Raw genomic sequence first — 121,906 nt, 5'->3', positions numbered from 1 at the left:
GTGCAGTCCGCGCCTCAGAACGTCTCAGCGGAGCCGTACAGTGTGAATGTCAAAGTCCTGGACGTGTGGCCGCGGAACAGCGGGGGTCTGGAGCGGGAGCAGCTCGTCACCGTGGGGGAATTTGGCTCGGAGGCTCCGTGCGCCAAAGTGAAGAAGAATCACAAGTATATATTTTTCATGGACCCAACTGATGAACCCTTGGTTTTTAAAGCGTCGTTTGCGCCCTTAGATACAAGTGGAAAGAACCTGAAAAAAGATGTTGGGAGGATCTTGTGTGAAGACTGCGGTAAGTTTATGCCCACAAAACGCTTGTGCAGGGGCTTGCAAATTGACATTGGCCGTCGGCTTCGGTTGTATGCTTATGTGTGGTGCGGATGACATCCAAATGTTTGGTGTAAGTAACAGATGGGGGCTTGTGGGGGCGTCTCTGCAGCAATATTGGGCAGGAATAAAACGCTTAAAGGTTTTTCATGGTATCATCAGACATATGCAAAGACATACGCTGTAGGCACACGCGCGCTCGTTGCTCATTTGTAGGATCCACAATTCTTTCCTTAAGACAAAATAAACTGAGATGGCGTAACCATTAGACAGGGCCCATAGCCAATTAAGACTTGTATGTTCGGAAATGAAAAGGGATATAAGGTCAGAATGATTCACAACGTCTTTAAACGTGAAGCTACAGCTCGTTGCTCTGTTGGGAATAGAAAGTTGCTGGTCTGCGCTTGTGTAATGGGCCTTCAGAACAACTGCACTGGGAGTGGAGCCTTTAAAACTTCACTCAGGACGCAGGGAATATCTCCCAGCCTACAGAAACTGTTTTGTGTCACCTGTTTGCGCGCCGCAAATCTTTTTATAAGAAGAAACTAGGTTCATCCCATCCCTTTTCTTTTTGACGGGATGTTCCTCGAAAGCACATTATATATAGGCTACTTAGGATTCAAAGCGGCTACTGAAATATCACTCTGACGATTGAAGAAAAAAAAAACTGCATCTTTTCTCAGTGTTGTAATATAACTAGAAGGTGTTACCACTCTGTTAGTAAATGAGTAACAGGAGAACGTGTTTTCCACAGGCCTACTGTCACAGGGCTCCTATACTTATAACGCGTTTAGATGGTCGCTGTCCAGGGTGCTGCACAGTCAAAGAATGAGAATGGAAATATCCTAATGGAAAGCCATTTTTCAGATGTATTCTTCAACTAGTGTCTGTGTTTATGTTACTAGTGCTTTATGTTAATTATAAGTAACTACTTATAATTTACTAGTTCTTACTTATAAACTACTTTTACTAGTTTTTATTCTTACTAATCACTGTCCCAATGTGCCAAGTAACACTTCCATTGTTATGGGTAACAAATTGCAAAATTCTGTCTAAATGCTGTTAAAAATAACCCAAGTTGGGTTAAAAATGGACAAACCCAGTGAATGGGTTGTTTTGACCCAGCGATTGGGTTAAATGTTTGCCCAACCTGCTGGGTATAGTTTTATTTAACTCTACTATTGTTTTAAAATGACTATATTCCTTGCTTAAAATGAACCCAAAATAGGTTGGAAATTAACATTTAATAATATTTTTAATAAATGAGCATTTATTAATGTGTTTAATGCATAAATTGCTTATTAATAAATGTTCACCTTTTGATTAATTTTGTTGCCTCTAGTAATTGTGTCGGTTCATTTTAGGCCAGCCGTATAGTAATTTTTAATCAATAGTTGAGTTAAATAAACTGACCCAGCAGGTTGGGTTAAATGTTTGACCATATTAAAATGACTCATATTCAAATATTTGAATATTTAAGCAAGCATTTTTTTAGAGTGTAGTGAATCTTATGATGATTCAGATATCAATTGTTTATTTCCAAATATGTATTCCAATTGTTGCTGGTACCTATTCCAGTTTTACTATTAACTCTATAATACTTATTTTTTAGTTACTGGTAAATGGTTGAATTGTTACATGTATTTATTTTACTAGTACAGTTTGAAAACAAACTATAGTATCTATTTATGAGACACTAGTGGCATTCGAGTTGTTAGTAACATGATAATCATACTTATACTATTTAGAATGTTCATTATATATGACAACTAAAAACATCAATAACTAGATAGATTAGAATCTAAAGTGTCTCATTAATAGGCATTAGTACCTAATAAATATAAAACTTGAAATAGATGCTAGTAACCATTGGGATAGTTACTAATACGTCTAAAATGGGTACCAGCAACAAATGGAATAAATATGAGTTGAAAGTGTATAGCTGAGATATTGAATGCGATGAAGATAGCAATGAAAAAGTACAAGTATCTAAGTTAATAGAGAAAATTACTTAGTAGTGATTATGTAAGTACAAAGAAATAAATGTTAACTTTTGCTACAGTATGCTTTTCTAAGCTGAATGTGCTAACATATTGTAGCACAGAGGCCTTAAATAAACTATCGTTTTGATTTTTCTAAGCAGATCGATAATTCTGAAGAATCTTGTCCCATGGTTTCTTTTCAAAGATCAACGAGTGCTTCACTAGATGACTTTGCAGTTTCTTCTCTCAAGTTGCCAGGGGAGGTTTCATGAATCTAACCTCTACATTGAACTAACTTATGTGATTTACACCATTTGCTTTGCTTTGCCATTCACTTACAGAAAGTGTTTCTGTTCATCATCACGCTTAAAGTGACCACACATGTTTGACAGTGATGGTCACGATCTAACCTCCACTGGTATGACAAGTCCTTCTCAAGCTTTTCAAATATGTCAGGTCTGACTGGTGCCTCAAGTTTTGTGGATAAAAATATGTTTCTTCTTCTGTCCCTAATGACTCAGCCTAGATTGAAAGCCTGTAAATGCAGGTATTTTGAAGTTTTTTCCCCCACAGTCTTTCTTGTCTTTTTGTAGAGGGAGACCTACATATCACGAATGAGGAGTGACTAGCCTTTTTGTGGCGTGTTTCTCCTCCAAAATGTGTTTTGCAAAATTATGATTTGAAAACGATGATAGGGAAGTTTGTAGTATTTGATGCTCCTCTTTATCTGCATGTGATCCTGATTTTCCCTACTCCCTGTGTGGAGGTCACAGCTGCATCGAGGTGGCAGTCCAGAATATGCCGGTGACTCAATATCATTGATCCGAAAGAGCTCTCGGGCAAAACTGCATGACACAGGACAAGAATAACAGCTGGTGATTGACATGCACAGAGGGAAGGACTTATTTCGTAGATGCATATGAAGGATTTTTGGCCAGACCAAACACGGAGATCCTGTCTTAACAAAATCCCAGTGTATTTCTCATTCTGACTGACATGGATAATTTACCTCAGTAAAATAGCGCATGATTTAAAAGGCTGTAACAAGAGAACTGCCTGAGGAGATTTAGTTATGATTAGCCACATATCTCAGCTACAAGCTGGATTCGGCTCTGAGAAGGTAATTGATGACTGCCGTCTTATTGCTGGAACTCAGGGTGGGTTGTCGCCTTGTTAAATGGGATGGTGGCCATATCAAAGCAGTAGTTTTATAAACTTGGTCATATTTAGGATACTCAAGTGGGATTATGCACTCTCTCCAACATGGCCCACTTTTCCTTGGCTCCAAGAAAAGGAATCTCTCTCTGCAACTCGCCCACACATATTCCCTTCAGACAAACAGGCCTTAGCTCAGAATGTGTTTCATGAGCTGGACACAAGCATTCGGTGAAAAACAGCCTTTTTTTGTTGTATTCAAATTGTAAAACAAACCAATATTGACATGTTTTAGTCAGCGGTTGCGTTAGACTTTCTCATTGTCCACCATTTTGATGGACGTGGTTGTCAAAATTCCATCATAGTCAATTATTACCCGTCATTTTATTTTTTCATTTTTATTGTAACGATAATGAGACATTATATAGCTTTTGTTTTTGTTCACGTTTTCATTTTTAATCATGAACTTACAGGACAAACATATAGGCTAGACTATCGGTGCGTCCCAATTTGCGGACCTAATTTGTGCACTATTCTATTCTGTTTTGTAGTATAAATAGTGTGAGTAGTGTGTTCACAATGAAAATTCCAAATAGAGGGTATGCATTGGCGTCACTTTCCCACTGGAACATGCTCCCTCAGCTGGACTGAGTGGCAAAAGAACCTGCTGCGTGACTGGATTGAAGGTGTTCCTTATGACATGTCAAAGAAACCTAATCCCTGGATATTGAAACACAGGAATCGTGTTTCCTGACATTTAGATGTGCCTGATTTTGACGCCTGGGAAATACATAAAACAAATCTGCCAGTGAAATGCTTTATATAACTACAATATAGGTAGGTTTAAATCAGAGTGATCACTTATATCAATGTTATATTTATCGTCATATCGTAGCTATAGCCCTAAAACTTGTACAGTTTTTGTCAGTTTATTTAAAAACACCCAATTATGCAGATTATAAGATGGCAAGTGTTTAATTGATGAGTTGTCAACACAATATATAACAATACAATATACAGGGTATGATTTTACCCCCAAATCCAACATTTTGACACAAAATGATAACTGCAAATCCACGTTTCTCTGCCTGGAGTCCAGTTATTTCTGTGAATTGCAGCAATCCATTTGCTTCTTTTTTTCTGTAGCTTTCGGCAATCTGTAAAAATATACCTCAGATTTCATGTCAAATCTATTTGTACAATCACAAAGCTCTTTCCTGTTTTGGATGCGTTTTGTGTGTTTTTCGCAGCATTCACGTTGAAAACGAATGCCTCCACTCAGTAGTTTTGCTACTCGGTGGGCGTAACCACAGTCATAACGGCTGACGGTGACGTCACTTGCATACCCGGATGTTGCACTTTATTAACTGAAAAAAACTAAGTGTGGAATGTTGGACATTTCATGCAGTCATGTTGAATGACATGTTGAATGACAAAATAACCTTATAAAATTCACACACTACGAGGTTGAGTACATAGTGTATAAGTGCATAGGGCATCATTTGGGATGCAACTTATGCATTGGAAAAGATGAACAATGACTGTGTGTCATGTTCAACACCACACAAAGCAGAAAAATGAACATAGCCTTAAAGGTGCCGTAGAACGTTTTTTTAAAAGATGTAATATAAGTCTAAGGTGTCTCCTGAATGTGTCTGAAGTTTCAGCTCAAAATACCCCATAGATTTTTTTTAATTATTTTTTTTAACTGCCTATTTTGAGCCATAATTATATATGCACCGATTCCTTGCGCGGCCCCTTTAAATCTCGTGCTCCCCTCTCCTGGAGCTATGTTGAGATTCGCCTGTTCTTCGGAGGTCTTTTAAACAAATGAGATTTATATAAAAAGGAGGAAACAATGGTGTTTAAGACTCATTGTATGTCATTTCCATGTACTGAACTCATGTTACTTAACTATGCCAAGATAAATTCAATTTTTAATTCTAGGGCACCTTTAAAACAGTGCCTGAACAGGCAACATTGCAATATTTCAAAATACAGTTTTTTTTTATACAGATTACAGAATTACAGGTTAGATCACCCTGTAATCTGGGTGTAATCTATTAAAATGATGGACAGCCTTCAGATTTTTCTGTCACTGCTAAAAAAAATTTCGTAAAGCATTTTCTGGCAACGCTTTACAATAAGGTCCCATTAGTTAATGCATTTACTAATAGCAGCAAATAATGAACAATACATTTGTGACAGTGTTTATACATCTTTGTTAAAGCTGCAGACTGTAAGTTTTGCCTCTTTGTTGCCATCTCTGTTCGAAACCTGCCATTGCAGTTATTTGCGGCTCCTCAGTGCTGATGAATCTAATGTTTTGAGGAGAATGTGTGGCCGTCAGTCACCGCACCAGTGGATACTGTATAGGTTCTTCAGAATCACAGATTGTAGAATGTTTGCTTAGCTCGCATCACATCAAACTATGTAAATTATTATTATTGTTATATTTTGTTCTCAAATTTTTAATGTTAACAACACCAGCATTGCGTGACTGTGTATTTAGTGTGTATTAGTGTTACCTGTAGATTTCAGTTTTTGTACAGTCTAATCTCTAATTGCCCATTTGTCATATCATTATTCCATCTGCTGTGAGAAAAGGCTATGGGCAAGATTTACTAACAGCTTGCGCCAGCGCAAACTCTCTTTTGGCATTAAAAAACTGCAGTTTCCCTTTCGGACGCAAAATTTATGGGAGGAGAGTATTTAAATGAATCACGCAACGTGATTTACTAATGTTTAAGCTAGTCAATATTTGCACCATTATTTAATGCACAAAAAAATCATGTCTTAACCCATTTTGCTACATGGCTGCAATTGTTGCAGCTAGGAGGAGACACCGCAGAGAACAGAGAGCGCGTGGTAGAAAGGAAAAAATATTTTCCACTAGTATTTCTTTGGAATGACAGAGAAAGACGTTATCCAAACATATCATTTGCCAAATATGTGTATGCATAACAACGCATACATGTAACAAGTTGCGCCTGTGTCGACCGGCACCTGATGAGTATCAGCTCTGCTTATTTGCGACCCAGTGGTAATTTGTTTGTTAATTTGCGCATCAGCAGTAGATCACGCGCAAAACTTCCCATCGGCGCATTTGAGGAATTGCGCCGCGTTTAGTAAATCTGGCCCTATAAATGATCCGCCACCAGCAGCATCCTCACATGATATAGCCTACTAGCTGGGACTCATTCTTTATGTAAACAGACATGTTGTTGCAATGATGAACGGCGGCATGCTCGAATTTCCCGTGGAAACCTACCAGTACCACTAGGATTAGAACACATTATTACAAGTTTACTGTTGTGAATCGGGCTAAGGTAAGGAGATAGTTTTGAACACTGGCTGGTTATGTCCTTTCTCAAATTGATTTTGGATTTTTTTTAACCCAAAAAAGTTACAGACTGCATGTTTAAATGTCAATAAAAATGTGATTGCTCTAGGTCTTTCATGTTAGCGCAAGTCTATAAATAATATTAACAGACAACTTTAGATTTTAATAATGTATTTGTAAATGTTGAAATTAGCATTAAGATTAACAAATACTTTACTTTAGAAGTATTTTTCTTTGTTGCAGTTTCATGCAGTTAATAAGTCAACAAATGGAGCCTTATTTTAAATTGTTTTCGAATTTCTCACTTTAGTCATGTCTTTACTTAAAATGTGCCATGATTTATATCACAAGACTTCATGTTATCATGTACAAGCCCTTGTATATTTTGTCCTCTGGTACACAGGTTGTGTCTTCCTTTAAAGGGTTAAATCACCCAAAAATGAAAATTCTGTCATTTATTACTCACCCTCATGTCGTTCCACACCCGTAAGACCTTCGTTAATCTTCGGAACACAGATTAAGATATTTTTGTTGAAATCCGATGGCTCCGTGAGGCCTCCATAGGGAGCAATGACACTTCCTCTCTCAAGATCCATAAAGCTACTAAAAACATATTTAAATCAGTTCATGTGAGTACAGTGGCTCAATATTAATATTATAAAGCGACGAGAATATTTTTGGAGCTAAAAAAAAAACGAAATAACGACTTATTTAGTGATGGCCGATTTCAAAACACTGCTTCAGGAAGCTTCAGAGCACAGATGAATCAGTGTGTCGAATCAGTGGTTCGGAGCGCCAAAGTCACGTGATTTCAGCCGTTGGCAGTTTGACACGTGATCTGAATCATGATTCGACACACTGATTCATCTATGCTCCGAAGCTTCCTGAAGCAGTGTTTTGAAATCAGACATCACTAAATAAGTCATTATTTTGTTTTTTTGGCACTCCAAAAATATTCTCGTCGCTTTATAACATTAGTATTGAACCACTGTACTCACATGAACTGATTTAAATATGTTTTTGGTACCTTTATGGATCTTGAGAGAGGAAGTGTCCTATGGAGGCCTCACTGAGCCATCGGATTTCAACAAAAATATCTTAATTTGTGTTCTGAAGATGAACAAAGGTCTTACGGGTGTGGAACAGCATGAGGGTGAGTAATAAATGACAGAATTTTCATTTTTGGGTGAACTAACCCTTTAAGCACAATATAAGCTATTTCAGGCCTGGAACATACAATTTAAGCCAGACATATTCTGCTTCTGAAATGCGATTTAAGACATACAATAAGCACACTGTCTTATACATTTGCAGTTGCATATTAGGTTTTCAGACAGACTGTCTAGGTTTACTTTTCTAGGTAGAGGAATAAAACAAAGCAATCAATTCATAATAACATAATTCATAGTTAATGATTCTACACCACAAATTTGTCCCATCTTGGTTTAAGAGTCTGTCCATGTGCAGGCCTGTACTGTCCATCCCTCTGAGTGCCGGCTGTCGAATGACTGCTGTGAGTGACTCAGGTGAAAGCAGCGGTGTGGATCGACTGACTGAAAGTGGAATACCGAAGATGGGCTTCCCATTGATCCTGGTCACGCATGATGATGAATGTTTGTGTAGGTTGCTCTGCATCCTCCCTCTGAAGACAGATTCATACACTGTGGCCATCTTCATCACTGTGTAAGGCTGACAGGAGACGTATGAAGCAGAGCCTCCAGTGTGTCAGCTGTACGCTAGGACACATGTTGTTACCTAGACTTAATTACTGCATTATAATCGATGTCAGCTCTCAGTCCTGCTCTCTGTATTTGCATATTTCAGCAGATCATTTCAGTTATGGCATTTTTAACCAGTAGGGAACCAGATGATGTAGGATTTGTGCTATCGCTTGTTTTATATTTGCAAAGAGTATTTTCTGATTTTGAAGTTGCGGAATATCCATTTTTGATATTTTGAAACTATATATTATAGAATGTTTCCTTTTGGCTACAATTGACCCTTCGCAAAGACCCGCCCCCCTTAGTTACTGTTGCTTTGTCAGCGCTATCACGGATCACAGAGTGAAAAATACACTGCGGAGCAAAGAGGACACTGACAACACGTCGACAGACAAGACAAAGCAGGTTACTTATGATATTAAACAAAGTCCCAGCTTTCAAATTGTGTATATTTTTTAAGAAATTCGAACAATAATTACCATTTTGTGGCTCTTTAATGTATTGTGACAGATCGCTGTAGTGCCTCAGCTCACGCGTTTCGTAAACCGATCATCTCTTCCTACAAGTTAATTTATAGCATCAAATAAACATGAATGAACATGAGAAGGAATTTTGTTTAAAATGCAGAAAGATGTCAGTACAAACCATTTTTCAAGTTCAAGTCCACCGAGGTTAATCTTCTAACTCCTGACTGCTTTGTCGGACAAAATGGCGGATTCGGCGTTATGATTGGTTAGATCGCTTGTCAATCAAACTCCAGGCGAAGGGTCAATTTGGCCATCTGAGTCAAATTCTGTGAATCCTAAAAGATTCCTCAGGTCCTAGGCCAAAATCTGAATCTTTGATCGTTAGTTTGACATGTTGACCGACAGCCAAATTTTACCTCTGAAAAAAGAAGATTTGACACACAGTCCTGCAGTGTCTCCTACGACAACCGTCAAATCAAAAACCAAATGAGCAGTGGTTCCCAACCATGTTCCTGGAGGACGCCCAACACTGCACATCTTCCATGTCCTTTGTCTGACATACCCATAATAAGCTGATGACTTGAATCAGGTGTGTTTTACAAATACTATACATTTTTAGGGCTGTACGATACGACAGTATATATATAACACTGATATAAGTGATCACCCAGATTTAGACCTACCTATATTGTATTTTTTTTTAAAGTGTTCACAGGTAAATTTGCTTTATGTATTTTACCGATGTCAAGGCATATATAAATATCAGGAAACATGATTCCTGGCTGCATGTCAATATCCATGGATTACTGGATCTTTGGTAAGTTGTAAGGAACACTATATCGAGTCCAACCTTAGGTTTAAACTGAAAATCGTTTGTTTTACTCATGTTTTTGCAGTTTCCCCTATTAAATCCAGTCATGCAGCAGGCTCTTTTGCCACTCAGTCCGCCTGAGGGGGCATGTTCCAGAGAGAAAGTGACGTCAATACATACACTTTATAGACTTTAAAGACGAAATTCTAAAGATGTTCTATAGGATCGCCGAACCTGGAGTCCATTCTTCGTACATCGCTTAATGCATCTAAGATTTGAAAGATTTCAGATCTTCTAATCGTGATAACTGATCTCTGGCTAATTTGGTTCTTCAAACGAATTTGCGGATTTGATTAAAATATCGGGATTAAGTTTTCTGGGATTACTGCGCATTCTTGTGTTCATTGGAAAGGGCAGATATATCCAGGGGCATGTTTACGTTATTGGGGGCCCTAAGCAAATCTCCGGGAGGGGCCTCGTGGTCAAATTATTTCCATTATTTCGGAATTTCTAGTATTTGAACAGGCTTTACATTTTTATTTCAATGTTGTAATTAGCAATTAATTTAATTTTAGCTGTAAATGTTACGTGAAAGCATTGATTTTTAATACGTTTTAATACATTTAATGTTTCTTAAGGGTCAAGAAAAATTTTCTAAGGGCACAGGTGGCAGACTTCTTTTTTTTTCTTCTTCTTTTTTTTTTTTTTTTTACCAAGTTATCTACATCTCCTGCACTTCATCAAGTCACTCCCAGTCACAGTTATCCATTGTTGCTTTTAGTAGGGCTATAAAGCTGGGAGCACTAAATGATATTCAAAGTCACGTTATATGCTTTTAACATTAAATAAAGCACATAAACATTACCTGAGATTAATATTGCCATACTTTGTGTTGTTGTTCCAGCCGCGACTTCGCAATAAATAAAAACCTTTTCTAAAATGCAATTGTAGCGCTGGTTAGGACAACCGGTAACTTAAACACCTCTGATTGGTCAATATTTTTAACAGAAATCCCTGTGATTGTCTACAGTACTCAACGCCGCAAAAACACGTTGTGAATAGACGCATTGATCCTTACATGACACAAATATAACAACCAGATTGCTTTAATTTACGTACTTTTCTGTTTTATTTAAAAATACAAATTATATTACTAGTAATATAACTCTGTTATATTCTCCGTAAATTCTGCATGCAATGAATAAAATTTTATAAATTGCATTGACTTACCAAGGTATGGCCATATGCCCCTTAATTATTCCCTCACGAATAATTCTCTCAATGAGTAAAGCTGGCTGTGTCTATATTATGATAAACTACATCTTGTTTGTTTGTTGATAAACTGTGCGTCTGTTTTTAAAGATGCCATCGAATGTTTTTTTACAAGATGTAATATAAGTCTAAGGTGTCCCCTGAACGTGTCTGTGAAGTTTCAGCTTAAAATACCCCATAGATTTTTTAAATTAATTTTTTTAACTGCCTATTTTGGGGCATAATTAGAAATGCGCCGATTCAGGTTGCGGTCCCTTTAAATTGCGCGCTCTCCGCCCCCGGAGCTTGCGCTTGCCTTAAACAGTGCATAAACAAAGTTTACACAGCTAATATAATCCTCAAAATGGATCTCTACAAAGTGTTCGTCATGCATACTGCATGCATACGTCGGATTATGTGAGAATTGTATACTGTTATATTGTTTACATTTGACTCTGAATGAATTTGAGGCTGTGCTCCGTGCCTAACGGCTAATGCTACATTGTTGGAGAGATTTATAAAAAATGAATTTGTGTTTATGAATTATACAGACTGCAAGTGTTTAAAAATGAAAATGGCGATGGCTCTTGTCTCTGTGAATACAGTAAGAAACGATGGTAACTTTAACCACATTTAACAGTACATTAGCAACATGCTAACGAAACATTTAGAAAGACAGTTTACAAATATCACTAAAAATATCATGTTATTATGGATCATGTCAGTTATTATTGCTCCGTCTGCCATTTTTCGCTGTTTTCCTTGCTTGCTTACCTAGTCTGATGATTCAGCTGTGCACATCCAGACGTTCTGCCCTTGTCTAATGCCTTGAACTTGAGCTGGCATATGCAAATATTGGGGGCGTACATATTAATGATCCCGACTGTTACGTAACAGTCAGTGTTATGTTGAGATTTGCCTGTTCCTCGGAGGTCGTTTAAACAAATGAGATTTATATAAGAAGGAGAAAACAATGGAGTTTGAGACTCACTGTATGTCATTTCCATGTACTGAACTCTTGCTATTTGACTATGCCAAGATAAATTCAATTTTTAATTCGATGGCGCCTTTAACGCATCTTGACTGCTGTACAGTCTGACATGACCTGCTGTACTGGTAGATATTGCAACTACACTTAATGGGGCAAAAAGCATCATTCTCCACTGATGGGTATTCAAAAGTATGTATTCAAACTAAAGACATTTAAAAAATTTTATCTAAAATCAATATTTAAGTTTTTTCTAATTCAAAAGTAAAAAAATTAAATGCAATTTATTCATTATAATATAGTTAATATTTTACCAGTGCTCTGGACTTTTTATGCTCTAAAAGTCATGGAGTCATAATTGACTATTATTTATTTGTTTGTCTGTTTTAAATTATGCCATGATGCAGTGCTAATTATAAAGTATTTATTCATTCGTTTGGACATCACAGTTTGGGATAAGGGTTCAGGACAGTGCATGTTCATGTAGTGTCATCAGCCAATCAGTGTTGTCATGACCAGTGTTAATTTTGTCAGCAAATTTTGATTTAGTTTTAGTCATAGTCTTTTGACTAAAACACCATTTAGTTTTAGTCATATTTTAGTCATCGGAAATTGTTTTAGCTTTAGTCTAGTTTTAGTTGACTAAATATCATAAGATTTTAGTCAACTAAATCTACAGTAGATTTATTCAACTAAAATCTAATTTAGTTCAATTGTAATGCATTAAGCAATTCTCTAACAATACACAGATCCAATACACTGATATACATCTGATATACTCTCTAAACTGTTTATGTTCACTAAAGACAACCAACTGTACGGACGGTTTTTGACCGTTCAAATGCAAAACGCACGAAAGAGAGCTCAATTTAGTGCTTGTCAGGAATTGACACATCATTGAGGTACTATTATAGTTTTTGTTTAAAATTTCGATTAGATTTGATTTTTAGTTTTTCTGCTTTCATTGTAAATTTAGTTAAAAGTTTTAGTAATTTTTTGTGTGTTTATGTCATTTAGTTTTTGCTTTTAAATGTCTATGTAGTTTTTTTTTATTTCTGTTTTATTATTTTAGTACATCAGGTTAATCTAAAGCTTGGAAACTAGATGAAATAAAATAAGTTTACATTTTTATATATATTTATTTTATTTCAGTTAATGTTTATTTCAAGTAATGAAGATTTTTTATGGTTTTAGGTTTAGTTACCTATAACCCTTATACCTGTAAAATATATAGAATCATGTTTCAAATAATGCTCTTAGTCTTTCCTTCCTGTGACAGAAGATAATAGTTTACTATGAATTAAATAGAAATTAAATTAAATACAGTTTATTGTGTAAACACAATAACAATAATGACTAGGAAATAATAATAATTATAAACCATCCCGAAATACACAGTGACTCATTCTGAAATGTCTGCAGTCTGCACTGTAGCAGGCTGCTCATTTAAGCTCAGATGAGGGAGATAAAATATGCATTCTTGCAACAGTCTAAAACATACTATCATATAAACATTGTGTAGTAAATTTGTCATAATTCATCAACATTTGCTTATAAGCAATCGCTTAGCATAAATGTGCGCTATTCATTAATTGTGAAGCAGTCTGAAGTGCTGCTGCGCGAGCCTGTAGAGCGCGCAACAGCGCCGCTTTTCACGCTGTTAGATCAGCATGTTATACTTGAATTGTGCGAATCTTCCACACAGGACAGCAGTCCTGACTAGATATCTTCCCAAATTGTCCCTCTCTATCATTTTCGTTTTTATTCGTTGATGAAAATTAGAGTAGATTTTAGTCATAGTTTTAGTCAAAACACATTTTTATTTAGTCATCGTCTCATTTTTGTCCGTGAAAAAATGTCGTTGACGAAAATTATGACACAAATTATTTGTCAAGGAAATTAACACTGGTCATGACGTAATTTCAATGCTTTTTTTGCTCAGGTGATTGATTGATCCTCCACGAGCAAAGATTTGGAGCCAGATTTACTAACGGCTTGCGCCAACGCAAACCCTCTTTTGACATAAAAAAAAAAAAAAAAAAACGAATGTCAGGATTTACTAAAGACACGCAGTGAAAATGTTGAAAATGCATGGATGGTTATTTTTGCAGGTGACCTTATTGCACGTGCATTTGTAGGAGTTTCCCTTTCAAAAAAAATTATGGGAAGAGAGTATGTAAAGGAATCGTGCAAGGTGATTTACTAAGGTTTGCGCTAGTCAGTTTACTGATATTTGCACCATTATTTAATGTCCAAAAAAGCATGTCTTAAACCAGATGCTAATTTGCGCTGCTCTTGGTAGATTATGTTGGTCATTATGGAAATGCGCGTCGTCAGCAGATCACACCCAGAACTTTCCACTACCATCTGCACTTTTTTGAAATTGCGCTTTCACGCTAATTTGCCCTGTTTAGTAAATCTGGCCCTTGAAGTCATGAACCTCTGCAGAGTCTAAGCAAGTGCCAGTGAGACGAACAGGAGTGCTAACTTTATTACAAAACTTGCTGCTTGAGTGCTACTCAGACAACCAACCTTCAATGGATGAATTATATAGACCTTATATAGCCCCGCCCCTTTTCAGCACTGTGCTCGTTGTGTTCTGTCTTCAGGTTTGTATTTCCACAGCAAGTGTGGCTGAAGTGTGTAAATGCAATGCAGCCTGGGTGAGCGTAAGAGACTTCCATGATTCAAAAACCTTTAAACAATCTTGCCAACGCCGAACTTTTGAACAGTAGTATATAAATTATTTTAAAAATGCTACATTTTTCGTAACATAAATGCCACTGTTTGCTTTTTTCCACCAATGTAATTTCTTTTAATTTCTTATTTATTTATTTTTTGGGAAAGTGTGGCTGAAGTGTCTAAATAGCTTTTGGACCACTTCAACTTTAAATAGATCACCTCTACATATATTAGGATAGCAAAAGTAGCCTAAATGTAAAAAGGTTTTACATGCTGTTGAAAGAGTGTTTTTAATCAATTCAGAGTGGGTACTTTAGCTTTCTAAAATTGCAGTCATTTTTTTTGGGTTACAGTATCCATTGTTCATAATGATGGCTTACCTTCAGTGCTTTGATTTCACAATAGAAGCTGATGAAAATAAACATGCCCATGAATAGTGATCATACTGCAAATGGGTGCAAGGTTAGTTATACATTATGGCGCTATATATGGGAAAATGGGTGCTATATATTGTGGTTAATCTTTCAATGGGCTACTTTCTTATAATTAAAGTTTTTAATGCACAGGGAATAAATGAATCCCATAATAAAGAACGACCTCCATTAACGCAAGTGGTGCATCATTTTGCTGAAAATGCTGACTTGCATGAGGGTTAACTCTTCTGCAGTCCTTACCCACGAAGATAATAATTTCTGGCTTTAAACACAGTATCTGTGACAAAAGTGACCTTGCTGGGTTACAGTAGTGGCAGAGCTGTCCATCGTGTGATAAATTCAGAGAGCTCTGAAAATAGGCCCACATGGATTGGATTGTCTGCAGAGTGTTGCGAAGGGAAAGAGGTGGCAGAGACAAGCCTGTGTAATACCTTGTAATTGACAAGCTGTAAATCTGAGTAAGGGTGTTTTAGGCTCCGGCTGTAAAGGCAGTTGAGTGTGAGCCGTGTGTTTTTATTGGAACCCAATGTACTGGTGCATTGTGACCATTTGAGAGAGAAACTGTACACCCTTTATGAGTTAACTGCATATTTATATAGGCAATGAGAGCATGTTCTGCAAATTACGTTTAAGAACTTAGTACATGCTTCTTTACCCATATGGGTAATAAATACCAGTGAGATGTTATGCGTGGGCAGAGCAAAATTATCTGGAGTCAGGTGTAGGATGAGTGTGTTTAGCATTCTACATTCTCTAAGAAGTAATTATGTATGAAGGAAACACTCAAAGGAAATAATAAATGGTTTGCTGGAAGTTACAGTGCTTTTCTTTCTCTCCTTGTGATTTTAGAACATATACTTGTTATGCTATGTTTAAAAAAAGATATGATGTATAATAGAATGGATCTTTGCTCACTGTTTGTCTCTTTTTGGCTGTCCTGGGTTTTTCCACAGAAGAAGGCATCATATTCACCACTTAGAGGCAGTATATGAACAGGATTCTGACAACCCCAAAATATTACAAACAGGCCCAAGAGTTTGCACCCTGCAGATGTGGTGTGACTACGGTGTTACTCTCATCAGGTCTGACATTAACACACTGGGAAATCGTGGCTAATCACATATGTTTAAACTGCTTTAATGCAAAAATGTATCTTGTGCTTCATTGTCTTGCCATAGAAAATAACATTTTAAACTCCTCGGAAACATTTGGCATGTGTCATATGTGAAAAGACACGTCTGTAAGTCATTAGAGGTCTAAGCAGTGAGGCTGTTGGAACCCTGTTCTGTTTGCTCTGAATTTCTTCTTTGTTATTTGTCTGCTCTAAAACCAGAGACTGTAAACCGCAGAGACACTAATACTGGACCCAGTTCTCTCCCAATACTCATCAATTGCATATCAGGCAATTGTTAATGGGTGATGCTATAATAAACAAATACTGTATGCATTCCTTCTAATAAATCTGTATCTGTGTCTATATATCATTTTTTTCGGACTTTTTTTAGCCCCAGGCTGTTTACTACACAAATTTGGCAATATACACTACCGTTCAAAAGTACGGAGCACCTAAAAGCACCTCGCAAAAGTTTTGCTTTCCCCCGAGAAACTTTGCGTTCACTCACAAAACCTTTGTGTTTTTTGCAAGCGAACACAAAGTTTCTCGGGGGAATGCAAAACATTTTGGGAGCAAATGCAAAGTTTCTTGGGGGGACGCAAACATTTTGGGAGCAAACGCAAAGTTTCAAGGGGGGCGCACACATTTTGGGAGCGAACGCAAGGTTACACGAGGGGAATTCAAACATTTTGGGAGCAATCGCCAATTTTTACAGGGGAATGCAAACATTTTGGGAAGGAATGCAAAGTTTCTCGGGTTTCTCAGGGGAAAGCAAACATTTTGGGAGCGAACGCAGAGTTTCTCAGAGAATGCAAACCTTTTTTTTGGAATGATTGCAAACATTTTCGGAGTGAACGCATAGTTTCTCAGGGGGAGCGAACACTGTAAAAAAAAAAATCCCCGTAAAATTTACTGTAAAAAAAACGGCAGCTGTGGTTGCCAGAACTTTACTGTAAAAAATACGGTAGCAACGTTTTAGGTTTTATGGGACAGCACTAGCTCTCTTCTTCCTCTCCTCTATTAGAATTCCAGCAGTGTAGACGCTGCTAAGCGTATTACTGCCCTCCTCAGGTCATAGTTTGAACTAATTGTTATATACTATTGAACTAGCATATTGCATGTAAAAATTAGTTCAAACTTTGACCTGTGGAGGGCAGTAATACGCTTAGCAGTGTCTAGACTGCTGGAATTCTAATAGAGAAGAAGAAAAGAGCTAGTGCTAAACCTAAAACCGTATTTTTTAGATGAGCATTTATGATTAAAACTTATATAATTTTCATTTTTTTTTTCAGAAAATGAGCGATGGTTTCACTAGATAAGACCTTTATTTCTCATCTGGGATTGTGTTGAAGCTGCAATGAAAGTGTAATTTTGACCTTCAACTGTTTGGTGCCCATTGAAGTCTACTATAAGGAGAAAAATCTTGGAATGTTTTCATCAAAAACTTTTATTTCTTTTCGACTGAAGAAAGAAAGACATGGACATCTTGGATGACATGGGGGTGAGTAAATTATCAGGAAAAGTTTAATTAAAAGTGAACTAATCCTTTAAAAACGTCATAGAATAGTGCATAAGTACGCAAATTCACGCAAACACTAAACACCATCAAACACACATGAAATTTAATAAACATTAACAACATTAGATGTAACATAAAACCCTAATGTACATAACAAACTGATTAGAAAAAACTAAGAAGAAACAGAGTTATTTAAAAGAAAATACATCAAATGTGAACTGTCATGCAGGGAATTGTGGGAATGTAAATTTACGGTTTTTCACTGTAAATTATACAATGACGGTATTTTTCACGTCCAAAAATTTTAAATTTAACGGTATTTTACTGTAAAATTACATTAAATGCACCCTTATATCTATTACAGTTATTCACTGTACATAGTACGGAAACTTTCTGTAAACCAATTAACTGTTTTACACCATAGCATTTTTACAGTCTTTTACTGTTAAAATCATGGTCATTTTTTACAGTGAACGCAAAGTTTCTCAGGGAACGCAAACATTTTGGAAGCAAACGCAAAGTTTCTCAGGACACAAACGTGGGGGACACAAACATTTTGGGAGCGAATGCAAAGTTTTTCGGGGGAATGCAAACATTTTAGGAGCAAACGCAAAGTTTCTTGGTGGGATGCAAACATTTTGGGAGCAAAAAAAATTTGATTTACTTCTGTGAAGGTAAAGCTGAATTTTTTTTTAAATTGGTTTAGTCTAGAGACACACCTGACAAAAAATATTAAAAGATTTTTGGTTTGATGAAATATTCTGCTGATGAGGCAATGCATTTTTCATGCGTTGTTTATAAGGAATTGTATATTGTGAGCCAAAACGATGTTGAAATTTTCCACCAAAACAAATGTATCCACAGGATCTCTTCTTCAGAATTTGGCAAATGTGGTAATTTGCTGTCATTTTCCAGTCGCCAGTTGCTTGGACTTGATTGTTGTTTATGGTTATATGTTCACTTGGCTTTAACATTCTGAATGCTTTGTTCAGGTTAATTTGGCTTAATCAGCTGAGTTGGCAGGTTGATGAAGAAAAAAAGACTTGTACTTGTGTGGCGAGCAGTAAGCAGTTACTTAGTCGCAGATGGCATGAAAACTGACATGGAGTTTGAACTGACATCACTATTAGAGGAAGCAGCGATCATGGGAGGTGATCTGGCAAATATTAGTTTTAACTGAACTTGTGGCCCCTTTTTTACAAGACCTTCACAGGGAAAATAAACTGACAGGGTGCTTGAATGTTTAGCTGGGAGTATTTGGGTGGAGGTTTGTCAGGAGTAGACATTTTTGTGTTAGTCTTTGCTGTTTGCTATTAAAATGTTTTCTCTTGCCTTCTATTCAACTGAAAAAAATAGAATTTGGTTCAAGAATGAAACATTCAGACTATAGAATCACACTTCTGGAAAAACAAATCGTCTTGGAAAGCATTGCTGGTATCACTGCACACATAACCAACTGACTTAAACTGTAGATTCCTCAATGTATTATTTAGTCATTTGTTGGCATGTTTCTTTCCTTATTTTCTGTTGTGGGAAATTCCCTGTTTTATCCCTTGTATTGGATTGATTACTCTTTGGAAAGGTAGTCGTGCTTGTTTATGCATGTGATATTTAGCAATATTATTGAGACTACATTTGTTCTTAAGAGTAGACTAAACCCAGCTGTCCAGTTACTCTGCTGTTTACTGAACTAAACGCAAACTGGGCTCTCAGATCAGGGTCCCACATGCTCAATCTCTCATTCTCTCAACTGAAAGTCATATTTGGTAGATCCCTGCGTCGAGTACATTTACCTCTGTAGTAAATAATGTATCTGGTGCACATGTAATGTAGGCGCACATGTGGCAAGGGAAGGATGTTATGATAGGTGAGGCCTTCACAGTGCACAAACATCCAACGACATGATATGTTTTTCTATCCAATAATTTATTAAATATATATTACTTTCTGTATTCAAATGTTTTTGGTATTTAGGCATAACCTTAAAAATGGCATCTGCCTCATTAAAATAATTACATAAAAAAAAAAACATTATTAAGTAGTTAAAGGGTTTCACCCAAAAAAATTGTCATTAATTATTCACCCTCATGTCGTTCCAAACCCGTAAGACTTTCATTCATCTTCGGAGCACAAATTAAGTTTTTTTTTTTTTTTTCACGATCGCTTTAAAAGCTGAACACAGATTGAATTTAGGCTTGTATTCACATATAAACATTCATCAACTCACACATCATTTGTAGTAAACGGAAGCTCAAGCGTGTTTGCTTGATAATCGAGAACCTATGAGGTTCATTGTCATGTGTTACGCAGCATGTTTAAGCTTAATTCATATGGATTTGTTTTCCGATCTCTCTGTGAACTTTTTTAAGCGTCAAAGTGTCAGTTGCGTAGCTGTCAGTGGAGGGACAGAAAGCTCTCAGATTTCATCAAAAAGATCTTCATTTGTGTTCTGAAGATGAACGAAAGTCTTACAGATTTGTAACGACATATATAGTTTTTAATTTTTATTTCAGTTTAGTACATGAAGTTAAACTAAATGAAAATGAGAAATGTTGCTTTGGCAAATCTAAAAAAAATAAACTTTTATTTTATTTCAGTTAATGCTTATTTAATTTTAAGTAGCAAACATGTGATACTATTGGTCAAAACCTTCCTTCCTTTTTAAAGAGGTGTCCATTTCTTTACAATGGACTCTCTTTTATGTCATTGATCCTGGCCCCAAACACAGCTCCTCTCTGATCTGAGGGTGAAAAACATTCAGTATGGTTTTCTCCTCTGTCATCATCCAAACACACAGCCTTCCAATAAGACACAGCAAGAAGAAAAAGGAGTGGAGATGTAGATGGTGAGGAGTAATCAAGATGTAAATGAGAGAGAGAGAGAGAGAGAGAGATAGAGAGAGAGAGATTGTAGCTAAAGGGGAAAAAATGCCCCTCTGCTTTCCACCTAGAAGCTGCTCATCAACTATTCATCAGTAAGTCTCTGCACTCTCCTACTGCAGTATGGCATGTGTACAATCCTGCCACTCAGGACTCGTGCGTAGTGGTGCGCACTCGTGCACACCCGGGAGGTGACCTCCTGCTGCACCTGCACTTCTCCTTTCCTGGGCTCAGACCGCATGTATGCTACTCCGCACGAGTCTGCAGGACACTGCAGCATCTTTTTACTTGTCATTTCCAGAGACCTATTAATATGATGCCACGGTTGCTAAAGACACAGGGTGTGTTTCTGTAAACAATCCCATGAATAGCTGGTGCTTGAAAGCACTTTTTGTGTTGCATGCAAACTATTAGGGATATTTGTATGCTTTTGCATATCTCAGTGCACATATATGACATGTGACATGATCATAGCATCAGTCATGTAGTTAGACAGACATATTTCACTGATCTTTACTTTAACTTTGTCCTTTCTTTTGGATGCCATCTTGCAGTGGTTTACATGCTTGCTACTGTTGAGCTCATGAGTGATTACAGGTTTGTGTTGTTGTATCTTTTTGCATTATATTTGCCCGCTTTCTCCACCAAAAAATCCTGTCATTCTTTATTGTAAAAAGTTTTCCCATTCAGATATTTTAAGTAGGGCTGTCAAACGATTAATCGCGATTAATCGCATACAAAATAAAAGTTTGAGTTTGCATAATATATGTGTGAGTAATGTTTGTAAATAATATGTATATATAAATATACACAAATTAATGTATATATTTAAGAGAAGTTATTTATGTACAAAAAAGTGTATTTATATATAATATAAATTATATAAAATATAAATAAATACATATACTTGTAAATATTTCTCAAATATATACATAGATGTGTTTGTATTTATATATAATAATTACACACAGTACACCCACATATATTAGGCAAACTCAAACTTTTATTTTGTATGTGATTAATCGTGATTAATCGTTTGACAGCCTTACTTTTAAGTCATTGTGAAACAATCTATAGAACAAGCCAAGGGAAAAATTAGTCATCAGCAGACCCACATCTGCCATAACGCAATATCTCATATTAGATTAATATACATATTAGACCTAACAAAAAGGGAATTCGCTGCTGTGTGGCTACTTTTTGTCAACACAAGTTATGACAACTTTGAGTGAATTTACATTCAACCAATAATCTATACTGAGTTAGAGGAACTTAATTTGTAGCATAAACACAATTTTTTAAATTGATTATTCAAAAAAATTAAGTCACTTTAACTACCAGAGTTGAAGCAAATAATCTTATCTATTTCATTTCAAATCAACAGCTATTGTAGCACATGCTAACATAACTTATTTAACATGTATATTTAATGAACAAGTTAGATATTACTTGTCACTGGCATTAGCACAGTCATTGCTTATATAGTCAATATAGTGTTTACCTTCATAGTCTTTACTCTTCAGCACAATAGTAACCACAAAAACTTCAACATTACTGAAACTCTTTTAAATGTCAAACACAAGAGCATTAAACACTACAACAGGTCTTTCCCTTGACTAAAAACAAATAAATTAAAACTTTTTAATTTCAAAATGTATTCTCCTCATCCAGTCCTATGCAAATCATGCTGGGAACTAGAAATCCACTGCCTAATTTATGAAGTTATCAAGACAATTTCATTAAGTTACTACAACTTCATTAAAAAAAAAAAAACTGAGTTTAAATTACAGACGATATTAAGTTGATGTAATGATAAACATTATTATGTCAACAGAACTCTACAAAATAATGTTTAATTAAAACAATAAATTAGAATTTTAACTTGCAACCATGCATTTATTTAAGTTGTGGTACCTAAAATTACTTTTTAGAGTTGTATTTACTGTAATGCTCCTGTATGCATACTGCAATCCTTCCCAATATGTGTCCGAAATAAAGAAGCCAGTGCCCGTGACAGGAACTTGACAAACGAAAGATTCGGGAACAAAGGAGCATGGGAAGGGCGTCCGTGTGTTTGTATGCGAGTGCCAGATAGTTGAAAAGAGGGTCTGCTGACACTCCCGTTGCGAGCCTTGCGCTCCACTTGAGGGACGTGTCCGGCCATGTTTGCTGCACACTCCATGCACATCGACCGCCAGTGTTTGCTTCCTCAGGTATGTCGTAGGAGTGGATTGATGTGTGTCTTAACATGAAAAGGCTTAAAAACGAATGAATAGTTGTTCTTTTGCTTGTGTTAAGAGATGGACAGAGAAGGATTTAGCTGTGTGTGATGGGGCAGTAGCTGTCCATAGGGAGAGAGTTTGATAAATGCAGGGACCTGTATGTGATTGTAACCAGATCAGAGAACCATTTGTCAGGCCTCATTAATCCAAAGCCTAGCCCATGCAATGACACATTTGACATTACAGCAAAAATAGAAACGGTACAATAAGAGACAATGATCAGAAAGTTTGTTTGGAAAAGATTTTACTTGAAATGATGTGGAATTGTTGCCTTTGATATCATTATATAGATGAAATGACTTCTGTAATGCATTGCATCAGATCTGTTTACATGAACTTGCAGGAGAACATCCTTAAAATGAATTTAATTGTTTGTTGGTGATGTGTGTTCTCCTGTACGAGTTAAGGAATAAATGAAGAGATTTTTGCATGTAAACTCTGTGACCTGACAGAGAGAGGAAAAAAAAAAAAAATACAATAGTTAGGTGTGTCACAATATATCGCAATATAAAAATGCAACAATATCGTATTGTAGAGAGTGACAATTTGTGTTGTGCATATCTGACCCAAAATGAAAATTACTGTATGAGGAAAAAAATCAAGTTTACAGAGTTTTAGTGTCCGTACTACATTAAACTACTATATATAATGTTGACTATAATGTATAATAATGCAGTGGGGGAATATTTGTGGGTCCTGATAATGCCGAATGTCTTATGTTACCAGTAATGGCCTACATTACTTTGAATATATCTAGTCAGTGACAGATTGCAAGCATATTCGTCTAAAATAATTCTGTATATTCAGCTTCAGAATCATGAATATTTTTATTCTGGTGTCACCATTGTCCTGTGCATCGGTTTACCAGCACCAAGCCCAAGCCTTTGTACCTTTGTGTCATTTTCCTTAAGGGTGTTTATTTATTTATTTTATAAGGCCTAGTTTATTTGAATAGGGACATACAAAAAACAGAATTCCAGCCAAAAGCTGAAAAAATATGAATTGCACATAGAGAATATAGAATATGCTAATTTGCATCTCAGGTCCTAAAGAGGCTTTTCTAAGAAAACCAACCCTGCTTACTTTAATTTAAAACTTTTGGCTAATACATACATAAACGTGCCTAAATAACACTAAATGCCTATTTTAAGGATAAATATGCTTTATTGTGCCTTATTGTGCAAACGTAAAAATCTATTTTATATATGATACATTTATATAATTTGTTAAACTAAGCATATTCCATTTTGTTTGTTTGTTTAAATATGACAGTGATGGCACCAGCTTGGCTTTTTCTCCATTATTTTTAGACCCTGATTATACAACATCTTAAGTTTTAAAGCTATTTGTTTGAATCCAAACTGTAATACAGTAATAAATACAATACAACACAAAATTATTGCATGCATAAAAAAGATGAGCTGTCTGAGATTTGTGATATACTGTCTAATAAGTTTAAAAAAAAAAAAAAATGTGTTGAAATTAAATTGTGAATCTAAAACAAACCCTAAAAGCTTAAAGGGTTAGTTCACCCAAAAATGAAAATTCTGTCATTTATTACTCACCCTCATGCCGTTCCACGCCCGCAAGACCTTCATTAATCTTCAGAACACAAATAAGGATATTTTAGTTGAAATCCGATGGCTCCGTGAGGCCTCTATAGGGAGCAATGGACACTTCCTCTCTCAAGATCCATAAAGCTACTAAAAACATATTTAAATCAGTTCATGTGAGTACAGTGGTTCAATATTAATATTATAAAGCGATGAGAATATTTTTGGAGCGCCAAAAAAAACTAAATAACGACTTATTTAGTGATGGCCGATTTCAAAACACTGATTCATGAAGATTCGGAGCATAAATGAATCAGTGTATCGAATCAGCGCTTTGGAGCACCAAAGTCACTTGATTTCAGCTGTTGGCAGTTTGACACGCGATCTGAATCATGATTCGACACACTGATTCATTTATGCTCCGATGCTTCATGAAGCAGTGTTTTGAAATCGGCCATCACTAAATAAGTCGTTATTTTGGTTTTTTGGCGCTCCAAAAATATTCTCATGTGGAACGGCATGAGGGTAAGTAATAAATGACAGAATTTTCATTTTTGGGTGAACTAACCCTTTAAACTAGGGATGTCCATATCCGATCATGTGATCGGAAATCGGGCCCGATCACGTGGTTTCAGACTCGATCGGAATCGGACGTTACCTCCTGATCAGGACTCGGATATATAGCCTATGTATTAGGGGTGCAACGGTTCTCGGTAAAAAAAATCGAACCGTAGGCCTACTGTATGGTTTGTTTAAAATAGCAACGTGGAAAACAGACAGACAGAGTTCAAATGATGTATGTTTCAGTCGATGGATGCACAAAACGTTACAACAACGATAATCATAAAGCGTGGACAAAACAGTCACTCTTTGTAAACTGTTAACTGCGAGTGCCGTCTGCTCTAATGTCCAGTCATTTACGCCGTCATCACCCGGGTGTTGATACAGGTGAGACCTGAACAGCACACGTTGCTATCTGTGTTTAAACTAACTCATTTAAGCCTTGCTGATTTAAACCTTCAAGAACAAGACGCGAAAGAGAACTCGCACGCGCTGTGAGAAGATTTGTGTGCGCTCATCCGAAGCGCGCACACGCTTATTCCAGTCAGCGAGCAAATACTGAGTTCTCTTTCACGTCTTGCGCTTCAGCGGACAAATTCATACAAAAATTATTTTAAAATGCCCGTCCTAGCGAGTATCCTAGCAAACATAGTCGGTTATGTCTTCAGTGAACGTATATTAGTCGAGAAAGACAGCGCATGTGGAACAGTAGGCCTATAGGTATGTACTGGATTGAGCATGTCTTAAAGGGAGAAAAACTTTTCCTGCTGCCTGTTTTTAATGTTAAATAAAACAACAAATAACAAAGAAATCACTCACTGCTCTTGACTGAATAGTTTTTGTAACTTCAATAATGATTAATCTTTATTTATTTTATACAGTAAAGATAATATGCAGTGATATTTTATATTTGATTACTTTATCCATTTTCTGTACGTGAAAACGACTGTTAGATACCTGAAAAACCTGAAAAGCACTGTTCCTGGATCTTTTTTTTCGCTTTATTCTTTTTCATGTATTATAGAAGTATCGGATCGGGACTCGGTATCGGTAGATACTCAAAATCAAATGACTCGGACTCGGACTCGAGGGCGAAAAAAAGTGATCGGGACATCCCTACTTTAAACTCATCTACACCTCCTCTATTTCTTTGCCATGTACCCTTTCTTTTTTCTTTTTGTTTTCTATTAGGAAAAAAAAAAAAACATAAAAAGTGTTTTCTTAACAGTGAGATGATTTTGCGGTTCACTTAAAATTGTGGCAACTTTGGCAGATGACTTATCAGATGTGTAAATTACGGTATCATCTGCATTATGTTGATATTCAACATATGGGCAAAAACACAGCAAATTATTCATAAACAAACTAAAAAACAATGGGCCTAATATTGAGCCTTGAGAAAAGCCCACTTTGTTGTTCATAAACAACTAAATTTTACACATTGCTCTCTTCGATTTAAATGCAAGGCAAACCACTCAATTGTATGTTTGCTGAAACTGGATGCACTTATAGATTACAATATAGATACAAGAATAAAAGTATGGTTATATGACAGTACTGAAATTGATCATGACTTTAAGGAATAAAATGAATTCTCCTGTGATGCATAGTTAACATTGTTAGTAGACAAATTCAACTAGTCAATGCGAAAGATGCAGTCTAAGAGAGCATAGAACCAAACATAGTATAGTGTAAGAAACACCCTTAAATTCTCATGTTGCTGACAGTGTGACTGTAGAAACGTGTACTAACAACAACTATAAAATGCGACCCTGGTATTTTGGTGGAAACTATGGTTGCCATGGCAATTATTCTCAAGGGCCTACCAGGTTACAGGGTTTACCATGCTAGAATCTCTTCAGCAACGTTTTTGTAGAATCTGTTGTTTATGTGGAATAATTAATCTAGTTATTATGAGGGCTTTGGGAGGAAATGTGACATGGATGTTTTTCCTTTCACACTAGTCAAAGCATGTCAACAACACTTATATTCCCTAGTGTTTTTTTTATCGTGTTGATTTGGCTCTGTAGCTCTCATTTCAGTTTTTCTCTCTCTTTCACTTTTTTTTCATATTCATAGTCTTTTTTTTTTTTAGCACCCTTTCTTTCCACAAACTCCGGATTTGTGAAGTGAGAGTCACCTGTGTGCCACTGTGCAGAGCAAGAGGTGAACTCAATGCAGTTGGCTGGAACTGTTCCCAGAATACGTTGTCATTGGACAAGTTGCCAGGAAGAAAGTAGATGCATACAGGGTGATTGCCTTCTTTCCTTGTTTCAAGATTCTCTTTGGCATTATTGATGCTTGGAAAGCTGTTTCTCTCTTTAAAGCAATGCTGGGTTTATCTGAAGTGGAAAAAAAGAAAAGAAAAAAGACATTCCAGTGATTGAAACAGACATCGATTGAGATATTGCCTCTGTATTGATTTACCTCCAGTTGTAGATCTTGACCAATGGTTTGAGCCAAGTATCTGGGCAAAGGTTGTACATGTTCAGAGTGTCAGCGGAGATACAGCTTACCGTAAGTCTTGCTTTCATTCCTGTCTTATATTAATCTCTGGCTATGTTGCTGATGTCATGTTGAGTGGCCCAGACTCAGGAGTGTGTCTATCTCCTCGTGCAAACACATGCTCTTTCCGTCTGGTCTCTCTCATATTGTTGTTGAAAGATAGTTAGGACTGCAAAAATCATTTTCTTAATCAGTATTTTTGTCTTGTTTTCCAGTACAAATATCTAAACATCCTTATAACAGTTCACTGACACAAAGTTGCAAAAGTTTTTTGGGGAATTTATCTAGGTTTATGCTTAAAGGGGTCCTTGATTATGATTTCATTTCTTTTTCTTTTTCTTTTTTTTGTAATGTTGCTTTTTGAGCATAAACAACATCTGCAAAGTTATGACGCTCAAAGTTCAATGCAAATGGAGATTTTTTTCTTTTACAGAAATAACTTTTTAAGGACTACAACAAACGGCTGGTAGGGACTACAACAAGCTTCTTCCCGGGTTGGTGACATCACAAACCCCAAAATTTACATAAACCCTGCCCTCATGGCCATGTTGGGCTGCTTTAGAGAAGAGGAAGAGTTGTTGTAGTAGAGTGTTGTTGCCATGCCGTCATTTTACGCCGGACTGCTTCACCAACGAGGGTCAATTCAACGCTGGATTTTCACAAAAGATTAACATGACGGCACATGCTAGTCGATGAGCTGAATCAACTCCACAGCAACTACATAAATTTATCCACTAACCATTCAGAAAAGTCCAGTTGCATTCTAAAGGTTGTAACTTCTTCCTGAGTCTCTCCATCAGTGTCAGACTCCTGTTTGAACAATGTAAGGCTGAACACCGTTACTGACAATCGTCATTTTGGGTGCGTGAGATTCTCCAGCTTTGTTGTTGTTGAGCAACCGAAGCCTGAGCTGTTAAAGCTCCGCCCTCTTCTGGAAAGGGGGCTGGGAGCAGCAGCTCATTTGCACACCCAAATAGGGGCAAATTTGACAAGCTATAATACATGATCTGTGGGGTATTTTGAGCTGAAACTTCACAGACACATTCTGGGGACACCAGAGACTTATATTAAACTTGTAAAAGGGGCATTATAGGTCCCAACATTGCAGACAGAGTAAGAAAAATAAATGTTTTTTTCTGATTTTTATATTATTTTTATAGAAATAATTTTAATATAAATATAAATAAAATTAATTTAAAAAATATATATTTTTTAAATAAATAAATAATTTGATTTGATTTGATTAATTTTAGAGTGGAGAACAAGTAAACCTTAATTTTATACCCTTGCAGAAAAATTGGTGTGCACAATGGTGGATTTATAAATTCTCTCTGTGCAATGTGTATGTGTGTCCATATTTGCTAATAGTTTTATTCTCTGGATGCTGTGGAATGCAAATCCTCTCCCCCTCGTAGTCCATCAGAGAGGAGAAGTGAGCCAAGGTCAGGGACATTTAGGGCTGAACGCTCCATATCCCACAAACAAAATTGTTCTGCACACAACCAACATTGGCCCAGCATTCCCAAACCTTCCCTCGCAGTCTGTCGTGTTTCCACGAATTATGCTATTTCTAGGCTGCATCTCAGTTTTACCTGGGCATCAGCTTTTATCTAGAGTGCTGTATGTTGTATGTCTTATGTCCAGTTCAATCCTGTCTTGCAATTTTATTTATTTCCAATCGCTTTAATTATTCTGCCCAGACAGCGAAGAATCGTTCAAGACGATGTCTGATAATGGACTGTTCTTCGTCGAATCCAAATGAGTCCATGCACTTCTGGCATGCAGTGCTGCTGTCGTTGAAACAGCAGGGAGCGTATCTGTGACCAGCCTGTCTGCCTGTCGCACTGAGACGGCACAGTTGCACTCTGGGTTTCCTGTAATCCCTCCCTCCAAAAGAGCCAGAGCATGGAGGGGCTGTCCTGCCACTCGTACCCGGGGGCCACACACTTGATCTCTCACCAGCTCTCCCCTCAAATTATCTGAGGCCCCTCCGAAAGAAAATCTCAAGCCGTTGGTTTTTAACCAGCGGAGCCCCAGAGGACGCTTGCCGCTAGCACAACTCTTTGTTTTTCAGGAAGGCTCTGCTACACTGAAAGAGAAATTGAGAGATAAGCTGGGCCCTTGATAAGACGCAGCTCTTCTCGTAGAAGCGAAAACAGAAATGCAAATGATTGGTGTGTGTGGTACGTTTGGGGGGGACATGCGTTTTTTTGGCAAGCATAGGGACTTTTGGCTTCCTCACTGTGACATGTTTGTGCTCTGCTCTGAGTACATTCTCCAGATAAAGGACGAGCTGAGAGCACACAAGGAATTTGATTTGATTTGAAGAATGCGGAGCTGGGAGCGGACGTGTGTCTTTGTGTGCGGAGGGGTATTGATAAGAACTGGACCCTTTCCCATGAGCCTCCGTTTCTTCTCTCCTTACTATCGAATCCTAGCAAATGTCACTACGCCAGTTGCCTTTTTTATAAACTAGACCTGGAAGGCCAAAAAAGAGCATGTTTGTACACTTGCATGTTTATGTTCTTCTGAAAGGGCGTGTATACATTTGTGTCATTTGACTGTTGTTTGACTGTCTACGCATTGGGCCTTTCCGAAGGCTGACCAGCATGCATATGTGTTTGTGTTAACGCTGCAACGTTGATGTGGGCGCTTGTTTGTTAAACTGCGTGAGAGTGTGTGGGAGTGTGTTTGTCTGTTCTCCTGAAACTGAGAGAGAAAAAGAGAGCAAAAACATGGATGGAGTATATCTCTCCCTGACACTATCTCAAAAAACAATCTGTCGCACACCCGGGTGAGACTCTAATGTATCATCCAAAGACTGCGGTATATCTGAGTGCCACATGTTGAAGAGACTTGAATAACTGCCATACAGTGTGGAGACAAAAGCCTACCACAAATCAAAAATATTCACAAATCTATTGTTGGCATACAGTAAGAGTTTAGAGCTAGAAAAATGATTGTGGTTAGTATTCTGTAGCTCAGAACATTTGGTGTAGGAGAAATCTGATGAGAACTATTTTAGGTGATACTGAGATCTCATTTTCTGAATGCTGAAATTGGCAAAAATCAGAGTGTAGATTGATACATTGTCAAAGGGATCAAAAATTAAAAACAGGACTGTTAAAAATGTCCCCAAAAGAAGCTTGCCATTGTTTACTCACCTTCATGTCTTTCCAAACCTGTATGACTTCCTTTCTTATGTGAAACACAAAAGAAGAATGTTTTGAAATAACTGTTTATACAATGAAAGATGGCCTACAACAACTTTGGACCCCACCGAATTTCACTGTATGAACAATGGACACAAAATTTAGACTGTACATCTACATCCCTCAAAGCCTTGTTTTTGATTGCATCAAATTAAATATTGAAAATACCCCAACTAAGGTCTAGGATTATGATCTTGATCAACAATGATGGTACAAACAGAGGATGAGCCACACTATTATGACATGCATCTATGATGATCCTGGATTAGGTTAGTAAACCTTATAAAAAAAGATGTGCAACTTGTTGTCTTGTCTTTGACTTCATTCCATTTGGCTTTACCTGTATTTGTTTTTACTGTCATAGCTCATAGCAGACATGTGAATCCCTCTGTGATCCGATGCACCTCGGTTAGCGTAAGCTGTGAAAAGGCATCTCACAACACTTGCCAGGGCTAAATTTTACCCTATTGGCTGCCGTGTTGCTATGCGTATCACTGTATGTCCTGTCCTTTTTGGTAAGATGAATCTTTGATACGTTGAGCACTCATCAGGGATACACTCTGATGGGGATGCTTACCAGCCACCCTTTCTGCCATCCTTTCATTCATAAATCATTCAAACATTGGCTGGATTGATTTGCCATTGCAGTGTATGGAAGGCAGGGGATACAGTAGGGGCGGGGCTAATCTGTGGCTGCTCTGATTGACAGCTGCGTGATGGGACAACCTCACAGCTTAAAAAGTGAGCAGTTGGAATGTCACTCTGCCTGAGAAGCATGCTTTCTCTTGCTGTTTTCTAACTGCTGCCTGCTTCTCTCGCCGCAGTGTTTCCCTGCGGACTAAGCAGAGGCTACCTCACGGACGTCTCTGTTTTCATGTGGTGCAATGTCTCTCTCTCTATCTCTATCGCCTCCCTTGTTCTGAATGGTTTCCATGGTGACAGCTGTGCACAGTGGAAACGGTGCAGGGCTGAATTCACATCATCTCACCATTAACCACCTGAAAGTACACGCATGCACACAGGGGTCAAACTTCTTTACATGCAGTGCAGAAAGCTTATGCACATAACCACTTGCCTGTGAACAATCTTCAGTCTCTGTTGCACGCAATGCTTGCAATCACTCACACTCATTCTGCCTTTTCATTCACACGTCTTATTGCTTGTGGTCACAAACACAGATGGTTGTTTACTACAACACATATGGCTGTGCGGTTAGAAGTTCAATGGTTCATATGCCTGAGATTTGACCACTCCAGTGGTACGAGAGGGCCTTCCTGACCCTTTTGTAAGTGCCCCGAGACATCCCTGTCTTGGACCCCACACTCTGCCTATGCGTAGACAAGGGCACCTGGAACCGCAGATCCTTCCTTTACCATCACGGATGTGTGTGATTTTTCGATGAGATATACCTTCAAAGAGATTGACTAGAGGTTAAACCCTTTTCCGACCCTTAAGGAGTTCAACATTAGAAACATGCCCTACTCCCAGGCACCAGGTCTGGGCACTATAATCGTTCACAGATGATCTACATACAGACTAGTTCAAGCTGTCTTTAAAATTTACGGAGGGACCAGACTTGGGCCTGATTGTGCACGTCTGCATATAATGATATTGTACACAGATCTTCCTTAGAATCAGTACCTTATCATGGATGACAATCCTAATTGCGTTAGGCGGTACCTTGACGGACAGAACCGTCAGGATTGTCATCTGTTGGGCATTTCAGCAGTGCGTCGAAATTGACAGTACATCTACAATTTCTCCACTTTATCCTTGCCTCTGCAGTGCCTCTCTACCCCCCAGGTGCACTTGATTCTCCTCTCAGTCAAGTCAACAGGCGAGTGTTAAACGCAGGGATCTGCATCCCCTTACCTCCCACTCAGATCCACCATCTCCCCACACACATACCGTGCCCTAGGAGAAACATGCTGATCTAAACAACCAGATGGGTGTTTAAAACCATTAGGTCTCAAAAGATAAACTCACCAAGCTTGTGAAATGCCAGCAGTGTCTTGGGGCGGTATATATGCGTGATGGTGTGCAGGTACTGCGGGTGGCTGGTAGAGGGGGAGGTGGGCTACACTTATCTGCTGTGATCTTTGAGGAAGTAAAGGGGGTGCAGCAAATTGCATAAATGGGGCCTGGCGAGGGTATGGGAGTGGGAGCAATCCAGGATCCAAGGGGTGGCTCCACATTCTCTTTATTTACTCTTAATGTCAGGCATCCACACCCACCCGATCAGAGCAGCGAGTGCCTTGGGGGCAACCCAAGTTGAGAAACAGCAGATGCTTTTTAATGGATGAAAAGAGGAATATTTTGGAGGCAAGAGAGAGGGAAAGAGAGTGGGAGACGGATGGGAAGAGAGCTAATGACAGAATAGAACAGGGAAAGCTTAACAGTGCCCCATTTTTGAGAACTATCTCCTGTATCTATTGTTTTTGTTTGAATGGCTGTCATTATGGCGAGCAATCCGTCCATACAAATGCTTGTCACACCACAGTCTTTTATTCCACCTTGAGCTGGAGGGTTTCGTGCTTATCGCCAAGTGGGTGGTTCACAGCAAAAATAAAGCAGAGCAAGTCGCTGATACACCCAATTTTTTCTCTTTCCTCTCCTTTTGTTCTGCAACTCCTTGTAACAGCATATTGCAACACAGCACTGGTGGTATTGTATCCCGTGATGTCAGCCCCACCCACCAGAAATGCTCAATACCTATGTAGTAAATGTAACTTTCACTTATGTAATATGGCAGGGCATATCTTACACAGGAGCCTTACTACATTTCAAGGAGAAACTAATCTTTTAAGGGAGTTCCTCTTTGAAAGAACAGCACCTGTATTTGGATACCTGTAGATCTCACACTTCTGCATGTATATGTACACACACATAGGTGCCAGAGAGGAGAGCGCAGGTCGGGTGACAAGTCCCATCATGCCTGGCAACAAGGGGAGGGTGACCCACACATCCCGCTCAGTGTCATTACCGTTGACAGATTCCCTCACCACAAGGAGGTTGTCATAAGGGAAGCACTTCCACTCACACACACACTGTTTATGCCTACAACGTGGCCCTTTGATCTTCTCTAATGAAGGCTTGCACTGCATGGTCAGATGTGTTGGGACATGCCAGTTATCGCCCCCTGCCTCATACACACACACACACACTCCCATCAGCCGAATGATGACATGGCTGTGAGGAGGGTAGAGTCACAAGAGGCCCCGCGGCAAGGTCTTGATACCACAGCACGTTCTGTGACTCACTTCGTATGGCACGTAATCCTACACCTCCCCCGTCATGATTTCATTCTCATCACCATCTTCCTATCATTCTAGTTTCTGCCGATCCTGCATGGGTGCTAGCACAGCCCACAACTGTTTACCTTTCATGTTGATGAAACGTTGCTCTGTGGAACTATGAAATGCCTCTATTTTTGGGATCAAGGTACAGGTTCCTTTATGGTTGTTTTTAGATGATAGGATACTTTTGTTGCAGTATGATGTGGAGAGGTTTGTTTATAGAATGACATCATGTCAGACAGATGTTGGTCTTGATGCATCTTGTGCGATTAGAATGGTGATACGAGTTTGTTTGAGGAAACCCTTATGAAGACACTTTCGATACTATATCTTGCGTCTCTTATCTGAACTTTGGTGCCTTGCTTAGAGGCACAACAATACCACATGCAGTCACAGGGATTTGCCGCAGGCTTTAATGGTATTTGAGCTTAGCACTCAACCTAAAATATTAAATCTAAAAGTGTATCGTCATTGTTTGTTATTTAAAATTGCCATTCCACATGGGACCTGACATGACATAACCTGTATGTATGTAGCTTATAATTCATAAGAAACTTGTCAGCATTAGTCACACGGGACCACACAAAGAACTGAAATAATTGTTCTGTGAAGTGTATTTCATTTGCTACACATCATATAGTTCACCCGTGCTTTTCTACTATCAGTGCTCTTGATCATCTTTCATTCCAGTGCAGGTGTCACATAAACGTCAGTTGAACTGTTTTTCCTGTTTAGCTCTATATTCCTCCCTAGTTATATTTTATGGAATAGGGCTATGATGGCCTCTGATATTTTCATCTCAAGAATCATGTGACTGGCTTACAGCCAACCAGTGCCCCAAGCTTTTGGATGGACCCTTTAAAACTGTCCATGTGGGACTGCTAGATTTATTCCAGATTTATTCCCATAACTGTAGTTTATATTCCTGCACCTTTCTTTCTTTTATGTTTCCTTCCTATCTTCATACCTTCCTGTCTGTCTATACTTTCTACCTTCCTGTCTGTCTTCTTCCTGTCTTTCCTTATTTCTTTCATTATTCTGTCCATCATTTCTTTTTGTCAGTCTTCCTTCCTGTCTTTCTTTTTTCCTAATATCACTGTATTTTTTATTTTTCCTTCCTTCCTGTCTGTCTGTACTCTTCCTGTTTCATTTTTCATCCTTCATGTCTTCCTTCCTTCCTTCCTTCCTTCCTTCCTTCCTTTCTTTCTTTCTTTCTTTCTTTCTTTCTTTCTTTCTTTCTTTCTTTCTTTCTTTCTTTCTTTCTTTCTTTCTTTCTTTCTTTCTTTCTTTCTTTCCTTCCTTCCTTCCTTCCTTCCTCTTTTCCTATAACCTTACTGAATTTGTCGTCTTTCCTGTCTGTCTGTTTGTCTTCTACATTCCTTTTTTACTTTCTTTCTTTCTTTCTTTCTTTCTTTCTTTCTTTCTTTCTTTCTTTCTTTCTTTCTTTCTTTCTTTCTTTCTTTCTTTCTTTCTTTCTTTCTCTCGTACCTCCTGCATAGGCATTGGAGGTGTAACACTGTGGCTTTATTTTTTCTGGGCTCTCACAAGATTTCCACTCTGTGGTTGCGTGCTCACTGTTGGGATTCCTGACGACACTCTAGCGGAGAGAGACACTATCAGGAACATGTTGTGACTCGTTTACAGTAGAGGATGGGAAACTGGGAGCAAAGAGGAAAGAGAGAGAGAGAGAAAGCAGGAGGTAGAGAGGGACATTGTGGTGTATAAATGGAAAGAGAGAGAGAGAGAACAGTAGGATTGTTTTGTGTCATGTCACGCATACATTATTGGAATAAGAATCCAACATCTAAAATGTTGGAATTATGGGATTTTGACCTTTATTGTTGCTGTGTCACTGAATGCATTTGGCTAGGTTATCTCTATACGGGTGCTAGAGCAGTGTGTGGGGAGAGATCATCTAGGGGTCAGCTTTACAGATCAGCTGAGGTGTGGATTCTGCAGTCTGCTGAAACTCGGGGAGAGAGGTGGAAAGGGATAGGGCCAAGAGTTAAAGGTGAGCTGAAAAGGCCTGATCCTGTGGTGTCTCCAAGCACTAGCTCCAGGGCCTGGAAGATACTGAAAGATCCATCCAGGCATGGAACAGTTAATTGCTTGACAGCAATGGGAAATGCCTCCCTTTGCTCCCTCCCTTTCTTCCCCTCCCCTTCTCTCTCTCCCTCTCTCTCTCTCCTCTACTGTCTTCCACTCTCTATTTTCCTGTATGATGTGAGAGAGTGAGTGTATATAGGAGACCAAACGCTCTGACAAGTTCAGAGTTTCAAGTGCGCCAGTCACACTCCCCATAGGACTATTTGTATTTTCTTTCCATTGTGGATTTACATTTTTCCTCTCTTGTTTTGGTACTGACACAATGTCAGAAGGTAAGAAGAAGGAAGGTCTTGGGAAAAAAAGGGGAGGAAAGAAAGGACGAAAGGAGAGCAAAGATCCTTCAGAAGGTAAATAAAAAACATACGTAAGGTGTGTGCATATTGCAGGAGCGGGTTCTGGGCTGTAAGACATGTGAAAGAATCTATTCCCTTGTCTTGCCTCATATGTTTGTCACACAGGTGGACATCTTAAAGCACTCAACGTGTAGCAGCATATCTAACCTTTGTGGCATAAGTGCGCAATTGTTGTATTAATGTTTGTTTTGCGTGCAAGCCAGATCCCTATTCAGTTTGGCGTGGTTGATAAACTCCTACTCCAGTTTTCCTGTTTCACATGTGGTGGCGGCTTTTCCCAGCACTCTCACCTACACCACTTACCTGATTTCGGCATATTCTCGCCTAATGAGTTGCATTGTTACCGAGATTCAGCCAAACTGTGGGCTGCCTCTCATGGACTTTCATTCCTCAAGTACTTGCAAAGGGCTTGTTCTTATTTCTGCACTGGTTCTGACTTTCTACACTTCTGCAAGAGGCTGCCACACATTTTCTCCACTGGATTGCACTTCAGGGTCGTTGCTGTGAAACCTTTCAAACGTCATGGCTTAGATTTTCTTGAATGGGGGCTGAAGAGTCTGTGCTGCTGCAAGTCATAGCTTGTCACTGCAGTCTGACCCTGAGGTCGAGGAGGGAGACACAGCAGGAGAGAGGCAAATCCCTTATTGCCTAGTCACATACCCCGCTATGGTGGTTTATGATGGGATGATTCACACTTCTAATGGAAGACTCCCATCTTTCTCCTGTTTCCAGAAGCGTCGCGCCCATTCAGAGGGGCATATGTCTTAAAGTTTTGAGTCAGGTGTATTAAGTTGCATGATTAATGTAAAAAAAAAAAGTGTTTAAAATGCTGCGACAGAAGTCACATGTCTAAATATATCAAGTTCATTAGAATTTGCTCTAAACCTCAAATTCTGCCATAATTTGCATATTTGCCCACAGTTGAAACACATACTATTTAGCAGTGCAGTAAAACAGGAGCTATTAGATTTTGCCAAAGCTGCTGTTCCCCATCTGACCAATGTGCATTAACACTGGCAGTCAGTTTGATTTAAATTTTGTTTAGATTGTATATTAGGTTGGGGACTTGGAACCCCTTATATGCTAATCAAAAGCTAGATCACCACTAGAATAGTGCATCATATACTTACAAGGACAACTACTAAGTGTTTAAATAGTGATTCTCTCACATTGAGGTGAGGAACTGCTACAGTTCAAATGGCAGGTCTCTTCAGAATTATTTTGAGTGCTTGGTAGATTCACCTGGATATTAAACTCTTCAATTACATTAGCGGGAGAGGACAAGGAGGCATAGTATTGTGCTGTCTTTCTCTCTCCCACACCTTCCCCCCACCTTTTAATTCATTTACAGACATGTAAACGTCTTTCAGTGTCTGATCCCTTCAGGATGGTGTTCCGTCCCCTGCGTGCCCCGAGGCTTGATTTGAGGGGGACTCTGAAAGGGAAAGTATTGTGTTCCCCAGCCTTTATGTGGTCCTACTTTCTGACGTTTGACACGCTTGACCTCCCAATACTAACACAGGTGTAATTTAACATAGTGTGCTTGTGCTTGTGTAAGACATGTCATTGAATAGATGGTGTTTTTTTCTCCTGTCTGTGGTCGCAGATATACGTCAAAGTGTCTGTCATGTGGTACAGAAGAACAGTGTCTTAAAGCGATACTAATCACCTGTGCTGTGTCTACGGAAACAAAGCACAGCTGTGAATAAAAAAAGAGTGCCCAGGAGTTTTATACAGTGCCTCTTGAGAGAGAAGACATTTGTGTTAACCCTGTGTGTAGTTGTGTTATTCTAGTTTGGTTTACACTACACCTTCTTGCTAAATTTATCCAGGTCCTGATTTAGCTCAGTTTTGAATTTAAAATGACATGAAAGAAATGCGGGATTCATGACTGACTCAACAAAGTGCTTACGGAATCAGAGAATACACAGTAGATAATTCTGAGAAATGGCGTGCTTTACGCTGTGATCTATTAAAAAAAAAAAAAAAAAAAAATCAAACTATATACACATTTTTTAAGTGATTGATTGTGTTAACATGCGGTTATATTTGGCATACGCTGTACGAAACTGATTGCCAAGACCACACATGCATATGGCTTTCTGTCATTGTGTCTTACCGAATCATTTCTCTCTGAGTGATAAACCACATTTTAGTTTATACACAAGAATATCTGGAAATTGTTCAATGTTCCTGGTTATGTTGATACAGATATTCTGTTGAATTTTGTGATCATGCACTTTACATATTGGTTGGGTTTTATTTAGTCTGTTGAATAACTGTGGCTAGATAGGAACTGCTGAGACCTGAATATGTTCCACATTTGCCTCTCAAATGTTTATGGTCTGTTTAGATTTTCAAGTTGTACTTATCTTGTTCATATTAATAAGTGTTTTCATAAGAAAGAGGAAATTATTAAGGGGATTTTATGTGGTGAATCATATATTTACACATCATACCTATTTTGGATATCATAGCAGTGTATCCAATCTGATCGGCAACATGAGGGCGGCACATTGGCCAAGGAGGCTTCATGACGGTTGAATCTCGCAGCTCGTCAAGCTGTGAGAGATAGCGCAGCATTTCCTCAGGCTATGGATATTTACTGTTTCTCTAAAACAGGCTTTGCCTTCAGTAACAATGCATACGTGTGAATTGCGTGTGTGGGAGAGAGCTGAAACACGCTACTTGTTCAAAAGGTAAATCCCCATGTGAATAAGTATACTGGACTTGTTAGGAGGGTATATCCTCATGACGGGATGTTTTGCATTGTTAATTTGTGTACCAGTTTTAGCATGTAGAAGTGTTTCCATTTCTAAAATGGATGAGGAAGTGTTTCAGGATCATGTTTAGCACAAAAGGAATAAAGCAAGTAAGTAAGTAAGTAAATAAAATTCAGACCGATTTTTGTTACATCTTATGTTTGGCAAATGAGTGTGTGGTATTTCAGTGCAAAAACAACTTTTTTCACTAACCACATGAAATCCAATTTTACCAGCTCTTTTATATACTATTACCACCCCCAGAAAGCATACAATAAATCAAATTTTATTACATTGTTTATATTTTCGGTTGATTTTTGCAGTGATGGAGCATTATAACCAGACATGTATACAGCCACAATAACGCTGTCTGCATTTCAAAGCACATATTTAAAGGGTTAGTTCACCCAAAAATGAAAATTCTGTCATTAACCCTCATGTCGTCCCAAACCCGTAAGACCTTCGTTCATCTTCGAAACACAAATTAAGATGGGTTTGATGAAGTCTGAAGGTTTTCCGAACCACATATAGGACATATAGTCCAGAAAGGTATTAAAGACATTGTTAAAATAGTCCATGTGACTACACTGTAAAAAAATATTTTCATGATTTGTTATCACAACATTTTTTCCTTTTATCAAATCAACTTAAATAATTAATGTGGTTCAGATAACATAATATTTTGAGTTTCTGTTGATTAAACCAATCGGCTTCAACAATTCTTTTTTACAGTGTACAGTGGCTCAACCTAAATGTAAAAATCAAGGAGAATATTTTTTGTGCGCAAAAACAAAACAAAAATAACTACTTTATGTAACAATTTGAACTGTTGTCATTCACATTTGATGTACTGAAAGGAGTGCAGGCTTCAAAAGTTGCAGTAACGTTGCTACTGTAGAGTTTCTGTGTGGTTCAGAAACTCTCTGATTTTATCAAAAATATCTTAATTCGAGTTTGGGACGACATGAGGGTGAGCAATTATTGACAGAAATTTAATTTTTGGGTGAACTAACCCTTTAAGTATGTTGATCACAGTGGTGGAGGGATGCTGTACAGTACTGGTAAAGTATACCAGATTGTAGTAGTGTGCTGCATCCTCTACCTCAGAAAATACCGCATGCCTTGCAGTATATTTTCACCAGTAAATTTTTGGATAAAATATTTACATTATTCCCTTACTCAATCAGGTACACAAACAACAAACAGTTTCCTTATAGTCAATTCCCCCCAGAATATTTACAGTAGGCTAGCATTTTAATTTTGCATTGCCATATCAAAAGAAAAATAAGCAGTCAAATTCCATTGCACAAGCATTTTTGCATTTAAAAGCACATTTGCATTTTAAATATTTTTTGATGTACCAGGTTTTATGTGGCTACTTGCCATACCAAGCAAATGCTTGCTTAATTGCAGCTGAGGTTGCAACTCTACTTCAAATGTTGTTTCAAAATGTTAAGTAAACCTGTTATTTAATAAACTCACTTTGACTAAAACATAGAAAGAGACAATACGGTACACTTGATTATATTATTTCAAACTTGCGGATAGGCCTAATTGGTATGAATACAATGAAATGGAATTATGTTATTTCACAAAAATGAAATCAATTGCAATAAAGAGAAGTCTTATTAAACATGCTGCTGCAGGACACTAAAACAATGCTTAAAACTGGCAAAACTCCAGTGAATTATTTTCTATTATCCCTGAGGAACACAACAGCTATAGACACAAACAGAGATCTTCAATTGCCACACTCCCGCATGTAAAACATACACCTCCAGCACGATTCTGCACCTTACACTGACAGCTATTGCGTGAGGAATTTTCTTGGAATATGGAAACTATGTATCCAAACAAGATATGTGTCATAACACGAAAGTGAAAATAAACGTTCGATTCCATGGAAACAGCGGGAAGGTGAAAGAACTGCGATTTGTGCCATGGCTAGATAGCAAAGATTGTATGGTTTATACATTTTTTTCATAATCCTTCCCATTCTCCTGACTGCAGAATGATTTCGGCAGCTTAAACTGGGCTTTGGCACTGTCCCTCAGGTTATGCATTTCCAAGCCATTTCTAAATTACAGGCAGGGCCACCAAGACAGTGTCATGTCTCTCGTAAAAGTGTGACAGTTATGTTAAAGCTCTGATGAAATACGTTACCTGAGGGGTGGTATGGAGAAATAATCTACATGCTTAGGAAGCGCAAACAAACGTTCCAACCACAGTAGCAGAGGCTGCATTGCTGTTAAATAAGCAATAATGCTGGTTATTATTCAGTCTGTGTAGTGCTTTATTCTTCCTTAAATTGAGACATGATAATGCTTGATACATCATGCACATTTGGCATTAGTTATGACTTGACCGTTTTCAGCACCAAGTTTAATAAACCACATGCTTTTGTTTGATCTTCTTTTAAGAGTCTGAATAGTCTAGAATGACTCTGTCATGGAGTATGACTATACAAAGCTCTGAGTATTACTCTGGAGTTGGGAAAACATGGAACGTACAAATCAGACGCCCCACCCTTCTTATCTGAACACGGGCAAGTATCACCCTGCATGTACAAAAGCAACTCGGAACAAGATGCCTCATGTTAGTGATTCTCCATAGAACCCTCACATACATGTCATATGCTTAAACGTGACATTCTTGACCCCCGATTTGACCCCAATGCACCCTTCTGAGCCAGTATGCATCGGTCACTCACGCTTTCTACAGTAAAGTCTCAGTGACGACGTTGGGCAGCATGTAATGCAAAACACAGACTTATTCGAAGTGAATTCATCATAGGCTGTGTTGCACAACACAGTCACTCCAAAGGCACGCTGAGTAATGATGCAGGTGCCCTGGGTTTGGGGTGAGAAAAAGCTACAATTTAACAATACAAAAAAAAGAAAAAAGGTCAGGCCGTTGCTTACTCATCCAGCTTCGAGATGAATGATAAGATCTGTTTGCTTCACATAAAGGCTCATATAACAAAGTTTTCACTTGACTTTGTATTGGGTATCATAAAATCAAATTCCTACGAAGTTTTTTTTTTCTGAGTCAGTGTTGATGTTTGTTTCTTTATTAAACATCTTTTCTGTTTAATTAAAGGAAAACTATGCTTATTGAATTCAAGGGGGTTTCATTCAGCACAAATATACAGGGAGATTACAGTGACTTTAAATATTTGTATAAAGAATTGCATTGCTGGTGCACTGTACCGTATCAGTCTAATGGCCTCTGAGGGGTAACGGCAGCAGTGAGTATTAAACGGTGTGGAGCAGAACTACATCGGTCACTTGGTGGTTTTTCTGAGAGAATGCTCATCACTAGAAACTGTCATGGGAAACCTGAGATGTTATTCAACTGACAGTACAATCCAAACATTGTGCCAGATACTGTCATGTTACTCTGAGGTACGCAACATCAGAACAGACCGCACCATTCAGCCATGAAAGCAGACGTTCGGATAAAACAGCTGCCTTTACTGGGACGGGGAATTGGGACAGTAGTTCCAAAATTAGGATGACTGCTGATTATTTTAGCCACCTCTGTCAAGACTCTAATTGATGTTAATGCTTGTGTATTCTCATCTGTTTATTTTTTGATGCTTGGCATCTTTTGCAATAATAGCTGAAGAGTTTTAATTAGTTATTGATTGTGTGCGTTGTCAATTAATGAAGAGGCAGCCATTGTAAATGTGTACTTGCCTATATGGATTCACTTTGGGGAGGCCCAGAGAGATACATAGACTCCTGCCCCAGCCTTGGGGCAGCATGTGCCCTTCTCTCATTCAGGACAGTAGGGTACAGCCAAACAGTAGCGCCCAGTTCTGCCCTTGGGTTGTGGAACTCTTTGAAGCCGCATGATTGCTGTCTGAGACTACATTAATCCCATAATGCATTTCCTGAGTGACTATGCATGGCAGCGTCTGGGCATGTGGCGGCCCACATGTAGCAACTTCATCTCCTCTCAGTGCTGTTGTCCTCCATTTTGTTGGTGTTTTGACTGTTTGAGATTGAGTGTCTCTTTATGAAGGAGCTGTCATCAGTGGCTTGTTACATAATTTCAAAAGACATGTATAAAGACAAGCTAAGTCTCCCAGCTTAATTCCATTTTCTTCTCAAACATTAGTGTTCAACGTGCTTTTTTTTTTTTTTTTACACAGCTTTTATTGAAGATCACTGACTTCAAGGGGTTTATTGGGATTACGTCTGTGATTTGATGTATTTCGTTGCTTATCGTAAGTTCAGCTAATTAATCAATTCTATTCCCTGCTGAAGCTGGTCAGGCTGGTTTTTGCTGGTCTCCCATAGCTGGTTTTAGAGGGGTTTTGTTTAGCTAGGAGGCTGGGAGAGCAGCTTAAACCAGCTGAACACCAGCTAACCCAGGCTGGGAGACCAGCTAAAACCAGCTACTTCCAGCTTAAACCAGCTATAAAACCAGCCAACCAGCTTAGGCTGGTTTTAGCTGGATTTTTCAGCAGGGTATGTAGTCACCAAATCATAATTGGGTTTCCTTCTTATGAGAAAGGAAAGAACTCAATTGTGAGACAAATACTGTTGATTAGCTATACTAAAAACAAACTAGCTAACTTTAGCTACTTAAGGGGTCACTATTTTTTGGCACAAAACAATGCATGATGAAACAAATAAACAGCCGTAAACTAGAATACACACTATTTTATGTAACTGAGTTGAAAACATAGAAATGGAAGTTGAGTTAGCAGTGTCGCTAACATAGTTAGCTACTCACCAAAACGTGAATCACATTGTTGATGTTTTTAGGGTGTTCACAAATTTATGAAAGTGAAGAGCAGCTCAAAATGCAGGGTTGTGAGTGTTGTAAATGTGCTGCATTGATCCCTGAGAGCAGATAGAGCTCAGCGCTGGACTGCCTCACGCTGCCAGTGTCTCTGGTGACATCATCTGGCCAGCTAAGAGACTTTTCTGGATTTTTCTCTCTCTGCGTCCCTCCCTTTCTTTTCTGCTCCATCACTGCATCAACCCTATTGGTGTTATAAATGAAAAAGTACTGTAACCCAATATTCTTTCTTTCTATTGTTCAGCTGCTGCTCCTACACTGAAGCGTATGAGGAATTCTATGTTGGTGGACGAAGGAAGCAGGCTGATTGTGAAGTGTGAGGCCTCCGGCAACCCCACCCCGGAGTATAAGTGGTACAAAGATGGCGCTGAACTGAGGAAGAGCAAAGAGATCAGAATCAGGAACAGCAAGTGAGTCAGCATGTCCACTAGCCCACACCAGCAGAAGCCAACTTCAAGTTTTAGAAGTATCAGAAGTTCTCAGAGTAGATTGTGACCTTCTCATGAGACAAGAGCTTTATAGAGACTGTCTGTGCTCTTGTAATTAAAGTGAAGTGTTTAAGCATGCATGTCTATTATATTGTTAATTACATGATAAAAGGAAGAGGTCACCACAAATGAAAACAACATCATTAGTTTAGATTAGTTTTAAAATGACCTTAGTTGGTTTGAGTTGGTCTTGCCTTATCTTGTGGGCAAGCTATTCTCCCAACCTTGAGGGTCCAAAACCTCTCTAAAACCTCTCTAAATTACTCAAGATCATATCATTCCAAAATTATATAATGGCACAAATAAAAAAATGAATCATAATATATGATTATAATTTCTTTAACACAAGTAGTAAAAATCTTTGAAGTAACACATCCATTAAAGCTTGAATAAAGAGTGCATTTGAGAACTCAAGATTTTTAGTGAATATTTCTGTCTGTCCCTCATACAGTGCTTTCATATTACTTTTAAAGACATGGAATATATCACACAATTCATATGGTGTATACATTTATGATCCTTTATGGATTTTCTTGTCTTTTTATTTATTTATTTATTTGCTTGTTTGTTTATTTATTTACTTTTTTTTTGAGCTTGACAAGCATGATCACTATGAGCTATCATGGGCTACATTCAGACTGTCAGTCCAAATCCGATTTTTGTGCATATCCGATTGAAATCCAATCAGATTTAGCAAGTGTGAATGGCCAAAAATCCCATGAAATGTAATTTTTACAAATCCGTTTTTTGAAATTGCATTTCTGGAAATCCGTTTGACTGCTCTAATCAGACTCCACATGGTTTATGTGAATTTCTCACGCCACATAAAACGTAAACGTCAGACGTTGTTATAGGAAACATGCTCAAAATCGCTGTAGAAACAAGGTTGTGTTGTTGCAAAGTACCGGATGAGCAGAGCGACAATATAACAGAGACAAGTTTTGAAACCGGCGGATACTACAGTACAGAATAAATCTGTTCACACCAGCCTCCTACGTTTCTTCCGCTGCCTCAGCAGACAAAGTAGTCCAGCACGTGGCGCCTACATATTGTCATGTTGTAAATAAGACAACATCTGTATTGCAAACCCCATGCGTGCTACGGTTGTTGTTGGCGTATACCTACCAATGCAACGTCATTGCCATAGAAACCAATGCAGATATTCCGGAAAACAAAAGAGCAGCATGGACACTCAAATCTGATCTGGGGTGCATTAATGATGTAACTCTCTGCTTCACTACCATAATACGATGCATAGTTGAACAAATCAACTAGGTAGTCACGACAACCGTATTGTCACGCAGGTGGTGGAGTAATAACTTCTTTAAATTAATCCGTTTGAGATTGAATTAATGCTAGACTTTTTTTGCTATAAATTACGGACATGGAATCTGAGGACTAATTCTCATTTTTCTCAGTTATTTTGCGTTATTTCCAGATTCATTCACTAGAGCACGTATGCACATATGCGCACTCTTCAAAAACAGTGCTTAAAATCTCTTGACAAACTAAAATATGTAAATGACATTTGTATATATTCGAAATCAAATATATATATTGTACTTAATGTCAGCTTGCTTATTTTGCTCAAGAGAACGATTTATTAAGTCCACATGTCATAAAAACAAGAAACTATGCGTCCCAACCACACAAGTTTGCGATGCTCTTTGCGAATGTTAGTCTGAACGTTGGTTTCGGAAAACACCAAATCTTTGAACTATGTTAGTAACAATGGAACTTGTGATGTTAGTTGGCTAACAATGCTTTTGAGAAACACACCCCTGAATAGTTCTGATACACATTGTGGACAGTCAATAATTTTAGATCAGATTCCAATCGGATATACAAATAATCGGATTTGGATTGACAGTGTGAACGTAGCCATATAGAACAGGGGTGCCCAATCCTGTTCCTGGAGATTTACCTACCTGCAGAGTTCAGATGTAACCCTGATCAAACACACCTGTCGGTAATTATCAATTGCTCCTGAAGATCCTCCTTAATTAGCTGCTTCACTTGTGTTTGATCTGGGGCACGTTCAAGTTTAAACCGGTGCGCAACGTTTTGCTACGGTTTCTGGGTTGAACAACATGTTTCCTGGAAACGGTTTGCAACGGTATGCAACAGGGTTTTCTCTTGTTTGGTGGGTGTGTCAAAAATGTCAGCCCAATCAGCAACAACATGTAAATAAACCATGCGGTATTAAAGAGACAGCTCGCACAATGGGTATGAATGTAACATAAAAGTACTATACATATTTAGATATTTTGCTATTGTATTTTGGAGTGACACTTTCATAAACGTTTCTATTCTCTGCTGATTATATAATGGTTAATATTACAATATCATAGCACAACAATAGTGATCATCAATAATGATAAGCCTAATACTCACAATAAAAATAATAAGGTCATATAGAACATAACACAGTCTCGGAAGTAAGAAGTGGATTATCCTTCATCGGAAATGTTTGTCTTTTCATCCTGAAATGCGAGGCAAATGTTGGATTACAATAATTAGGAACCACAGTTTCCCTTCACTCGATTGGGATGTTCTCTTTTATTCAGGACGGCAAGGGCAGTGACAGTAACATCGAGCATATTTTGCAGTATTAAACACATATTTAGACCGATCTCATCGGGCTCCGAAAATTCTTCAAAAATAACAGGAAGTTAGTAACTTTGCAGGGAGGTAACAGGATTGGGCACCCGTGATATAGAATATATTTATGATAGGTCTGTAAATTCAGTACAGAAAGTGAGTAAATAATGATTTTTTTCTTCAGAATTTTGGAGAGCTCAATGCACTGTAGGCTATGTGATTTTGGCTTGAAAATGATCCTTCTCCTGCTTCCATATTTACAGTGGAATCCTTCTTTACCTATATTTCTGTCTGTCTTCTTCTTGAAGGAAAAACTCCAAAGTTCAGATCGGCAGTGCAAAGCTGGAGGATTCTGGGAATTACACATGTGTGGCAGAGAATAGTCTGGGGAAGGAAAACGGCACCAGTACAGTGCACGTACAAAGCAGTAAGTACAAACTTTTTGTTTAAAGTTGTAGATTAGCATGGTGTACAACAAGATGTAAGACAAGAGTGTGTCTTTGCTAATGGGCTGCCGTCGTTTATGGTGAATACCAAATATGTATTGCTGATAATGTGTTGTGATGAAAGACGTGTACGTGAAGATCACAACATGGGCAGAATTCTCAAAAACAAGCGTGTGTGTGTGTGTGTGTTTACATCAGGCTTTTGCGCATATCTGTAAGTGCATAGTTGGCTGCTTCCAAGCTGAGATTACTCCAGGTATCTCACTCCTGATATAAAATCTAGTTTAAGCTGGTAGTTGGGTTTTGTAGCATGGAAGCTAGTTTTTAGCTGAAATGGTTATTAGCAGGTTTAGCACCAACCTTGTTCTCAAAACCAGCTTGACCACCTTAACTTGGTATGAACAACTGTCTGATTTGTTGCTGATCCACATTGGTCTTCACATTGCTATCTTGGTGGGCAAGATCATGTTCCAAAAACTCAGTTAAGCTGAATTTTGCAAAAACATCACATCTCTAAACTTTGTTGTGCATTTTGAAGTTTGAGTGTGGAAGTTTACAGCAGAAGGAGGGCTGGGAAAAGTGCGTGCATACGTGTGTTTGTGTATGTTTCACTCTGATTGTTTGTCGGCATGTCAGGCGCCCCAGAACAAGTCTCACAGTGTCACGGCAGCCAACTTGCGCGCACGCACAGATTCGAGAAAGTTGGAGGCAAGACCAAGCCCATGAGAGGTGGTGTGGCCCCAGGCTTGGGGAGGGGCCTGCCCCCAATACAATCCTCAGAAAGTGAAGAAAAAAAAGAAAGTGCATCATAGATCAACAACCTGAATGAGGCCACCACCAATGAAGTGCACAAGTGCCCATGGGAAAAACATAAATCTAGCAGCTTAGGAAATACCTTCAACTGATTGTATGATACACTGTTTTCCCAGCCTCCTACATTCTGACAATGCAGAAAAGGGCAATTCTAGGATTTCTGTCTCAGGGGAGCTCGGGCCCCGCCTGAGCAGGAGCTGATGTGGAATATTTCTTGCCTTAAGAGCAAGAGGTCGCAAGTTCAATTTATACTCAACTGAGAATAATTAATAATAATGATTATAATATAATTAATAATTATAAAGTAATTTTAAAATAAACATTAAAATTACTTTATTTGTCAGTAGATTTATATCTATGAAACCCTTTTTTGCCTCAGAGTAAACTATAAAAAAGATAATTCTAATATTAAATAAGTTAAAGAAGATGTGTCACAATTACGAGAAATAAAGTTACAAGTAAAGTTGCATTTATGAGAAACAAAGTCACAACTGTAAAACAAAAATTGTCCATCCAAAGTTGTGAATTTAACTTATGTGTAACATTGGAATATTGCATAAAACATTTGCAAATAAAGCAGCATTTCCATCCAGTGAGTCGAAGAGAACAAAACTGTCAGTTCCTGATAAACTTGCGCTAAATATCATAACAACCAAAACGGCATTTCAGATGCTGTGCAAAAAGATCGGTCCACTGGTTAATTCAGTTATGCCGTCCCGTCGCATAACTTTTTTGATGCGCATCGAGGATGTATTTTTATCATAGTTTATGTGCATGCTTTCTTATTGGCTAAAAAAATGATCTGACTCAAATGAGCGAATACATTTTTTTTATGTGCATTCTGAATTTTCTGAAATATCCCAAAATGCAAATAAAAATAGTTGGGTGAAAACAAAGCTATTGTGAGATATAAAGTTGCAGTTGTGAGATTGACCAGTACATTTGTTAAAGGGTTAGTTCACCCAAAAATGAAAATTCTGTCATTTATTACTCACCCTCATGCCGTTCCACACCCGTAAGACCTTCGTTAATCTTCGGAACACGAATTAAGATATTTTAGTTGAAATCCGATGGCTCCGTGAGGCCTCCATAGGGAGCAATGACACTTCCTCTCCATAAAGGTACTAAAAACATATTTAAATCAGTTCATGTGAGTACAGTGGTTCAATATTAATATTATAAAGTGAAAAGAATATTTTTGGTGCACCAAAAAAAACAAAATAACGACTTATGTAGTGATGGCTCATTTCAAAACGCTGCTTCAGGAAGCTTCAGAGCGTTATGAATCAGCGTGTCGAAACTTGATTCGGATCATGTGTCAAACAGTCAAACTGCTTAAATCACGTGACTTTGGCGCTCCGAACAGCAGATTCGACACGCTGATTCATTTATGCTCCGATGCTTCCTGAAGCAGTGTTTTGAAATCGGCCATCACTATAGAAGTCGTTATTTTGTTTTTAAACAAAAATATTCTTGTCGCTTTATAATATCAATATTGAACCACTGTACTCACATGAACTGATTTAAATATGTTTTTAGTACCTTTATGGATCTTGAGAGAGGAAGTGTCATTGCTCCCTATGGAGGCCTCACGGAGTCATTGTATTTCAACTAAAATATCTTAATTTGTGTTCCGAAGATTAACGAAGGTCTTAAGGGTGTGGAACGGCATGAGGGTGAGTAATAAATGACAGATTTTCCATATTTGAGTGAACTAACCCTTTAAGCTGCATGCCGCCAGTGGCTGGCGGTGATGTTGATAGTGGACGTTTCTACTACTGGTTGCCTAGTAATGTTTGGAGGGAAAAAAATAAAAATAAATGGAATCAGTACACTGTAAACCCAAATAAGTTGGGCTAACTCAAAAAAATTGAGGTAATCAGTTACATCTGTTTTTTTTTTTTTTTAGTTATGATGTTCCCTATTTTAAGTAAGCAGAACTGTCAAGTTTTGAGTTTATAGTGCTCATGCATGGTAATTGCTCCAAACTTGAGGTACTGAGTTAGCTAACTCATACATTTTGATAGAAATTAACATAAAATATTTAGTTAATTAACTTTTTATTTTGAGTTCTTGCAAATCAAATGAGTTACTGTAAGCCCTAATAAGTTGTCAGAACTCAAAAAAAGTTGAATGAGAATTTTTTAACTTTAAATATTTGAGTACACTCATTTATACATTGAACTTAATATGATCAGGTTATCTCAATGTAATTTTGCTAGCTATAACAAATGAATTCAGAAAATTAGTTAACATGTTAACAATAGCATGGGATAGCACTTGCTGAATGAGTACAGCAACTTAAAACATGTAACTTACTTGCTCTCAAACCAAGCCACATGCCCCACTTGTCACCATGATGGCAACTCTCCAAAAACCCACATTAATAGAAAGTCAATTAGCGTAACAAAACATTAATCACTACTAAATCTCCCTTACCATTAATCTTGCACAAAAAAACATTATATAACACTTAATTTTATCATTTACTCTCCCTTTCGAGTGCTATGGCCAAAGCATGCTGTGAAATAAAAGTTCCCAGCCCAGTTTCAGTTAAACTTAAGTTAATCTATATTAAAAGAAATTATTTCATACAACTCAAAACAATGAAACAGTTCAGTTTACATGAAAAATGTCAGTGCTGTGAACTCAAAAGAAAAAGAAAGTTCTAAATACTCATAGCAGTTAATTTAACTGAACTAATTTGTTTAATTTAAGTTTGTCCTACTCAAACCAATTCTGTATTTTGAGCATTACAGTTTACAGTGATAAAATGCTTAATATTAAAGATGAATGAGAAAAAGCGTGCTCTTTACATCATCACTATTCATTTGCATCGAAAGCACAAGCGTCAGTTTTTCTGGAATCTATAGTCAATAATTTTTTGTATTTGATATTTTGGTATTTGTATATGATTTCAATTGAAATGCAGAATATTTGGGAAAGAAACCCCAAATCAGGCAGATTATGGGAAGTGCTTGTACTGTTTGTATGATACTCAGTTGAGGAGGATACAGACCTTTCATTTATTCCAGTCACTGACGAGATTGATTTCTTCCTGAGGTCATCAGTAGAACGGCTACTGTTGAGAAAAGCTATGCTGTTTGGGGGCCTGCGGCAGCTGTACGCACCGGCGCTATCTGTGAATCTGCCTATGAAGAAGACCGAGAGATGGAGAGGTTGATAGGGAAAAGAAGCATTGGGTCGGGGAGGTGGTGTAAGGGAAGGAAAGAGAAAGGAAACAGAGAGCAAAGGAACACAAAGATATATATATATATATAAAGAGAGAGAGAGAGAGAGAGAGAGAGAGAGAGCAGAAAACAGAAAGAGCCAGATGCTTTGCAGCTTTTTTCAAACCAATTTTATAATGCAGTTGTAGATCGTTGGCTCTGTCCAGGCATTCAGCCAATCGTATGCTGCCTCTCACTCTATCAGCCAATCAGATTGCAGGACTCCCAGGCGAATTTTTGTCACTGCTGCACTGGCGGTATGACACAGGAAATTAATCTCTCTTTTCATAAAGGCTGTTTTTCATCACACACCTCCCTTTTAAACAACTCTAGTAAACACACACATGCATATTTTGGCTCTTCCAGCAGGACGTTTAACAAGATAAGTGAGCTGAGTAATTGGACTCATTAATTATAGCTGATCTGGGCTGAAGTTTAATGCCGTTCAGGGGAGGTGAACTGAGGGTGTCCAGAGACCCTGTGACCTTGGGACTATAATTAATGAAGACAAACAACAGACGATTTTAGAGCCCACCCCCTTCCCCGGGGGGTAGCTTGGCTGTATGGTTGCCTCCGAAACACTGCTGCTTCTGTCTGCATAGCAGACCCATTATAGCTCTCAGTTCGACACCACAGCACCGTCACCCTTCACTGCCTGCTGCTCCTGTGTGTTTGTCTATACGTCCGTGCTGAAGGTGACTCTGGTTTATCAAAGCATTGTGGTGTCACAGGTCACCGGACGGGTGAAGCGGGACATGAAAAGGTCAGAAGGTTACACGCTCTTCTCCTGTGGACGAACACTTAGTGGGCAAACAATCAGCCCATGCAGACAGCAGTATTAGTGTTACAAATGTACTGCTGCACGAAACATGCTCAAGCCACCCACTGCCATTCCATATTAAACAATAGCATGTAGCTTAATGTTCATAAGCTGAACCTCTTCATTTCTTTTGCAGAATCGCAAACAATTTGACCTTAAAGCTGCAGTATGTAACTTTTTTGGGGGTTAAAAATAAATTTTTAGCAATTACCTAACCAGCCAGTGTTCAAAACTATCTCCTTACCTTGCCCGATTCAAAACAGTAAGGTTGTAATAATGTTTTATAATAATGCGGGAAATAGACCCTTTTCACAGACTGTGATGACACGTGTTAAAGGTCATCAATATGGCAAATCCTGCAAAGTTTTTTATGTTTGAGTATTGTATGCGCCAGGGAGCGTGTTTTGGCCGTCTTTCATTACGTCACGTCTGTTTACATAAAGAAGGAGTCCCAGCTAGGCTATATGGCATGTGGAGGATGCTGTAGGAGGCGGATCATTTATAGCCTTTTCTCACAGCAGCTGCAATAATTAAACTTATTTTGATGGCGGATTGTAATCCAGAAAGGTCCAAATGACAATCATCAGTGACAACTTGAGATTCACCCATAGTGAAAAGCAAAAGACTTCTGCAGAGTGGCTACAGAAAATGAAATCAACAGGTAACGCAAATACACACTAATACACATAGTCACGCAATGCTGATGTTGTTAACATTTAACAATTTGAGAACAAAGTATAACAATAATAATAATTTGCACAGTTTGACGTGATCCGAGCTGAGCGATCGTTAGATTTAATCACCATTGGCAGCGCGATTGTGATGCTTTTTTTCTCAGTTGGTCAGAACAGAAGTGGCAGACACTTGTTTAGATGATATTTTCCAGTGAAAATTCTTATTTTGGTCATACTTCCAAGACGTAGAATCTTTGATTCCAAAGTACAGTATCCACACCGATTTGGTGACTGACAGCAAACATTAGATTCATCCGTGGTGAGGAGCCATGCCGATGCACAACCCACGTAACGATGATAATTTCGCAAATAATTGCAATTGCAGTTTTCAAACAGAGATGGCGACAAAGAGGCAAAACTTAGACTACAGCTTTAAAATGGTTTTCACAACCCATTTTATTTGCATAATCTAATGTATTTAAGGAATGAAATAGGACTTCTAATGAAAAAATGTAGGGTGGGATTTGCATGTAAATATATATATTATTGTTATATAATCAGTTACTTAATATGACTTAATATGAAATTGTGTTGGTATTGCTTGTAAAATGTGTAACATTGCAACAAATGTTAAAATAAGAATAATAATATATTTCATTAATACTAATACTAATAAGTTATACTAATTAACTTAATTTGGAATTATGGTGGTACTGCTTATAAAATGTGTAACATTGCAAGTGTTACAATAATAATAATATTGTTATATATTATTTTTGTATAACTAATAATACTGATACTAATAATTTATAGCCTACTAATGAGCTTATTTTGGAATTTTAGGGGTACCACTTCTAAAATTGTGTAGTCACATGGACTTTTAACAATGTGTTTAGAACCTTTCTGGTTCTTGAAAGGTGTAATGATGTTACTGCCTATGTGTGGATCAGATACCCTCGGATTTCATCAAAAATATCTCAATTTGTGTTCCGAAGATGAACGAAGGTCTTACAGGTTTGGCGTGACATGAGGGTGAGTAATTAATGACAGAAATTTCATTTTTGGGTGAACTAACACTTTTAAAGAAAGTAAATAACGTAGAGTTTGACTTTGTTCACTTTCCTGTGTAGGGGAAGTTTTAAGATTAGTTTCGTCATCATATTGCATTTATATTAGATTTAAAAAAGCTGCTCTTATTAAATCTCCGAAACCCTAAACATCTGCTAAGTAAGTGCTTTAGGAGTTCAAAATCACATATTTTGAAATTGGATTCTCTGTTATTCCAGACCTCCAGAGCCAGAGACGAGTCGAGGTGATTCCTCCCTTAGATCTCATCTGTGCTGACTGCTGGACCCATTTAGGGAGGGTTTGGTGCTGTCTTCATGCTTCAGCGCGCACACGATGCCTCTTTCTCAGGCAGTGCGTGTCACCACTATAGAAAACTTCACAACTGGGACTTAATTTGCATAATACCTCCGGCAGTTGCACACATGGATCTTATTTTCAATTTTGACCTCTTAGTTCTAATTCGAACCAAAAGAAAATAGAGTAATATTCAATTGCACACAATCAGATCATATTCAGTCTTGTCAGAATCAAAGATATCATTTTCCGTAGAAAAATGGGATGATGTGAAATCCAGGCTGTAGTAGTATAGATATGAGGATATTCCTGCACCAAATGGCTCAAGCTTTCCTGTCCATCACGTAAAAATCACGTCCCTAGGGGGCGCTGCTTACAGCCGCAGAGTGAACGAGTGGGACAGAGGGAAAGCGTGAGGTGAGAGGAATGTGTTTGATGGAAAACGCAGCTGGGCGGCCGATTGTTCCAAACTCATCAGTCATGCTGGGGCCCACCAGCAGCAATCTCTCTCTCCCTCTCTCTCAGCCGCTTTCCCGCTCTCTCACACCAGTGTGAAGCTCCTCACAAAACTTCACACACACAACACCTGCCTCTGTGATGAAAGCCAATCCATTTCTGCTTAACTTGACTTATATAAACCATTACTTGTCTTTAATCTAGCATTTTAACTCCAGGCATTGGCTAAGCGCCAGCGTCAAACTGGGTATAAGCACATTGCCCTGTCTTTTTCAGGTCTGCCATTTCTTACTTGTCCGCTGTAAAGCAGTGTTCTATATAACCACCCGACCTCTCTTTCTCATTCTGTTGCAAAAAAAAAACCAGGCCCTTCGTTTTCTCTTCAAGCCCAAATGACAAGATTAACTGGACTTAAAGGATGCTAGAAATCTTTTTGGGATGTTGGCAGTGGCTTTGCTTGGATGTCAAGTACCTGTAAGGGAACTGAAGACATTGATCGTTGTGGGTGTGCGGTACGGGCCGTGTCGACCATCAGTCAGGGAGAGTCATGGCAAGCGCACTGTATTTACAGTCCAACGCGAACAACTGGTGACAGCAGCCCTAATTCAGCACAAATAGGGTGGCTTTACATAACACATCAACAAACAAAAGACTGCCAAGAGCCCAAATAGCTCTGCTGAGTTTTCTTTATGAGGACTGAGAGCGAATCTCACGAAACCTGTCTTGAAATATATGTCCCGCTCATGTTTCATCTGAAATTTGAGAGGGAAAAAATGAAATTTTGACTGATTTTACAATTCTGCCCATTAAAAGTAAGCTATTTTTTTGGCTGATTATGACTGATTAATGACTTGTATTAAAAGTGTGTACCATTTTGAATATAAAAACAAGCACACACACACACAAAAAATGTCAAATTAATTGAAACTGAATTTAGGCATCACAGCATTATCTCAAGATGAATACTTATCTATATTACATTCATTATATTGTAGAGCTGAACAATTAATTTATAAAATTACCAGTATGGTCATAATATACTGTGCATTTCTGATTTTGTTTGTTTTTTATTGCACTGTGATATTATTTTTATGATAATTAAGTTGACACCTGGCTCTTTAGTATTTCTACATTATTACATTTTTGGTAAAGCTTTATTTTGCAATGTCCTTGTTGCCTGTTTCATGGATAACAGTAAATTATCAGAAATTGAAAGCAACTAATCCTAAACCCAAATCCTAACTCTAACTCTATAGTTAGTATATGATAGTTATTATTACTCAGTACTCAGTAATTACACTGACACCTTACAACATTTTTTTAACTATCACATTAACACATTACAAGAATATGAGGTCAATGTGTTTTATGTCTTAAAGGCACAATATGTAACTTTTGCACTGCTAGAGGTCGCCTATTCAAAACAAAGGCGTAGCAATTATGATGCCGAGATTGAGTGCGGAATCATGGGAGATGTCTTCTTCACCTCACAGCCAGGAAAAAAAAAGAATCCGATGGGACTCGGGCAGAAATCATATTCATGGATGAGATTATTAACATTACTGTAGTGTGAAGCAGAGCATGGCGAGTGGTGTGAGAACTGAACGAGACCGCTGGAGCGATTGCTAATGAGAGATGAGTGCGACACGCAGCTCAGAACATTTATTATGCCACAGTCGCCGCTTTCGCTTCTTCCGGTTAAGCGTATGTGGGGTAAAGCAGTGCTGTTTTTATCTTATTAGATACATTTGACTGTGTTGAAAATGATGATATAACATTACTCGGCGCATTCGCTCGGCGGCTGCTATGAGACATTTGTTGCACACTGCAGTAAGCTAGATCGATATTAGAATATCAAATATAATCAAGAAAACGAGATTCAGACAATGTTGAGCTATATAACAATAATTTGTTTTCTGTCTATAAATGTATCCAAACAGTTGCTCACCTGTCTAATAAAACATATATATTAAAGCGTCTTTGGTGTTTCCATGGTTTTTACAAAATAAAACCAGAAATCGAGCATAATGCGGGTATGATGGTTAAAATTGCTTATTTCTAATGCCGTTCTAGTAGTTTTTGGATATTTTAATCAAAAATCTTACATATTGTGACTTTAAATTATGAAGAGAATGCAAAATGTTTTTTAAATTCCTAAATTAGGCTTCATTTTAATGTGATAAGCAATCGAATATAATATAATTCAATTGAAATATAATTATTTTCCCCCTTTGATTTTTGGGTGAAATGTTTTTTTGTGAAATTCACCTGCATGGATGTTACCAAATATTCAAGATGGTAAATTCCAAGAATTGCCTTTAAAAAACCCACATTAATCAACCACAAATTTGATTATTGGAAGATTGTGTCACCCTTAGTGTTCATGGTGCTTATGGCCCTGTGTATGCGTGAACTGTAGGTGAGTTTTGCATGCGCCAGGGAGCGTGTTTTGGATTATGAAGCGTTGCCCATTAGGAGCCGTGTGTGACCTTTGACTCGGGGGTCAGATTCTTTAGGCCTGTGTGCTGTGTTTGAGGCATTCTACCTATCCACATAAGGAAAACATATATTTCCCATTCCTACTTGCTGCTTTTAAAGGTGCTGCCCTTTGTAGTCGTCTGCCACAGCTCTCCCTCCCACTCCCCCCATGCCACATGTTGCTGGTGGTCTTGCCCACAGTATTCATTACTTCATTAAGTGTGTTTGGGTGGGGAGAGCCCCTCTGTTTTCCCCATCAGACCGGATGCTGGTATATATGTGGGTGTGTGAATGTGAGCTCCAGTTGGGTGGATTTGCTGCAGCTGGCTGTGACCATCAGAGCTGGTGCAAGAGGGGCAGTGGGCTGGTGCTGCTGTTTCTGGGTGGGGTCATCCCGGATCTGAAGCCCTACATCTAGCGGTCGCTTTCTGTCTGCCAGCTCGCCCCAAGAACCGCAATGCCACAATTTCACGCCCGGTAGTGTGTAGGGGTGGCCTTGTGCGAGTCCTGACAACTGGCCCCAAGGTATGTGTGTGTGCAGGGTGGTTTGAGAAGTGTGTAATGGAGATTTCGTACCGGACACGTTAGCCCTATGATCGCTTGCAGAGGAAGCACGAGCGGGAAGGGATCGAGCAGGATTTGGATGAGCCTCCGATGGACCCAGATGTGTCTGTCTATCCGCTGCCCGTCCTTCTGGTCTCTCTTTGTCAGGGGCAGAGCGTTGGGCTTGTATCAAGGACTGGAGGTGAGCGTTTTCCTGTGCCACAGCCTCCCCCGCGCCGTCCTTCAAGGCCCTGCTGCAGGGGAGCATGCGGAGGAAGAGCCCTGCTCCTCGTGCCCGTTCTGCTGCTCCTGCTACTGGGGCTCGGAGCCTGTTTGCTACTGCTCCGCCGAGCTTTGATTCAGGGAGCTGGTCGTAGCAAGGACCCCGACTGGCTGGATCTTCTCAGGGGAGAGGATGAGGAGGAGGGGCTCCGCACAGATGATGCTCCACGGATGCGTGGCAGTCCAGTCTCATCCTTTCGATGGTTCCCCGAGTCTCTGCCCACCCTCACTCCGGGCACAGCCTCCTCGGAGCCTACCTCCAGCCCAACGAGTACCCTTGCCCTTGCCCTCACGCCGCCCAACAGCTCCCCACCCCCTTTGGGTAAGTGCCCCGACTCTTGCTTGTTTACACATGCGTCCTGTTGTGCAATCGCGAGAAATAGCGCTCTGATTTCTCAGAGTTGTCTCTGAAGTGATTGTGGAGGACAAGACCAGACACATCAGCTATGCTGCAGGAAGCAGGCAATAGGAGAAAAATAAAGACCTGTTAATGAAAAGGAAAAAATACAGGACATAGTTCACTCTAGGCTTCTGTTATTCTGTTATTCTGGTTTGGTGGACTAAAGGTAAAGAGTTCTGAAGTTGGGGTTCGTGACTCTTAAACAGTGGTTTTTGTGCATTATGATTTGTGTCATTTTAGTTTTGGCCTCCTGCCAAAACAGCGACTGGGAAGACTTTGTCACATGTCTCATGTTTTTATTAAGCTCCCTTTGAACTTCTAAGTATGTATATGCAAATACTGTATGTAAATGTCTTACCTGCTTGTTCTCATGCATGATTTGTCTTTAGGGGTAAATATTGGGTTCTTATTCTAAGGACTGGAGTTTGTTTTCCACTGACTGGTCCAATGTCTCTTTTTACCAAGATTTGAGTAAACATCCAAATACCGGATTGCTATAGCAATCACACTTTAGGGAAAGCTCTGTTTCCTAACAGGCTCGCCTTTTGTTGCTGGTGCGTCGTTGTTAATGCAGACATGAAGAGTCTCAAGTCCATGCTGAAGGTCTTAAAGAGATAATAGATTACACAGGGCTCTTAAAGCACTGAAGAATGCACCCACACCACAGCTGTATTCTACATTCACTGCACACATGTATTTGTTTTACTACACATGAAACACTCTGAAAGAGTATTAAGTAAAATAACACATAGGATTATGTGTTACCTATAGGGATTATACAGCATGTTAGCTTGTGTGGACCGTAATATGAACTAGCTGTGCCTTACGTAATGAATCCTTAGGTTAAATTGTCAAGTAAACTTATTTTATTTTAATATTAAAATTCCTGAACAGGAAGTATATATGAATAAATACAAAACATAAATGCGAAATGGTTCACTACATAAATCATACATTTAAGTAGTGAACATTATTTTACATACACATACAAATATACATATGGGTCATTGACAAATAAGGTTTTTAAAAGTGTAAAACAACATAATGGAGATATAATTAATTTTGAAGTTTTATTAAGTGTTAACAATGAGATTATGTGGTTTTCGTAATCAATTAACACTGCTTTTGTCATTTTTTACAAGATGGACAAAATTTGTCTCCAAAAAAGTCATTCGGTTTAACCAAAATTTCAGTTTTACCGAATGACACTTTTGGTTATACCGAATGACGATATTTTCAAACAATGCTAACAGGCTGATATCAAGCAAAAGGACAATCAAACATTTTATATTTAGCACAAGTTTTTGAAAACATTACAAACATTTTCCATGTTTTATAGCGGTTTTACCGAATTACCTGATGTTTCGGGATGCGTATGAGCAAGTGAAAACATGAATTTTTCAAATAGTTAAGAGAGAGTTGGTTTCTTTGCTTCATGACCATGTGGTCCTTTGCAGATGTCTGAATAATGTCACATCCTGTCACATGATATTGACCGCATGACTTGATCCAAAATAGTCCTTTTATATTGGTTACTCCAAATGACATAAATGAAATTAATTTTTCCAAACATTCTTTCTCTTAACAAAGCAACAACTTTTACACATGTATGTAGATATATAGTAGTTTTCTTTTTTTCTTATTTTATTTTATTGCTCTTTGTTTGCACTTGCCCATGAGCACACAATCATGCATACTTGTCTACAGATAAAACAACATAATTTCCACGGTTCAGCGCCAGTCTGCGACACAATCAAAACACCACTGACATCTGAACTCTTGTGCCCTGCAGTGCACCAAAGCTGTTGCTACAAAACTGATAGTGTGATAGCAGATTTTTCTTTACTTGCTGTGGGCCATATGATTTTGTTTAGAGGCTTTTAATAAATGCAGTGGTGCACATATAAATGTGAAATTGAGAAGACCTCTCTGAAAGGCTTTGGCAACCCCTTTAAACAAAAGGGATGCACATAATGGTTTTGCTTAATGGAAAGCACTCAAAAGCTGTAAGATTGCATGCTGTATAAATTGACTTCTTTGCAGTGATGGGATTCTGCTCCCAGCTGTAACAAGAGACATCTACTGGCATAGGGGGTTGACCGTGGCTTCACTATCATAATCTCTCAAGCATCATTTGTCAGCTGCTGGAGCTTTTTGAACTTTTCCTTTGGCTCTCAAACTACCAAAGGGTGTACCAGAAATGTGGATGTAATTTGAACTAGTGGATATTATTTGTTTAGTCCTGAAATAACCCTCATGTTCTGTTAAGTTGATTTGGTTATTTTATGTTTAAGGTCCCAGAGACCCTATGATTTATGTGTAAAATAATAAAAGTAATTTTGGAATTAACCTCTTATTTTACCTTTAAAGGTCTGGTTTCACAGAGAGGGCTCAGATTAAATCAGGATTAGGCAATTTAAGGACATTTAAGTAGCTTTTATAAACATGCCTTAGAAAAAAAAGAAAAAAAAAAAAACATTTCTGGTGTGCATCTTGAGACAAAACAATAGCACTGACATATTTTAAGATGCTTTCAGTTTATACAGCTCAAACATGCCTGCTAGTCTGGGACTAGTTTTAAGCCTTGTCTGTGACCAGGGGTTAAAGGGTTAGTTCACCCAAAAATGAAAACTCTGTCATTAATTACTCACCCTCATGTCCTTCTAAACCCATAAGACATTCGTTCATCATTAGAACACAAATTATTTTTTAACACATCATTTTTGATGAAATCTGAGAACTACCACTTTCAAGGCCCAGAAAGGTAGTAAATATATCGTTAAAATAGTCCATGTGACTTCAATGGTTCAACCTTAATGTTATGAAGCAACAGGAATACTTTTTGTGCACAAAAAAATAAATAAACGACTTTATTCAACAATTTCTTCTCTTCCGTGTCAGCCTCTGATGCTGTTCACATTGTAAACACAGTGCAGCGCTTCCGGGTTCTACGTCAGAACGCTGGCTCATTATTAACCTGCTCCTGCGTCAGCATCACTGTGTCTTTGTGCTCAAATGAACAGATTGTCATCAAAAATATCTTAATTTGTGTTCCGAAGATGAACGAAGGTCTTACAGGTTCAGAACAACTTGAGGGTGAGTAATTCATTTTTGGGTGAACTAACCTTTTAATCTTTTAATATGACTCTCTGACATAATCAAAACTCATTTGACAGATAATGGATAAATCACTAAAATGTGATTTATCCATTTAAAGTAGAGAATCTGATGATTTATATCTTGGACCTCCAAGACACCAAAAATAATATTGTATTGTAACATTTGTCGTTGAATTTATGTTTAGAAACATAAATCACTAGATTTGGAAAGTCATCAACTTGATATTTCATTGTTAAGTAGATTTTTTAAGCTATTAAGATATTGAGTCTCTGAGAATCTCTGAGTCTGCAAACAGAACATGAGGGTTAAGCCTGCAAATGAATACAAGGGGCACCTGCCGGACATCCCTACACTTATGGAATTACTCGTTTGGACTTGGTGAATGTGTCTCCAGAAGAAAAAATAAAACACTGTCAGCAAAGGGACCTCTCCTTTCATTTTTACGACTTTCCTAGAACCCTTTGGAGAGTGCAGAAAGATAGACATGTTTATGAAGCCTTCCAGATGGCCCCGTTTTGCCCCCACCCAGGCCCTCTTTTCAGTTCCTTGGCCATGAAGGATTAATCAAACTCAGGGCTAAGCTTGCTGACCAAACCCTTGGGTTTTCAAGCAGGAGAAAGTGACTTCTCACGGGAGCTGTAGTGAAAGTTGCTTAGTGCGTGCCATTTAAGAACTTTAGCATGTCAGGGATAGAAATGTAACCTAGCAAGTTAACATGAGGCTTGCAAAATGACCTGGTGCTGTAGTTGAATGTAAAAAAAAAAAAGGGATGAGTGTGAGATTGGATAAACAGCAATTGTCAAGGACTGTAATGAAACTGACCTTGTTAGCTCAGAATGCTTTGTTGATCATTTAGCGTGAACTTTGGTGTGAACATGGCTAGCCTAAGTCTGGTTTAGCTTAGCAGCAATACTAACTGAGAATAGGAAACTGATTTATTTTCTACTCAGCAGCTCTTTTCTACTTATTTTCCAAAATGAAACGATTTATTCATAAAAAGTTTTAATAGCTGGACAAGTGTGTGCATTTGATTTATACTAAGTGGTCAAAGATTTGCTAGTTAGCATGCCATGCTAACAGATGACAAACTCTGTTTGTATCAAATCTTCACAGCCATTCAGAATTACATTTTACATTGTAAGGCTCTCAAAAAGTGTAAAATCATTTAATAAATGTATATAAATGTACATTTATTTAAAATGAAAAAAGATATATATATATTATGCTAAAATTATACATTTTAAATAAAATGTATATTTTTATAGTCACTAGTGCATTTGGCTGTTTACGTTAAGTCAGTGATGTCATGGGATCATTTCCATGCAGTTCCATAGTGCCTGGTCACATGACATTTCCAGTTCAAAAAGTTCTGTGGTCTTATGCTATAAATACTGTATAGCAGAATGAGATTAAATGCTAATGGAGAGTTTTCTCCAAATAATGTTCTTAAAGTGATAGTTCACCCAAAAATGGAAATTATCCCATGATTGATTGATATGACTATCTTCTTTCAGTTGAACACAATCTGAGATATATTTAAAAATTGTGAATGGTAGGCCGCGTTTTGAAATAAAAAATAATACATCCGTCCATTAAAAAAAAAAAAAAAAAGTAATCCATACGACTCCAGGGGTGTAATAAAGGCCTTCTGAAACTAAGTGATTAGTATTTGTAAGAAAAATATCCATATTTAAAACTTTATAAATTCAAATAACTAGCTTCCGGTGGAGAACCGTAAGCTAGTCGACTTGCGCATTCTGCGTATGGTCATCCACTGGAAGCTAGTTATTTGAATTTAAGTTTTAAATATGGATATTTTTCTTAAGCCGCGCACACACTTAATGATTGTAAGGCTGATTATGAATGTAAATTGATACTCGCTCAAACGCGTCCAGTCAGAGCCAGTTGCGTTCAGTCTGCGATTACAGTCGGTGTTCAAATTCCATGTGTGAGTATATAAATCTGCTTCAGTCGCAGGAAACAATCGCTGTGTGTTGAGCTCAGTCTTAGAATGTTTTAGCTAGTTGTTAAATGTGTGCCCGGCTTTACAAAACACATTGTTTCGCTTCAGAATTCCTTTTATTATCCCCTGGAGTTGTATGGATTACTTTTTTTATGGATGAATGCATTTTTTTTTACTTCAAAATGTGGCCCCCCATTCACAACCATTATAAACCTTGGAGTAGTTTTGAAATATACCTCTGATTGTGTTCCTATGCAAGAAGAATGTCATACACACCTAGGATGGCTTGAGGGTGAGTAAATCATGGGATAATTTTCATTTTTGGGTGAACTATCCCTTTAAACCACCTTCCCACCCAAATCCCCATCCATTCTCTCTCTCTCCCCCCTCCACCTCATCTCCCTGGCACATGCAGTCTCAGCAGGTATTTGTCAAGTTTTCCCAGATCTCCAGCAGACAGCTGATGGTTACCTCAGAAACAAGAGAGAATATTGTACAGGCGTGTAACTGTCAGAGCTCAATTACTGTTGGAGGGAGATTTTTGAAGTGTATCACTAGACCAGAGGCATAAACATGACAGACATCGGCAGAATTACCCCACAGGCTGCTGACACGCAAATCTTACTGCAGCTTTGGAAAAAACGTCATAGTGACATTCTTCTTTTTAATCTGACTGACAGAGAACACTTGGAAACTTTCAGTTTGGAAAAGTCCAAATTAGTGTACTGCATAAAACAAGGAGGAAATTTAAATGAATAGCATACTGCTGTCCAATTTTGAGAATGTTTTGCATGCGCCAGAATGCTTACTTGCTTTTGCATCATGCACAGCGAAATTCGTGAATTGAATATCGTTATAATATAGCCAGCTTCGCAGTGTTCACCCTCAAGGGGATAAACAGAGTTGACTGTAAAGAATACAAACATGCCCGTACCTAAAGCTCTGGGAGGGTGTGCAGATGTTTTAAAGGCAGAGGTGAATGTTCGAGCCTCTGGATGTGGTCTTTATGAGGCTCTGAGGGCAGGTCTCATAGGAACACTGACTTAATATCTATGGGCTCCATCTTTCCATCCAGGGAGGCTGAGTCTTGTTGAGTGTGCTGTGTCATTAGTCCTCTAGTGGGGTTAACAGGCACTGAGACGTGCTAAAACTCTCAGCGGGCATGGAGGGGCGGAACGGGGGTGGCAGGGAACGTGCGCCTCCCAGCAACCAGCTGGATCCCGGCCAGCCCGTATGCATGTTATTGAAAGGAGTGTTATTATAGTTACATGTTTCCTCTCTTCCTCTTGAATGCCACACAGCTGAGTGAACGTCCAAATATAAACATTTAAAAATGCTGTAAAATGAGTTTTCTTGGAGCCTCAGCGCTCAGATGTCTGGCCCTATTCAAAAGGTGGGGGGGGTCTTGACCCTTGACAAGTGGCATGTGTTTGGAGGCGGGGCTATTTGTTTGAGTGACCAATATTACAAACAGTCAATATTGTTATAGTTAATTTTGAAAAGCAAAAAGTAAAAAATAAATAAAAATATAAAATGAATGCATTTTTTTAAAAATCATGGGAGAGTATTGAATTTAATATTTTATAATAAAGACATCAGCATTTGAGAACGGTTACCATAAATAAAACTGTAAAATAAAACAAGTAAATAAACTTAAAGGTGCCGTCGAACGTTTTTTTACAAGTTGTAATATAAGTCCGAGGTGTCCCCTGAATGTGTCTGTGAAGTTTCAGCTCAAAATACCCCATAGATTATTTTTTTTTTAATTAATATTTTGAGGCATAATGAGAAATGCGCAGATTCAGGCTGCGGCCCCTTTAATTGCTCACGCTCTCCGCCCCCCCAGAACTCTCAACTCTATCACTGCATAAACAAAGTTCACACAGCTAATATAACCCTCAAAATGGATCATTACAAAGTGTTCGTCATGCAGCATGTCTAATTGCGTAAGTACAGTATTTATTTGTTTACATTTGGTTCTGAACGAGTTTGATAGTGCTTCATGGCTAAAGCTAACATTACACACTGTTGGAGAGATTTATAAAGAATGAAGTTGTGTTTATGAATTATACAGACTGCAAGTGTTTAAAAATGAAAATAGTGACGGCTCTTGTCTCCATGAATACAGTAAGAAACGATGGTAACTTTAACCACATTTAACAGTACATTAGCAACATGCTAACGAAACATTTAGAAAGACAATTCACAAATATCACTAAAAATATCATGTTATCATGGATCATGTCAGTAATTATTGCTCCATCTGCCATTTTTCACTATTGTTCTTGCTTGCTTACCTAGTCTGATGATTCAGCTGTGCACAGATCCAGACGTTAATACTGGCTGCCCTTGTCTAATGCATTGAACATGAGCTGACATATGCAAATATTGGGGGCGTACACCCCGACTGTCACGCAAGTCGGTGTTATGTTGAGATTCGCCTGTTCTTCAGAGGTCTTTTAAACAAATGAGATTTATATAAGGAGGAAACAATGGAGTTTGAGACTCACTGTATGTCTTTTCCATGTACTGAACTCTTGTTATTCAACTATGCCGACGTAAATTCAATTTTCAATTCGATGGCACCTTTAAAAATCAGACCTTCACTCAATTATGCAAGATAGTCACAACCAAATTTTACCAATGTTCCACACCACCTGCTGTATTTATTTCAACTAACTGGTACGAGATGTTCTGTAAGCGAGAACCACACAATTTATTTATTACTTGTACACAAATACACAACCTGACTAGACATGCAGTTTCATGAACATGAAAGAGAACAAGAAAGTTCAAAAACTCTCTGCCCCTGAAATCCAAACCACAGTGGTGCTCTGATTTCCCTTATGTGATTTGATGTGGTAACATTAGTACCTTTAGATCATGTTTGATATCAGGATGGGCCCCGTTACGCATAAAGTGCATTTCCACATCTGCTAACGTTTCTCTTTTCTTGGCCTGAATACAGCCGGGTGTTCCACATGTGTGTGTCGGGTTGCCGTGGTCCTACGATGAGGGAAGAAGAGGAACAGGATGGCACATTTTGTTCTGAGCTGAATTTCTGACCTATTTTGTCTGAACTGAGGCTTCACTGAGGACAATTTCCTTCAAATTTTCAGAAATATCTTTGAATTTGAAACAAGACAGTCTCCGAATTCAAGTAAAAAAAAAAATAAAAAAATATCCAAGTTTTTAGTCTTGAAATCTTACACTAAAAAAACTGCACAACTGTCAACATTGATAATAAGAATAATGTTTCTTGAGCAGCAATTCAGCATTAGAATGATTTATGAAGGATCATGTGACACTGAAAACTGGTTTAGTGATGCTGAAAATTATTTTTTACAAAACAATATTGAAATAGTAATAATATTCCACAATATTACTATTTTTACTGTATTTTTCATCAAATTTTTCTTACAAAAACACATCGCCTCGCTTCAGAAGACCTTTATTAATCCCCTGGAGCCGTATGGATTATATTTATGATGAATGGATGCTTTTATTTTTGGCTTCAAAACATGGTCCTATGGAAGAGGATTAGGGCCAAGCAATAATAAAAAAAATAAAATGATCTCGAGATTAAAGTTGTTAAATTTCGAGAAAAAGGTTGAGATAAAATGTTGAGAATAAACTTGTTAAATTACGAGAAAAAAAACTTGTTAAATTTCAAGAAAAAAGTCGAGATAAAATGTTGAGAATAAAGTCATTAAATTACGAGAAAAAAGTCTTAAATTACGAGAATAAACTCGTTAAATTACGAGAAAAAAACTTCTTAAATTTCGAGAAAAAAGTCGAGATAAAATGTTGTGAATAAAGTCATTAAATTACGAGAAAAAAGTTGTTAAATTTCGAGAATAAATTCGTTAAATTATGAGAAAAATATCGTTAAATTTCGAGAAAAAAGTCGAGATAAAATGTTGTAATTTATCTCGACTTTTTTCTCGAAATTTAACATTTTTCTCATAATTTAACGAATGTGTTCTCATAATTTAACGACTTTTTTCTCGTAACTTAAGGACTTTAGTCTCGAGATGGTTTTATTTTTTAATTATTGCTTGGCCCTAATCCTCTTCCATATGGTCCCCTGTTCACTACCATTATAAATCTTTGGAGAGCCAGGTTGAGTAAATCATGGGATAAATTTCATTTTTGGTTGAACTATCCCTTTAAACCTCAAAAAGGAAGTTTAGGGATTTTGAAAAATTTTAAACAAAACAAACACTGTGATAAAAAGGAATAGGAAATGTATATGTATCACTGCTTCTAGATCACTGATCAAATAATCAAAAATACATTTGTGATCATGTGAACTCATTTCTTGTTCTTGCTTCAATTGAAGCACAAAATTGGACATCTCAAATCATGCTGGAGTACATGGAAAGCCATGACTCATTCCAATAATGTTAGGTCCCACCCTCATGCTTAGCCAATTGATTCACCATACTGCCTGACATGTTCATGAGTCCATGTTTGTGTAATCTGCTAGAGGAATAAACGCTTGGTTGGAGGTCTGCAGCGGAGTGTCTCAAACATGAAACAAGTCTTGAGTTCAGCAAATATGCCTGGTTGTTTTCAACCTTAGATTGATGTACCACATGTTGTCAGTTACCTCAGACCATCATTTCATCTTGTCCCTCAGTGTGTGTAAATGAATACACATTTACAATAAAATATACCTGTAATGGAAATAAGCAGTGAATGCCACACATGCAAGTCTATAGTATGTGGAAAAATCTCTCAATGGCTCAGTGATGTAACTCTCATTTTTGTCTGGATCTGTTTATTGAAAAATACCATTAAAATTGCAATTCACATATATTTATGTATTTTTATTTTTGGGAGCATAAAGGTACCTTTATTTTCTCAAATGATATACATCCAAAGTATGTAAGCTACTACAACTACATCTATTTTATTGAATCCAAAAGGTTTTAATTATATTTTGCTACATATAAAGGTATTTTAAAGATTTTGAAATGTCAATTTGGTTTAACCGTCCAAAGACCAATACAGCAACTTCATTTTGTGAACAAAATATCTTAAAATGTAATATATGTGTATATTTTTTATTCTAGCATGATTTTATAACATCATATATCAACATAGTGCAAAATGGTATTACAATTATGTGTAGGATAATTGTTTTAAGAAAGAATGTCCGAAAAAATTAATTTCATTGATGTCATTTGGAGTAACCAATATAAAGGGACCATATTAGATCAAATCGTGTGGTCAGTATCATGTGATAGGATGTGACTTCATTCAGACACCTGCAAAGGACCACATGGTCATGAAGCAAAGTAACTAACTCTCTTATCTATTTGAAAAATTCATGTTTTCAATTGCTCATACGCATCCTGAAACATCAGGTCATTTGGTACAACCGCTATAAAACATGGAAAATGTTGTAATATTTTAAAAACTTGTACTAAATATAAAATGTTTGATTGTCCTTTTGCATGATATCAGTCTGTAAGCATTGTTTGAAAATATCATAATTCGGTATAACCAAAAGTGTCATTCGGTAAAACTGAAATTTTGTTAAACCGAATGATTTTTTGGTGACAAATCTTGTCCATCTTGTAAAAAAAATGACAAAAGTAGTGTTAATTGTTTATAAAAACCACATAATTTCATTGTTAACACTTAATAATGTTACATTATTAAGTGTTAAATCTAAATTAGATAAATCTAAATTAAATGTATTCATAAATGTACCTTTTTGACCCTTTGTTCCTTGCAAAAGCTACCTTTGCATGGGCGTCAAAGCAGAGAGATGCTTTTTAGCTCCCAAATGGTGTAGTAACATTATCTACCAGCAGGGGCTAAATGAGTCACACTAACCAGTTAAACTAACAACATTAGTTTGGATATCACAATATTTCTTTAATTACATAAATAACAGTGGGCTTGATGTGGTGAAGTGATGCCATAAAACCTGCTGGGAGAGAGTCATTTTTCTTTTTCGTTGTGATTAGCAATATTAAATAAGCATGTTCCTTCAAAACATTTGCTTTGAACACTGTTTCAGCTTGACAAAGATGCTCCACTGTGCTGTATTAAACAAAAACCATTGCGTGTTTGAAAAATCATCAATAGGATGGTGATGACATGAGTGTTTGTAGGCATGTTCAGTTTAACAGCAGTGAGAAACGGCATAGGTATGCGTATAATGTGGCTGCGGGAAGCAGTTTGCCCTGTCACTCTTCACGTTTCTGCTTTTGATTACAAATTCAATAAACATGTTCTTGCATCCCAATGTACACTGGTACCGAAGGTCAACAAACTGCTGTCAAATTGGCCATAATGTGATTTAACCACATACAATTTTCTCCAGGCCTCTCAGTTTTTTCTTACTCATGAGGTGCAGTTTTCCCAAAACATGTTGAATGTTGCTTCGATAATATGGCGGGATTACAGATCCATTCCAGACCTGTGAATCAGCCGGAGCAGGTGGCGGTGGGGGTTGAGACGGGGGGTTCCAGCGCTTACTGAAATACTTATCTTTGCCTATCGAACGTCTCGAACCCAGCTGAGCAGCAAAGATGTACAGAGTGATTTGCGATGGAAAGCAAAGAGTCATTGTTCTAGTGAATGACTGTTATTGTAGGGAATGAGATGTAAACTGAAATGTGATAAATGATCAGTAACATGTAATGAATGTTATCTGAGAAGATGGCCTGTGTGTTTTTGGTTCTTACACAATCACGGTTGTTCCCTTTATTGTTTACTAAGCTCTGTCTTTTTTTTTTTTTTTTTGGGTGGCATGCCTTATTGATGTCTTAAGATGTTTGTGTCTTTGTTTCCTGCAGTAACCACAACGTTATCTCCGGGTTCGGGCCACGCCAGAAAATGCAACGACACAGAGAAGGCATACTGCGTGAATGGCGGTGACTGTTACTACATACATGGTATAAATCAGTTTTCCTGCAAGTGAGTTTCTCTCCTGTTCCTTTTCTTTCATGTCAGTCTGTTTATACTCCTGGTGGATTCAAATCAAATCAAAGGGTTTCCACATATGGTATATTTGCTCTTAATGTATATGGGTGCTTCTTAAACTATGGGCACTTTAGGTCCTGTGAACATAAAAGCAAAACAAACACTATTCATCTGGGATTGTCTATTGTTTTGTTTTTTGTTTTGTTTTGTTTTGTTTTGTTTTGTTTTGTTTTGTTTTGTTTTGTTTTGTTTTGTTTTGTTTTGTTTTGTTTTGTTTTGTTTTGTTTTGTTTTGTTTTGTTTTGTTTTGTTTTGTTTTGTTTTGTTTTGACCAACAAATGCCATTTCCACCATTGTGTTTGATAAATTTTGTGGTGGATTTATTTATATATATATATATATATATATATATATATGTATATGTATATGTATATGTATATATATATATATATATATATATATATATATATATATATATATATATATATATATATATATATATATACATATATATATATATATACATATATAAAATATATATATATATATATATATACATATTTATATATATATTTATTATATTATATAAAAAATATATATATATATATTTTATATATATATTTTATATATATATACATATATAAAATATATATATATATATATGTATATATATATATTTTATATATATATATATATATATATATATATATATATATATATATATATATATATATATATATATATATATATATATATATATATATATATATATATATATATATATATATATATATATATATATACATATATAAAATGGCCGACTTTATCTAGCTAATTTCCAAATTAGCATTTTATGGATCCTAAATAAAGTAAATAAAATAATATAAAATAGTTTTACATTTTGTAATACTTCTTGGATGTGACAAAATAATAATTCCATACTTCTTTCCTACATAATTTAATACAATTACAGCATGAAAATGATACATAATAAAAAAATATTCCATTCATAACCAGTATTGTTGGTTGTGATGGAGATGACACCACAACAGAGAGACACAATTTTTAACAAAAGAAAAAAAAAAAAAAATGTTCTTCATAATTTTACCTTTTATTTAAATTTCTTCTTTTTTATGCTTTAATATTTTTTTATGGTAGATATTTTACGTTGGCTTTTCGTTTTTAAGATTGAAAATAATTGGTTATTTTTAATAAAAATCAACCCACTGGGAATAATTGAAGAAACACCCATACATTCAATGATGTTCTACTATAATTTGCCTTCTTTCTGTTCTTCATAATGTTTCTTCATAACTGAGAGATTAAGAACAGCACGCTAAGTGAAGTAAGAATCCCTAGTTCTTGGAGTTCCTTGTCTTTTTCCAACAATGGCCAAATGGGATCCATCAAGTCACCCATCCTTTTCTCCTTAAACTCGCTCTCATTCTCTCCATCTGTCGCATCTGTCTTCGGTCATGTCCCTCTTGTGTCGGGGTACAGTGGGTTGACTCACTGGTGCAGATGTTGATGAGTGCGATATGACTGTGATGTGCTTGGGAAATTGAAAAAAAAAAACAAACAAAAAAAACAGGCCTCTTGTCCTGCTCCGGTGGCCCATGTTTAGCGTGCTGGAGCGATGTGCATCAAACCATTGTGAAATGCCATGTCATGCTGGTTTAGTGCTGGAACAAATATTTACGAGAGCCAGAGGCCTCCCACAAGGTAAATAAGTCCGTTTGCTTACATTTCAATCACAGGGGAAAAGGACACTGATTTACACAGACGCTTTTAAATCAGGGATGCTCAGGACGTCTTGTTATGGGTCGAAAAAAATATTTTCACCCGCATTATCAAAACAAGACCAGGGCGATTAAGTAGCTGTGAAGGGCAAGATAACAAACAAGGAAACATATGGAAACGAGTTTGTGTGTAATATGGAGCTATTTATGTGACCAGGTCTTATAGCAGCGAAAACGTAAGGTGCTGTTTCTCTTTTACTACTTCTTCTTTTAAATCAATTTCAGACCGCATGTTGCGCCATGTTATGAGTGCACCTGCTGCTATTTGCAGCCCAGATGCACGTCATGCTTCCCTGGAATACTGCTTGGCAAGTAAACGGCCAGGACATGGCTGCAACAGCCATTCAATAAGTTGTGTACAAACTGGAAGGAGCAATAACTCAATTGCTGCAGCTAATTCACTCACGGGTAAGGCACAGGTCCAGAAAAGTCGGATAATGCAGTCAAGGCCCGCTGGGAATTGTTGCCCCAAAGCTATCTCATTCAATATAGGCCAGGCTTCCATAGGAATTACTCACCGGCTGAACAAGTCTAGCCCATACAAGCTACCTCATATTTATGCCTGCCTCTTTTTCTTTGAATACAAAGTTCCATACACACATATGGAGTGAAAGAAGAAGTAATAAATGACCCAGGCCAAAATTATTTTCTTGCTGGGATGATGTGGGGGTGGGGGGGGGGAGTATTTCACGGCCTGCCAAGTTACGGCAGCTCCACATCGACATCCCTGTCATGTTTACATAAGACTGGGACAGATGACAGAACTGAGGAGGAGAGAGAAATGCCAGAGGAGATTCATGGCCTGCCGCTGAGGGGGCCCCAGACTGCGGTACCAGTAGTATTCGGCTCTGCTTTTTCACGGCCCCTGACACCTTCTTGTGCTGAGCATCAAGTTCTGATCTTAAGACTGTAGGTTACTGAGTTTGTTTTTAGTGGCCATCTTTAACTATATTATTTACTTCTCATGAATACAGTACACATTGGTGTCTAATGACAATTATGTAAAGCGTTTTTTTTTTTTTTTTTTTTCATGAGAGCTGTTATATGTAATACAAGCTAATATCTATTATTAACCTAGAACCAGTGTTGAAGAAAGTTATTTTTAAAAGTAATGTGTTAAAATATTGCTGTACTCTCTAAAAAAGTAACTAATTGCGTTACTTAGTTACTTTTTATTGAAAGTAATGCATTACGTTATTTTTGCATTAGTATTTGTCATCTGGGCTGGGCTTTTTGTTTGTTTGTTTTTATACCAACCAAAAAGCTTCTATTTTTGGCAAATATAAAGGCCTTTTCACACCTAAAGTGAAATGAATAAGCGTCAGGAAATGTAAATTCATGCCTGTACAGTAGAGGGCGCAGCTCAAACAAACAAGCCTTTCAGCTGTGCTGCCATTCTGGATCGCAGAAGAAAAGGATGCAGGAGAAGTAGTAAATGAGTAAATGTATGCTCACATTTAGTCTAGAATTAGCATCATATTTACACAGCGCAAAAACACCTCTGCACTTACTCCCGATTTCTCTCAACATGGGGACAGGAGAGATGTCAGCATTGTCAGAAACTTGCATTACTTTATTTTAAAAAGTAACTCCGATATTTTGTTGTAAATATAAAAGTAGTGCATTACTTTACTGGTTACTTAAAAAGTAATCTGATTATGTAACTTGCGTTACATAATACATTCACACGTTCACACTGTCAGTTTTTGGGATTGTCAACCGCGTCTAGAAATGTCCCGTTCTCACATCAAAACTGAAAAGTCTTATCACTTACACAGTTCATACCTCCGTCGCTCTAACCGAAAACGACACATGAAAACCTGCAACACATGGTGCAGAGCGTCTCTTTCGCACTGTATGAAGCAACAGACAACCAAATCCAGTGCGGTTCCATTCACACGGCGCGGGTTTTCCGAGAACAACCGAATCCAGTGCGGTTCCGTTCACACGGCGCAGGTTTTCTGAGAACAACCGAATCCAGTGCGGTTCCGTTCACATGACGCGGGTTTTCCGAGAACAACCGAATCCAGTGTGGTTCCGTTCACACGCCATGGGTTTCCCGAGAACATCCGAATCCAGTGCGGTTCCGTTCACACGACACGGGTTTTCCGAGAACAACCGAATCCAGTGCGGTTCCGTTCACACGGCGCAGGTTTTCCGAGAACAACCAAATCCAGTGCGGTTCCGTTCACATGGCGAGGGTTTTCCGAGAACAACCGAATCCAGTGCAGTTCCGTTCACACAGCACGGGTTTTCCGAGAACAACTGAATCCAGTGCGTTCCGTTCACACCACGCGGGTTTTCTGAGAACAACCGAATCCAGTGCGGTTCCGTTCACACGGCATGGGTTTTCCGAGAACAACCGAATCCAGTGCGGTTCCGTTCACACGGCGCAGGTTTTCTGAGAACAACCGAATCCAGTGCGGTTCCGTTCACACGGCGCAGGTTTTCTGAGAACAACCGAATCCAGTGCGGTTCCGTTCACACGCCATGGGTTTCCCGAGAACATCCGAATCCAGTGCGGTTCCGTTCACACGACACGGGTTTTCCGAGAACAACCGAATCCAGTGCGGTTCCGTTCACACGGCGCAGGTTTTCCGAGAACAACCGAATCCAGTGCGGTTCCGTTCACATGGCGAGGGTTTTCCGAGAACAACCGAATCCAGTGCAGTTCCGTTCACACAGCACGGGTTTTCCGAGAACAACTGAATCCAGTGCGTTCCGTTCACACCACGCGGGTTTTCTGAGAACAACCGAATCCAGTGCAGTTCCGTTCACACGGCATGGGTTTTCCGAGAACAACGGAATCCAGTGCGGTTTCGTTCACATGGCGAGGGTTTTCCGAGAACAACCGAATCCAGTGCGGTTACTTGCACACGGCGAGGGTTTTCCGAGAACAACCGAATCCAGTGCGGTTATGTTCACATGGCGAGTGTTTTCCAAGAATGTGGGTGTTCTTAACTATTTGGACATTACTTATCTACAGCACAGTGATAAAACAAGTAAATAATCTGATTATATTCTGAAGTTTATTACTAATTACTATTAAGTGCATTTGGTCCAAACTAGCTCGCCTGTTCTGTGACAGCTTAATTTAGTCTAAATTTGCCCCGTTCTACTATAGATTTTATATATTTCATTTCTGTACAGTAGTACGTTTAGTATTTATAGCAGCATTAAAGAGCCAGTAGAACAGAATTTCGCTCATATTTCGCTCTACTACTACCTACTACTAAAAGGTGTTTAACTTGTATTTAACCTTTATTGCTAGAAAAATACAAAATCAGGGTTTTAAACTGTATTTTTCATATGCCAAATTTTGCTCATCGATAAAACCTCGTATAAAATGAACCTCTAATGTAATATTTAGTTTGACCTCCTGAGGTTGACGATCAACAAGTTAAGTGCGTCCTTTCACAGACCATTTGTTGAAAAAAAGGCAAACTTCATTTTTTAAGAGCTTCAGGCACTTTTGTGTACTCTGTTCGTGGAAAGCGCCATTAAACTTTCCAAATATTAGTGCATGAAAACAGCTGCTTCGAAAGAGTTTTTTCAGCAGTACTTTACTTCAGACCAGATGCATCCTTCATTATGTAACACAATGAAGATCAAGAGATCAGGCTTTATTTTCATGAGAATGTCGTTTAGGTATGACGTGTGTGCTGGATAAATTCTACATTATTTGATTCATTCTGACAAAATCGCCGGCAGGATAGAAATGATGCAAAGCCTTCTGGGTCAGAACGGGCTCTTTCAGGCGGTGCTGGTCCTCTCATTTTACAGAGTTACAGTGACCTGAACGAGTGCAACAGGTTGCAGAAGAAAGACCCTTTTTGCTCTCTCAGAGTTTTAGTACAAAGCCCTTCACATGACTTATGGCAGCTTTACCAAGTGAAAAATCAGCTACAGCCTTACAGTAAAGCACTAATGAAATATTTGACTGAATAGTTAGCTAAAGAAAATTTGCCAGTGGTGCTGGTGAGAGACTGATGTGTATTTAAAACAGGATAAGATGATGTTATAACTAGCAGACTGAGGGAACTATTTTTAGGCCTCAGGGGTATTTTTCTTCCTTTTTTCCCACAGTGCTTTCTGTATTGCAATGTAAATGTGAATGGGTTGTCACTAAATTAGGGTGTTCACACTTGTCAGGTTTGATTAAAATGAATTGCTCTGTTAGTGCAGTTTTGATGTACCATCCAAACTTTTCAGAATGAAAAGGTGAAAAACAGGACGTGATATCACGAGATGTTCAAGCATACCTGTTTTTTATCGTTGAAGGAGTTGCGTTGCTAACTAAAATTGGTCATAAAAGCCTTTTTTCTTTTTATCTTTAGGTTTGGTCTTAAAAATTACAGTGTGAATGCTAAGCAAACCAGGACTAAATGTGTTATTTTCTTTTCTTCTCAAAAGAACCAAACTAGAGCTCTTTCTGCCTGATCTGTTTCTTAAAAGTTGCGTTCATTGCTCTAATTTAGATCTTACCCCATTAACTATATTTTTCAATGTTTTTGACAAAACATTTTTATGTGTGAAACATTTTTTCATTTTTTCAAAAAACATTTTTTCAAAAAACAGTTTTTCTAGTGCTTGAACATCCTTAAAATGAGATTAATGTACTTGAGAAGCAAAATTGTTTTAAATCGCCATATCTACAGTACTTAAAGTACCAAGGCTGCAATTATTTAATCAAAAATACAGTAATTAAAACAGTAATTTTGAGAAATATTATTATAAATTAAAAGAACCAGAATATATTTTAAAATGTAAATTATTCCTGTGATGTCAAAACTGAATTTTCAGCATCTTTACTCCAGTCTTCAGTGTCACATGATCCTTTAGAAATCCTTCCAATATGATCATTTGTTACTCAGGTAACATTCATTATTATTATCAATGTTGAAAAAAAGTTGTGCTGCTTAACATTGTATGTGTAATCAAATAATATATCATGAATTATGCTTATTTTTCTTGCATTTTTCTTGTTTTACATACATACCTCAACCCCAAAACAAGAACTGTGTGCATGGTGTTAACTTAATTCAATATACTATCTTACACAATATTTCTTCTCAAGTAAATTCATCTTTATAGAATTTTACTTAAAAAAACACTAATAATGACAATACATTCTGTCTTTTAAATATAAATTATGTAATAACTAGTCAGCACTATGAGCCTCTTTGCCTTGTTGAAGCTTCCCAGTGTGGTAATGGTTCGGCTTCAGTACATGTGCTGCGTTGTGCGATATATATATATATATATATATATATATATATATATATATATATATATATATAGATAGATAGATAGATAGATAGATAGATAGATAGATAGATAGATAGATAGATAGATAGATAGATAGATAGATAGATAGATAGATAGATAGATAGATAGATAGATAGATAGATAGATAGATAGATAGATAGATAAAATATACGATTCGGCCACCTGGAACTGGATTCTTGGAACTGGTATCTGTGTTCCTGACATCTAGGCTTGTTTGTAATATCATGATGTTTATCTTCTTCAGGTTTACTTCTACATCCCGGTTCTGGCAACAAAAAAAATCACTCTTTCTATTTCTCTCTCACCGCCTTTGTAGATTTTCATTAAACAGAGTCTATCGGCTCCCGCTGCCAGTGAGAGAGCGAATGAAAAATGCATGTCCAAAACTGAAGAGGGGCACTCGGGGGGTTGAGGTGGGGGTTAAGTAGAGGAAAAGACTAGAAGAAAAGAGAATGATGTAACGATCTACAAGGAATAAAGTGTCAGGGAGAACAGAGAAAGTTTGAAAACACCTACTTATTTTTTATTATCTTTATTTTATTAATATTTTTATCACTATTCTACACATTTTAGAACAGTAGTAAATCTATTATCAATAATAAATAAATATAGTATTATAATAATTGACTTATTATGCCCCTTTTCACAAGATGTAATATAAGTCTCTGGTGTCCCCAGAATGTGTCTGTGAAGTTTCAGCTCAAAATACCCCACAGATAATTTTTAATAGCTTGTCAAATCTACTTATTTGGGTGTGAGCAAAAACACGCTGTTTTTGTGTGTGTCCCTTTAAATGTAAATGAGCTGCTGCTTCCAACCCGCTTTCCAGAAGAGAGCAGAGCTTATACAGCTAGCGCTTCAGCTGCTCAACAACAACAAAGCTGGAGAATCCCACGCAGCTAAAATGACGATTGTCAGTAACTGTATTCAGCCTTACATTGTTCAAACCGGAGTTGGACACTGAAGTTACAATTTTTAGAAGGCAACTGGACGTTTCTGAATGGTTAGTGGATAAATTTATGTAGTTGCTGTGGAGTTTATTCGGCATAAAATGACTGCATGATAACAAGACTTTATTACAACAACTCTTCCGCTCTCTAAAACAGCCCAATGTGGCCTTGTCCCCTTTGTTGCATGTTCCCGGGGGCAGCGTGTATGTACATTTTGGGGTTTGTGATTTCACCAACCCGGGAAGAAGCTCATTGCTTAAACACTAACTAAAGTTAAAAAAAGTGAAATCATAATCAAGGACCCCTTTAAAGTCAATGTATCCTGCAATGCTTTTCAAATATTTAAATATATGTGCATGTGTGTTTATTAGTAATAATGATAAATATAAATAATAAGGCATCCTGGGATGCTTTTTAAATGTTTAAAAAATAGTTTTTGTAAGAAAGTTTAGCCACTAATTTATTTCCATTTTTTTATTGTAAAACATTTTGTTTTGTAAAGAAATATGGAAGCATGATCATGTCAAATGTTCAAAGTTTTGACTTTGTATATCAAATCTGTATATCGATATCACCACATTATCAAGGTAAAGACACAAGGACAAGTCTGAGTCTGTGTGCTTTAGGCAAATGAACATAGACAGACATAATAGGATCTGTTCTTAATTTGGAGAAAGGAATGAATGAAGTTAAGGAGTTAAAATCCCAGAGGTACTCTCCTGACTGAGAGACACACGTGTGCACACACGACGGTCCGTCCCTCTGGCACTCTCCAGCAGGATAACATTGTTTCCATGACCTTTGACCCCTACAGCGGCGTACATTACTTAAAGCATGTCGACGCTCCGGTACAAGGGCACATACCCCAGCTTCTCTCCCTCCTGTGTTCCCCTAAAGACTACAACAGACTGTGGTCTCTCACCATCTCGCTGTTATTCCCAGGGTCTCCGTAGTTAAAACTGCAGTGTTTTACCGCATGCCAGGCGGTGACATGGTTCTGTAGCAGCACAGTGAGGAGGTTACAACCTGAACCTTGGCTCATTTTACACTCTATAAACTCACCAACGTCTTCGTGTGTGTGCTGCATGTATTGCATCATGCGTAATGCCTCACATACGACTTCAAAAGGGCTTTTTTAACTTTTACAGGGGCTTTGTGCATAGATCTCACTAAATGTTGTTAGATTTAAGCTGAAAGCAAGATAAAACTATTTGTCAGCAGGGTAAGAAGTCATGTTCTGTGAAAACAAAGTTTTAATGCTTCCCAAGTAAATGGACTTATTGGACAGCCACGCATTCACTCCTGCCTCAGGCGGTCCAGCTTGGGATGTGCAGGGGGACGGCATTCATCAGAAGATAATACTCGCTCACGGTTTCTGTTTGTCTTGAAAATTGAAGGTGGCCATTCATCAGTGATCGCTGACTAGAGCACTTACCGAGTTAGAGGAATTAACACTGTGAAAACATTACCCCCATATCGCTCATTGCGCACTGATGAGGCATAATCTGTTTACTGGAATAACATGAATAAGCATAATTGGCCAATCAAATCCATGAATGAGAGCCATGTCATAATCAGGCGACCATATTAGAGACGTGCTGCTTCTAGACTCAGATACAGCTTCGGCTGTCGGTGCTTGCAGAAAATATAGTTGGTTCATGGTTCATCCAGGCTTTAGTCTGGATTGCAAAATAAGTTTCAGTCAGTTTTATTTCTTGTTTTCCAGACAAGATCAATTTACTTGAGAAGCAAAATATATGTTGTATTTCTAACAAAATTGGGAAATATGTTTGTTTGACTAGCTTTCAAAGAATATATCTTGAATTAAACCTAGTTTTAAAAAAAGTAAATTACCTGGTTGCCTTAACATTTTGAGTTCACTGAAATTAAAAATTTGAGTTAATACAATGAAGGCAATTGATTTAATTAACAGAAACTCAAAATATTATGTTATCTGAACCACGTTTATTTGACAAAAGTTGATTTGACAAAAGAAAAAATGTTGTGATAATAAAGATTAAAACAACTTGCTAATGTGGTTAGAAAAATAAACTCAAGATATACAGTTACTTTACTTTAAAAAACGAAAGAAATTAAAAGTGCTCTATGTAAGAATGACAGCTAGTGGTTGAAATGGATACTGCAGTCCAAATTCAAAATATTGTTTGCCCCGCCCCCTCCTCCTCAGACTTGACACTCTCGCGGGTTGCCAGTTTGAAGACACGCAACAGGAGCAAGCTCAATTGACATTGGATGGCGAGGAGGCTTACACACTGTAAGATAATTAGTTGATTTATTGATTTATGATGAGTTGATATCGCGTTTTAATATGCTCCTGTTAATGAGATTTTTAGATGGATGCTGAGGCTTTTTAGGTCGGGTAGAATCTGTGATCTTTGACCCAGTTTGTTCGCTGCAATTCACTGCATGTAACTAACTGGCAACCTGGGGTGGCGAAATACCATTGGGTAAACTGGCAATGGTTGTAACAATGGTTTTCAGAAAAACAAATATGTGAACTGAGCATGTTTAATAAATATCTGCAAACATATTATGGCATTTTTATGCTTTAGTACAGTCAAAAACTTACATAGAGCACCTTTAATACTTTTATTCAGCAAGGATGCATTTAATTGATTAAAAGTGTCAGTGAAGACTTCATTACAAAAATACTCTATTTTAAATAAATGTTGTTCTTTTGAACTTTCTATTAAAAAGAAAAATGTATCATGGTTTCCAAAGAAATATTAAGCGGCTGTTTTTGAAATAGATAATATTAAGATATTTCTTGAGCTTCCAGTCAGCATATTAGAATGATTTCTGAAGGATCATGTGATACTGAAGACTGGAATAATTTTATGACTGAAGACTTGTAATAAAATGTCACCTGTTTTTATAACTGTATTTTTCATTAAATAAATGTAGCCTTAATTGGTGAGAATAAGAGACTTCTTTCAAAAACATTAAACAGCAAACTACGGTCATGTAAATTCATGGTATTCTCTGAGAATTTTTTTTTTTTTTAATATTAGACACTAACATGATCTTGTTTTGATTGATAGTTGATTCTCAAGCCATCATTTGTTCATGAAGAGCACTTTCTGAATTATTTTTGTCTTGTTTTCTAAATAGCTGCCCTTCAAATGATTGTGTGGACGTGTTTCTGACATTTCTGTGCATAATATCTTCTGTGTATGATGTGTGTGTGTGTGTGTGTGTGTGTGTGTGTGTGTGTGTGTGTGTGTGTGTGTGTGTGTGTGTGTGTGTGTGTGTGTGTGTGTGTGTGTGTGTGTGTGTGTGTGTGTGTGTGTGTGTGTGTGTGTGTGTGTGTGCGTGTATTTGGTGTATATCTTTGTTTCATCACCTCTCCTTCCCCCAGATGTCCGGATGGATACTTCGGCCAGCGGTGCTTGCAGACAGAGCCCAAGCGGTTATACATGCCCAAACCTAATAAAAGTATGTTGACTTGAGATGCACAGCAGCAAACAGAGGACCGGCTGTCACTGAATTACCACTGTTGTCTCTCCTTTACCTCCTTCCGCATCCCAAGGCTTGCTGGCTTAAGTCTGTCCTGAAATAGACACAGTGGTGCCTCAGTGGGATCCTCTGCTTCTGCTGTACATAATTATGCTGTTGTCCTAATGTTCTCTCTGCTTTCTTTTCCCCCCTCTCTCTCTCTCTCTCTCTCTTGCTTTCACTCTCTCTTTCTCTTGCATTTTTTCTCTCTGCTCGACACTCTCTCCCTCTCTCTATGGTTTTGTCTCTTTCCATCAGGTGTCCAAATGACTTTACTGGTGATCGCTGTCAAACCTACGTTATGGCCAGTTTCTACCGTATGTCCATTTCTTCTTCTGTCTGTCTGTCAGTCTGGTTTGCATGCTGAAACTGGAGATGTGGAATGTGGTTCTGTAATGGTTATTAATCTACTTCCTGTTTTAACAAATGCATTTTTTTTTAACAAATACTGAATTTTATTTGGTCCATTGTGTCATTCACCCCTGCGTCATCATTACATTATCTCTTAACATGATCAATGATGCATGTTTGATTGCATGTTCTTTATTAAATTGAAAAGTAACTTATTCATAATCATAATGGCAATAAAACACCCCAAATATGCTGCATCATTCCTTAACATATACAACAGAAATATAGTTACTGTCAATTTACTAACCATAAACACATGCTATATATAGAATGTCCAAATAGAACATAATATGTCACAAACATGTGACTGGTCAACTAATAATTTAGATAAAAATGGCACAATAGCGATCGCAAAATAGGAGCTAATATTTTGATTCTTTAAAAATGTCGATAATAACAAAAAATAAGCATTCCTATTAAGTCCACAACCTTTAAAAACTAAAAGTAATTTAAATGTAATCATTAGTAAATCTCAAAATGAATATCCATTTGTCATGCTATATGTTATAACAGACACCTTCATATAGCATTTAAAATGATCAATTTTAGTTTTTAGTGTTTTATTAGAATTGAGCGTATTATAGGACTTTAATCACACTCAGTTCAATTTAATCAATAAGCAATTCAATTAACAGTAAAATTTCCATCAAACTGAACTGAATAATCCTTACACCATGTCCTAACCAGATGCGCTGCGACACGCAATACCTTTTCTATGTTAATTGGGGTTTTTGTCCTAACTAGCTGCGAAGGCGACGTGCAACGATTCTATTTTAGAAATTGTTTCTATTTTTCGGCTACGTTATGACTGGAACAACAACACACAGTATGGCAATGATAATCTCAGGTAATGTTTATGTGCTTTTTTAATGTTAAATGCATGTAATGTGACTTTGAATATCATTTTGTGCCATACTAAAAGCAACAATAATAGAGTGATGCAGGTATGACATCACTTTGTAGACAAAACCCAGAAGCGAGTTAGCATTTTAGCACTTCTGGTTTCACCGCCCTAAAGTCTATGGTTTTTTTGAATGGGTTTTTGCTAAATCGCCTGAAATAAGGTCTGTGGTTAACAAAGCCTCTAAACATTTTCACACTGTGACATAAAACACACCAGTTATAACCCGCTTGTGATTTTTTAAAACCTTTACTGTGTCTTAAAAATGGCAGTTGCTAACAAGTTCCTAAAAGGGTCTACTTCCTTTGGCGGGGACTTTAGACGTCATCATGACAAACAGCAAATCACACTCACTAGCCCGCGTTTCAGTCTCACGTAGTCAGTATACAATCAAACATAATACAGTGAAAGATAATCTTTAAAGTTTATTTGGGGCACAATGATTTAAACACAAAGAAAATAATATTTAGGTTTATATAAACTAACAAAATAATAAACAAATAAATAAAACATTATTAACAAAAGATACAAATATTTATTAAACAATTATTTTCTAACATTTTTGGACAAAACGAATGGACAGCATTTCTCATGAAAAAGTGGATAAGTCATAATCAGCAGCATGTTTTTAAATAAAGTTGTTTTCTAAATAAAGTTTGAGGAAGCTTGGTGGTGGTTACGTTGATCCGTGACCATGGTGATGTAGTCCGTTTATAGCCTACTGTTAGCTTTTTATATCTGACGACTTTATTTAGGCTTCAAAATGTATAAATGTTGTGTTAACTTGTAAAGATTATCTTGATAGACAAAACGTGTAAGTGTCATAACCCTTTGTTAAACACAGCTTATTTTTTGCGATTTTCCAAAAGTCTATGGGAAAAATGAATAGGCTTTCAACCGAGGGAACACAGAGCTTATTTTTTTTAGGTCTATGGGAAAAAATGTCCCCCTTAGTTATTGTTGCTTTGTCTGACAAGCCATGGTGCTGTGACTGTCACGCCACAGAGTAAAAAATATATCGCGGAGCAAAGAGGATACTGACAACACGTCGACAGACAAGACAGAGCAGGTTACTTATGATATTAAACAAAGTCCCAGCTTTCAAATTGTGTAATTTTTTAAGAAATTCAAACAATAAATACCGTTTTGTGGCTCTTTAATGTGTCGTGACAGATCGCTGTAGCGCCTCAGCTCAAGCGACTTGTAAACCGATCATCTCTTCCTACGAGTTAATTTATAGCATCAAATAAACATGAATGAACATGAGAAGGAATGTTGTTTAAAATGCGGAAAGACGTAAATACACACCATTTTTTAAGTTCAAGTCCACCGAGGTTAATCTTCTAACTCCTGACTGCTTTGTCGGACAAAATGGTGGATTCGGCGTTATGACTGGTTAGATCGCTTGTCAATCAAACTCCCGGCGAAGGGTCAATTCACCTCAGATCTTGAAATTAAGCAAATGGAAACAAAAATGTTCAAACTGTGAATAAACAAGTGTATTCTATGACAAAGATTGTTTTAGCATCTCAGTATGTATGTTTAAATTGTGTAATATTTGTGAATTTGATTATTTACTTATCCCTTGAGTGCCGTCAAGGTTAATCTCTGGTGCCTTGCACTTGCAGCAAGATGCACACTCTGTTCTGATTGGCTGTGGTTTTTGATTGATTTTGTCGCATCTCGTAGTCGCGTCGCATCTGGTGTGGACAGACCAATTGCCTATCATTGGAATCTTATCGTATTATGTATTTTAATTGAATAATTAAACAATTCTTAATCAATTATTCAATTAAATACCTAAGAATTATTCAATTTGCAGGAATTTTACTATTTTACTTTTTTTTTTTTTTTAAAAAAGGCTTAAACATTTTTGACTGCAGTTATTGGCTAAAACATGAAAATAGTTATTGGCTTCAATTTTAACATTGATGCATCACTAGTTCCTATGTTTTAAACAGTGGAGCATGAGGCTAGCAACGCAGAGGTCTTAGGTTTGATTCTCAGGGAATATATGAACGGTTAATCCTTGAATGCAACATAAGCCACTTTCAAATGCATATAACTGATTTTTCTACTAAATTGTATATTACATGTATTCAAATTATTATTGAGTTCTGCAATTTCATAATTAGTTTGAGCATTCATATCAGATCAAATGAAATAGGCTGTACAAGTTTGATGACAACCTCAGTTTTTCGCATGATCACGGTGCGTTATAGATTTAGTAATAGCCTATGCTGCCATTGTTAGTTCAAAGTAAAAAAAAATACAAGGACAGATTTTTATATCATTTGTAGTAATTTGCATACAATACATCGTTCTGTAGTTTGACAAAAGAGTGCAGTGTAAAACAAGAACGCTTTGCAATGTACCACCATTGTTTCCCTCGCACAATCCCGTCACAAATCCCCTCACACCCCACAGTTCAAAAATCCACCCCTTAATTACGCTGTGAAATTAAACAGCTCCACTTCCCCGAGGTGACACATTTTAACCGTATAAGGCTACACCTCGGCGTCTCCACCGAACATGTCCATCAACTTCAGAATAACACCTAGATTAGAGGGAGGCGCAGGGATCACTACACCTGACAGCTTATGCCCGTGAGCTATTGGCTCCCGCTTGAGTCTGCATAGTGCGTATAATCAAGCCTTTGTGCTCTCGAAAGTGTTCCTATGCTTCCGCTGTTTACATTTTACCATGACCTTAATCTCAACATGTATTTATTAGTTTTTAAAAAGACAAGAAGTACAGTACAACATGAAAGATTGATGTTAACAAAATTAACCGCAGAAGGAAAGCCTACAAAGTTGCATGTAGATCAGAATATACTTCCACACTGTATAAAAGGAATAATTTATGAAGTATACTCAAAGTGGTGCAAAACAAGAAAAATTATATTTTGACACATGCACTATAACCTGTGTCATGTAATGTCATGATTTATAAACCTGGAGTACCTATATCAGGACAGCAGATCAAGTCTTTGCACGGGTGGATTGTTAGCTTTTCCACAGTCAACAACCAGGCTTCCTTTGCGTGCTTTGTAACGCTGTTCAGTTTGGGAGGTCTGGAAATGAGTGTCTGTCAACATTAGATGTTGAAACAATGCAGGTACTGAGGCTTTTAGACCTGAGGAAATGTAAATAGCATAAATGTAGCTCTATAGATGCATGTACATACAAGCAGGTTGAGGAAAAATGGCTTTGGCACCAGGGAGACTGGGTAAAAGAGAGAAATGAAGGTGTCCCCCATCTTAGTGCATTGTAGGAATATTCCAACACAGAGAACATGTGACAAAAATGTCTATTTCAGAATTTCTACATGCAACGCCCAGCTGTAATTACCAGTTTGTAGGTTGTGCGTGAGGGCAGACATGTCCACAGAGCTGTCGTCCCTGAGAGAAAGTGATTTTCTGTCACTTTCTGTTCAACTCGCTGTTGAGAGAATTGTAATCGCTCTACCAATTAGAGTCAGAGTAGAGAGCTAAAATGTTAGCTGATCTCTGGTAGAAGCACTGCAACACCTCAGGGGCTTTTAGACTAGGATCCCTGGGAAGAGAATTATTTATTTATTTATCCATTTTTTATATTACATGTCATCTGTGTAAATATATATGTCATTTTACAATACATCCATCAATAGATAATCCAAAAAATAAAACTGATTCACTCTCATGAAATGCTAATGCTAACGAATGTCCAAGCTGCTTTTGACCATAATAGCACATTGGACACTTAAACATGGGCAGATGAGCTCCATAACTAACTAAAAGTCACTTTTTAAAAAAAAAAAAAAAGTATAAATAAGGCACCTGGAATCATTTTATGTGTGTTTTCTTGGTTTGTTTTATATATATATATATATATATATATATATATATATATATATATATATATATATATATATATATATATATATATATATATATATATATAATATAAAATATACACACATATACATACATACACACCGATCAGGCATAACATTATGACCACTGACAGGTGAAGTGAATAACACTGATTATCTCTTCATCACGCAGGGTGGGATATATTAGGCAGCAAGTGAACATTTTGTCCTCCAAAGATGATGTTAGAAGCAGGAAAAATGGAAAAGCGTAAGGATTTGAGTGAGTTTGACAAGGGCAAAATTGTGATGGCTAGACGACTGGGTCAGAGCATCTCCAAAACTGCAGCTCTTGTGGGGTGTTCCCAGTCTGCAGAGGTCAGGATCTATCAAAAGTTGTCTAAGGAAGGAACAGTGGTGAACCGGTGACAGGGTCATGGGAGGCCAAGGCTCACTGATGCATGTGGGGAGCAAAGGCTGGCCCATGTGGTCCAATCCAACAGACGAGCTACTGTAGCTCAAATTGCTCAAGAAGTTAAAGCTGGTTCTCATAGAAAGGTGTCAGAATACACAGTGCATCACAGTTTTATGCGTATGGGGGTACATAGCTGCAGACCAGTCAGGGTGCCCATGCTGACCCCTGTCCAGCTCTGAAAGCGCCAAAAGTGGACAAAAGAGCATCAGAACTGGACCACGGAGCAATGGAAGAAGGTCTGGTCTGATGAATCACGTTTCTTTTACATCACGTGGATGGCCGGGTGCGTGTGTGTTGCTTACCTGGGGAACACATGGCACCAGGATGCACTATGGGAAGAAGGCAAGCCAGTGGTGGCAGTGTGATGCTTTGTGCAATGTTCTGCTGGGAAACCTTGAGTCCTGCCATCCATGTGGATGTTACTTTGACATGTACCACCTACCTAAGCATTGTTGCAGACCATGTACACCCTTTCATGGAAACGGTATTCCCTGGTGTCTGTGGCCTCTTTCAGCAGGATAATGCACCCTACCACAAGGCAAAAATGGTTCAGGAATGGTTTGAGGAGCAAAACAATGATGTTGAGGTGTTGACTTGGCTTCCAAATTCTCCAGATCTCAATCCAATCGAGAATCTATGGGATGTGCTGAACAAACAAGTCCGATCCATGGAGGCCCCACCTCGCAACTTACAGAACTTAAAGCATCTGGTGCCAGATACCACAGCACACCTTCAGGGGTCTAGTGGAGTCCATGCCTCGATGGGTCATGGCTGTTTTGGCAGCAAAAGGGGGACCAACACAATATTAGGAAGGTGGTCATAATTTTATGCCTGATCGATGAGTGTGTATATTTTATAATATATGCATTAAATAGTAAAAATGAAGAAGCTCAGTCATCTGTCTGTGAAAGTATGTTGTCATGACAACAGTGGGAATTTCCTGCAGCTAATATTAGGCAGGTGAGCTGCCCAGAAAAGTGCTCGTCGCTCATCCATTAATTCAAATAATCTAATTATTCTGATCCCAGGGCCCTTTGTGTGTGAACATATTTTGATGCCATTATCAGCCACAGTACATCACCAGTTATGACAAGCAAACTTCTGCAATTAAAGCCACGATGACTGCATTTTCTGTTTCTGAATAGTCAACTAAACAAAATAACATGCAATTTACATGCATTGTGACAAAATGTTAAAATGTTAATTTATTCTGAATCATTTAAAAAAATGGATTGAATGAATGATTCAATGACTCACTCATAAACACCTGTTTCATTACCAGATGAATCAGCATTTTTGAACAAATCTCTTGCGTGAATGATTCAATGACAAATACAGTTTTAACAGTCATGTGTCGCTACCTACTGGTTTAATCTATACAATCATTATTTGAAGCGCCATGTTACTTTCAAAACGTGATTTACTCTGTTGATCGCTACCATAGACATCAGTGTTTATATCTGAGTTATAAACTTTTATCCCAGTATTTCAGTGATAATATGAATATTTGTAACACAGAAATAATGATACTGTGTGTTTCATGACAACTGCTCTCTCTGGCTCAGCAGCAGCGCCAACGCAGATTTGAATGTTCCGTTGTGATTTTGTCAAAGTTTTTAATAGACACAGGCGAATCGTTGTCATTCAGAAATGAGATCGTTTTGTGTCTGAATTGAGTTCGTGATCTTTTAATGATTAATCAAGTAGTTTTAATAGGCTATAAAAAACACCTAAATTGATTCGTCTAGCCATGATATTTGCTGCATAGCGCATGTTTTACTAATATACACATCCCAGAGTGTAAATAGCATCTTGCCATTAACAATTAACATAAACATGCATCAAATTGTTTTTATGAATAATATCAGCTGTCTGTGTGCCCTACAGGTAAGACACATCAGAGATATTTTAATTGTACAGCTCGAACACTTGAATGTTTACTTGCATTCTTGCATACTTGCTGGGTATAACAATAATTATATTAATGATAGAGATGAAATAACACCCCTAAAATAACATAAATGAAAGTGTCTAACAATGTGCCCTGACATTACCCCACAATGACATGAATTCATAAAATAAAATCTACTAACCTAGCTGCTCGTTTTAAAATCTCAGATCCTAATCCATGCAATAAATACCGAAATAAACTACTAGTTTGATGATTTTGATTATAATTATTACTCACAATTTTCTCTTACCCATTAATGCAAGTCTGTCTTCTAGAAACTCATATTTCAGACATGCTCTAACCTGCATTATCTAACCACTTATACTCTTTCACATTTTAGTATCTGCATGATGTGTCCACAATGTGACTTTCATAATGCCCATATGTGTTCCTGTGTATGGTGGGATATCTCTCTCTTAAATCTTGTTCTTGTTTTTCCTCTCTGTTTTTGTTTTTGCTCCTCAATATCAACTCTTTGCACTGGCAGAGTCTCTTGGGATTGAATTTATGGGTATGGACCAATCCTTCATTCCGATTTCCAGATTGAACTGTGTAGCTCTCATTCCATTTGACACATCTCCATAGCCTCTCTCTGATGGACTCTAAAGCAAATGAACAAATTGATTAACAAATAAATCTGTCAATCAGCCGTTGCTCTGTATAGTAGCCCCTCTTTCCAAGAGTCAGCATGGGAATCATTATCTGCAGCCCTCGTCTCGTCACAGTGGGATTTTAAGGCTTTGTTCAGACAGGCAGAAAAAATCGGATCCGACTCAAATCCGTTTTAGAAAAAAAAAAACATGAATCTAATGTTTGTAAACATCCATATGTGGTCTGAAATCCGATTAAAATCAGATTTTTTTTTTTTTTTTTTTTGGAATGTGATCGTCTGAACGATCATATCAGAGTTCAAATGTTTTTTTCTGTCATTCATGACATGACGCACATGTAACATCATACAAATTGTACAATATTAAATGGAGTTTGCTCTTTCCTCCTTTAGTGAACTATGTGACATTCACTATACAGGAATGAGTGAACAAATCAGTGGTTGACATTGTACTCTTAGTTGTTAGAAAAGAAAGTATGTGGCAACCGATACACATATAGTCACTATTTGAACAATTGGATCCAATTGTATCCCTTGCAAAAATTGCAAAAGATCAGAATTGATAAATGAATTGGTTTTGCCAAGTCTAAGAAGCTTCAGTCAGCTCACTGTTTTACCAATTTAAAATGTTCTAGCAGTCCAAGAAATGTTGCCAAAACAATTTTACTGTGAGCATTTAACAGCGTGCGTAGTTAGTTCATGTTTTACGTAGGACTTTAGACAACCGTATATTTTGTTGAATTGGTTGGAACGACATAAAAAGTCGGCAAATGAGTCAGTTTTTTGTCATCATCATGAAGATGTACACAGATTTCTTCAAGTGTATGTCTCAGTCTCAGGTTGTTAAGGAGTTAGCAGTATGCGGGGGTGATTTGTGTAAACCTCTGTCAGTTTTACACACCGACTTGGTATTTACTGAAAAGTAAACATAACAAGTGTGTAGCTTCAAGTAAATTTATGTGCACTGGAGTAGTACTAACATTGAATTTAATTATGTTATACCTGGAAAGCCTTGGCTCACGTTGATTCAAGTGTTCAGTTTCCCTTACGCACGCACTTTTAGGATTTCCTTTTTTTTTTTTTTTTCCCCAGTATAAATTTATGTAACATTAAAGGGATAGTTCACCCAAAAATGAAAATTTGATGTTTATCTGCTTACCCCCAGTGCATCCAAGATGTAGGTGACTTTTTTTCTTCAGTCGATCACAAATTATGATTTTTAACTGTAACCGCTGCCGTCTGTCAGTCAAATAATAGCAGTGATTGGGAACTTGAACAATAAGAGTCGAAAAAACTTCCATAGACAAATCCAAATTAAACCCTGCGACTCGTGACGACACATTAATGTCCTAAGACACGAAACGATCGGTTTGTGCGAGAAACCGAACATTATTTATATAATTTTTACCTCTAATACACCACTATGTCCAACTTCGTTCAGCTTCCTGTTAGTGAGGTCAAAAAACACGTTCTGGTGACGGAAGTGATGTCTCGCCCATATACTTCAATGAGCGCGAGACATCACTTCCGTTGTCAGAGCGCGATCTGACCTCACTAGCCGGAAGCTGAACGGAGTTGGACATAGTGGTGTATTAGAGGTAAAAAATTATATAAATACTGTTCGGTTTCTCGTTTCGTGTCTTAGGACATCAATGTGCCGTCACGAGCCGCAGGGTTTAATTTGGATTTGTCTATGGAAGTTTTTTCGACTCTTATTGTTCAAGTTCCCAATCACTGCTATTATTTGACTGACAGACAGCAGCGGTTGCAGTTAAAAATCATAATTTGCGTTCGACTGAAGAAAAAAAGTCCTCTACATCTTGGATGCCCTGGGGGTAAGCAGATAAACATCAAATTTTCATTTTTGGGTGAACTATCCCTTTAAGAATTTCAGAGAATATAATTTTGTATTTTTTTTTTTTAATAGAATTTAGATAGATTATACTTTCTCAATGTATTTATGGATTATTTTTACTGGAAAACAACAAAAATACTGAATAAATATTTTTTGCAGTATACTTTTTGACATCAGGGATTGCACAGCTATATTTCCAAAACTTTTACATAAAATCTGGTCCAGCTATAACTTCTCCAGATGGTCTTTTACTGTACAGTTGATCATGGTGACTCGACTTTCAACCCAATATGGATGAGTGCTGCAGATAAGAGTTCCCTTTTCTCAAACAAAACAGTTCCTTTACTTTCATTTTCTCCCCTTATTCTAATCTAAGTTCTTCTCCCTTTTCCATCTGGCCTCTTTCCTGTTGTCTTTGCTGAATTTATTTTTTCCCTTTATTTCTATCTTTGCACGCTACTTTGCCATTCTTCTGCTTCACCGGTGCGATTTCTGCAGCTGTATTTGATAATGGTTCAAATTAAATGCAGTTTCTCTCTGTTTTCTGTTCTTAATTTTGCCAGGCTTGAACAAACTCAATCCTAGTGCCCTAGCATGCCAAACTGCATTAGTACCATAATTAGGTTGTTTATATGACCTCTCCCAATCGTCTGTTCTTTGCTTACAAAAACAGCCTCTGTTTTTCCTTGAAAATGATCCATTTTACGGTATGTGTAAACTACGCTCTCTATGAAGTCACGTTGTGTGCTTAAATCACAAACTCAGCTCTGTTCCTACTAGCACAGATGAGGCCCTTCAGAAATAATGTTCTCCTCCTCGCTCTGAGCGAACGACAGCTGGATTATTTCATTATTGATTATGAAATATTTCTCCCCTAACTAGCCCCCATCCCTCTCGGACACACATTCTCTTCCTTTTGGAAGGTCTGTGAAACCAAACCAAGGCCCATTTCCAAGGAAAAGGCAGAAGGCTGGATATAGTCTGTGGTTTAATATTTGAAAAACATCCAAAGTCCTTTTGAATTGTACACAACATTCGGTTTTAAAACAAGTTATGCTTGTTCTAAAGCATGTGTGGCATAATGTTGATTACCACCAAAAATAATTGTTTTGTTAAAAATGCCAAATTTGAGGTTGCAGTGAGGCACTTATAATGGAAGTAAATGGGGCCAATTTTTGCTTATAAGCTTATAATGTTATAAAAGCACATATTACATTTTTTTAAAGTGTGTATTTAAGCTGTAAAACTGTTTAAATCACTCCTACAGTAAGTTTATTAAATCTAAAATCATGTTATCATATAATGTTTATATTATATTGGAACCATACTATTGAAACAGTGTGTATTTTAACATTTAAGTACCTCACTGTAGAGATGTTTTGCCTTTTTTAACTATTTTTTGTGGTAATCAATATTTTAGCACAAAAAAAAAAAAAAAATGCTGTCAAATGAGCTTAACTTGTACTGTAGCCAAAAGATTCATTTAAAGCTTGCTAAGAATCCTTGCTTTAATTGGTTATGAATACATAAACCATAACTGACCAAGCCAAACAAAGACCCTGATGAGTATATCTGTGCCTCCATGTAATTGCCTCTTAAACCAATTTGCCTTGTATATTCATCCACATTTCAATTGTCCTCTTGATATGCTGTTTGAGCTTGTAAATTGAGCTGAAGTACGATGCCCCCCAGTGGAGGAAGGCATCCATGGACTCTCAGAAATCATCAGTGCCTATTGGGAGATTGTTCAGGCAGACCGTTTTCCTCACGTCCACGATAATGATACGCATTATTCCTCGCGCAAGCAGTTTCCGCTGCTGAGCTGGTCCATTAGAGCCCATGTTGAGGCCTGAGCCTCGTTCCCATCTCACGATTAATCCTCATATCCACGCTGTTAATGAGAGCGTACGGGTTCTGAGTCATGCTAAATGCCCGATAGGAAGAACATGTTAATCCGGCCCGTACATGATACATCTCAGATTTCAACACTATGAAATGAAAGAGGATCACCGCAGCAGTAGGAACTGTTTATGAGAGAGTTTAGCAACAGTTGTAGCTTTAAATGAGACTGATTGTTGTTCTCTGGTTGTGTGTGACAATGTACAGAGGCAGAGGAGCTCTATCAGAAGAGAGTCCTGACAATCACCGGCATCTGTGTGGCTCTTTTGGTTGTGGGCATAGTCTGTGTGGTAGCCTACTGCAAAACCAAGTAAGTATGAGGCAAAATACAGCGATATAAACTTCTTTTAGAAATGAAATTCTTAATATGTTACTGTAGCAGTACTAAATAATGGTGCCAAAAGTCATTTTTTGACCTACAGTCAAACCACAAATTAATATTTTTGATATATTTTTACTAGTGGGTGCAGGACACTATAGTTAATTTATGTAAGTGAGGATAGCAAAATAAACAGTGAAATATTATACTCAAAAATTCTTCATGCAGTGGACTACCAGTAAAATTGATAAACATTTGGAACCAAAAATAATTCAAACATTTTGACCTGACCATGTGTTATCTGACATAATTAAGATAATTTTTTTCTGACACTTTAACTCTGAGATCTTGTCATATATTGTTTTTTAATATAGTGAATAAACTGTAATAATTAATTAAATGTTCAAGTTGTCTGAATAAGTTTTGGTTTGACTGTAGACTGGCCTCAAAAAGATTCTTTTTCAAAATTTATACATTTCAGTTGTGTGAAAAATTTCTCTCAACACTGAAATCACATGTTATGAATTAAGATTAATTCAAGTATTTAATTAAAATCAAATAAAAGTATGAACTTGTATGAAATTTTGGGGTCGGTAAGTAACTTATGCTCTCCGAGGTTGCATTTATTTGATTAAAAAAAAAAATACAGTTAAAAATAATACTAATAAACAATATTAGAATAATCAAAATAATTATGATGCTGACATTACTCCAGTTTTCATGTCACATGATCCTTCAGAAATCATTCTAATATGCTGATTTGCTGCTCAAGAAACATTTCTTATCAATGTTGAAAACAGTTATGCTGCTTAATAAATTTGTGTGGAAACTGCGATGAATAGATTTTTTTTTTTTTTTGATGAATAGAAAGTAAAAAAAAAAACATCATTTATTTTAAAACTGAAATATTTTGTAACATAATAAATGTCTTTATTGAAATTTTAGATAATTTTTTTGCTTCTTTGCTGAATTAATCTATTCATTTAAATAAAAAAAGATCTTACTGACCGCAAACGTTTGAACAGTAGTGTATCGGTGTAAGCGGCTTCGGTGCGCAATATTGTTTTATTAATTTGTGCGTTTCATTCAGCAATGTTAAGTTGACTGAACAAATACTTGTTAAGTAAAGCTGACTATACTCACTTTTAGTAGAAACAACTCAGTTAAATTAAGTTTATGTAGTTACGTGTGTTTTTAAATAATGTGGACAAGGATGTTTGCGTGAAACTAACAACAGTGAAAGTTCATTTTTTTGAGTGAAAACAAAATTAAACCATAAAAAATATGGTTTGGTAAATGGTAAAGCTACATGTGAAGACTTCAGATGCAAAAGCCTGTAAGTGTCATTTGAAATTTTCTTCTAAATTAGTGTTTTTATCAGGCTCCTATGTTAAGGTTCAGTAATTTCACTTTAATGGCAATCAATAAGTCCTGAACATAAACATAGGAGTCTGATAAAAAAAATTATCATTTTAGAAGAAAATTTGCTTTGGCATTAACTAATTTTATACAAAATTAAACATAATTAAGTAAATGCATTTTAAATATTTTGCTAGGAAGGTTGAGTATATTTGGACTCTAAAGACTTAAAAAAAATGAATAAATGAATTTTACATTACATAATAAAATATCAATTAAAGTGGAATTTAATTAAAAGAAAGAGCACTTTTCAAACTTAAAAATACATTTTGGTGCTACTATGCAGTACAGTAAATAAATAAATATAACTTTGCTTAAAATCAGCATTAAATCCAGCAGCAGCATCGTGCGTTAGTTCCATAGTGAGCTTTTAAATGTGACGTGATGACTGTGACTCTGAGCCGATGTCTGAGTGAGTGACACTGCCTCACTGTAGCCTCCCCCCCAGGAAACAGAGGAAGAAGATGCACAATCATCTGAGACAGAACATTTATGTGGATCATCCCAACCGAAACCTGGCCAACGGACCCAATCACCCAGGCCCAGGTCCTGAGGAGATACCCATGGTAGATGTACGTCACTCTTCTTAATAAAATCAGATTGGATTTGATGTAATATCTTCTGTGGGTTACAAAAGGGCTCTATTTTTTTTCCCCAATTGCAGTATATCTCCAAAAATGTACCGGCAACTGAGAGAGTCATTAGACACGGAGCAGAGGCACCTTTTCCTGGCAGCCGGCAGTCTTCCAGATCCCACAACTCCTCCACCAGGGCTCATTCCTCCACTCACAGGTACATTCCTGACGACGTGGAATGTTTGACCACAAATGAGCAGAGGATTTGTGTGTGGACTCATCATAGTCAGGGGTCATGCCCCATGTCATATGTATGTTTTCATCACATTCAGCATTTTTTCCCCTTCCATTCACTCACTAGATGTGGAATCCGAGGCAGACAGCCATTATTCACCCCTTTTAGAATCAAGCCACAGGTGTGAGTGAGTGAGTGCAGAGAAACTCAAAGGTTATCACCTCGCAGGGCTCCAACTTCATGCTTTTCACTCAAACTGATTCTTACACACATATGGGTTAAACCAGTGGTTCTCAGTTTGTTCTGTCATGATCCTTTTGAAACGAGAACAACCTTTGTTTGCGCCTAACATTTTCACTTTCCGTAATCAGTCAACAGTATTGTTGCCAAATGTGTACTTGTTGAATAAAGGGGAATTATTTGGCAGATGGTTATTTCTCAAAAAGCAAATAAGGTTTTATTGAGAAAAAAAGCTACATCTGTCTGCCAGTTTTTCAGTTATGTATTGATAACGCTGACAAAAAAAAAAACTATGCTTTGTCAGTTTTCACTGTTGTGAATAATGAATAGCCTAAAACTTGAAGAAAAAAAAAAGAAAAGAATGAAGAAACTTACTGTCAGTGGATCTACTTTATCTTTTGTGAAGTTTGTATTGCCTTTGGCCATAATTTATTCACCATCCTTGCAGTGTTTTTAGCATTAACTAAAACCTTTTTGATAATTTAAATAGAGCTGAAATAAAATAAAATGTAAATATTAGATGAAAAACTTAAACTAAACAAAAATGAGAAACATTGCCTTGCAACTAAATGAAATTAGCTGAAATAAAAATAACATTTACATTTATGCAGTCGGCAGATGCTTTTATCCAAAGCGACTTGCGCTCTAAAAAGCATGTGTTGGCTCAACAACAACAAAAAAAATTAACGCAACAGTTTGAGTTCAACCTTGAGTGAATTTACATTCCACCGACAAGCTATATTGAGTTAGAGGAACTTAATCATTTGTAGCAAAAACAAATTTTTTTAAGTTGATTAAATTATTACATTTTTAAGCTGAAACCAATTAATCTTATCTAGTTCAAATCAACAGCTATCATAGCACATGTTAACACAACTTATTTAACAAGTAAGATATTACTTGTCACTGGCATTAGCGCAGTCATTGCTTATAGAGTCAATGTAGTTTTTACCTTCATGTGTCTACTCTTCAGCACAATGGTAACCACAAAAACTTAAACGTTATAGAAACTTTATATTACAAATGTTTTTAAGTTGATGTAATGATCAACATTATTATTTCAACAGAACTCAACAAAATAATGTTTGCAACTTAAAAGGTTTAATTAACCCTTAAATGCATGACTGTTTCGGCAATCATTCTTACATATTCGGGTCTTTATCGACCCGGATCAATATCTAACACGGATGGATCTCTACCTGTCGTGATAATATAAAACTCCTCTGATATTAGAGTAACAATTACAGAAGAATAAAATAAAGCATATTTTGTTACCTTTAGGCGCTTGAAAGGGCTCCGTTTGAGCAGATATTTTATGCCATCATCACTGTCCTCGTCAGAGCTCATTTCCCAGTAAATTCAGCAAATAATAGGCTAGTTTTATGTTTGAGGTCACGAATATGAGCCCATTCGCGATCTCAAACGTATTCTCAAAACAATAATTTTATTCTTCAAAATCAATATTTTGATCGCCAACAGCTTCACCAGATCTATCCAGTAACAGTTACAGTCATATTTGATTACGTTCAGTACTTGCTGAGCCATTTCATGTTTTGCTTATTATTTTGTTTTCTGTCTGAATGAGTCGTCACTTCAGCATTGTGTATCAGCCACCTTGTGGAAAAAAGGTGAATTGCACTTTTTCCGTCAACTAAGATTCAATTATTGTTGTGCAGAAAAAATATACGTACACTCATACACACATCGGGTCGTTAGCGACCCTATACAATTTTTACACAAAATGAATGCAAAAATAGGCATTCTTTTATAATTTTATGATTTTTTTCTAGTTATATTCTTTATAATAAATTGATTGAGGAATACCAAGAAGGTTGATGTCTAACTTTAAAAAATGAATGAGGAGGAGGGTAGTGAATGATGTCCCGGGTCACTAAAGACCCGAGGTATGCATTTAAGGGTTAAAACAATAAATTAGAATTAGGATTTTTAACTTGCAACCATGCATTTATTTAAAGGTTTAGTTCACCCAAAAATGAAAATAATGTAATTTATTACTCACCCTCGTGTCGTTTCAAACCTGTAAGACCTTCGTTCATCTTCAGAACACAAATTATGATATCTTTTTGATGAAGTGTGAGAGGTTTCTGTTCCTCCATAGAGATCCAACGCAACTACCACTTCAAGGTCCAAAAAAGGTAGTAATGACATAGTGTTGAAATCTGCTGACAAGTACTCCATGTGACTCCAGTGGCTTAAGCTCAGTTTTATGAAGCGACGTGAGTGCTTTGTTTACTATTATTTACTTCATCAATAAGGTCTTAATTTGTGTTCCGAAGATGAACGAAGGTCTTACAGATGTAGAAGGACATGAGGGTGAGTAATTAATGACAGATATTTCATTTTTGGGTGAACTAACCCTTTAAGTAGTGGTAACAGGTCCCCTGAATTACTTTTTAGATTGTACATTGCATTCCTTGTACACATTTTCTTATTAGTGACATGAGAGGATTGTGTCCAACTGTCCTGCTCCAAAAAATTCCATGAAAGTAGTCCATATGACTGAGTCGCTTCAGTCTTATGAAGACAAAGGAAATGTAAGAACTAAGAACAAGCCTCCCATTCCCTTCACACTTTGAGAACCACTGGGTTAAACTTTTTGTGCGCTTTTTCTGTCCTGCTTTCTTTCCTTCCTTTTTCTTTCATTCTTTTTCTCTCTTTCTGTCCTTCTCAGACATGAAGGGAGAACGTGGAGTCTGGAGCGAACAGACAGCGTCCTCTCCGACTGTCCTTCCGGCATGATGTCGTCCTCAGTGGGGACCAGTAAATGCAACAGTCCTGCGTGCATGGAGGCGCGGGCCAGACGTGCCGCACACTGTGGCTTTACTGAGCCCCACCGGCCGGCCCTGCAGTATGGCGACTCTTTCGACTCGCTTGGGGACTCTCCGCATAGCGACAGGTGCGCAGGAGCGCCCCCTCTCTGCAGCCATGGCACTGAGAACCATTTTAGTGTGTGCAGTAAGACTCTGCATTTCAGTGCATCGTCTCCTTTACCCCCGGAGACCGGCATGGGTGGCGTGAAAGATTCAATAGCAAATTTCACTGCACGTACCGTCAGGGTTTGGGGTGCTTGGGAGGGTTTGTTGTGGGCTGTCCTATAATCATTTGATAAATGTTAATAAAAAAATATATTTCAGAATATTTATATTTTCAGAATATATATATATAATTAAAAACACACAAAAAAAAAAATATATACTGTATGTGTATATATATATATATATATATATATATATATATATATATATATATACTGTATATATATATATATATATAATTACATATTAAAATATTTATAAAATGGAATATATATTTCATTATATAATATAAAAATGTTATATACTATATATATATATATATATATATATATATATATATATATATATATATATATATATAAAAAAAAAGTATATATAAATTTTAATTATAATTATATTGTGTAATTGTATTTTTATAAATATTTTTCATAAATATAACAAACATGCAAATATTTAGTTTCTTGTGCTGCGTCAGTCACTAGCGCATCTGATCAAAAACTTTCCCGATAAGAAAGCTGACCCCTCAAAACTTACTGTATAAATCACACACTGCGTACCATGACGAATATAATACTAAAATTCATTGCGCAAATCGTGCAGATGCTCTGGCCCAGCTGAGAGTGTCAGAGAGGGAGTCAGGGTCAAGCAAAACTTTGCTGCTCCAGATACGCAGTATTTGTATCAAGGCACAGAGAATCTAGCCCACGGCCAGCTGTATTTACAGTTATCTCTCGCCTGCGAAACGCCCACACCACCATGTAAGGGCCAAAACAGGAGAATTTATACCGTGAGGGGTTCATTAAGTCAACAAGAGCCGAACAACACGTTATCTCAGGGGTGAAACAGGTCTCTGGTGTTCTGCTCTGTGCTATTTCCCTCTCTACCTTCTCTCCTCCTCTGCAGCTGACTGAGCTGTTGTGCATACGGCTATCTGCCCTCAGGCTCTGAAAAACTGTGACCGAGCAGCCAGTGTTAATTTATCTGCTCCAGTTTGACTGTGGCCTCCTCTCTCAGGGCAGGCTAACTTTAATTCACACAGCACAGGCCAAAGGAACAAACGCAGATAGGGCCTTTTTTTCTGTCAAAGCTATCAGGGAAAATTACCCACTTACACGATTAACTGTAGCATGATACACGCTAACGGAAGGGAACTCGCAAGGCAAGCTTTGTCATCAATCTGCAGTAACAATGCTAAGCCTAGACTGGGAGGTTTGACGGGGCCTCATTTGTTCCTGTGGCATGCATGTCTGCAGTCATTTGCTATTGAGCTTTCAGCCGCCGCGTCTTAGTGTGCATACTATCATTTTTCTAGTGCCATAGCAAGGTGGGCGTAAATTGCAAAAATACAAGACAGGAGCACTGCGAATGAGCAGCTAACACAAAACAGGGATCCCACACCTTTAGACACCATGATGTTCATACTGCAGTATGAATTTTAATCATTTTAGAGAGGTTGCACTCAAAAAAGCAATTTCTAGTCAGCATTTCAAAAAAAAAATATATATATATATATATATATTCAGAAATTTCCATAACTTTTTAGGATTTAATGAATTTCATGATTTTTCCAGGCCTGAAAATCACAATTTTAAAAATCCAGTTTTTCAATGACTGTGGTTCTCAACCTTGAGGTCGCCCATATGGGGTCCGTCGCGAACTGTATATAACTTATTTGTGCTATATAATCTTTTTAGCATACATTTAATATTCAGTAATTAGACCTATTGAATATATTCTTGTGTGCTTAAAATATGAAATATTGAAATAAAACTTTTTGTTTTACCTTTTCGTTCAAATTTATGGAGCCCAGCACATAACATGCAGACAAAAATATACAGTGTATCGTGGCCACAAATTAAAAATTTGGTAAACGGCGGGAATAAATTATTATATTGTGCACATGATTTACTTAAAACGAAGGAACGAATTAGTAAAATGTGCTGCTGTGTTAAAGATGCAGTGTGTAAATTTTAGCAGCATCTAGCGGTGAGGTTACTAACTGCAACCAATGGCGCTCACCCCTCCCTTTCAAAGTAAAATAGAGAAGCTACGGTGGCCGTCTGGCCGACACAAGTCAAAGATGTCATTCGCGTCTGATGGTGTGTCACACCAGACGCGAATGAAGTGTTAAATGCGAGTGATTTACATGTTAAGTCAATGCAAAGACGCGAATAGACATCCTGTGGCGCGATTCGCGCGAATTGAGTGTTTCAGGCGTTTGACGCGCATAACGCTTGAATCACGCAAGTTGAAAAATCTGAACTTGGGGAAAATTCGCGCCGCGTTAACCAATCAGGAGCTTGCTCTAGTAGTGACGTGATTGCGAATTCATGTCTGTTGTGAAGTGAATTTCACACGCAAATGAAGCGAGTAAACTCACAATGTTCAAACGTCCAACTACGCATGAATAGCGCGTTTTAATCGCACAAGTCGCGTCTGGTGTGAATGCCCCATGAGACAGCAGAGAGTACGTTAGCCAGTCAAGCAATGAGGTTTCTTCTTACTTCTAACAAAGAATGGTCTCTGCTTCTAATAAACCAGATGACTACTACTACTTCTTTGTGCGTATTCAACTTAGTGATTATACAAGCTGTCTCTAAAAACACATTTTGAAGAACAATAATTTAGAAGAACAACATGATGAAACACGCTCTGTAGAATGTTTGTCCGTTTAGGGCTGCTGTATAAACATGCCTGCGCAAAATTACTACTTGACATGGAGGGGGGACCCTAACGTTCATTATGTAAGGTCTTTATATACCACTGAAAACATAGTTATGTATATTATATTGCATTTCTGTCAATAGATCCTCCCAAATTTTACACATTGCACCTTCAATTCGTGGCCATGATATACATATTTTTCCCCACATATCCCCATGTGGGGCTCCGTACTATGATATTAAAAATAAAATACATAAATTGTATATAATGTGTATACATTACTGTTCATAAGTTTGAGGTCCGTAAGATTTTTTTTTAAAGAATGCAATACTTTTATTCAGCAAGGATGCATTAAACTGATCAAAAGTGACAGCAAAGTCTTTAACATTGTTACAAAAGATTTATATTTGCTGTTTTTTTTTTTTTTTTTAAACTTTCTTTTCATTAAAGAATCCTGGGGGGAAAAAAAAATGTATCATGGCTTCCACGAAAATATTAAGCAGTTGTCAACATTAATAATAAGAAATGTTTCTTTAGCACCAAATCAGCATATCAGAATGATTTCTGAAGAATCAAGTAATGATGCTGAAAATTCAGCTTCACCATCACAAGAATAAATTCCATTTTTAAAATATATTAAAAGTTAAATATCAAATAGTAATAATATTTCACAATATTACTGTATTTTTGATCAAATAAATGCAGCCTTGGTGACCATAAGAGACTTAAAAACCTTCAAACTTTTGAATTGTAGTATACAGTATATTATTTATAGCTCCAACTTGGATGGACAGCAGAGAAGAAATGCCCATTTAGTCTTAAGAACGGGATTTGGCATTTTTTGAGATCCTAAATGATGAGTGAATGTCAGAACTGTATTAAGGTTGAGAACCCCTGAATGCAACTTTTATCTCAGTGGTGGGTCCCTTCACATTTATCTGTACTTAAAACGTTTGACTAATGTGCATATCTGTTCCACACAACCTTCTTTTCTCCCGCTCTTCTTCCTCTCTCTGTCACGCTCTCCCTGTCCTTCTCTCGCCACAGGTACGTGTCAGCGCTGACCACGCCAGCTCGCCTGTCTCCCGTGGACTTCCATTACTCACTGCCCCCGCAGGTGCCTACCTTCCAGATCACGTCTCCCAACGCCAGCCACGCCATGTCTCTGCCCCCCGCCGCACACGCTCCCTACCCGCCGGAGGAGGACCAGCCGCTGCTGCGACGCTACCAGGTGCCGCTGCACGAGGCGCGGGGCCACGAGCCCTACCGGCAGCAGCAGCGTGGCAGCTACCTGCGAGACAGCACGGGCAGCCTTCCCTCCAGCCCCTACCGGCTGGCACAGGAGGAAGAGTACGAAAGCACCCAGGAGTACCTCTCCTCGATGGAGCAACCAAAGAGAAGCAGTCGGCGTTGGCGCAGGTCCAGACTCAATGGCCACGTGGCGCCACGCGGCTACCAACCGTCCCGAGACTTGGGCTCGCGCAGCTGCCTGTCAGACAGTGATTCGGAGGAGGAGGAAGGTGAGAGCACGCCATTCCTCAGTATGCAGAACATGAACGCCGCCGAGCCCTCCGCCCTCTACAGGCCCGTGCCCGACATGCGGACTTCTCACGCCCAGAGTGGGCGGCACGGGCCTCGTGCCAACACACAGACCAGACTGACGCACTCGCGCTCCAAACTGGACAATGCACCCCACTAGAGAGACCACCACCTATCCACAAAAATCGATCTACTATAGACATGCACCTATAAGAAATATTTTTATTTTATATAACTGACAGATATTATAAACAAATGAAATATTTATTTTCATTTTAGCAAAAGTTGTCTACTAGTTAACAGCAAAGACTTTTTTTATAGGGAAAACTCTATTTATATGTACATTTTGATTTACAGCATAAAAAAGATGTGCCAATTTTTTCACAACTTAAAAAAAAAAAATAGAGTAATATTGTGGTGCCTTTTGCTGTATGCTGATGCCAGAGGGCCAGTGGAGTTTTTTGTAGCCTTTCTTATACGGACGCCTCATTTTTTATACTCGTTTACTCTTTTGTTGTCTCTTTTTGGCCTTTTTTCCTTTCCTTTCCTTTCAAGGTTGTGTTTTTTGGGAGCTGACCCTCATTTGAACTGTGACATCCCCCCTCCACCATCATGCAATATAAACCACTCTAACATAAGGTGTATGTTTACATGAATTTGATCCACAGAGATGTTTTATGATCATGTTGCTTTGCCAACAGAAAATCGATGACAAATGTAATCTGGGGTTCGGAAAAAAAGTAGTGTGTGTGTGTGAGAATGTGAATGACCAAACGCGAGAGGCCTCGAAATGACTGTGGCTCTGAGAAATATGCTGCTGTTGTCTAGAGTTACGCATGTGGGCACCTGATGTCGTCTTTCAGATGCACTGCCTTGACTTGCTTTGCATCCCTACAGGGTAAGGTTTGTCACACGGGAGCCTTCTTTTTCCAAAGGAGATTGTGGGTTAAATGTGAGGGGGCCGTGGGCCGGGCTGTCAGTGCTAATAGCTTTTGACAGATAACAAAGAAATAAAGAACATATAGTCTCTCCCACTCAACCCACTTTCCCGTCACTCAGTCGAGTAGCCCTCATTATCAGCACATCCATCTGGTTAGAGTGGCCAGCGGGAGAAATAGACGGGAGGAATGGAAGGCCTCACAGCGTCTCAGGACTTCATTCCACTCCACATCTTCCTCTAGCGCAGGACTGAAGAGAGACTGACACCAGGTTGATGGATGCATCCACTCCATCGTTTGGTCCTGGTACTTTGGGACAGCAAGAGTAAAGGGGCTGTTCACACGGGACACATTCTTTTCTTTGACATCAGATGTGGGATATTCCTACTTTATATTTCCGAACTGTGATCATACATGCCCAACCCTTGAAATATGATGCATAAAGAAACAAAATTGCAGTTTTGGAAATTGATATATGTGCACACTCTAAATAACAGAATAAACATACGCGCACACACATAGATCAGTATCAGTTAAAAATAAAAATTAATGGACCAATCAAATGAATCTGGGGATGGGATGAACATATTGCAACAATGGGTTGAGTTATGAGACTTCTGTTTAATTCTCGTCCTGTGTGAACGGCCCTGAAAAGTTTCTGTGCAGGATACACAATCATGTACACACACAAACACAGTCTCAAATGACAAGACAAATAGCTGTGAAAATTATTAGGGGTCATTAAAATGCCAAAATATGCAAACTTTATATTCTACTTGCGTTCTAATGCGTTTCATTTTTAGTGTGTTATGTGGAGGCTGTTTGTTCACTGTTTTTTTTTTTTTTTTTTTTTTTTTACTTCAGGTCATTTAGGTCCATATATTTCATAACTATTTAATATATTCACAGTTACCCTATAAGACACCAAATAGTGCAGGTCATTGTAATTATTATTTTATCATTACTTTTCATATTCGACTCCATTTTAAAGCACTCATTGGGCCCGAACCAAACTAGAAACAGCTGCATTGACAAACACTCCTACATTAACAACTAGTCAGTGTCAATAAGCCTGAGATGAAGTGTACTAAGATCAGCTGTTTTTTAATTCTTCACCTTCTATAAAGAGTGTCCACAGTCAGCATCAGCTTTCCACCTTGTTGAGAAGATGTAAAGAATAAGTGTTGAGGGAGGTGGACTCTATTGGGTTAGGCACAGAAAATCGACACCAAAAAAACGGAGGAAGATTAGAACTAGACAGATACGTGCTAAATGTTTTCTTGCACTTCTTCCATAAAGGAGATGAGTTGTGATTATTTTGGTGAAAAACAAAACAATAATATACATGTTAAATCCTGATAAAAGGGGTTTAATGCTGTATTATGACAGCACAACGAAATATCATTTTTTATTTTAAATGAAGGGATGTTTTGTTTGAAGTTTGAGCAGAAATACTTTAGATCCCCTACCTTTCTTCCTTACATTTTGGGTCTTATTTGTATGTTTGAGAAATGCCAAAAAGACAGTGCTCTAGTTAGTTCAATGTGATATCTCTACTCAACCTCTTGACGGTTATGTCTTGCCAGTTTATTTCTACTTTTTCGTTTCCCCCGCTTGAAACGTCTAAACACCTCCTCACCTCTGCATGTCCTTGTGGTCAAGGTTAGATGGGTGCATGGTACAAGCAGCAGATGATTTGTTTTCAGTCAGTGGAAGTGTATTTTTTTTTTAACATTCAGCAATAAAAAAAAGGAATCTTTTCCCCCACCATGTCCATTCTTGGAAATGCTAGAGGATTTTAAAAAGTGAGACAAACACACGCGGCTGTCATAGATTGTAAAAATAAAATGAAACCACCTGTTCATATGAGAAAATAAATCTTTCTTGGTATCATTTTGGCACATGCCCATATCTGACCTGTTGTCTGTCTCGTCTGTTCACATTCATCCTGCCTGTCACTAAATTATGCCTCCTGCCTGATTATTGGTCTACCTGAGCATGAAATGATGCGATACCAGCCACATACACCATAAGTGCAGAAGGCGAGTGCCCGCTGTTCAAGCAGTCCTGCAGAAACAATAAAATGACTGACACAGGGCAAGTCACTGGGTCCTCATTATGCATCTTGCACCAGTCCACAAACACCTTCCATTTTATGAGCATACAGGCACCTAGTAGAAGGGACCCTAGCTTCTGCTATAGTATTCATCACCCTTTGCGACACACCTGGCTCAACACCGTATCCCCCCCAGGGAAAAGAACAGCAGGCAACGCGTGTTTTCTTCTAATGCAAACAAATCCATCTCCGCCTCCCTGAACAGGCTCCAAATTAGCTGTACCATCTGGGGATGCAGCCGCCATCCTCCCAATGGACTATACCCTCCGTGGACAGCATGACCGCCCTGCCATTTAGGTAACCAGACTGCCCCGATGGAGAGAAGATTTGCAGTGGTCTAAGTGGTTTATATGCCATGACTTCTGCACTCTTGTCCATGCACCAAAGGCTGGTCTGCCATCACACAGGGCTCCTCAGCAGGTTGACCACCATCCTTCCTACCATTCTGCCCATCAACGTTTGCTGAAAACGCTTCAGAGGCAAGGACCTCCCCAGCTTGAACATCACGAGTGCCCTGTTCATCAACCGCACACACTTTTGAGACAGGCATGCCTGCATTGAGTGAGAGTCCAAGTCCATTCCCAAGAACGAAATGCTCTATGTGAGGTGGTCGAGAAGTCTGCATTTGTGACTGAGAAGGACATCCTGAGAATGTACCATAATTAACCAGTCATCCAAGTTTAGAATGCGGATGCCACTCAAGTTAAGTGGGATAACACTGCTAAGTGCCAAAGCTAACCTGAAGGGACTTTGAACTGATAAGCCAGGCCTTCAAAAGCAAATCTCAGGATGGCTATCTGTATATAAAAATAAGTATATTTTAGACCCACTGACACAAAACAGTCCCTGGGCTTGACATGATCGGCTTCACTGTGGTCATCTTGAAAGAAAGCTTTGACAGCACATTGTTTAACAGTCTCAAATCCAGAATTGGACGCAACCCTCCCTCTTTTCTCAGGCCCATCTGGTCGGATACTGCTGACATCACCACACCGGCGAAGCTGGCTGGTCTGCGTGCAAACTGAAACATATAGACTTTTTCTATCATACACACCACCCAACGTGACATGACTGGCAGAGTGCGCCACACAGTGAGAGGAGAAAAAAGCTCTGATATTGATGCATGTTATTTTTGTTTTTATTGTAGGGTTGATTACAGGCAATTACATAACATTCAAACACTCGGGGCTGTTGCCAGCAACATGCAGGGGGACAGATGAGCAGCCTCTCTGACATGCCACCTTCCCAAACACCTGCTCATTGCTCGCACTGGGTAGCGCCTTCCTCCTCATGCTACATATACCTTTCAGAAATGTGGCAGGGACTCTGCCGGAGGCTTGCTGTGGTCCCATCTGCTTAAGGAATCACCTCTACATCTTGGGTCTCACCACTGGCTCAGGCTCTTTCCAAGGAGTTGAGGAAGCGGTGGTGGTATGCTTGTCATGCCGCTGCGACTGGTGCTAGGCAGATGATGACCTAGAGCAGGGCTATTCAATTGGCAGCCCACGGGCCACATGCGGCCCTGAAGCAACCTCCGAGTGGCCCAGCCCGTGGTCCCGCCCATAAGCATAATAAATTTATATATATTATTTATAAATTATTATTTAATATAATTTAATATAATTACTTATTAATATATATATATAAATTGTTATAATATATATATATATTATAAAGTATTTATTATGTCTATGGTCCCACCAAAAACGCACATTCCTGCGTAAATTCATACCACGTAGCCTAGCAACATGCAAACAATGCAGAGCGTGCCGGTAGTAGCCTAGATTAGCTACTATCAATTTGTCTTTTCTCAACACTGAAACGTAAAATTGCAGATGAAAACCGTAAGGTTACCTCTGCCTGCACTGACAAATACTTGTTTATTTTACCACCACATCCAAACGCCAAACCGATGTGTTTATTTTGTAATGAGTGCGAAAAACTAAGCGGGGCGCTCAAAACGATAATGGACAGTGTTATGGCTACAATTCATTTTATTCGCTCCAAAATATGTTCCTTCAGTGTTGTTATAGTTGTGAATACTGTGCACAGTATTCACTAGTTGCGAATACTGTGCACTACTGTTAAATGCTACATTATTTTATGCACTTTGAGATGTTCCTGGGTCAAATTTGTGCAAGATGTTTATTTTGTTATCAAAAGTAAACAATGTTATTTCTAGTTGCCTACTACTGTGCACTATTTTGTTTTATGCACTTTGTGATCAGATAGGTCAAATATGTAGCCTAGGTCAGTTTTTTTTTTTCTTTTGTAAGTGGAAAAAATAGGGGCTACCTCAGATTCTGTTAATTTAGCTCTTTTATTGTTTTTTTTGTATTAACCTTTTGCATAACCAAAGTTCAATGAGAAACAATGAATAAACCTTGTGTTGGTTTTAAAATTTGTCGTTACGAGCTGCTTCGCTGCTAAAATGACTGGCCCAGCTAACCTTCTTGGTTTGAAAATCTGGCCCAACTGAATTTGTAATTAAATAGCCCTGACCTAGAGTGCTCTGGCTGCGCAGCTCTGGCGTGTCTGTGCAGAAAGTGGCTCATGGCCTTGGACTGCTTTTGAGCTTCCAAGAACGTCTCAAAAAACATGCACACGGCATCGCCAAAGAGACCTTGGGGACTCACAGTGGCATCTAACAAAGACGTTTTTTCATCTCCGTAAGAGTGAGCCACAAGTGGCGGTTCAAAATCACCATGCTTCCCATGCTGCAGCTCACAGCCATCCTCTTTGCAGCCCAGAGAGCTAAGTCTGTTGCCAAACATAGCTCCCTGAATACTTCCAGGTCCGGGCCTTCCTCGTCCATCTTCTTAAGCAGCTTGGCCTAGAACACTTGCAGCACCACCAGTGTAGGGCGGAAGTTGCCGGTCCTTCCACGACGAAGGCCTTCTCTGCTAAGTTGGCCGTAGTCTGACATGGCTTGGAAGGAAGCAATGCTTTGGACTTCCAGCACCAGGCTGAAGGGCAGAGGTAGGCCACAATGGCTTCCTTGATGGGCAACAGCTTGGCATAGCCTTAGCACTCGGCTCCGTGGATGGTTGAGAGAAGAGAAGTTCTTTGCAGAATGTGGCGTGCACCATGACCAAGAGATCTCATCATGCACCTCAGGGAAAAAAGGTGTCAGTCTCTGGGGGCCCTATCTTTCTCCGAGGCCATTTTGGACATGTGGAATCGTCATCCAAGGCACCAAATGAGATCCACTCATGGACTTCGTCGGAGGGGTGAAGACTGTCCTCGGTTTAAGAGAGGACAGTCACTGCAAATCAGGGCGTTGAGCTGGCATGAGGTTGCTTAAAGAGCCTCAGCACCTGTCGATGCTTTCTGTCCCACGGCTCGACTGCGGCAGGATGGGGAAGCAGAGGGGCAGCAGAAGCTGTGCCCAGCAGAACAAACAGCCTCATGCATAGAATCCCAACTGTCATCTTCTCAAAGTGCTGACAGCTGGGTCTATCAAGCACCATCTCAGTGTCGGTGTGACCCAGGCACAAGATACACACCTTGTGTCCGTTCGGGAGCTGAACAGGTCCCCCACACATGTTACATTCCTCTAGGGCAGTGGTTCCCAAACCTGTCCTGGAGGACCCCCAGCCCTGCACATTTTGTATGTCTCCCTCATCTATCACACCTGATTCAACTCATGAGCTCATTAGTAGAAACTGCAAGACCTGAAATGGCTATGTCAGAAATAGGGAGACATGTGCAGGGCTGGGGGTCCTCCAGGACAGGTTTGGGAACCACTGCTCTAGGGCCATCTTCCTCATTACCGGAATGCTGAAGGGGATTTGAAAAAAAAAGAGTGTCATCCTTTTGAAGGCGTAGATCAAAGGTGAGAGTTGTATTCCAATAGCTTGGAGGAGAAAGATTCTGAGGTAATGATGGTCCAGCACAGCAGATGCTCCGTCCATTGCAAGAGCGCCTGATAGTCATTGGCCAACAATTTTTTACAGGTGTGATGTAATAGTGCTTCAGTATTCTAGGAGAAAGAGGTTTCCTCATAGCATACTGTCAAGTAAACAGATCTCAAAAGGGAACCTCTGAGACATTAGCATGCCCACAAGAAACGTTTGAATTCACAGTCACACCACATTGTATTGAACATTTTTTTTCTGAGCAGAAGCTATGATAATTTACCCAATACAACACAGCCACATGTGAGCACACAAAAGTTTTGCATGCTCGTGTAAGTTTCTAGTGCTTGTGCGAAATGCTGTTTCAGAGGCTCTGTAAATTTCTTATGCTGTTACATTCCCAACCTTATCTTTAACATAAGAGCAGGCATGTCTTTTTTACCTTAAGGTTTCTGGTGTCAGTTATAAAACAGTCAGTTATGCTGCTTGAATTTGCAAACTGGTGTTTGTTTTCATATATTTAATTATAGTAATTATAAACTGCTTTGACAAATGAATAGTTTAAGCTTTACAGCACTTTGTTATTCTTCTTGTTTTTTACCTATAGCAGCTAATGAATTGGAAGTCTCGCACATTCACAGGAAATTTGCATTGAAAAATAAGGTGGATAAAGGCATACAACCATGTTTAGCATTTATAGGTAAAGTTTGTGGGTTTTGTTTAACATTGGCTAGAGGAATTAAAGTCCACTAGAGGAGAAATTTTATTAATGTTCACATTGCCCATGTCTGTGGATGACTAGTGTGAATCAACATGCTTTATGCATTATTATAACCTGTGACATTATGGCATGGACAGACAGAGGAGGCTGAGGAACAAGGACAGAGCTCTCACAACAGCTCGTACCTCCAGCTGCAAACATCTGAGTTTCAGTGTCGAAGAGGCGATTCTTGTGAGACATTTCCAAGACATTCATCTGGGACCCATCATCGCCAACACTTCACTTTCCCCTCAATGACCCTGATCAGCTCTCAGTTTTTATGTGTTTCTGCTCTCTCTGGTCAATCCTGACATGCCTAAACATGAAACATATGCCTCACTATATTGTTGAGTAGCTGCCAAGTAAACTTGAATGCACCAGTCCATGGTAACTTAATTGTAGGTGGGCTGCAACCTACCTGTTTTAAGTTTCACGCTTACAACTTTAAGAGGTAATTACTTGCCTGATTCTACACGGCAAATGCAGTAAAACAGGCTGAGTATGTTATCTCTAACCGTCATATACAGGTATGTGGACCACTGTGGTTACTTGGAGCAGTTAAGCATATTGCATAGTTTTTAATTGTTAGACTTGCCGAAAAACCTTATTATTACATACACAGTAATGCAAATTTTCTCTTACTTCAGTTTGCAGTCATAAAAGTACTAATGTTTGGGGACTATAATGTAAAAAAAAAAAAAAAACAGAATGTAATCTAGATTTCGCTTCAGACACCTCTAGTTTTTCTAATGCGAATAGCTGAATTTAAAAGCTCAATGCATCTAGTATTTGGCAAGCTTCAAGAAAGTGAAATGTTACAGACAACTTGCAAAGAATTTTTCCATAAATGCTGCAATTCAGATGATTTTGGCACCTGATGTCCAAAGTTCCTGAGCTTTTGTGGCCTGTTCACACATGAATCTTTGTCAGGAAAATTCTGCATGATAAACATTTAGATTTTAATCTGCGTCTGCTCCAATCAATACAAATATTCACATGTTGTCAATAACACTTTTCCATTGCACTGTGAAGAAAACTGGCCAACCGATACAATTTGTGCTTTCGTTCACATGCCCAGAGCCGGTGCCGATTTATAAAGCTATGACTTGGTAAAACTACAGCTGTCTTTACTTTTTATAATACTTTTTATCTTATTATTGATCTGAACAGACAAATCAAATGTGGATATAGCACAAAATTGTCTTGACAAACATATTTCTTGGCGAGAACAGGCCTTGAGGTGGTCGCTGGTCTCCAATCTGGCTAAAATGGTCAGGCTGGTGCTTTTTTTGGTGCAAAAGTATTTTAGTCAGCCTGATATCATAAGAATATGAGTTCGCAATTACATATGAATTCATTTGATCTGAATGAAAATGAATGACTTGTAGAAAAAACAACCCCATGTACTGTAGGTCCACACCTAAACCCAATCCTCAACATGGCATGAGCAAATCATACGAAAACATATTCATATCACCACCAATGCACCAAATCTTATACGAACTGTCATGAGAGTGTCTGGTTTTAGTGCATTCTGGGTAGGTGAACACTGGAAACACCGAATGATGTATATTGACTGGAGGAAATATATCACCTTGTTTCTGGAGCCAAAGGCAGTTCTCAAATTTTATACATATCTGTCTTTCCTCCGTCATGGAAGCAACAACATTGAAAATCTGGTTATATGTCCTTGGGAACGTCTCTCACTAACTGAATGGGCAGTGAATCATTGAAATAGACTGTTGTTGCCATGGGCTCCATTCTTTAGTTGTTCACATCAGGATAAAAGTATAAATCATGGTGATAAATGGTCTGCCTCTGAGTTTTATTTAAGTCAGAGACATGGTTCATCCACTATAAGGGAAGATTTCATATGATGTCTAATCATTCAAAGGAGTGAAAGAACATCCTGTGCATGTTTGGAGCGGCTGTTGTAGTTTTTCTCCTCTCTGGCGAGCTCTGATTTTAAGACGAAGGTGTGGAAAAGGGAATATTAGTCTCTAGATGATAACCTGATATGAGAGGCGTTTGGGTCATAAACTCTCCAAATGTTGCTTCACCTTCAAAATGTGCTAATCGCCTCCCAGATGATTTGGCATCATTGTCTGCTCCTATCTACTGATTGCCAAATGCCAGATAGCCAAAGGATGATCTCATTAATTTCGGATACGGCATTAAAAGATTTCAGACACATTAATTGGAAAATTTACTTTATAAGACAATTTACGATGTAGATTTGAGTAATGTGCTTAGATTTCATTTATGACTTTATAACAAGGACAAAGTGAATTAACACTACAATGTCATTGTAGTGTTCATATGTCTGGTTGCAAGAGGCTGTTAAATTACAGTAAATGAAATCTAAAATTAAATCAAACAAGGTAATCAAAACAATCTAACTCTTCCATCATTACATTAAAGTGTTTTGCTACATGTGCATATACAAACATTCATGATCTAGTAAAACAAATGTGTCACTGCTCAAAGAAAAAACAGTGTAATCCAGCTTAAAGGTGCAATATGTAAGATTTTTGCAGTAAAATATCCAAAAATCACTAGGCCAGTGTTATATATTTTGTTCACTTGAGTACTTACAATATCCCAAATGTTTCCAATTATTTGTAAATCGTGAGAAAATTGCAATTTTAAACAAGGCTCTGGGATGTGTGGGGAGTCGCCTGTCAATTGTGTCATACCCGCGTTAACCCTTGGTCTGCCTTGGTTTCCGGTTTTATTTTGTAGAAACCATGGAAACACCAAAGACGATTTAATATATTAACGTTAATGTTAAAATAAAACACCATTTTGTCAAGTAGCTAACATATCATAATCAGATGCAGCTTTATTTTTAGTATCATACAATACGTTTTAAAATTAATTGCATGCCATTTATCAACACAAGACATCCAGTATTTAATATGATATTCTAAAATCAATCTAGTTTAATGCAGTGTGCAACAGTGTCTCACAGCAGCCGCCGGGCGAACGCACAGAGTAACGTTATAACATAATTTTCAACACTCTCAAATGTATCTAATATGATAAACACAGCTGCGTTACCTCATACTCATGACCGGAAAAGGGGAAGCAGCGCCGGCGACTGTGGCATAATAAAAGTTCCGCTGCTCGTGAGGCATGTGTTGCACAATCGCTCCAGCGACCTCGTTCAGCTCCCACAACACTCGTTCCTGCTCTGCTTCATACTACAATAAAATTAATAATCGCATCCATGAACATGATTCTTCCCGAGTCCTATCCTTATTCTTTTGCACCTTCCGTTGAGATGGAGACCACATGTCCCAAGATTCCGATCTCAAACTTGGCGTCATCAAGCTACGCCTTTGTTTTAAATAGACCTCTAGTGACCTCTAACGGACATAATTCTTACATACTACACCTTTAAGTTGGTTTTCAGGTCCTTCCTGGTTTATGCTGGTCAAAATGCCCTTGTGAAAAATAAGTGCACTTATATTGTATGTGCATTTGTAGTGTACCTAAATATCTTAAAAGTTAAAAAAAAATTGTACTTGCAGACATTTATATAATTAAAAGGCCACTTATGTTGGTTTACAGAGAGTACGCTTTCATGACTGTTTCTTAACACACTTAAAATGCTTTAAACTTTTAAGTTAAAGTGCATGTTGAATATTTGTTTTAATAAGATATGCCATGCTTTATAGAAGTACTTATTTTTATGTGTTGATTAACATGCTGAAGCATATGTAAATGGTGTCCAGAAGCCCACTAAAACCATAAAATAGACCAGCATAACCAGGCCAGCTAAGACCAGCAAACTTGCTTTGGCTAGTTTGAACTTTTTCTCTATGAATACAAGATCCTACTATATATGCATGTAATCTGCACTGCTACTATGTGGATGTGTAAATCCTTCCATGAGTTACACAAGGCTTTCAAAAACGGAAAACTTAATACTATCGATCCAGAACTGGAAAGTTAACGTGACCGGACTTGACATGTAAAAAGAAACGAAGAAAACATCCCATTACATAAAATGAGGAAATAGTTCACAAGAAAATAAATACTCCGTCATCTGGCAAGGTATCTAAACTGAATGTTGCAACAGGCAGAGGCATGATGCCTCCAAAACAGACGGAGGTCAACAAAATCTGTGAACCAGACCTGCCAACATCTTTCTAACCTGAGCCCAGAATAACAAGACACAGCTCAGTGCATGTGAAGAGTCAGGCGTCTCTTGAAAAGTTGAACACAAAGACCACACACCTCATTTCCTCCTGTCCACTCCTATTGGCTAAAGGTTCCAAGGGAGAGCAGGATCTGGGTCAATCACATGATTCTTGTTTTTGTCTTGGATCTATTTATTCGAAAATATACTGCATTCAGATTTATTTGTCATTTGATAAGCATGCTTTAATTTCTGATTTTAAATTCATTATGATTTTTTTGATTAAAATACATGTCAGGGTGATATCATAATGAAGAAAAAAACTCATTAAAGGAATTAAATTCTTGAAAAGAAAACTGTATTAAATAGTTTGGCATACAGATTTAAAAATACATATTTTAATCCAAATATATCAGATAAATGGACTAGGTTGTAAAATGTCCTGTAATGTGACTCCTCAAAAAAGTAATAATCTTTATGAAATAATAATTAAAGGTATTCATTAAAAAAAAAAAAAAATGTTTTTACATTTAAAATAATGATTAAAATGTGAAATATTCTACTTTATACTTCGACACTTACATTGAGTCATTAAATTTAAACTTTTCTTGAAAATGGTATAAATGTTTTTTAAAAGATTATTAAAGGGATAGTTCACGCCAAAATTAAAATTTTGTCATCATTTACTCACCCTCAAGTAGTTCCAAACCTGTATAAAGTTCTTTGTTTTAGAAATGTATACAGGTTTGGAACAACTTGAGGGTGAGTAAATGATGACAAATTTTTAATTTTGGGGTGAACTATCCCTTTAAGGCAAAATGAATATTTAAGGCAAAATGAATAGAGTAACATGAATAGAGTAAATTTCTAAGGACTTGTAGATGTGTTTAAACTAGATTTTTAAAAGTGTTTCCCTTTCTTTATCATGGACACTGTTATTAGTCATTGACTCATCTTCTAAAATCATCAGATCCTGAGAAGCAGGTGTGTCTCTACTCTGAGATCATTCTTCTGCTCAGACAGCTGGAATCTTCTAGAGTTTTAAAAACACTGCTTTCCCACCAAGTTCAAGAAGTTTTTGTTAATTACACATTGTACGCTTTCCCACACACGGACTGCCATAATCACACTATCTGATTGCAAGGCAAAGAAAACATGACAGAATGATGCATGTTCTCAGGCAAAACCCCTAATGGCCATTAAGTGAACGACGACGTGAGGGAAGGTTTACTATCTCTATATGTTTAATTGCCTGTGCTGCTCTTCATCATGACACAAAGGCTGAACGGAGTGTGCACTCCAAACAGAACACAGATGCTGCATATGAAAGAAAAATGTGTCTGTGTATAATACAACTTGTGAAGCGTGATCTCTGCTACTGATCCTCAGGAGCTTCAGCCACAATCTGCTTCAACAAGTCAACATTTTTTCATCGTGTTCCATTGATTCATAGCAGAACATGATGAATACAGTGACAGAGTGTGATAGAGTGTGGCAGAGGGTGTATACTGTATGAAAATGTGATGTGCAGCATCTGATGGTTCACGTGTCTCCGTGATGAAGCAATGCACACATTAATCACTCAATAAATAGGATATTTCAACACTTGATAAAAAAAATTTAAAAGAAAAACTGCCAGCCAAGCCAAATGCAACAAAACAGTCATCTAAAATATATCATTCTGCATACTACGTATTCTGGGTTTTTTACAGGTGAAGTGTGTGATTTGTGCACCACTACGGCAACCGGAACTGTATAAATAACAAGTGTTTTCCTGAAACTCAACCCCTCCAACCAGTCCCTCTCCAACTTCACTCCATTGGTATTTCTATGTGAGGATACCATTAAGTGATATATAACTATCCATAAGCACATTTTTTAATGGTCAAGATTTGGTTGGTTATCATGGTCCTGTTAGCCCCTGCTGGTTGATGCCGTAACTACATTTTATGGTGCAAAAAGCATTATTCTCCACTGAGGGCCATGCAAAACTAGGCATGCATTCTTATAAAATTACTTTTTGCAAGCAACATATAAATAGAAAAAATGTCATCATGTACAGAAGTAGATGTTTTAACGACCCTTTTTTTTTTACATGCTCTAAAAAGTATGAAATGTTGCATTTTTTTCCATCTTCTGCCTTTCACGTCACACTAAAGATAATCGCAAATGATACATTTAGAACTGTGTTGTCAAATAACTTAAAGGTCCCTATTATGCAAAATTCACTTTTATAAGGTGTTTCAACACAGCCAGCCTATAATGATACAAATCCACCCACTCCTTTTTTAATAGTCCCCATAAATCATAAACAGTCTCTCCAAAGAAGAGGTTCCGGTTTTGAAGCTGCTACTGTGAGGAAACAGAAATACCAGACTGCTGTGGCTTACTCAGGGCGGTATCTATGCTAATAGGGCAGATTGTCACCAGTCATAGGCAGGGCGTAAGAGTAGGGGGATGCCCTGCCTATGACTGGTGACAATCTGCTCTATAGAGGGCCTCAGAGATGACGTGTTTTTGTATGCAAAACCCAGAAGCGAGTTAGCATTTTAGGACTTCCAGTTCCATCGCCCTGCTAAAATCCCCTAAAATAAGGTCTGTGGTTAACAAAGCCACTAAATATTTTCACTTTTTGATCTGTGACATAAAACACACCAGTTATAACCCGCTTGTGATTTTTTAAAGCTTTATTGTGTCTTAAAAATGGCGGTTGCTAACAAGTTGCTAAAAGGGGCTACTTCCTTTGGCGGGTACTTTAGACGTCATCATGACAAACAGGACATTTGGACAGCATTTCTCATGAAAAAGTGGATAAGTATTCATACACAGCGCAGATCATAATCAGTGAGCATGTTTTTAAAGCGAGTTGTTTTCTAAATAAAGTTTGAGGAAGCTTGGTGGTGGTTACGTTGATCCGTGACCATGGTGATGTAGTCCGTTTATAGCCTACTGTTAGCTTTTTATATCTGACGACTTTATTTAGGCTTCAAAATGTATAAATGTTGTGTTAACTTGTAAAGATTATCTTGATAGACAAAACGTGTAAGTGTCATAACCTTTTGTTAAACACAGAGCTTATTTTTTGCGATTATCCAAAAGTCTATCGGAAAAATGCACAGGCTTTCGATTGAGGGAACCCGTGCGCCGCTAACTTCCGGGTTTGCCTACAAAAACACGTCATGTCTGAGGTACTCTATTAGCATAAATCCCGGCCTGAGTGAGCCGCAGCAGTCCGCCATTTTTGTTTCCTCAGTGTAGCGATGTCTGTGCCAAAAAACATTACAAATGTTCTGTTATTGGATGTACCAACGAACACTGACTCCATAGACTCTCTGATTATGAGCCACACCATGGCTGAATTTCATTTATGAAGGAAATGTACTGAAGAAAGTCGGTAAAGTGTTATATATTTGCGCAAATCATTTTACGCCAGACTGCTTCACAAACGAGGGTCAGTTCAAAGCAGGATTTGTACAAAAGATTAGCATGACGGTACATGCTAGTATATGAGTTGAATCAACTTAACTACAACAACATAAGATGCTCCAGCTTTGTTGTTGTTGAGAAACCGAAGCATGAGCTGTTAAAGCTCTGCCCTCTTCTGGAAAGGAGGCTGAAAGCAGCAGCTCATTTGCATTTAAAGGGACACACACAAAAATTGTGTTTGTGCTCACACCCAAATAGGGGCAAATTTGACAAGCTATAATAAATGATCAGTGGGGTATTTTGAGCTGAAACTTCACAGACACATTCTAGGGACTTATATTACATTTTGTGAAAAGGTGGATAAAAGTTTCCCCTTTAAACTTAGATTTTTAATACTCAAGTATTATTTCAATCAAAGAACTGCTTTAAAGAGATTGCCCAAAAATTACTATCATATGTTGTTCTAAACCTGAGGGTGAGTAAAAAATACCAGAATTTTTACATTTGTGTGAAGTATTCATTTGATAAAGTGTTTTTAAGAAATACAAACTGCACATTTCTGCTTTTTAAACCCTCACTGTCACATTTTTTAATAAAGAAATATGAGGTATAACTAAGGGGATAGGAACAATAAAATGAAAGGTCCAGATTTATCTGATGACTTCTTAGTGGACGCTCTGCCAATGATCTCACTCACTGAGTGCACAATAGTGCATTTAAGAGATCAACAGCATAAAGAGTGTAGTGTTTAGTGCAACTTCAAAGGTCCATGATAATAAAATGCCATATGAAATAAAATGTGTCTCAATCACCAGTTTGGGGACTCCAGCCTCAAAGCCTTGAATATAATGCTTTGATCCTGCCAAGAATTTAGATGAACTGTAATTACAGGCCATTAAATGCAAAAGATTGAATGAAAAAAAAAAAAAATATGACACTAAATTATGTTCAACTTACTATGTGTTTATTCTTGAACCCAACAATAAGTAACCGTCTATAAGGCTTCTGTGATCAAAGAAGCCACATTGCGGGTCATATGAGTCGCATGGATCTCCTGACAGATGAGCCGTGTTTGTCGTACTTTGACTGCAGTAAAGAAGTGATCAAAACAGTAATCCAGACCGCATAAATCTGTATGTTAAAGGGAAAGGGCGTGTGTATGAGAACATGAGAACTAAATGAAGTACTTAAACCATAAATCTTCCCTTTGATGTGGCCTTGTTCAGTTAATGTGTACAACATGCTGAGGCTTGATTCTCCCTTATTTACCCCAGTAAACTTCATATGGACAGCAGTCAGAATGGTATTTACATTGGCAGGGGAATTGCAGAGGTGTTTATGTTACACTAGGACGTAAGAAGTGTTGCTTGTTTTGCTAGAATACATTCCTGGGTATCACCCCACTGGGCTGATATACAGCATTGTCACTGATAGCTGCGAATATCAGACTGTTGCATTAATCAGAATCAAGTCCATTAGAAAGCCATGTAATAGTTTTTAAAAAAACTAGCTAAGATACACTATATTGCCAAAAGTATTGGGACACCCTTCCAAACCATTGAATTCAGGTGTTCCAATCACTTCCATGGCCACAGATGTATAAAATCAAGCACTAGGCATGCAGATGCTTCTACAAACGTTTGTGAAAGAACGGGTCGCTCTCAGGAGCTCAGTGAATTCAAGCGTGGTACCGGCGGCGTGACAGGTTGCCACCTGTGCAATAAGTCCATTCATGAAATTTCCTCACTACTAAATATTCCACAGTCAACTGTTAGTGGTATCATAACAAAGTGGAAGCAGTTGGGAACAACAGCAACTCAGCCACGAAGTGGTAGGCCACGTAAAATCACAGAGCAGGGTCAGCGCATGCTGAGGCACACAGTGCGCAAAAGTCGACAACTTTCTGAGTCAATGGCTACACACCTCCAAACTTCGTGTGGCTTTAAGATTAGCTCAAGAACAGTGCGTAGAGCTTCATGGAATGGGTTTCCATGGCCGAGCAGCTGCATCCAAGCCTTATATCACCAAGTGCAATGCAAAGCATCAGATGCAGTGGTATGAAGCACGCCACCACTGGACTCTAGAGCAGTGGAGACGTGTTCTCTGGAGTGACGAATCACGCTTCTCTGTCTGGCAATCTGATGGGTGAGTCTGGGTTTGGCGGTTGCCAGGAGAACTGTTCTTGCCTGACTGCATTGTGCCAAGTGTAAAGTTTGGTGGAGGGGGATTATGGTGTGGGGTTGTTTTTCAGGGTTTGGTCTTGGCGCCTTAGTTCCAGTGAAAGGAACTCTTAATGCTTCAGCATACCAACACATTTTAGACAATTTCATGCCAATTTCATCCCAACTTTGTGGGAACAGTTTGGGGATGGCCCCTTCCTGTTCCAA

At 38.0% G+C, this 121,906-nt stretch overlaps 1 protein-coding gene and 1 long non-coding RNA gene across 5 annotated transcripts; both read left to right on the top strand.

Moving 5' to 3' along the window:
- Positions 1-14,652: 14,652 nt before the first annotated feature.
- On the top strand, positions 14,653-16,180 carry LOC137012607 (uncharacterized). The gene is made up of 3 exons (XR_010893583.1): positions 14,653-14,708; positions 15,127-15,183; positions 16,109-16,180. It is a non-coding gene; the product is annotated as an uncharacterized lncRNA (long non-coding RNA).
- A 20,133-nt stretch (positions 16,181-36,313) lies between these two features.
- nrg2a (neuregulin 2a) lies at positions 36,314-107,115 on the top strand. Of its 4 annotated transcripts, none has more exons than XM_067375947.1 (10): positions 36,314-36,529; positions 44,354-44,519; positions 47,507-47,625; positions 70,601-70,721; positions 82,539-82,597; positions 90,355-90,378; positions 94,439-94,541; positions 96,406-96,541; positions 96,634-96,761; positions 103,787-107,115. In XM_067375947.1, the coding sequence occupies exons 1-10, from the start codon at positions 36,445-36,447 to the stop codon at positions 104,436-104,438; spliced, it is 1,593 nt and encodes a 530-aa protein (XP_067232048.1). In that variant the 5' UTR covers positions 36,314-36,444; the 3' UTR covers positions 104,439-107,115. The 4 variants fall into 4 exon arrangements, with proteins under 4 accessions (XP_067232048.1, XP_067232047.1, XP_067232050.1 ...); XM_067375946.1 differs by lacking the exons at positions 82,539-82,597; positions 90,355-90,378 and adding exons at positions 82,144-82,220; positions 99,712-99,936 and having other exon boundaries at positions 96,418-96,541; XM_067375949.1 differs by lacking the exons at positions 82,539-82,597; positions 90,355-90,378 and adding an exon at positions 82,144-82,220 and having other exon boundaries at positions 96,418-96,541.
- Positions 107,116-121,906: the final 14,791 nt, after the last annotated feature.

This window comes from Chanodichthys erythropterus, chromosome 22 (genome assembly GCF_024489055.1).
Source record: "Chanodichthys erythropterus isolate Z2021 chromosome 22, ASM2448905v1, whole genome shotgun sequence".
Lineage (NCBI taxonomy): Eukaryota > Metazoa > Chordata > Actinopteri > Cypriniformes > Xenocyprididae > Chanodichthys > Chanodichthys erythropterus.
Note: the sequence above shows the minus strand (reverse complement) of the source record. Positions and strands in the feature narration are given on the sequence as shown.

Coding starts and splice junctions, on each gene's coding strand:
- nrg2a (XM_067375946.1), top strand. CDS start 36,445: ATGTCAGAAGGTAAGAAGAAGGAAGGTCTTGGGAAAAAAAGGGGAGGA. Junction 47,626..70,600: donor TACAGTGCACGTACAAAGCA/GTAAGTACAAAC, acceptor TGTTTCCTGCAG/TAACCACAACGTTATCTCCG. Junction 70,722..82,143: donor ATAAATCAGTTTTCCTGCAA/GTGAGTTTCTCT, acceptor TCCTTCCCCCAG/ATGTCCGGATGGATACTTCG.